At 43.0% G+C, this 144,179-nt stretch overlaps 3 long non-coding RNA genes across 8 annotated transcripts; 2 read left to right on the forward strand and 1 right to left on the reverse strand.

Annotated features, from left to right (window-relative positions):
- Window positions 1-41,963: 41,963 nt before the first annotated feature.
- Window positions 41,964-54,446, forward strand: LOC123364522. Of its 2 annotated transcripts, none has more exons than XR_006577144.1 (3): window positions 41,964-42,206; window positions 42,292-42,387; window positions 54,387-54,446. It is a non-coding gene; the product is annotated as an uncharacterized LOC123364522 (long non-coding RNA). The 2 variants fall into 2 exon arrangements; XR_006577145.1 differs by lacking the exon at window positions 54,387-54,446 and adding an exon at window positions 44,688-45,565.
- Window positions 54,447-58,348: 3,902 nt separating this feature from the next.
- Window positions 58,349-63,594, forward strand: LOC123364521. Of its 3 annotated transcripts, none has more exons than XR_006577141.1 (3): window positions 58,349-58,404; window positions 59,403-59,461; window positions 63,260-63,594. It is a non-coding gene; the product is annotated as an uncharacterized LOC123364521 (long non-coding RNA). The 3 variants fall into 3 exon arrangements; XR_006577143.1 differs by having other exon boundaries at window positions 58,349-58,383; XR_006577142.1 differs by lacking the exon at window positions 58,349-58,404 and adding an exon at window positions 58,662-58,825.
- A 25,823-nt stretch (window positions 63,595-89,417) lies between these two features.
- Window positions 89,418-107,268, reverse strand: LOC123364523. Of its 3 annotated transcripts, none has more exons than XR_006577147.1 (3): window positions 107,237-107,268; window positions 101,366-101,415; window positions 89,418-90,468 (listed from the first exon to the last, which is right to left on the reverse strand). It is a non-coding gene; the product is annotated as an uncharacterized LOC123364523 (long non-coding RNA). The 3 variants fall into 3 exon arrangements; XR_006577146.1 differs by lacking the exon at window positions 107,237-107,268 and adding an exon at window positions 106,874-107,216; XR_006577148.1 differs by lacking the exon at window positions 107,237-107,268 and adding an exon at window positions 104,984-105,177.
- Window positions 107,269-144,179: the final 36,911 nt, after the last annotated feature.

A 144,179-nucleotide genomic window follows, 5' to 3' on the forward strand; every position in this document is an offset into this window, starting at 1 on the left:
AGCCTAACATTTCGATTATGGATGCTCCCATTAATGTCAGTGAGAGCTGTTGAGTGCTTAGCACTTTGAAAAAAATCCGTCTACTTATTTAGGAACCTAAATTTGCATTTTGGAGCCAAACTTTAGGCCAGGTCTACACTAGAAAAAGGGTTGCCAGTATAACTATACTGGCAAACCCACCTGGAGTAGATATATTTTATACTGGCAAAAAAGTGCTTTAGCTGGTAAAGTTTATTCCAAATTCCCAAAGCCAAACAAGCCATACCAGCAAAAGGACTTTTATGGTTGGTAAAACTGCATCTATACTAGGGCTTTTGGTATAGAAAGGTTGCAACAAAACAAAAAAGAAAACAACTCCTCTTCCCCTGCCTTCTTCTAACCAACATTATTATATTAGAAAAAGTTTCTACTGAAACCCTGACCACAGTTACCCATTTAAAAAAAAATCATCCAAAAAGGTATATCTATTAGAAATGGTTGGGAAATTATTTCCCCACCCCCACAACGAAATTTGGGGGTTCACAGTTTTTAGTTTTCCTGTTTTTTAATGGAAAACACAAATATTTAGACCAACACTAACACCTATTCTTAAAACCTGTTCATGATTTTTAAATTCTCAACTCTCTTCTAGAAGCAGCCGTTGTTCATGGAAAATGTCAGTTAAACTGCTTACAAATGGCAGAGAGGAAACAGAAAGGTGGAAACTCTTTCATTCACTCTTTAAAACTAAAGCTATTTTCAGTTCCATTACAAAAGAAAAGGCCCCAGAGACAGAAAGGTGAAGGAGCAGGGAACCTGAGGTTGGGAATAAATGTACTTTTAAGGGGGGGTTGTTGTTTTGTCAAGAAATGACTTGGTTATTTAAGAGAGGAGCTGAAAAATAAAGTCTGTCTGAAATCATCCAAGCAAAGCAAAAGATTTGCTAGACTAAAACAAAGTGAACCAGCACTTCTAATTGTTTACTTGAATTAATATACTTGTGACCACTCAGCAAGAAAACAAAAGAGAGATCTATCATCTTAAATCTGTAATAAAATGCAATGGTGTGTTAAGTCTCAAAAGGTAGCCACACACAGGTATTCCTAAGGGACTGACTCCACGGAAGAGCAAGTGGTTCTGGTTCATCAACCAAACCTGAGCTGCTATGCTATTTCTGGCATGCTACTTACCACCTCTGCTGCTACTTTCATTACTAAAGCATACACCACTTGGCAGTTTTGGTTCACAGGGGATCTTTTGTCTCAATGTTTTGTTCACACATTTCACACTCCTTGAATTTTTTCTTTGAGCGTTGGGTCCAAAAGACTCCTAACCCTCAAGGTTTGGCTAGTTTTATGTCAAAAACACATTGAACCATGGTATATCTTCACATTATTAAATTATTATTTGTATTATGTTAACACTTAACAGTCTCAATTAAGACCGGGTCTCATGCTAAATTCTGTACAAACACACAGTCAGAGATGTCCCTGCCCTGAAGAGCTTTAAGTTTAGATAGATCGGCAAACTAAAAGAGGGAGGGAAGGAGTCATCCTTTGATTTACAGATGGGGAACTGACAGATTGAATACATTTTTTAAAGCACCTAAATGACTTACAATAAACCTAAGTCCTAACTTGCTTTTGAAAATGGGACTTAGGCATTTTTGAAAATGTTACCCGTGGTGACTTGCCCCACTTGTGCCCCGTGCCCATTGCTCACTGGCAGGAGATGCACTGCAGAGGAAACCTCCCATATAACTTCTGTTCCCCATCATTGCACAAAAGGACCATTCCAGTTTTGATGCAAATGGAACCACTGCATCTATGGCGGACACTGCTGAATTTGGCCTTTAATGATCTGGGATCTTAAACATTTTTCCATTTATTAAGAGTTTAAAAATAAAATTTAAAAAGTATTTTGCTTCACATTTACCCTACTGGAAACTATATGTATTAATATCTGAATAAGTACTTTTGAACAAACACCTTCTCTGAAATCTTTAGAATCTTGGAAGATGTGCCAATAGCCTCTCTTTCATAAGCCATTGCTTTGTGAACTCTAAGCATCTGCACTCTAGGGACCAATTAGATCACTGTTCACTGCAGACAGCACACAGTATCTTCTGATGCCAGCACTTACAATATTTTTCCCAATTCATGTACTGGTCAAATGGGCCAACAAAAGTCAAGAACACTCTCCTCACTAGAAACTGTGAGCCGGCTATGAAAGGAAATGTTGACTTTTCCTCTTCAATACCTTTCTCAGGCTCGTGAGTTCAGTTGATTCTAGTTTCATTCATGCACTTTATAACATATGCATACATGTACATGTACCCTGCTGTTCTAGTATGGCAGAAGCACCAGATGCTCAAAGATTCAATCTGCTACATTTTTGCCAATTCAACAAACACCCAAATCTGACTAATTCTGAACAAATCAGATTAATTCTTCTTCTCTCCAGGGCAGCCTTCTTAATGTGAGACTACTTTTGTTTCTTATGGATTGGTGCATCTCATCCTCAGGGCTTTCATTTACATTAGAGATCCTTCAGCAAGCTTCTTTTTTAATATTATGGCAACCAAATGAATTAATCTATGGGAAAAGTACTACAAAATTTAATAGAAAAAGATAATGTTGCTATATCTTTTTTTTTACTACCCTTGGAATGTAGCAGGGAATTATATGCCTACAGAATAGAATTCTATAGGTTGGTTATAAAATCTATAGAAAGAAAAACACTATTAAATTCTATAGTGTCAGAGTAATTTTTAGAAAACTATTAAAATCCTAATGGTTTGATATCTGTTAAATTTTCCAGGATTCTTACAGATTATATGTAATATATTTAATTAGTTTCAAAGGTGCAATTGTTGTGAATAGAAAGCAAATATAGGATTTCCCTTGTAAAACTTACCAAAGCTTACTCTGAATTACTGGAAATGTATTAGAGGTTTGCAGTTATTAAGCTATGCAGAACTTAAAAAAATCTGTTCCCTTCTTTGTTAAAGAACATCCATTGGCACAAAATATTACAAGTGGGATTTTTAAAAGCAATGAGAATTGACCTCTCTCTGCTTCCATTAATGTCAATTGTAAAACTCTCATTTATTAAAATGGATGTGAACAATGTTGTAAAGATGAGAATCTGTTCTTGGCGGAAAAGATCACATTTTTGATAATTTTACTATCCTGAATTGAGACAAAACTTCAAAAATATGAAATTTCTCCAGAAGGGCTTTCCAGAAAAAAATCATTTGGGGATAACCAAAATATTTTTTTTTTAGCTTACTGGATGCCTGCCTGGAAGGCTCTTAGCAGCAGGAATGTGAAATTGACAAGGACCTTACAGGCAGGCAGATGGGGAGTGTTGTTTTTATTTTCTCAGCAGAAAAAAAAATTGTGGCAAAATTGAAATTTTCCCATAGAAAATTATAGTTTTGTGAAAGGGGCCTTCTCCACCAGAACTGAATCCCATTGAATTGCCCAACCATCTGTAGTATTGATTTCAGTGGGAGCAGAGTTAGGCCAATGTAGAGTGTTTCTGAAAATCCTATCGTCCATTTTTAAAATAAGCCTGAGCGTCCATTTCTTTTGCACCCAAAACTCCCACTGACTTCACTGGAAATTTTGAAGTGCATGGGGTTCAAGATACTTCTCTTTCTGTGCCAGACTTAAGAGGTGGGATCAGAGGAGACACTGAAGCTGTTGCTTCCTTAACAGAAGGGTGAGGGAGCTGTAGGCAGAGTGTTCTGTGAGAGCCTCTCTCAAATGAGGCAGGCTTCTACTTCATTCCCCAATCCAAATTGGTAAAAATTTGTTTGCCTTCACAGTACACATAGCCCATCATCTTATAGGGGCATGTGAGGAGAGAGAGTTGCTTCAGGGTTAAAATTTAGGGAGGATGGAATATTTTTCTTCCATTGTAGGTCTAACTAGTTATTGTACACAATGGAGATTGAGACTGGTTTTACCTTGATGTTTAGCTATGTTTTAAAATAATTGGCAAGGACACAGAGAGAGGCACCTTTTTGTCTGTTCTTAAAAAGAAACAAATAAGTCAAAATAAACAACAGAAGATAACTCAGTATCAAAGAGGGGTTGGTTTGTTTTGTTTGTTTTTGTGTTTTTGGTTAGTTGGTTTTAAATGAGTGAACATTATTAATGGAGAAAGGAAATATAGTTGATTAGGGTTATAGGTTTCCAGTGGTCTGGTATTCTACTGCATTTGGTTTATCATAAGTTCTAATACTGTTCCTGATGGGACTGATCCAAAACATACATACATTAAGCTACCCATCACAGAAGAACGAAATAAAATATTCCCATGAAAAAGAAAATGGTGTTAACAATGTGGGGATGCTTCTCTATTCCACCTCAACTAGAGCAGGTCAGGAGCATGTTAAAAACATCTTGTCCACTCTTTCAGGTATCACAATGAAAGGGCTAGATCATGCTTTTAAGGCATAGCCTTGCATGGGGTTAAGTGTAGAGAAAGGAAATCTTATTGATTCAAATGGATATGAACATTGCTAGAGGAAAAAAGGAAGCAATGGTTTCCTGTATGTGTGTATGTTAAATGTGGGCCAGAAGCAGCTGTTCTTTATACCTATGAATACAGGTTAAATCTTCACAGTGTATTTGTGACCTTCAAACAAATGCTTTGAATACCTTAAGGGAGCTTCATTCTGGAATATTCAGTGTGCCTAAGCTATACATCTTTCAAAGCAGCACCTGCCACTAGAGTCAATCAGATCATAAATATATGCATAAGCAATGTAAGTGTAAGAGGGCAACAATGGGAATGAATTTAAAATTATTTTTTTAAATTATGTTAAGGGTCATTTAAACGCTACACAATCCAAGATACAAATACCAAGCTAGCATTTGTGGAATTGAGAACTGAGCACTTGAGAATTTCAAGAGAGGGAAACAACTTTTATTTTTGCTACTAGCATGCTATGTCTTGACTTAGCCAATATTAGAAGACAATATAGCATTAGGAGCTGTTACACTGTATCAGTTTCTTTATTGCTGCACTGTAATGTATCATACTTATGAGTAAAGCAGCAGCTCCCACAACCACAATGAATCAGGCACTATCACAACACAAAAGTCTCAGACAGCATTTGGCTGTGGTGGTATTCTTTATTCTTGCTTATCTAAGTAATTCAGGATCTAAACCCATTATTAGTGCTAAATACTACTGCTACTGTGAATCATTCAATAACTTACTCATTAGACAAACTTCCATCACAAAGCAAATCCCAGATAATCTCTTCACATCATTTTGCTGCAGGGCCAATCCTTATCAAATAATTTAAGCACAGAATGATCTTTGCTTTTTGTGGCACGATCAGAGAGAATACTAATACTAATGCCCATTGGATTTTGAACATTTTCCATTTCAGACTGGTGGCTTTTCTCCTTTATAGTCAGAACATTTAACAACAGAATCCTTGGGCTAGAACCCTCATGAATTGATTGGCCAGTAGAAAGCATTGTTCCATTTTTTAATCTCTTTTACACTAGGAAAAGGAAAGGGTGCCTTTGGATGGCAAGGCGAGGTTAGTGGGAGTACAACGGGCAATTAGAACACTTTGCTACATTTTGGAGTAAATTCTATCTTCTCCTTAGTGTACAACTATAAATATCGGTTGTGACGTTATTGACATGAACTGTGACCGTATAGATCATTGTTGCAACCAAGGTCCTACAGTTGCATCAAATCTTGTACAAAGGAGGTGAAGTAAGGTGCCTATGAAAAGGTTGTACTTTGCTGGTCATGATTATGCTGTCTGTCTGTGTGTATCATTTTTGTATTTGAAGTATCACAGGGGTAGCCGTGTTAGTCTGGTTCTGTAGAAGCAGCAAAGAATCCTGTGGCACCTTATAGACTAACAGACGTTTTGCAGCATGAGCTTTCGTGGGTGAATACCCACTTCTTCGGATGCAAGCAGTGGCATCCGAAGAAGTGGGTATTCACCCACGAAAGCTCATGCTGCAAAATGTCTGTTAGTCTATAAGGTGCCACAGGATTCTTTGCTGCTTTGTATTTGAAGTTATTAATATTGGCTGTGTACTTGTATCTCAATGTGTTTGATTCTAAGTAGCATTAGTGAAGCATTTGGTCAGCTTCTTGAGAAAGGAACTTTCAGATTAAGTGTGCAATCAAGAAACACTTAACTGACAATGGACCTTGGGAGACTCCAGTCCACATCTGAGGAGTCTTCCTGGGAACATTCAAGGTAGCATGTGAGCAATGGCTGCTCTACCTGTAAAGAACTGAGTCATGTATGGACATGTGACTTGCTCATGTGACTCCAAACTCCACCTTACTGCTGTGATTTTCCACAGTAAGAACAAAGGGGTGTACTTCTAGATGGCAGAGGATATAAAAGGCCCTGGAAACCCCTCCATTTTGTCTTCAGTCCTGCTTCTGACCTCTAGAGGAACTGTGCTTGAAACTGAAGCTCTGAACAAAGGACTGAATGACCCATCCAAGCTGTGATGTTTGTACTCCAGAGATTTGATTAGTTTAAATCAGCAGTAATCCCATCAAGCCTGAAACAAGCCTGAACTAAGAATTTTGGAATTGTATGTATTTAATTCCATTTAACCAATTTTAATTCTCATCTATATTTCTGTCTTTTTATGAATAAACCTTTAGATTTTAGATTCTAAAGGATTGGCAACAGCATGATTTGTGGGTAAGATCTAACTGGAATGTTAACCTAGGTCTGGGGCTTGGTCCTTAGGTATTGGGAGAACCTTTTTTCTTTTACTGGGGTATTGGTTTTCATAACTATTCATCCCCATAAGCAGAAGCGGTGCCAGGATTTTTGCCACCCTTGGTGGCAGTGCTCCTCCTCTGAGCATTCGGCAGCGGGGGGGGGGAGTCCTTCCTCTCCACGTCTTTGGGGCACTTCGGCGGTGAGTCCCAGAGCAAGCGAAGGACCCGCTGCCGAATTTCCGACGAAGACCTGGAGCGGAAGGACCCCCCGCCTCCGAATTTTCGCTGAGGGTGGCAAAATGCCGCCCCGCAAATCCTGCCACCATAGGTGATTGCCTAGGGTTGCCTAGTGGAAGTGCCGGCCCTGGCCATAAGGAGTGACGCTGGTGGTGATACTGGAAAACTAGAGTGTCTGAGGGAATTGCTTGTATGACGTCTGGTTAGCCAGTGGGGTGAAACCAAATGCCTCTCTGTTTGGCTGGTTTGGTGTGCCTTAGTAGCAAGGACCCCCAGCCTTGGGCTGTGACTGCCCTGCTCTAAACAATTTGTCCTGAATTCATACTCTCAGTAGTGTCCTGCCAAAGCCTGCTTCATTACACAGGTTCAGTGCCTTGTAACTCCTATTATATTCAGTCTTGAGTGGAATATAACTATAGCCGAGGCCTGGCCTGATATGAGTAATTAATACATGGAGGGAGGCTTAATTTTTTAGGAGATTGGATTAGGGAAGGAATTGAAACATAAGGTTGAAAACAGAACATTTGTGCGAAATAAGATAAGTAAATAGGTAAGTCAGCTAAGCCAACTAAGGTAAGAGGGAGAGCATGCACAGAACTATAGTGAGGGATAGCTCAGTGGTTTGAGCACTGGCCTGCTAAACCCAGGGTTGTGAGTTCAATCCTTGAGGGGGCCACTTAGGGATCTGGGGCAAAAAAATTGGTCCTGCTAGTGAAGGCAGGGGGTTGGACTCAATGATCTCAAGGTCCCTTCCAGTTCTAGGAGATTGGTATATCTCCAATTATTACCGTACTATGAACTAGATAACAAAGGAAGTTAGTAATGTAGAGATGAGGTAAAGCGGAAGTCAAACCAGGGTCAGTGCGTGGACAGCACATGCTGCACAGAGATTGGCTCCTGCAAAGTAACCAAGCCAATCCAAAAATATGTGATGCAATGTATAGTAAATGAAATAAAATGAGTTATATATATATATACATATATATATATATAAAGGGAGAAGGTTTGTGTGTAAATGTGGAGCTGAGATGTGCCCTGCATCCACCCCCACTGTATGATCAACTCAGCATATAGCACTGCTGTATGCCAAATAAAGATACATGAGTGAGGAAGGCTGGAGTCGAACTCAGTTCTTGGGAAGTCGAGTGGAAAGAGGTTTTGGAGGGAATCCCAACAGTGATCTTGTTTACCCTTCCATTTTAGCCACTGGTGTACATACAGTGTGCAAATCCTTTGTGTAGACAGCAGGTTTATAAAGAATTATGAAACTGAGGTTATAGAAGACATTTACATTTTAAGTTTCTTCAGTTAATACATTTTTGTGTGTCCCTCTTTTTGAATCTTTGTCGCACATTGCATCCTGTACTTGGGCCTTGGCAAATTGATAGTTGTGGACAAATCCTTATAATTCCACAGCTCATACTATTTTTCCTATACTGCAGCAGTAGTTCACATGGTTATATTTCCAATTTGGAAAGTAAGATTAAGCCACACATTTTGTGCTTTATACAGTAGCAACAGAGTGATTGCCCCCATCTTATCAAACATCAGGGATTGAACCTGAGAACCTCCTAAGCTAAAACAGAAATTTTTACATCTTGAGCTTAAGAGCCATGCCCTCAGGCTAAGAGCTGTAACAGATTCACATCCTCTCAAACACAGAGGGGAAACAACACGGTAATATTTCTAAAATTGATTAACAAGGGTCCCTAGTTGTTTCACTATTTATATCCTTCTGATTATTATCAGGTGCATAGGCTAGCATGCAAAGCAGGACTGCTCATCCTTTTTGTCATTGCATTTTCCCATCAAATATTCAACACACACAATTCCAAATGAGTACTAGTTACCTTGCAACTGACGTTCAGAAGCAGTTGCTGCTACTGCTTATTGTCACATTTTTGAAGGATGAAAACCAGAAAGCTAACACCACTAAGAGACAATTGATTCTCAATAGTCTATTTTTTCCAGGTAGCCTTTTGCAAGAGAACTATTGATGTACAGGTTTTTTTGGTATATTTATCAAATCTCCTTCTTTGTAGCATCAATAATACCTCACACAGTGAAACTGAAAGGAATTACCACCAAGGATGGACCAAGTCCAATTTGCGACCCACGGTTACCTGTGAACACAGCAGTGAGCATTTGGAAGCTTTAAGATACTTCACCTATTTGATGATTACTCATGTTACTTTTGAATCAGTGACTAAAGCCAAAGTCAGGAATGCCCTACTGGGGACTCAGTTTTCTATGTCCATTAATGAGCCAACACCATATTAATTTTTTTAGTCTCCTGTGATTCTTCATGCAAATGATCTTTCTGTGATTTCTGATGCAAATAACAGCTCCTTGCTCTTGGCTACCCCTGGCTTGATTTGCAATTGAGCCCAAGAGGTGTTTTTCTTTGGAAAAAAAAATATTTTGCCTCATTGTCTGTTTACAGTCTCCAAAACATAATATCAGAGAGTATCCATAATTTCACATACCACATTACATACATTTCAGAGTTATTAATAACCAGCATGTCGTTGGTTTTCAGATGATATATTACAAGACCCCTTTAAAGTAAACAGCATGACAACAGTATGTGTGTTGAGGTGTATTGAGCTGGTAAGGCCACTTGAGTTTTACTATAACATAGAAGAGGTAGTAGTAGGAAGAGAGCCTGAGACATAAGCCCTTGTATCAGAGGCCTGGTATGAGGTCTGAACTAAAGTAGTGGCCAAAACTTTGCTAATATGAAGCAAAGTCAGGTTGTGAGCAAGAGGCAGGTTGTGAGCAAGAATTTGGCAAGCACAGGGCTGATATTGCAAAAAACACATATTCCTAAGAGGTGCTGGGCACAGAGCACTTACGCAAGCATATTCCAGGAGGGTGGTACCAGAACACCTGGATACACAAGCATTCCCCAAAGATAACAAGAACACACTGACCCATCCTAAAGATAATGTCAGGATGACAGCATGATGGATAGAGATGTTTTGATCAAACCAACAAGTACAAGGCAATGGGTGTCACCCTAATATGTCAGAGGGTGGCACCCTGATACGTCAGATGTAATACACAACTTGTTTGTATTGGTGTATAAATACGTATCTCAGAGGGAGTGTCTGTGGCCAGCTGAGAGAGCAGTGGAAAGTCCCGCCACTGACTGAGCTGCGTCCATTGTCACGAGCATACATGTATTAGTATCCTAGTAGAATCTGCCAGGTGCTATTACCATGTTTCATTGACAATAAACCTGGCCCAGTACCTTCGCTGAAAAATGTGTCTGTGGATTTATTGAATGGTTTAATTGATGTCTGCTATCTCTGCAGCACTGGGACAGCACACTGAGTGACCACACACATAGCCAACATCTGACCACAAGGGTCTCCTTGACATCTGGCACTGGGGTGTTCTTAGGGTTACACTCCTATATCCAGATAGTGTGTAACTTCAGCTAGGCTGATTATTTAAGGGCACCCATGGGAAGGGAAATAGGTAAGATATACTTAGGCCTACTATCTCATCTTAATAAGTCAATAGACTAATAAGTCCCTGCCAACAAAAATCAGGCCTTGACATTTACTTGCATTTATTTATAACCTGGATGGTTATTACATGAAAGGGAAAAGGACGGTTCTATTGGGCATTATAATATGAGTGAACCAGTCCTGAAAGGGCTTGGATATGAGCCAAAAACATGTAGGGACTTACTTGCACTGTTCTAAATTTTAAGCCATTCTGAAAACTGCATTTCAGAATGGAAGAGCCAATTCAGCCTGATTATGAGCAGTGCTACCAGCACTATTGTCAGCCCACCATTGTTTATACATATACTGGAAGAAGAGAGGAGTTGCTCAGTAAGCTATTATATCCCCATAATGAAAATCCTAGTGTGTTGCAAGTGCGGTAATGCACATTTTTTAATAAAAAAAATCCCAGTGAATTTATAATCTTTTAACACCTTAAAGGCTTGTCAAAAGTCATGGCAGCTGTTTTCTAGCAGTACATTTAGCAGAATGACTTTGCCATTTTTCCCCCCTTTGTAGTTTTGCTGACTGCTACATCTTTGATTCTTTAAACATCTCAAAGAAGATAGATAACACAACCCATAACAACATCAGTTTAAACTCAACCTTGAAAACCACAAACAAAAAAACAACAACCAACCCAGTTACCTATGTAGATAAGGCCTAATAAAAGGATTACTATAAAAGGGAACCATAGCTGGTATAGCAATAATTAGTGTCTTCTCCTATGAAAGGTGGAGACTGGCTTGTCCTGAGAATTTAGAAATATTTCCAAGAAAATTATGTGACTACTATGCGAGTTTTCAAGTGACAGCTGTTTTTTACTCATGTGTTTGTGTTTTAGCCAAAAAATGTCCTTCACTTAAATGTATGACTATCAATCATTTGTTAATTTCCCTCTAACCTGTAAAATCTGTATTGACGCTTACTTTTGTGGAATTTTTCCTAAAATGGCTCTTTCAGAACAACTGATATTCACCTTGTGATTTTGAGAAAAATGCATTCCCCTTAATCCAACCATTAGGCCTCACAGCATCACCATCTCATTTGTAAGTAAAGAGAAAACAGCTGCAGTCTGATTACAGTAAAGAACAGAGAAAGATGGTTAATATATAATTGATCATTTATGTGTGCAGAGAATGGAATGGAAGATCAGCGATGAAGAAATATACATGGGGAGAAAGAAAAAAAGATAGCTTTTGTCGTGCTTTCAACTTTTTAGCACCATTACTTAGATCTGTCGAATCAGGCTGAAGCTTGACACAGAAAGAACTACTTCCAGGATTATAGAGTTAGTACCAGTGGGCAGGAAATCACTGCAGATGCTAAAGTATCTGCTTATGGAACCTTTCAGTTTCCTACATGAGGACCAAGAGATCATAAAACAGATTACATATGGGTAATTTGGCTAGTCCTGGCCTTGAGGTCACTATGTTGCCTATGTTGCAGATAAAAGAGAAAGGATTTATCTAGATTCTTTAGGATTTGCTACTGGACACTAGCCACCTGGACAGTGGATAGCTAAACATAGGCATCTGAGCTATCCTGCTTGAAAGGAATTGATAGTTCATTTGATCTTTAGAATACATTTTCTTAAATAGCAGAAAATCTCTGGCAGATGCAGTGATGGGGAGTAGATGATGCCATTCTTGACTGCCCACTTGTCCACTATTGCCACAGGCAACTTTACATTGGCTTCTCAGCCACCCCACATGGCTGGGATGATCTCCTTAAAGAAATCAAAGCAGCAACTTTGTCCTCCTTCACATTGCTCCTCAAGACTCACTTCTACTAATATCAGAGGTACGCTATCAATGGTAAAATTGTCAAGTGATGACAACTGGGCAGGTGGCCATCAGGAATGACTAACTATTAGGGCTGTCCAGAAAATAAGAATTCCATTTTGTGACAAATTGTCTCTCTTGATCTCTCCTGTTGGAGCTATTCTACGTCATATAAGTAATTAAATATTAATTGGCCCAGCTGTTAGGGCACTCATATGGGACGGTGGAGAACTACATTCAAATCCTTGCTCTGAATCAAGCAGAGCAAGGACTTGAGCAAAGGTCTCCCACATCACTAACCTAACCACTGGGCTATTGGCTCTTCTTGTGTGGGTCTGTCTCTATCGCTCACCCGAGAAACCTACCCGAGGCAAGTTTTGCTGAAACAGACACGTTTGGGTGAAAAATGTCAGTTTCATCAAATTGGCATTTTCCAGTGAAAAAATGTTTCATCAAAAAATTCCCAACAGCTCTAGTATCTTCTTTTTTTTTTTATTTGGATATTGTGGAAGTGGGGTTTGGGGGAGGGGAAGGGAGAACTCAAGGCAGTAAACACTGTCTGTGTGGGACTCATTAGCTCCGCTCCCATTTGTTATACCAGCTTGTTGCATTTTCTGTCAACCTACTTTGTAATTTATTTGGGGCCAGGATGGCCGGCCCTTTACTATCTGTTTTTACAGTACCTACCTTTCTTATCGTAACCTCTGGGCACTGACATATTGCAAATAGCAATCAAACATACACAAGAACAACCATAGAGGTGATGGCCAGGGCATCCTCTGCTACAGCAATCCTGATAGCTAGGACAGGAATCCCCAGGGTGAGTTCAGAGACATCCTCTGGAGTTCACATTAATGTTTCTCTGAACAGGAATGGCATGCATCCCAAGCTAGTGCTTGCTACTGATAGCAGCCATTTCTTGTAGCCACTTATCCAGCCAATATGAATCCAACTGAAGTCAATGGGCAAATGACATGAGCTAATTGCTACAGTGTCAGTTCCCGTATGTAAGCTAGGAACTGGACATATCCACGTAAGGACATGGTACAGCATTGAGGCTTGTGAGTTAATCACCCTTTTTCCCTCATATTGTTTTGAATTTTTTTTGTCAGATCCTGTCCTGAAACAGAGATCAGAATTCTCAGCTTTTGTCAGTTGACATCATGCAATTGCAATCAGTTGAGCTATGATAATGTATACCAGCTAAGGATGTGGGAAGTTGTTTTTAGAACTCTTTAGTGCAGAGATTAAATAACTCAGTGTAAGCTATATTTCAGTTTACTATACAAGTTTTCAGACTAGAAAAGCTTCTAGAAAATGAGGCTACCGTATTCCTGCCAATTTCTATCCAAGACCCTGGCTTGGGAAATTAAAGTCTGAGATATGTAAACACAGGACAGTTATTTACAGCTGAAATCTGCTCTTATCTGAATTGCACCAGGCACAGATGCTGAGCTAGATTTAGTCTTATTCTAAATTAATCTATCTTGAATGGAATTGCACCGGGACTGATTTTGTCCCATTGTCTTATCCAGAGTGCAAGCAGTATCTCAGTTACTGTCCTAATAAATAAGTTCCTAGTGTAGACAAGGGCTTAGGTCAGTATCCACACCCCTGAGCAATGTAGTTGTAACCACTTAACCCCCAGTGCAGAGAACAGTAAGTTGATGGGAGGGCTTCTCCCATCCACATAACTACCATCTCTCAGGGAGGTGGAGTATCTACACGGAGAGGAGGTGGTCTTCTGTGGGCATAGGTAGTGTCTTCACTAACCATTACAGTGGCACAGCTGCACTGCTGCAGTGCTGTAAGTGTAGACAAGCCCTTACAGAAAATAAGATTCATGATGTGGGAGGAAGAATTTTTTACATCTTAAGAAAGTAGATGCCTGATTACCAAGTCTAGAAATGTAGATCCCAAAACATCTGTAAGGCAAGAGGTAGAGGAAGCCTCAAGGGTTTCATAGTTTAGGGCCTATAGGTATGAATATCCAATACTGTGAACATACTTCATTCTAATTCCCTATCACTCTACCTCAGAGGTCCCCAAACTTGATTCACGGCTTGTTCAGGGTAAGCCTGGAGCATCTGCAGATATGGCCACTTGCAGCTCCCAGTGGCCATGGTTCACCGTTCCCAGCCAATAGGAGCTGCAGGAAGGGGTGGCCCAACCAGCGCTACTTCCCGCAGCTCCCAATGGCTGGGAACGGCGAACCGGGGCCACTGGGAGCTGCGAGTGGCCGTACCTATGGACGGTCAGGTAAACAAAGCGTCTCGTGACCTGCCAGGGGCTTACCCTGAATGAGCCACGAACTAAGTTTTGGAACCACTGCTCTACCTGGATATTTCACATGCCTTTAGGGTGCATGGGGTTGAAAGAATGTAGGACTACATTATACAAGGCTAGATGGGAAGGAGATATAACTGTTTTGCTGGTTTCGGAATAGGTGTCCTGGTTGTCAGAAATAACAAAAATACTTTTGTCATCTAATTGCACTTTTGAAAGGCTACTTTGCAATGAAAAAGGGGAAAATATCTGCCCTGTGCAGTAAAAGTCTTGCTGTGTCAGATATTTCTCTGGTTATTTAAAAGTGGTTTGTAGATATGTTGTAGTATTCTTCAGAAAATGGTAGAATATTTGACAGTAACGTTTGTCAGCTAAGTTCTTAATTACATTTAGTATTTTTCAAGGTTGACTAAATGTGCTTCACAATTTCTTCTTCTTGCCAATAGATTATTCTTAACTTGACAGAGAATCTAAAATTTCATTATTTCTTATGGAGGAGGGGAGATTCGCAAGATGGGCTTTCCTGGACAGAGGGGCTGTCCTTAAGTACTATAGCTACAAATTGATGAAGAAGCCAGCACAAGTTCTACTATCCTATCTCTCTAAGACAACATATAAATGATCTGTTTCATCCATTTTATAGACCACTCTGCTACACCTATCCTATTTTAGTGTCTAGGTTAGAGCAGCCCTTCAGTAATTCTAGCTCTCACTGAGGCTGGGACAGACCATTTCTCTCAATCAGGGAGTCATAAACAGTACCCCTATACAGCCCCCACCACTACTACTGTGCTGACTGGAGTAGAGGAATGTAGATGAGAATCTGGCCCAATATCTTCAAAACACTGTATAAACATTCTCTAATTAATTCTCACAACATTTCTGTAAGGCAGTTCTGACTAATGGATTTCACACCTATAGTAAGATACACTGTAAAAGACTAGATGACACTGTAGTTTAGTGAACAAATATTATAATTTTCTGCAGATAGACTCCACATGCAATGAATAATAGTACAAGTTCAAACTATTTCTATTTTTATAGATTACATTTTCAATTGCGTGCTGTTATTAAAGGGTGAATTAAAGCAGTATGCAGGTCATCGGCAAGATGGTGCACATGTAATCACAAAGACTGGGTACAAGGATTTACTGGGGACAAAAGGATTCAAATTGCCAGAGGGTCTGTGGAGCTGAATAGAGCATTATTATTATGGAGGAGCATGTTGAAACACAGTCTGAATTAGTTAGGTCACCAAGATAAATCTCAGTTTTGCAAGTCATAGTTTGATTTGTTCTGGTTGGGCAGGTGAGGTGCTCCTAATAAGAAAGTATCTATTTAAGACAGAAGTTGAAACATTGCACTTGTGTGCGTAACGGTGCCCAACTCTAGCTCCATATCTAAATTCCATCTCTCTATTATGGACAGAGCCAAGAAGCTCAATGAAACCAAACACTACTGAAAATGAGAGTTCAAAGTATGGGTTTCAGTCTGACCTTTGCACAATGCCTGGGTTCATACCTGATCCATTTTAGACATAGCTCAAACCTATGACCTGGGACCTGGACCAGGATCTGTTTCAAAGATTTGGTTTGGCCTCTTTGTGCTTCTCATAAGTAACAACGGAGATACCTGCTGTGATACTGGCAGACCAGGTTGTGCTAGAATATATTCAGGTCAATTAACTTGTGTATTAGAATAGATCAAAGTAATTGTTAAATGTATAAGAGTATATTTAGTGCTTAAACTCCATGAAAACTAATAGGATGTTACATGCATTGTTTTTACTTCTCTGTGTCCTGTTGTAATGTAGCAGCAAACATTTACATTGTAAATACCACTGTAACTAAATAATTCATCAGATATCAACGAAACCTTGTGGAATGCTAAAGAACGACTTTTCCAGAAAAAGTGCTAATTCCAAAGCAAATGGCACATTGCGTGTGATAACTGGAGGTCAGAGACTCAAAGTGCATTCCTCACTCACCATCATCAAAGGAAAAGCCCACATAATAGAGAGACTGTCAGCTGGTTTCCTGTGAGAAGAAGGGATTCAAAGAAAGATCCTTCATCTCTAAACTGTTTGGACTATTACAGGGAAGTGTACCAGATGCAAAGCGGAGATCCCCAGAGACAATCTGGGGACCCTGAAAAGACTTTTGGGAAACTGGCAGTTTTTTACATCATTGCCAGCATTTGGAGTTATAAACTGTGATACACCTGTACATATATTTTACCTGCTTTAACCCCTTAATAACATACATTCTTTCCCCCTACCTAATAAATATTTAGTTAGTTTATTATAGAATTGGCTGTCAGCATTGTTTTTGGTATATGATCCAGAATACCAACTGATCTTGGGTAAGTGAGTGGTCTTTTGGGACTGAGAGAACCTGATATGGTGTGATTTTTAGTTCAAGTAACCTTTTATCACAAAGTTTAGTTTGTCTGGGTGGCAAGATAGGCAGGAGAGTCTATGGGGACTGTCTGTGACTCCATGGTAAGACTGCTATAGCGATTCAATATGTCATATTTATTACTAGCTTGGTGAAATCTAACTGTAGACCACACCACCAGCTTGGGGTATCTGCCCTGTTTCTGACAGTCTGCCCAGGCATTCACAGTGGCGAGCCACTCCAGACAGCGTGACACCTGCATTATGTATTATACATCTTTTTTTTACCCATTTATGAAATTTCTAGCATTAAATAGATATTGAATCTGCTTGTAAATCTGTTTTTGTTTTGTTTTGTTTTTAAAGCAGAGATTTAAATTAGGGAGAGAGTATTTAAAGTTTTCTTTTCTTTTTTTGATGCTAACATGCAACATAAGAGCACACACAGGGAGGTCACTGCTATCGAAATATTTAGGCAGAATCACAACAGATCACTGAAGTGCACTGGAAATCCTTTTGTTATACATTTTCTTGGGAAACCAAGGAAGAAAATAGGAACCCCCTCTCCTCCTATTCTCCTGCCCATAGGTATCCATGTAAGAGTTAACAACATATAGGCATTTTAAAGCTCATTTCATCATCTTGGCAAAGATGTGTTCAGATTTCAGGGGACATGGCAAAACCAGGAATTGTAAACTAAAGGGGATGAAGTAAATGTTACCTATGTGTCCTTGCAGTTTTGCAGACTGTATCAGAAACAAATAAATAATGTATGCTGTAGATCATAACTTCATACAGATTGGAAGGCATTATGGACAAAGCCTGGTCCTTGCCCAAGTCAGTCATACCGGTGGAAGAGCAGTGGGAGGAGCTAAGCATCTGGTGGAGAACCCTTCTTGCTTTTGTAGAGCAGGATGGTCCAGGCAGACTGCCACCTGCATTGCCAGGCACCATTTATTGCTTTTCTGATAAGCAACAACATGCTGTTTCTACTGTTCCTGGCTAGGACAAGCTACTGACTGAGGCCATACACCCACCTCCATTAACCTGTTCAGCCTGGTTGTGTTAGCCAGCTGGTGCCCCAGCTAATTCTCCTAAGCTGCAGAACATGGCCTTTTGGAGGTGGTGCATGGGTTGGCGTGGCAGAGATGCTCGACTAATAATGCTTTCTGACTGCTCAAAAAACCTCACTGTAGTCAACGAAAAGACTTTCATTGACTTCAATGAACTTTGGATCAGGCCTCTTAGTACCAGGGGAAAATCCTGCCCAGTTGCTGGAACTGGGAGAAGGGTTTTTTTTTATTTTTTCCCCCCATCTTGTTCAGTTACACTGCATAAGGAAGAATGTTTCCATAGGTTAAAGGAAATTGGGACAAAGTTCTTCCTCCTTATAATATACTTGTGTTTACTTTTCTTTAAAATAAAGTATTTTATATAACATTAGAACAGACAGAGGAGTGTTTAAAGTGGTTGATAATATCACAGGGGAAAAAAGTGCCACAGTATAATTATCAACTATTATTTCCGACAACAGCAGAATACTTCAGAGAAGAAACAAGACAGCTCTGTTTGTTAGGGTAATTTACTATACATAATAGGATGACATCACAGAAGAAACAAATCATATTATTCAATATATCAAAGAGGCATGACTAGTGAGCTCAGGAAAGGTATGCACTGAATTTTCCAATGTGATATCTGAACAATGGAAAACAAAAGACAAGTTTTACAAGAATTAAAGCAACTTAGGAAATACTTGATATTTAAGGTATTTGAAAACCAGAGATAATTTTTGTTGTAGAGGGGCAAAATATCTCGTTGTTACTTAATTTGAGGTTAATGTAATTACAGTGATTTTTAACTTCTCAGAGTTCTAAATAAAATCTGACTCTTCCTGCATTGGATAAAATGGGACATTTCAGGCACTTGATGCAGATAGTATTAAAGCAAGCCAAAGCTATGAAAATGCCATGATGCAATTTAGTGAAAATGTATCTTTCACTGGGAATTGAACAATTACAACTGAAATGAGATTGGAAATAATCCTTTCTTCTATAAACCTTACACCTGGAAGACAATACATCTGTTTAATACCTTGCCATTTCAATCATTCAGAACTACACCTGCGACTCTCAGCTCTAGCTGCATAGTCACATAAGGCATTACTGCTATTGTGCTAAAAAGCTGGCTTAATTAATATGAATAGCTTTCACCCATTTATTCCAATTACCTTTTTTCCCCCAAACTCAAAAGCCATAGGCATCCTGGTTAGTTTACCTCATGCCTGAATATATTTGAGAGCAAGAGAAATGCAATCCCAGTTAACTCAAGACTAACAGGAAAATGTCATTTTCCATGAGTTACCCCATCAACTCTATCTGTTGTTCTTCAGATTGGTCTTGGCTATCACTGTCTTAGTAATAAAACATAAGCTAAGTCAAGTGTATTTAAAAATATTGAAAAATTATGATAAAATAAGTTTGTTTTTCAAATGTTTCAATGAAGGTGGAATACTGCTGGTTGTACATATCACAACCCAATTCTACAATAATTCAGTATTACATGACAATATCTGTAAGTTCTCTTTGTTAGCAGACATTTAATTATAAAGAAAGTACAGAATCTTTTCTAGAAAGCTAATTCCTTCGTCATCTCTGATCTAATTGCAATCAAACTCCTTTGCGCTTTAAACAATTACATTGTGCACTTACCAACAATGAATGAAAAGGAACAGCTCTCCTAAAATGGAATTCTCCAATATTTCAGCTTGTGTCATTGTCTGCTTCTGATTTTCATTGTCTTCTTGATTTGAGCAATTAGAATAACTCCCCAGAGCATTCTCAGAAGGGTTAATGGTGTAAGTTACTAATGGCTTGATCCAGTGCCTAAAGTCAATGGAAAGACTTCCATGATCTTCGCTGACACTGATACAAACCTTAACGTTTAAGCATTGCAATGATCCGTGTTGCAACATCTAAGGACCTTTGTGAATCTGGGCCTCAACATCTTATAAAAGGCACTTTGGCCCAAATCATCAAAGGTGTTTAAGCAACTAACTCCCATTAATTTCAATGTGAATTAGGCATCTAAATACCTTTTAGGATCTGAGCCAAAATGCCTCTTTTAAGGTATCGAGGCCCAGATTCACAGAGGCACCTAGGCATTGCAAAACTGAGCATCGCAATGCCTTCTTCCTATACAATACATGCAAAATGACAGCTCCACAAAAGTCAGCATACTAGGTGGGGAGTCACCTAAGGGAGCCAATAGCAAGTGACAGTGAGATGGGTGTGTCCTAAGCTCCAGAAGTTAGCCAAGCCTAGACTTGAAGGAGCAGCCAATATTCTGTTTAGGATCCACAGCCACAAACCCTCTCCCATAGTTAGGTGCTTATGCTATTTCTTGCAAGAATAGCACCAGTATACACCTAACTCTAAATGGATGGTGGGGAAGAAAGAAGAGGAGGCTTATCTTATTGACTTTAGCCCAGTGGTGAGGGCATTCAGCCAGGATGTGGGATACCCTGCCTCAATTGTCTCAGAAATGATTTAAACATGAGTTTCCCAACTCTCAGGTAATTGCTCTAACGACTGGAATATGTGGTATTTTTTTGTGCGCCTCTCTCAATTTCTCCTGCTGAAGTTGTCCACATTGTTTGTGTGTGTGTGTGTATATATATTGTGATAGACCCAGGCCAGTTGGGTACAGCAGAATGCAGATATACTGGCCACTGGATTAACAGTTTTCTGTTCCCTGACTGACCAGAGCAGGAGCTGCTCCAGGCTAATGAGAACACCTGACTCTAATTAACCTGTAAAGAGTCAGGTGAGGCCATTAAGCTAATGTGACCACCTGACTCTAATTAAGGCCCCACTGATACTATAAAAAGGGCTCACTCCAGTAAGGCAGAGGAGAGCCAGGGGAGAGGAAGTGTGACTGAAGGGCTGGTTAATGAAGATACCCTCAAACCATTGTTAAGGGAGCCCTAAGGTAAGGGAGAAGCAGGAGAGCTGTGGGGAAGTGGCCCAGGGAAATGTAGCAACTCTGGCAGTGAAAGGTTGGCTGCCAACAGCTGCTACCATTAGGGTCCCTGGGTCGGAACCCGGAGTAGAGGACGGGCCCTGGTTTCCTCCAACCCACCACTACAGGAACATCTCCTGGGAGGGGAAGTCAGGCCCCTGTCAGGACAGGAGGCTAAACGGTTCTGAAATAAGCCCCCAGGGACAACAGAGACTGTGGGAGTTCTCTCACCAACCTCCTTGCAGCCTATGATGAAAAGGGCTCAGTAGACTGTAACCCTGGCCTTAGAGAGAGAAGGGCTACGTGGAGGGTCACAGTGAGCTACTGAGGCTAGCATAAACCGCCTAGAAGCACAGGACCCATGGGGGCAAGGTCAGAGCTCTGCCACTATATATATATATACACACACACACACGACCAGAGAGAGAGAATGACTCCCCTCCAGTCATTTTGTTGGAGCTAGGTGTGCACAGAGCATGCCTACCCAATAAGGTCCCACATGAGAGATAAACCTATCTTTACATGATCTGAGGCTCGTGGTGGGGCTTGGGCAAGTGCCCGAGTAGTGCTTATACCCAGATGCAGGAACTTAGGGGACATTTACAGTGAAAATGTAAGTGCTAAGGGTTAGGTTGCAAAAGTGTGTGGGTTTTGATGATTCATAGATTGCAAGGCAAGAAGGGACCATTGTGATCATCTAGTCTGATCTCCTGTATAGAACAGGCTATAGAACTTCCTCAAAATATTTACAGTGGTGCCTCAATTTTGAAGCCCTGAAGTCATTTGGGCCTGAGTGTCGTCAACATCCACTGAAGTCACCTAAACAGGACTGAGCCCAGGGCAAAAGAACTGCATAGCAAACTTGAACATTTCTGCTTCTCTGGATGGGATGGGAAACGCTCCTATTATCTTCACTACGCACCTAATCAATTAACACATTTAATGAACATATTATAACCATAGTGACTGCAAAACTGCACTTTCCTCCAATAAGTAAAAATTAATTGTTTTAAACATGCTTTGTGCTAAATATATATTAAGAACAAAATAATTGCTACTCCTACATCAGAATATTGATAATGCTTTCCACATTCAAAGATCTGATCCAATGCCTTGCATCCCCTTTCAGTTTGTTTGGAATCATCCCGTACATCCTAGCACTTTAAGATGTTACAAACTGTGGGAAAACAGGCAAGGGTGGCTCTATGTTTTTTGCCACCCCAAGCACGGCAGTCAGGCAGTCTTTGGCGACATGTCTGTGGGAGGTTCGCTGGTCTCACGGATTTGGCAGCGGTTCAGCAGGCGATCTGCAGGTCGTGCGCCTTCGGCATACCTGCTGCCGAATTACTGCTGAAACCACGAGATGGGCGAACCTTCCGCAGAAATGCCGCCAAAGGCTGCCTGATTGCCACCCTCACAGCAACCGGCAGGCCGCCCCCCCGCAGCTTGCCGCCCCAGGCACGCGCTTGCTGCGCTGGTGCCTGGAGCTTCCCCTGAAAACAGGCCACTTTTTAACTACTTGTTAAAGAGTGCTTTGGTTTGTGAACTGCCATATCAATGTAATTAAATAATTTCTTGCAATAAAGAGTATCTTTAAAAACACAAAGATGTTTCTGTTTCATCCTCTATCTATTCTTGGTTTTACTCTCTCCTCAAGTTCTTTTTCTGTTTGTCTCTAATAATCCTTAGATTTTAAAAATGCTGTTCATTTATATTTATCATACTTATCTGTTTTCAATTATAGGTGTGTGTCAGGGTTCCCTCCCTACTCTGAACTCTGGGGTACAGATGTGGGGACCCGCATGAAAGACCCTCTAAGCTTATTTCTACCAGCTTAGGTTAAAAACTTCCCCAAGGCACAAATCCTTCCTTGTTCTTGGATGAGTACTGCTGCCACCACCAAGTGAGTTAGACAAAGATTCAGTAAAAGGACCACTTGGAGTTTGTTTCCCCAAAATATCCCCCCAAGTCCCTTCAATCCCTTTCCTGGGGAGAATAATCTACCAACCAGATAGGTGAGCACAGACCAAACCGTTGGGTTTTTAGGACACTAAAAACCATTCAGATTCTTAAAAAAACCCAGAACTTTAATAAGAAAAAAAAATCAGGATGGAAGGTAATTTTACAGGGTAATATGATTTAAAACACAGAGGGTTCCCCTCTTGGCAAAATTTCAAAGTTACAAAAACAGGGATAAACCTCCCTCTTAGCACAGGGAAAATTCACAAGCTAAAACAAAAGATAATCTAATGCATTTCCTTACTATTAATTACTATTTCTGTAATACTAGATCTATCATTTCAGTAGGAGCTGGATTACTTGCTTGGTCTCTCTTTGTGTCGGAGAGAGCACCCACACAGAGCACAAAGCAAAAACCTTCCCCCTTAGACTTGAAAGTATCTTCTCCCCTTATTGGTCCTTTTGGTCAGGTGCCAACCAGGTTATTTGAGCTTCTTAACCCTTTACAGGTAAAGGAGGGATCTTATGCTACCCTTAGCTGTATGTTCATGACAATACGATTCTACTGTGATTCCCTCCTTTCTACTGCATTTGGATTTTGTACCTTTCTCACTCACTGTGCTTTACTAAGCAGTTTTCTTTAGCTCATCTAATTTCTCATTTGTATACTTACTTTACCTTTTATGCTTCTTCCAGTGTGCATGTGTGCACTCCTCCACATCACAGTTGCCAACTTTCACGCGGTAAATAAGCATGCCAACTTTCACAAAAGCCAAAAATCAAGCTAATCCCATTTCAAAACAAGGCCAAAACAAGCCAATCGCTAAGAACCCCAACACTCTATGGGACTAGATCTCCTTGGCGTGCAGTCTGGGACTGTGGTGGACCTGCTATGTACCCCTGGCTCTCTCCCCTGCTTGCCCCCCTTACCCCTGCTTGCCAGGAGCCGATCAAAAAAAAAAAAGAAGCAACAAGCTACAAGCCAAACACTAGCCAACAGGCAACTCACAAGCTAATTAAGCCAAAAACAAGCCCAATTTCTGTGGTGTTTTTTTGTTTGTTTGTTTTTGTGGGTTTGGCATGTCTGCTTCACATCTTCACACCACATTAAGACCATTTCATGGCCACTTTTCATTGGTTACAAAGGGGCAATAGACACAACTAGCAGAGGTATAGATTTTTCACAGCTAACGGCATCATGAGCCAGGAGACAGGTGGCTGGATGTTGAGTGGCTGGGGTGTTCCTATGCCCCAGCTGTTTTCTGGCTGCCGTGAGACCCCAAAGGACCAGGCAACCAGATGCAAATGAGAAAATCATCAGGCTTGCCCTAGAAGCTAAAACATCTCCCAGCAGACCTAGGAGATGCAAGCTGCCTTGCCTCCAACCCTGTGCCATGATCTGGAGCAACACAGGGATGAATTTGGCCCTTTCTCCACCCCTACCGCCCGATAATGTGAGAAGATGTGGTTATCCTATAACTTATAGTTATAGAAGTCAATGGGAGTTTTCCCAGGCCCCTTGTTAGGAGAGGAGGTCTCTCTTATATTCCTTCCCTTTTCCCCTTACTCCATGCTCATTTTTCTCCCACCTCATCTCCTAATAACTTCATCACCAGCTCTTTCTTCTTTTTAGCTTTCTACATATACATTATCAGAAAGGAAAGATAGGAGCTGAGGTAAGGGAATACTCCCATGCAGACACATTCCGATTGACACCTTCTTCAAGGATGAAGATTGTAACATCAGAAAAACTAACCTAAAATCTCCAGGAGAGAAAACTACACATCTTCCCTGACTGTCTGCACTGACCTGCACACAAAAAAGGCCACCCGCTTCTACAGACAGCAGAGTCTTTTGAGATATAGCGTTATGGTGCACAAATAACAAAGGCATTGCAGTTGCAGAGCTAAACACATGGCACTGCTCAGTCTCTCTTCAGTTAACCTCTTCAGTTCCCCAGGTTTTCCTCCATCTTCACCAGCCCTAGTGTATCTGGTGGAATATCCAGTACTTCTTGCCTTTCACCATGAACTGCATTTTGGCCCAAACTAGAAAATGCAGAGGCATGTAAAGAATGTGAGGAGAGATTGTATCTGAAATGAAGAATACTGATAAACTTGGTTCATGCACAATTGGAAAAGGGGAAAATTTCTGGATTGAATCTTCTCTTCTCTCCCATCCCTAGAGGAACATAACCTTGCTGATATTTTTCTCTCCTGTAAATTGCATCAGTAGCAGTATTAAGAAGTCATAAGAATCATTCTCTGAAATATCAGTTTCATTATCAAGAGTAATTATCAAGGAACATTTTAACACACTTTGGTTCATCATAATTATAACAAGCCTGATAGTGCTTATTATGTTGGTTTTAATTCAGTCTAAGTGATGGATGCTGCTCATTATCTTAATAAGGAAATATAAAATCTATAACAATTCTGTTCTGCACTGTACCTTAAGATGCTAAGTCACAGACTCATACATAATAATTTTCTCAGGAAGAAATATGAGCTCCTATAGTAGCATAAAGCTTTAAGTTATTGTGAAGGAATTCTTGGAATTAAAGGTGGTGCTTCAAAAATAATTACAGTTTAACATTTTTATTTGAAAAATATTCCAATTCTCTTTTTAATTAAAACTAAAAACCCCAGAGTTGCATTTTTAATGGTAAATCACTGGGTTTAGCAACCTTCCCTCACTCCCCCCCCACACACTTCCTCTTTCCTCCACCCATTTGGATGCCAACCACTTGCAGAAAAATAAAATAATTATTAATAAATATATCAAGATGAAACAGCTAAAAATAGAAATTTCAAGAAAAAATAAAAGTTCCTTTTATATTAACTTATCCACATAAATATATGTGATGGTGTTTCCTTTTTAAAAACTATAGTCTTGTGAAATTCTATTCTATGAAACCCCAACTCAGCAATGTATCTCTAATTAGGCCATGTGCATTTTAACCTAATACTAAAATCTCATCCACCTCAGTTGCTGTGAAGTCACTGGGACAAAAGGAAATGCCTAAAGATAAGCATGTGTTTAAGTGCTTCCTGAATTGGGCCCTTAGAGACGAGGCTGATCCATGCAGACAAAGCCCTGCACCCATATAGAGCTCCTCTGATTTCACTGGAACTCTGTGGCAGATCAGCTTGCAGGATTGGGGCCTTGGTTTGTTTGGATCTCCAGGATTGCTTTAGGTAGAGCTGTCTGGGCAAAATAATTTTAGCTCTGCAATTATTTTTGAGTTTTGGGAATTTTATTCATTCTGAATTTGGACAGAGAACTGTAATCCTACACTATTTCATTTTGGAAATACTGAAATAGTGTTTCATGCTGTTGCAAAAAAGGCAAATGTCGTTCTGGGATATTTGAACAGCAATGTTAGACACAGGAGCCAATTTTCCACTTGACTCAGCACTGGAGCCTTATGTCCAGTTTTGGGCACTGCATGTTAGGAAAGTGAACAAATTGGAGAGTATGCAAAGGAGCATGACAAAAATAAGAGGTTTAGAAATCCTGACCCATGAGGAAAGGTTAAAATAACTGGGCATGCTCGGTCTTGAGAAAAGAAGGCCAAGGGGACACACAAACAATAACTATCTTCAAATATATGAAAGATGATGGTAGTCAATTGTTCTCTATGTCTACTGAGGATAGGGCAAGAAGTAATCAACTTAGGCTTTGTTTACACTACAGAGTTAGGTCGACCCAAGTATGTCAGTGTGCTCACTACAGTCTGGCTCCCTCCAATGCAAGTGCCCTACTACACTGACATAAGTCCACCTCCATGAGAGGCATAGAGTTTATGTTGGTGTAGTTAGAGTGACACGGAGTCTGTGTAGACACCATCAGCTTGTCTGCCATTCTTGTCAATTTCATGGCTCCATGCTGGTGGGGAGCTGGGAGCCGGGTGGGGACAGTGTTTTGTCGGAATTTTTCTGGCCAGTTCTCATTTTGCATCCTTAGTTAAGCTATGTGCTATGAGCTGAATTAATGTTAATAAAGGAAACTTGTGCTTGATTATCTTGTCACAGAAGACTACATAAGGGATAGTTCCACTGAAGTGATTCCTATTACACCAGTGTGTAGCTGGTGCACACAAATAACCAGGCCCTCTAACTTTTGAATTTCCTGATTCCCCCCCCAATTTTATAAAGAACATGGTTAACTTGAAACTTGTTTAATTTGACTAATTTGTTAAATAATCAAGTTTCTTCTAAAATACCCTTTAATTAATATGCCTTTTAAAAAAGTTAAAGTTCCCTTAAAATAATTTATGGAAGTTCTGGTGATGTTCATTGTCACAGTTCTGCAAACTCTTATGCACATTAGTAACTTTATATATGCATGAAAGTTACATGCATGTTTACAGGATTGAGACCTAGAAGTGTCTTTTCAACAAGTAAGAAACTGATTAAGCATCTGCAATTGCAACGTCTGGCCCGTGTGTCCATGTAGAGCCACTGTGTGCCTGTTGAAGTATGAGGACAAAACTGTCTACAAAGGGGAAAGAGTGAAACTAGCTACACATGAGGTGCTGAAAAATATACAAAAGAAACAAACGTAAAAATTTATTTCTGCTAACTTAGTTCAGGGATATTGTTCTGAGGTGTAACTTGGAATTTTTCTATCTATATCAGTTGCCAGACAGAAGTTTGAATTTCAAGTCGACTGTGTCCTGTTTTCCGATGTATTGGTAATGGTGGACTGACATTGTTCTTAACATACATGAGCCAAAAGGAACTGCCTGGGCTTAAGAATATTAGCATCTAAATAATCCTATTTGGCCTTTGAAGTTGAAAGGCTTTCCGGTTTGGATGAGATTACGAAGGAGGCAGTGTTCATATTTCACTGAGGTGAGCATGATGGGCACATTCCCACCACTTACCACTCCAAGAAGATAGTAGAAGTTTTCTGGATCAGGCTTATTGTTTTTCTCAGGATAGTTTTCAGCAATATCAAATTAACATTCGTACATCTGCTTACATTGTGATGGCTCATCTTGGCAACTGCTATACTCTCAAACACTGCGGTGACTAGAGCCATAGAAAGCTCTCTAAATAAATAAATAAATAAATATGAATTTTAAAAAGCATAATGGGAGCTGAGAATCTGCAGAATGTGACAAGAATTGTGGATAAACAATCAGAGTATCTGTAGTTCATTCATGCACGCAAATCTCAGATGTTTCTGTTGTTAGGACAATGGGCTTATTGTTGGTCTTTTTGTTTCATAAAGTATTATGCTCCATGTGCTTCAATGCAACATTTACAGTCGTCCTTATGCAAATTGTTCTAGCAGCAGCACCTGCACCCATCAGGCTACGCTGGGAGAATGTGCATTGTGTGTTACAAAGTAAGATACCACCACAGTTGCAATCATCTAAAGTGCTCAAGGCTCCAGTTTTAATCACAAGGAGCTAGGGGTAGAGCAGTGAGGGGTCCTTCACTGCAGGATTTGCTCCCTGCCTTGGTTCATCACAGTCTCAGTCTACAGACTTTGCAGACATGCTACAAGGCCTGTTTGTTCTCCCAGGCTTTCCCTGAGGAGAGGGATAAAAGAGTAGGAGTTTCTGGGTGATTTGAGGCGTTATTGTTAGTTTTATTTTAGATGTGGCGTAACATTTGTAAATGTTCCAACACCTTGGGGTGGGCACCTATTTTCAAATAATAAAAGGAAACCACTTCAATTTTAATTAATTAAATGAAAGGAGCAGTGCTTCATTAGGCTATAATACCTTACCAAGCATCTAATGAGAATGTCTAGAAGCAATTCTCCAGTTATTTATCATTTATGGCTATTTAACCAACTCTCTTCTAACTTGAGCAATATTAACATGCCAAGTTTCAACATATACACTCTGACCCTGCAAGCTGTTCTGTATGGTCAGACCTATGCACCCATACAAAGCTCAACTGACTTGACGTGGACTTCATGCAAGCTCAGGGGTCCACCTACATGGGATAGCCTGCAGAACTGAGTCCTCTGGTGTTTGAGTTAACTCTGCGGAGGGGGGAATAGGGCAATATTTTTGTAAGTTTATTGTTTCAGCCTTTCATTACTAAATAAAATAAAGTAAAATAAAAACAATAAAAATGTATTATGGACTTTGCCTACATTCAAAAGGAAAAATCTTTTGGACTATTTTTGCTCATTGCTGGTAGCAAGCACAATATGTTGCTAGCAAACAAAGAGGAAGAAAGTCTCATCCCTGAGAAACTCACTGTCTTTAATAAGAAATGACCTTGATGTGGAAACATTCTTTTTCTAGACTGAGAGTTTATAATTGAAACTTTTTATTAAATTTTGCTACTGATTTCAATGTGGCCAGGACTTGACTCTGAATAAAATTTAACTCACCTATCTGGTTTTACTGTACACTGTCCTGAATACATCTAAAAAAATAGCACCTAGCTGAGATGTCTAGGAAATAGATGTTGCAAATGGATGTCTCTGGATGCACCCCTTTGCCTGTATAGAGCCCTGCTTACATCTTTTGGGCCCCATATGGGCAGAGGGATGGGCTTGGGCAAATCTGTTTCCAAGATTTAGCCATAGTAATTTTTTTCCCTTCCCTCAAGGTAATTTGTTAAATACTCCAGCAAACTATACAGGAAAGCAGAAATTGCAATACTTGCAAAGTTCATGGCGTATGCTGGAATTTTTTCATTTTATACTTCATACACAACTTGCTGCAGTGCTTCTGCAAAGTCAGCATGCTATAAAAATATTAATGAAGATTTTTTTTGTTGAAAGTTTAGTTTTAGGGCTAGGTGCATTAGGAAACAGGGCACATGGTACTATATTGTCTGCCACTGATTTCATTTTTCTCATTGCATTGCTCTCACAGCAAGGTCATTTATCTTTTGGATAAGAAATATGTAGTAAAAAGAACATGAAGCTATTTTATTTTAAAGTTGTGTTTCAGAATCTAGACCTAGGCACATTTAGCCCTGCCTGCTGCTGACTTATTTTCAAACCATCACAAGCAGGCACACTCCTTCAGCTAATTGGCATCAATTGACAGCCTTGGTGGTAGGCTCAGCAGAGGTGCTGAAACAATTTGTGTAGCGGAGGTGCTGATTTCCATTATATAGAAGGTTTACAGGTTCAATGGCTACCTTGAACTGTAAACCTTGTATATAATGGAAACCACTTCAAGTCAGGGGGTTCAGCTGCACCTCCAGCACTCCTAGTTCCAGCACCTATGGTCCTGAGGAATTGATGGAGCATGCTGGGAAAATTTGTATGGCTGCTGTTTATTTGGGGGGAAGATGGAGTGAAAGGATACAATTTCCACATTATAAATTACACAGTGATAGAGATTTTAAAGTTTCAGTTTGGCAGGGAAACAGATTCCATTGAGGAAACACTTTATAGCCTTTTGCAGGAAAAAAAAAATCATTTTGATTTGACCACACTGCGAGTTGAAATTGAAAGCAATGTAGTATGTGCACCAGATTCCAATGTGCTCCTAAAAAAAGATGGGTTGTAAATGAGTGCAGAGGTAACTTAGGTATGCAGTGAAGCGGTTCATTGCAAGAATGGTTCCAACACAGTTTAGGCAGTTTTCCAGATAGGATCAGTTTCCTATCATTTCTCCTGCTGCTTTCCCTACTGAACGGCCCCTTTGCCTATGAGAATATGCACAGACCTATGAGACAGAAACCATTTAGTTTTATTTCTACGAGTCTTCTAAGTGGTTTTTATAAGTCTCAGTCTACCCCTTTCTTTTAATGGGTCTTGAGCCGGGCGACAGACAAAATAGCTTTAATGTGAAAGTTGCAATTTGATGTGGAAATGGTCGTTAGTGTTCAGCCTTGTTACAGAAGAAATTGGTTATCATTTGATTAATGTATAGATGTTTAAGAACTATGCACCTAAAAAGCACATGCCTTGTATGCATAAAAGTCAAGTATGTGCTAAGCTCCTTAGATTACCCCTCACAAATGTGATTTCAATAGGGTAGGTAACTTGATTCTTTTTGCCTCAGTCAAGGATAGTTCTTTAGTGTGTAGAAAGACTAAAGGGAGGTGGTCTACATTTTGCTTGAATTTTGAAAACTAAGAACACCCCCAAAATATTTCAGGTTTTATTTTTAAAAAAAGTTTTCCCGTTAATTTTGGTTTTCAAAAAAAAAACAAAAAAAAACGTTGAGGTACTTTTCTTTTTTAAAATAAAAGCTGGAAAAATTACCCCAAACAATTAATAAAAAACAAAGATAATTCTTTGTTGCCTTCAACATTTTTGATGGAAAATCTTTACTCTTTTCCCAAAGTGCTCTATTATTGAGGTTGTTTGGTGTAGCTATTTATTTATTTTACAAGCCACAGTAACTTCAAAACCTGGGAAATAGATGTTTTTGCTTTTGAGTTTTGTCTTTTCTTTTTTCTTTGTAAAAAAATTAGGACATTGAATGCCACAGTAATTTAATGTTCTTTTAAAATACAAACTTAAAGGGTACCACTATTAAGCATTAATGGTGTAGTTATAAGCTATATTAAAGAACATAAACACTGAGAGTGAGATAGTATTTTCAAAAAAGTGTAACTTAAATTTACCCCATAACTACGCCACACATTATTACTGTTACTCTGTCGTCTGAATACTTTGTACTTTTTATTGTGTACTTTTCATCAAAATTCCTTTCAAGAACTCTGGTTATCTGGATCTAAAAACCCCCCAAATACTGCACAGTTCTGTACGATGATACACCTTCATAAGAATGTAGAAAAATATTTTTTATGTTGCGTTACACCATTTGAATGTGTGGTCATGTAATTAAAGACTGTATTATACTGCATACCCATCATTAATTTATTGCATATGAAAAGGAAAAATATTTTTATATAGTTCACGCATGCACTCCCGTGCACATGCACACACACACACACAGTGGAGCCATAACCAACAATTTTAGATAGAATCTTTACCATAAAATTGTATTCCTGGACTTGCCAGTCTCTCTTCCATTGCTTCCTTCTTTCTCTCTGACCCTAGCATTGATCTCTCATCAGCACTCTCCCATCACACATTCCATTCTCTGAAATTCATACTCCATGTTCATTGGTTACTGAGCCATATACTGGCAGACTCCCTATATACGGGAATGGATACCTATTGATTTATGTGTGCAAGTGTGGCAAAGCGGGAGGTTTTTTCTTAATGTTTTGCATGAATACGGTGTGCCTCAGTTTTCCCTGTGTGTTACACAAATACCTACTAGTGGGACAAGGGTGTGTGTGATTTTTTTCTGAGATTCTAGTAGGCAGGTGTGGCTGCCTCTAGCTGCCTGCACATAGAGAATGGCCAAAGAACCCTGTAACCTGGCAACAGATGGTTGGGGGCCTCTGACCTGGAGCCAGCTGGCTGAGGCAAGTTGGAGCAAAGTGAGAGGTGCAGACCTGAACACATGTTTGCTGGGAAAGAGGCAAAGGACAGAGGAGGGACAACAGTCATGACCGAGACCAGGTAGCTGGAAGCTGCTGGGCAGTTTCCTGGCTTGGGACTCAGGGGGGAGGACCCAGGAGCTCTGGGTCCCCCCCCACCCAGATGGACTTTACTAAATGTTCCTGATTTCTGTGTTAACAAGACCTGTTCTACACTGTGTTCCTGAGGAGTAATAAACCCTTCTGTTGTACAATGCTGGCTGAGAGTCATTGCTGACTGTGAAGTTGGGGTGCATGGCCCTTGGGAAGAAGAGACATGTAAGGCTGTGGACTCGCCGAGGGGAGCTCACAGTGTGAACAGGGATGCTGAACGTTCCGAGCTCGGATCCAAGAAGCGCAGAAGCCAAGCAGGCTTCTTGCCCTGGTGAGTGTGCCATGAGGAGAGACTCGCTGCACCAGAGTCCTGGCTGAGCTTCATTCAGAGCAGTTCCAGAGCACCAAGACTGTGATTCCGTGGCAGCATGTATTTGTTTATGCACATGTATATCTTTCTATATAGCACATATTTTACAAGCCATCAAAGAAAATGCATAATAAATGATAAACCCTAACAGGAGGAATCCTTTCTATAGAAAGAGTACACATCCTTCTATATATGTACTTTAATACATATGATCTCTTTCAAGAATCTAAAGTATTTGAGCAATCAAAATTGAAATTGGGGGACTGCCTGTAATCTTCAAATGTGCATCCTGAGAACTGAAGTTTTCCACTCTATCTAATAATATAAAACTAATGTAGGGCTAGACAATGACTGACGTGGTCATTTGCTCATCCTCCTTTCAACCTTGTGCTTATTTTATTCTGCAAGTGTCACACGGCTGTTTGAAATCATTCATCTTGCCAGTAGCTTTTAAGCTGAAAACTCTAAAAAGAAATTCCTTCTAGGAGAACTTTGGAAATTATCGTTCACCTTGTGAATCACCAGGCTCTAATGTATACATTTAGAAGAGATGGACTGATTCAAGCACTTGTTCAATCAGCAGCTCCATTGATGAATATTCATCTACTGCTCATCTTCAAATCGGATCATACAGCCATCTGTTGCCCACTGCTTAGAATCAGTCAAACACCTGCCACAATCTTGTCTTACATTTTAACTCTTCTTTAGGGTAAATCTTGCATTCTGCTCCACAGGCACAGGGAGCCTTGCCCCCAGCTGAAACAATGGGGTTCTGCTGCATGCTGAGGCAGACAAGTTAGGATGGCAGGATCACACACAAGGGATGTAGATTTTCCGGCATGAGAGTGCACAGCTCCATGAGTGCTCCCTTCTTTCTGTACTGGTACAGGGGCTAGATTTGGGGCTGGAGCAGATAAAACTGTGGCTCTACAAATCATTCTCTCCACATAGAGGGATAGGGAGCACAACAGCTATGGGGGCTAGCACAGCCCTACCTCAAAAATGGTGGCTACTTCTGAGTGACCTGACACGTGTCCTGTGGTATAGTGAGTACATGTAGGTTTTACATCACACACAATCCTGGTGCTTTGGTTGTTCGTGGATGGAGGTTCAGATTTTTTTCCTAGAAATTTGATGGCAGGAGAGGGGAGAGAAAGAGAGGGTGACACAATAGTGCATAGTAATGGTAAATGCCATCGCTGTGGAACACAAGTATTAAGTCAACCATAAACCTTGCTGCAGCAAGCCACATAATTCTGCCTAGTATTGTAGGAGAAGATGCTATAAGTCTAGGTGGCATTGGAAAGAAATTGCTAGCCTATTACAACAATTAGATCTAATTTTATACTTCTGTACTATGCTTATAAATGCATGATGTGACCATATGAAAATGGCACTGTAGACGAGCGGACTCACCCCTGTGGCGCTTGCTGCTGGTGACTTCTGGGAATTAGCTCATTCCAGCTCTGGAGCACCCTCTGCAGGCTGGTGATCCACCTGTCCTCTGGCTCCCGTGTCCCTCCCTGGACTCCGGTGCCCCTTTATCTGGGGTGCTGCCCCCTGGCAGTAACCCCTCAGTCTTAGGGTCTCCATGGAGAACCCCCACCCACTATTCCCATCTCTCCTCAGTATATGGCTACTGTCAGTCATTATCTAGCCCCACACCCTGGGGCAGACTGCAGTATCAGCCACTCATCACTGGCAAGGAGGGTTTGGACCTGCTGCCTTGGCCTACCCCTGGGCTGCCCTCTGCAACCCCCAGTACCTATTTGCCTTATGCTAGGCCACAGCCTGGGGCTTTCCAGGCTGGAGCTCCCCAGCTCCTCTGCCTTTCCCCAGCCCTGCTTCACTCAAGTACCTTAAGTCCAGTTCCCTGCAGCCAGGTCCTTCTCCCTCTATAGGCAGAAGGAGACTCCTCCTGAGTCTCTGGCTCACAGCCTTTTATAGGGACCAGCGGGGCCTGATTGGGGTGTGGCCCAGCTGCAGCCACTTCCCAATCAGCCCAGTTTAGCAGCTCCCAGCCAAAACCTTCCCCAGGGCTGTTTTAAGCCCTTCAGGGCAGGAGCAGGGTAACCACCCTGCTACAGGCAGAGGCGGTTGGCCAATGGGGACTCCTGCGACTGTGGGGCTTGTTTCCGATCCTTAGTCCGTTCACGTCTCCGGGCGGAGTTCCTCTGGGCGGCGTCCACTGGCTCCCTTGATGCCTTCGAGGAGCTGTGGGTGCTGTCCAGGGTTCTCTGCTCGGTGTCCCCGTCAGGCTCCCTTCTTATGACCCTTTGACCGCACTCCTGTCCCTGTTCTTTTATTAGTTGTCCCCCGCAATTAGTGGGTTTCTGAGGCCCTGTGGAACCTCCCCTTAGGCTGGGGGGGGATCCGTTAGCATGGGGCGGGCTTTGCCCGCCCCGTTTCCCGGAAACCCAATAGACACAGCATACTTCCACCTTTTCATGTTCTCTGTATGTATAAATATCTCCTGTCTGTGTGTTCCATTCTATGCATCCGAAGAAGTGAGCTGTACAGGCACCTTCTTACTGTCTATTGAGAATGATGGGCCAGATCCTCAGCTGGTGTAAATTGGTTTGGCTCCACCAAAGTCAATTAATTTACAACAACTGAATATTTGCCCTTGCTCACTCCCCTCTCCATGTTTCCTCTATTGACAAGTGTACTTCTATTAGCTCTGCAGCACCACCACAGTTGAGAGAGGGAGAGCATTTGAGATGGATTCTTTTTGTGGTTCATGAATTAAGAAGAATTAATAACTAAGATCCAGTTGCAGAATTTTTAATTCTATGGTGGTAAGACTGAAATTAATTCAGATTGACATTCAAATCCCAAGTTGATTTTGTAGGTCTGACAGTTGGATTTTAATACTATGCCAAGCTCATTTTAAATGTAAAAAAAATACATTGTATAACATCAAACATTGCTCACAGTGTTATTTCTATTCAGTAATTTTTAGAGAATAACCACACTTTACCTAACGGTAGCATCTGTTATGTTATTTTGATTATTCTTGTAATTAGCAGAGTGTTTGGGAACTGTTCTCTCCTTGGAAGAAAACTGTAGTCTGCCCCTGGTCAGTTCCCTAATTTCCATAGAAACAATGAGAGTGGTTAGGGAGATAGGGTAACATTTAGCCACTGTAAAATCTAGGCAGCTTTGTTTGTGGAGTTTTGGGATTTTTGATATTGTATACTAATTTACAGTCAGGATTTTTGAAGACTGATAACAGCTTCTCACATTTCTGCACTGCACTAAACTATTTCCATTTGCTTTGGTATTATTCTTGACATATGCTGTTGTTTAATTCCTCCTAAAATGTGAACACTGAAAAAAGCCTTTACCTTGGCTTCTGTGAGACTTATCCAACATACAATTCTGCATTTATTCTGTCACTGAGAGTTGGCAATGAGTGCATCCATCAGATAGAATCCCAAACAATGGGCATGGTTAGTTAAAGCACTGGAAAAGTCTGTGAAACTAATTTCCAATCCAGGGCACAATTACCGTCTTCCAATAAAGTTTCAGGTTTGTTGGCAAGTTTCAAGTCTCATATCCTCAATCAACTGCTGTAGACTAAATCTATAATACAATTAAAGCCTATTTAAGCATACTTTTTAGAGCTGGTTGGAAATCAATTGCCAGCCCCCCCTCCCAACACCCTTATTTCAACATTTGTTTTCATTGTGAATTGGGATGAAAAAAATCTAACGATTTTTGTGTGTGTGATTTAACAGACAGCTAAGGGATAATGCCTCTTTTACCTGTAAAGGGTTAAGTTCACCTAGCCTAGCTGACACCTGACCAGAGGAACCAATGGGGGAACAAGATGTTTCAAAAGGAAGGAAGGAAATTTCCTTTGTTTAGTTGGTTTCAGTTTCAGCTGGAGTGGAAAAGATCAAGGAACCAGCCTCTTATCAGAGTAGTAAGTTTTAGAAAGGAATAAATAGGTTTATGTTTATTTTCTTTTGTGACTTGTCTTGCTGCAATTAGGGGGGAATTATCAAACTGGGTATTCTTGTGTGTATTAAGATTTCTGCCCAGGGGAATGTCCTGTGTTTTCAATCTATTGTCTGTGAGATACGCTGGTATGCTGTCTCCCAGAGGGTTTATTTTTTTTCTTTCTTTTACCTTTCTTTTCTTTAATTAAAAGCCTTCTTTTTAAGAACCTGATGGATTTTTTCTGTTTTTTAGATCCAAGAGAATTGGATCTGGACTCACCAGGGACTGGTGGGGGGGGGGGGAAAGGGAGGGAGAAGGAGTAATTCTTCCTTGTTTTTGAGATCCAAGAAAATTGGATCTGTACCCACCAGGGAATTGGTGGAGGAGTCTCTCAAGGCTACCCAGGGAGGGGAAGGTTTTTGGGGGAAAGGGAGTGATCCAGGTACTCAGAAATTCTGGATGGTGGCAGCGAGACCAGATCTAAGCTGGTAATTAAGCTTAGAAGTGTCCATGCAGGTCCCCACATCTGTACCCTAAAGTTCAGAGTGGGGGTGAGACCTATGATAGTGTGTGAAATGGAAAGTTTCAAAAGATTTTGATTTGGAAATATCAAAATGATTTTGATTGTGCAGAAATTGCATTTCAATTAAAACAAAATTCAGACTAGTTCATGTATAAGAAATCATCAAGAACACCCATAGCCTAGGATGGTCACTCTTTTGTAGTAGAAACAACATGTGCACCATTGAAAAAGTTCGTTCTGGTTCCTTTAGTATAAGAAATATTATAAATTCCTGGGACATTCCTAAAATGAAATATCTCAGAATGAGCTTTACATGTGCCCACTTTAGTACAAATCAAAATAAATAATCAAGCTTATTCTCAAATTGATCAAACTTACTGCATTTGTGAATGTCACCACACTTTGCTTTGGTCCATTTTCCATCTTTCTGACCTGGAAACACTTTAAATTATCAAAATTACTCAATGGTTCACCAGAACACTCACACTCCAATACTCTCACACAAGCCCTCAATGCATTAAAATGAAAGTTAATTTTCAAATTTTAACAGAAGACAAGTGAACAAATCTTCAGCTCTACTATCAGATCAAAATCAATTGCAAGTCTTTACAGGCAGCCACATACCACAATTTTATAATATCTTAGTATCCATAGTGTTAGTGTATCTTTGGATACTCTCCATCTCTATGCAAAGTGGTATTCTTGCCATATTTGTCTATTCACTAAGCAACTTAAAACTTACACTCTGCTTAGAATAAAACAACATGGATAATATATTTTAAGCTATTATCAGCATCAAGCCAGCCTTTGGTGCACTGCATTGATTATGTGGAAGTTTTAACAAAGGAAAGCACAATTTCTTGCCTTTTAGATAATTACAATTTCACACCACAGTCATAATTGGGGACATGTAGAAAGGCCTATATCCAGCTGTGACAGGCACTGGATATCAATCATTATTCCATCTAAGATTGAACATGCAATATTAATCAGTAGTAGAAATCATGTACATTTTTAGAGCATGAATCAAAATGAGTTTAACAAATGTCATTGCAAGGCCTTTATGTAATATATATGAGTGTCTAGTTCTACTCTGTCATGGTTTCTTTCCAGATAATAAGGCCATGCAGGCATGTGAAATATAGTCAAAATATTGACATTTCAAAAATGCAAGTAAGAGATTGTGAGATGGCAAATTGAAGATGATGATGATGAAGTAAATTGCTTAATATGTATTAGCCAGACTATAAGAGGGGACCAGACTGGAAAAAAAATCTAACAACAAATTATATACTCTCAAGCTGTTTTCAAAATGCAAGGGCCACACACTGCAGACATGAAAATAAAATGCCACTCATAGAAGATTGTACAGATCTTTAAAATATGATAATTTTTTCTTATATGCTTTTATCAACAGAAAAAAAAGGAATTAACAGTGTTGACATTTAAGCTGTCATCATTTCACTTCTGAGTGAACAGCCCACTGAGATGAATAGGACAGTTCAGTCCTCTGAAAGTGTTCTCCACCCTGCCCCCCCAATCATGGCATTGATTTGCATTCCGTCCATATATGAGCGGTTTTCTTTGCAAACATAAGGCATAGAGACCTCTTATTTTAAAATGGAGCAAACTGGCTAATCTACTCATTGCTAGAAGTGACATATGGGAAATATTAATCAAATTATGATGATGTGATGAGAAAGCCATGCATTGGTCTTGATTTTGAAAAATCAGGTTAATGTTTTGTGAAACTAAAAAGCAAGATTTGGATTCCTTTTTGTTTGTGTCGCAGCAGGACAATGTAAGAGTAAATGTTTGCAACATGTGAAAAATTATTCCTTTCTGAATAACTTTATTTTATCCTGACCTACAAGGGAGAAAAACTGCACAAAACATCACTGGTTATTCCAAACATTCTGCAGAGGTATTCATACCAAAGTCATTGCAACAAAAGTGATAAGAAGATAAAATATAAGGAAATTGGGGACTCCTCCTGTTAGAAATTGCCCAAACATCCTGACTCCTCCCAGATCTCCTGCAGGTCTGCGAGAAGGGTGCTGTTTATACATATCTCTTATTTTTCCCCCATCAGGCCTTGACAGAACCTAGGAATAAGTACAATTTCCATGCTGGACTACAATTCTCTGCATTCATTGATCTTGGAGAATGGCTTTGGTAATTCTCTCTTCCACCAGTGAAGAGAGTTCCATCCTAGCCTACTCCTACAATTCTGGCCTTAGACCCTGTAGTCAGAGGCTAGCTGAACAGGCTATAAACTACAAACTGCTTCCCAAAACAGTTCCTCCCCCTGCCCTGACGTACAGGGTTTTTTATAGGCAAGTCTAGGGCTTATCACTGACTTCAATAGGCTTTGCAAAGATCAGGGACTTAGCTTGGGAATATATTGGTCTAGAAATAAGCTTCCACATAAACTGCAAAGGACTTATACAGCCTGTTAAAATCTGAGCCACCAAAGATTTGAAGGTTGGTGGGTGGGGTGAGGAAAGGGTGAGGGGAAGAGATCTGAGGAACAGTTCTGCTTTAGGCCTATCCCTGATTATCTGAGCTGAAGGTAACAGTGTATACACTAGAAAGAGAGAAAGCAGGAACAGCACCAACAGCTTCAGACAAAATTATGTTGACTAAATGAGAGGCCCTTTGGCCTCAAGAAGGCATTAATGGCTTTGTTACAGTACACCAGCAAGACAGCAACTGGCTCCAACAGTAAAGAAAATTAGCTCTTCCATACCTATTGTGTCAAGATTTCAGGGGAAAATGTTTATATTGGCCTTAATGAAGCCTCGACATTTGTATCTAAAGTTTTGCTTGTGCTATCACTTGTGCCTGTAAAAGACAGACTTTTTTTTGGACACAAACAGCACTGATACGCACAAATCAATGTTTTTTTAATAAATATTCTTTGCATGCTAGAGGTCTGTTGGTCACACTTTGCATTAAAGATAACTTTACAAATAGCTTTAAAATTATTGATTGATGTTATAATAAATAGCTAACCAGATGTTATGGAATCCAAGAGGTCAATAGTTTTCTTATGAGCATGATTTATATCTTTGTATAACAACTTTCACTGATATGCACGTAACCGAAAATAACCCATACAGCTCATAATATCTGTAACATGCTTCTAGCCTCTTCACAAATTAAAATTTTATAAACTTTTAATTGTATGTTTAATACAATGTGTAACCAATCTGGTTTTAAGTAGTGTAAATGGTTGTGGGAGAAAATCTAGATGTCATATTTGAAAATATGTCTTTTGGCTGGGCTACAAGTCTTAACTGAGCCTCATGTGCCTCATCAGCCACTGGACAAAATTACTTTTATAAAGATGTTTTCCCCTTACTGATCTGATATTTATATAGGATAGTGGGCATGATCAAAAGTGCAGTGAAGTCAATGGAAGTGTTTCCATCAAATTCAAAGGGTTTTGGGTTTGGGTCAACATGATTTACACCACATAAATGAACAAAGGGCCAGAACTTCAGCAGGAGTAAGTGGGCACAGCTCCATTGCAGTCAATGGTGTAATGCTGATGAACACGAGCTGAACCTCTGGCCCAGAATATTTATCTGATAAACATCTAGATTTAACGCATTAGCCACTGTAGATTCACTTTATTCTAATTTTACGCCTTACCTTTGAATTTCTCTCAGGGATGACTAAAGGCCAAATTGTGCCTTTGCCATAAGCTTTAAACAAGGGGCAGCTGGTTATTGTGCTACAGAAGGAGCAGATGAGGCTCTAGATAGTCACAAATTGCTACCTGGTTCTCCACCAGAAAGGGAGGATAATCTTCACCATCCCTAAACCTGGCACAGATTACCTCTCCTGGCATGCAGATTCAGCTGCTCTGGCTACTGTGTTGGTAGGTGAAGCCAGGGATCCACCCACTTACCACCTCTCTGTCCCCCTTGTATATGTACAGGGAGTAGCAGCCCCTGGGAGGCTGCTGTACTCCCTGGGCCATTATCCACGATGTGGGTAGCAGCAGAGAACAAAAGTGGAGCAGCTTGTGCTGCTTTGCTACTATCCTCCAGAGGACCATTAGATGGGCCATAGTCTGATCCTACTTAAATAATGTTACACACATATACACCACCTGTGTTACAAAGGCAGTACATTAAAATTAGAGGTGGGCCTAAGCCATAATGATTAGATCTAGTTTTTCCTACAGTTAAATTCAGTGTTAGGAGTTGCCTCATAAAGATAATGGCCAACCATTGAAATTCACATCCAAATCCATATATAAATTCTCCCAGAGTATGAGAATGTTCAGATCTGGGATTGTGGTTCAGATCCATCTCTGATCCCATTTTAAGTAATTTTTCAAATTTAGAAAAAAAAAATCTAGATCCACAAAAGAAAAGTGTGGAAATCTTCAGTTCCACAGTCCAGAGAAAAATATCAAATAGCAAATCTTCACAAATGGATAAAGAAATCCACAGCCAATCTTCAACTTCTCAGTTAGAGTCTAATTCAGAGGGAAACCTCATCACTCCAAATTGTACATAAGTACATAACGAATATTCAGCTCCACAATCAGAGTGAAATAAAAATAAAACATGCTTAAGCAACTTAACTTTCTTACTGCAGAAGATGTAAAATCATCCCCAAATATCTCCCCACTAGCCATGACACCATTGTTTCCATAGTAACTAATGAACTTCAAAACGGAACCTCACACATGGCCTCAACATCACAGTAACCATGACAACCTGACGTTACCAGTAGAAGACCATGAATAAAGAAGTATAAAAATCTAACAAAACACCACAAATAAATTGTAAGACTCCAGGTTTTTCCTAAATATCTTTAGTTTCAAATATGCACTATACATTTTTGTTGCCACAGTTATTTGGCTAGACCTGCATCTACCATCTGAGAATAATATGATCATACTAAATTCATGTAACTAAAAAGTGAACCCATCACACATCAGCATGTTTTCTCAATATACAGTAAGTATTCAAAATTGGGTCGCACAAGTTAGGTACTCAAATCCATATCTAGCTACCTAAACCAGAGACCTGATTTTTTTTTGAGGTGTCATGGATCTGCAATTCTCCATGAAGTCAATGGAAGAAAACAGGACCAATGGTGTCATAAATTTGGAGTGATATGCTACCAGCCTCCTAAGCTGTAAGTAGAATTGTTAATTGAGGGTGCTTCTGAAAATGCCACTTAATTTTGGGCTGTGTCTGCTGGGTTGCTCAATGACGCGAAGGCATGCTCCTTGAATCCTGCTGCTATGGAATCCCCTTAGTGAAATATTACATAGTTTCAAGCACTGGAGGAAATGGCCAGGCATTTAGACCTTATCTGAAGGTTGTTTTAAATTAAAACCTGTGAACATCAGAGAATAAAGCTAAAAATACTTTAGTCTGATTTTATTTTTCTCAGCAGAGAAGGCCCTCACAATGCCAGCACCAATACTAGAAAGAGAAGAGTTCCTGATAGTTGTAAAACATGGGCTCAGTTCCTCAAATTTAATGACATGAATGGGTGATAGGTGCCTAAATAACTTTTGAGTATGTGGACCATAGTCAGTAGATACATTTACCTAAACTTTTAATACAGAGCGCTATTACACTATGCAGATTACATAGTGTGCATGCATAAGTCTGACCATATGTGCATACATGTTATTTTGCAGGCAAACATAGACATAAATGCTTTCCATCAAATTTTGGATAGCTTGGCATATGTGATATTTATAATAATGATTACACAAGTTATTTTTACATTTTAAATATAGTTAAAAATTCATGATATCTGACCAAAGAATAAATATTGAGGGCAGTTTGGTGGTGTGTTTGTAATGAGTTGGTTGTCTTGGTTCATTCCAAACTTTTTTTAAAGTTAAAAAAAATATATTCCAAAGCTGTCTTAGAGAAATAACTCACTTGTATTTAAGAACTATACTTAAGAATTAAACTGTTTCCTGAAGGTCTAATTAAAATCAGTTAGGTGTTATCTTTGTGATACCCTTACAATGAGTACTCCACAAGGCGCTGCACTAACTTAAGTGAGACTACCTTTGGGATTAAAGATGCCATTCAACATGAATAAGGGCATCACAACCTGGTTTGAAAAGATTAGGATAAAGATTGGGGAGAACTCTCTGTTCCTGCTTCACAGTTAAGAAGATCACCTTTACCTTCCCTGTAGAGGAGAGGGTAAACTTGTGCCTCAGACAGAGCCTGCAGGAAACAGACTCTTTGGTAATTTGGAGGGATATGGAAATCCTTTTTTAATTACTGAGAGAGTTCTGAATGTATTGCTCAGAATTAGTCGTAGATTCTAAGGCCAGAAGGGATCATTGTGATCATCTAGTCCAGTGGTTGTCAACCAGGTGTACGTGTACCCATGGGGCTACGCAGAGGTCTTCCATGGGGTACATCAACTCATCTAGATATTTGCCTAATTTTACAAAAGGCTACATAAAAAAATCAGCAAAGTCAGTACAAACAAAGATTTCATAAAATGACTTGATTATACCACTCTATATACTAAACACTGAAATGTAAGTACAATAGTCATATAAAATAAATCAATGGAATAATTATACGGTAAAAAGTGAGGGAGTAAGCCATTTTTCAGTAATAGTGACACTTTTGTGGTTTTAAGTCTGAGTTTGTAAGCAAGTAGTTTTTAAGGGGTGAGGTGTAACTTGGGGTTTCGCAAGACAAATCAGACTCATCAAAGGAGTACAGTAGTCTGGAAAGATTGAGTCACTGAATTAGACTGATCTCCTGTATAGCAAAACCCATAGACATTCCCCCAAATAAATAATTCCTAGAGCGTATCTTTAAAAAGACATCCAATCTTTATTTAAAAATTGTCAGTGACAGCCCTTGGTAAATTATTCCAATGATTAATTACTCTCACTGATAAACATTTACACTTTATTTCCAGTCTGTCTAGCTTCAACTTCCAGCCATAGGATCATGTTATACCTTTCTCTATTAGAGAACTATAATTGGCTTTTCAGTCTGTCTGGGTTATTTTAGACTTGTAATCAAATCACGCCTTACCCTTCTTTTTGTTACGCTAAATAGTTTGAGGTCCTTGAGTCCTTCACTGTAAGGCACATTCTTAATCATTCTTTTGGCTCTTCACTGAACCCTCTCCAATTTAATCAAAAACCTTCTTGAATTGTGGACACAAGAACTGGATATAGTTTTCCAGCAGCAGTTATGCAGAGGTAAAATAACCTGTACTCCACCTCAAGATTCCCCTGTTTATGCACCCCAGGCTCAATCTTTTCATTTTGACATTTTTTCCAGTTATCCAAGGATTTGATCCAAATCTCACTGAAATTTTCATTCACTTCCATGGGCTGTGGATCAGGCACTCAGTACATTATATGGAATTGTCATGGTTTGACTGTCTGCATAGAGATCTTCATGTTGTGCCTTTATTTTTCCCTTTTCCCTTAGTTGGTGAGATGGCGTTTCACTTACAGGAGGGCTTCTCAACTGGTGCGTTGCTATGCCCACGGAATCATTGGCATGATGTCTGGAGTGGCTCACAACCATGAGTGCCTACCTCAGAGTAGAGTGTCAAACACAGAGCAGACACCCCAAAATGGTGATATTTTCCCATATGTGAACTCCCCAGTACTGTACGTGAACTCCCAAAATACTACAATAGTCTTGTAAGTCACAGATAGACTGGAGTGTCTAAGAGGACCAGCTTGCCACCCAGACAAGCTGGACTATGTGACAAATGGTCATTTACATAAAAAATAATCACAAATAGTCCCAAAAGACCAGTCACTCACCCAGGGCAAGTGGCATCCTAAATTTCACACCGAAGACAGACCTGGTAACCAATTCTTTTGTAAACTAACTTAAAAGTTTATTAGCTAAGAAAAGAAATATGAGTTATTGAGAGGTTAAAGCAGATAAAATCATGCACAGGTGAGTCACAGTCTATAATTCCAAATGGTAGCAGAGATGTAGTAATCTGGCCAGTTTCCCAAAAGTCTCTCAGAGCTACCCAAAGTAACTCTGGGGATCTCCATCTTCTCATTCAGTTATTCTGCCCTATTAGAATCCAAACAGTCCACAGATGAAGATTTTTTTCCCCTTGTGTCCATATTTATAGCTTCTCACAGAAAAGCAGCTGACAAAACAAGCTACCCACATGAGCTCTTTGTTTGATTGGTGGAGAGAGAGGAGCACATTTGGAGTCTGATCTCTGACCATCACACAGAATGACAGCTTGCCTTCAAATGTGCAAGAATTAGCACTTTCCTGTTAAAGTTCTTCATTTGCATTACACAAGGCTTCTTTCTCATTTGATGAGTTATTTAGTTATAGGGGTATATACAATGTAAATGTTTGTTATTACATCACACAAGTATGTTAACATTTTATTGCAACTTTGCCTTAATAAAATTTTCATTAAAAAAAAAAACCCTTCAAATAAGTGATAGCCCACCTGAAAAGATTGAGAACACTGACTTATAATATAAGCCTGATCCTTCTACCACTGAAAATACTGGCAAAAAAATCCCCTTGACATCAGTGAGAAGTAAAACTGCAAAGGCTGTTGCTAGAAGTAGCTCTGAAGGACTGGACATGACCATGACTGAGAACATTTTAAAAGTGTTTAGTTCTCTTGAGTTTTTAAATAGATGCTATTGAATACTCATGGCCAGATCCGCAGCTCATGTAAATTGTAATGGATAGGGGAGAATGTCAATGTGATGGTTAGCACCTGCTGGATCTGGCCCTGAAACATCATCATTTCAGGAATCATATCACTACGCTGTCAGTTTAAAGAAACATTATTTCCTAAACTATTAAAACTTCCTCTTAGTCAAGAAATTGTGTCATTTTCTTCCTTTTTCTTCTCTGAAAATAGAAAAAAATTATATTGAAAGCTCTTTTATTTAGAGACACAATCATCAAAACTGACATTAATTGGTACCCTTTATTGGTTGTCTCAGAACAGACGCCAAAGACTAAATGAGCCTTTTGCCCCTACAGGTGGTCCTTACAGGTCAGGGGTGAGGCAAATATTAGGAAGGTTGCCTGGCAGCTGCTTGTTCTGTACTACTTCAATGCATTTGATCTCTAAGGATATCAGATTTCTTAAATCAACACTAATATTAATTTTTTTAAAAGTTGAAGAAAAAATGATATTTTAGTTAAGGACAGAAAAAGACAGTCAAAATACACAACTGACAGAAGTTCTTCAGCATGGCAGGGCAACCCATCTTTTAATACTTTTCTATGCATTTTCTTGATTATTTTTTTTAAAACAGCCCCCTTCCCCTATTGCATTAATGGATTTATTTAGGATTGAACTTCTACACAGATGTTCAAAACTAATTACTGATTTAGGGAACTTCGATTTTTGGGTGCCTAACTTGGTACATTTTAAAGTGGCTCAATTTTCAAAAAGGGCAGTGCACTCATACTCTGAAAATCTGGCCCTGACAAGCTGTCTCAAGCTGGGCAACCAAAAATTGATGCACCCCAAAATCATTAGTCACTTTTGGTTCCATAGGAGCTTTACTAAAGGAGATTGCCTGAGAAAAGTGCTGAATCGGTGCTTCTCTTGGGTGTTGTGGCAATGCCAGTGGACTGACAGAATGGGCAACTGTGAAAGCTTGAGTAATTAGTCTTCTGCTCCGGGCATACTTCCTGTTATGGCTGGATAGTGAAACTTTCCCTTTATGCCTTGACAGAGTGACACTTCTCAGGATATTATTCTAATTAGGCCTCTTGACTTGTGACCTTCCTCCTTGTGTGAGATGTGTGTTCTTCTACAGACTCTAGGAATAGAAATCTCCTATCCTTGCTGTCCATCCCACCTCAGAGGCAGTACACCCAAGAATGATTTTCCCCCTCCCTCCCTCTTCTCCATGTTTTCTGTGGGATACATCCTGGCTATAAGCAATCAATACCTGTGTATTTAACTTGGCTCTGTATTGCTTTTACTAGGGTAATTTTTGTTTGGGTAGTTTTGGTGGTGAAGGATATGGAAAGGGGCAGGGAACTTCCTTAGTTCAATATTGTGATTGGTATGCTCAGGATTCAGGTAACACTTGTCTTGACTTGCACCCTATGTAGCCCCATTGAAGAAAGCACAGCATCTAGGCTAGTGTCATTACTGTTCTTTAAATTGCATTTTTGACTTTGCGTGGAAATATGAAACAGCAGTATCTAGTGTGTGTATCTAATAAGTGTATTAGAGATAAAAAACACACACTAGGCCCAACTCCATCATGGGATTTTTGAGACCTCCTTGCTCTGAGTGAAAGTTGATCATTGTAAAAGAATACACAAGGAAGCAAAGGCATCTGTGGCTCTAGACTGTGTACCTAAAGGATCATTTCACTGCAGTCAGGCTTCTTTGCCAATAAGTAAACAAAGAAACTTCATTTTCAGTGATCACTCACTTGTCTCCCATGATTGGTGAGAAAGCTTAAGCAGCAAACATCATTTAGATTGCTTCCTAGTCTATCAGAGCACCATGTTCTTGGTACTTCATTGTTTTATTGTCCACATCTTGTACTTTTTCACGTGTTCCTTATATGCCAGAGTCTGTTTCTTACTGATAGTCCTACCTTTCCTGACCATCAATTGAGTTCACACTATTCCTGTTGTTAGAAATGCTTTCAATCACATGCAATGTGCATTTTCTGTAAGATGTTCTCTTTTTCATTTTCATCTAATTTAAACCAAGAGTTGAGCTCCAATTTGCAAGCTGAATTTACCTCAGCCTCTACAATCCCTCTCTACAATGCCATGGCAAACAACTAATAAAAAAATGTTTTCCTTAATTCTCAAGTGGTTTGATATTTTTTCAAGTGAATGATGCTTAGGAAAACAGCCATATGTATTGACTGAAAAACTTAATAAAGGTTAAAATAATTTTTTTGTCCAGGAAAAAACAAAGAACAATGTAAAGTACTGGGCTTATAAATTTAAATTGCACACAGTACACACACCTGAGCTAAAGATTACAAGAGACTAGGCTAATGCTTTGGAACTTTGGCTGTGACTGCAGTTTTGTATCATATCCTTTACGTAATGTAGGATGTTAACATTCATGAAACACTGATAAACCAAACAACCACAAAAAAGGGACGTACTTTCTAAAGAAATCAAAATGTCAACAATAAAAAGCATCTGATTTTTTTTAAGAGTATAACCGTTCCCCTTCTAATTTGAGGTGCAGGGGAGGGGATAGGCTATTATACAGATCCAGTTGTAGCTGGATCTCAAACTGTGTGTATAAAGTAAGGTATATGGGTCAATATTTTCAAACTTGAGTTCCTAAAATTAGGTTCCTAAATCCACATGTAGGCACCTAATAAAAGTGACCTGAGGTTCTGAGTAGAGCAGGGAGACATTTTTGGGCTGAAACATGTTTTTTCTGGGAAAAAAATGCAGATTCAGGTTGACCCAGAACCAGGGCTGGTGCAAGGATGTTTTGCGCCCTAGGCGAAACTTCCACCTTGCGCCCTCCCCCCTCCCCGAGCTCCCCCCCCTCTGCCCTGAGGCATCCCCCCTGCGGCAGCTCCCCACCCCCCACGCTCCACCCTGAGGCATCCCCCCCCTTAATAAAACATCTTAAACAAAATATCTTAATAAAAATAACTTCATAACTCAGCATGACTCTCTTTTAGGTGTAGGTGTCCAAGTGCATCTTATTTTCTCTGGCCTCAATCCTGCAAACACTTAAGTATATAGGTAACCTCACTCATGTGAGCATCCACATATTATTCAGTGGAGCTACTCACATGAAATCAGTTATGCTTTGAAGTTAAGCATTTTTGGAATCATTGGCTCAGATTATAAACTCTTCAAAAGCCTGAGCCAAAGCCCATTGAAACGAATGGAAAGAATCCCAGCAGCTTTTAGTCCTCTTTCTGGGTTTCTCCTCAGATCCATATCACAACATTTTAGAATCTAGGGTTGCTCATTAGGATAATCTGGCCCTGTCTCCACTTGCACCAAAACTACATGAGAGAATCTTACTGATTTATCTCTAGGTCAAATGAGTACACACTATTTAGTCAGATGTTCATATAAAATAAAATCTGACTCCTTTTCATCTATGAGAAGTGAAGTGACATACTTCTCCATTTTAAAAATTCTAGAATGAAGAACTGTGAATTAAATTGTAATTTGAGCTTTCCTCCATTCTAAGGCTTCCATCCTGAAATTATTTCTTTTTATAGTTGGATCACTGCCCTCACCCAGAGCCCTACTGACTTCAGTTGACTTGCTGGGCAAGAACAGATGTTTCTATATTAAGGCGCAGGAGAAACCATTTTACAATCTAGTGCAAATCAGAGATATAAATGTAAGAGAAATCTGACATTTCTCAGCCCCAAATCATTTTACTTTGCTATCTCAGAAGCAATATTCTCCAAGCAGCAGAGCCACAGTAGTGCTATGCTGATTTACAGCACCTGAGTGCCAGACCCAAGTTTAGACAGTTATTTACAGTTAATTTCATCATGCCTTAATTTCCCCCTCTCTGGTACAGAGACAATAATGATCATCCACTTTTTATAAATAGCTGTTAGGTAGTTGGTTGAAAGTTGTGAAGGGCCTGATCCAACACTTAAAGTCAGTTGAAACTTTTCCATTAACAATGACAGCTGGTTTAGGTTTAACGAGAACAAAGGTATCATACTTACTATTTTCTGTCCTCTATTTTGTCTTATTTCTGCTATTTAAAACAGCATAGCTTTCCTCTTTATTCTTTTGCTAGTTGAACTCATACACACAAGAATATTTTATTTTACTATGTGATTGTGTAAATAAAGTACAAGTGTAAAGCTTAATGTGAAGCCTGAAGGCTTGATAGCGGAACAATTATTTGTAGCTAAATTATTATCAGGAATGACACACTGCAGTTTCTTTGAAACAGAAAAGTTAAAAAGTTAGCAATTTAAAAAAAAAATCTGTTTAGACATTTTCCAAAACTTTGAGGATAAGAAAAAAAAAACCCTAAACCTTATACCTTTTACCACATTTTTTTAATCCTTGTAATGATTGCTTAAGGGAGAAGCTGTCTATGGGCAGCTTCTATTTTGGGAAATCATTGTAAAAAATGCTGTCATGTATGTATTGTGCATGTGTGTATTATGTATATTCCCTTTTATATTGAACTCTGCTGCAGAGAAGTTCAGAAAATAATAAAAGGTGTAAACATACAGTCATATGTATGTCAGAGATGGAGGCATTGTTCTCTAGAAGAAGGAAGCAGCACATATACAGTTCTTTATTCCTCCTTATATTATAACAATCAATAAACTATGCTCATTTTATTTTCTTCTAAGTGATGAAACTATTCTACAATTTTAAAACTGTACCAGAAATGTTGTTTTCTGCCGGATGTATCTCTTGAATAATTTAATTAAGGAAACGAAGACTAAGGCCTGAATTCAGCAAGATATTTAAGCATGTGAGTAGTCCCATTGAGGTTAATGAAGCAATTTGCATGCTTAAAGTTACACAGGGCCCTGGTCTACACTATGAGTTTAGGTTGAATTTAGCAGCATTAGATAGATTTAACTCTGCACCCTTCCACACGATGAAGCCATTTTTGTCGACTTAAAGGGCTCTTAAAATCGATTTCTGTACTCTTCCCCAATGAGGGGATTAGCACTGAAATCGACCCTACTAGGTCGAATTTGGGGTAGTGTGGATGCAATTTGACAGTATTGGCCTCTGGGAGCTATCCCAGAGTGCTCCATTGTGACCGCTCCAGACAGCACTCTCAACTCAGATGCACTAGCTAGGTAGACAGGAAAAGCCCCGCAAATTTTGAATTTCATTTCCTGTTTGGCCAGCGTAGTGAGCTGATCAGCACAGGTGAACATGGAGTCCCAGAATTGTGAAAGCGCTTCAGCATGGACCGAACGGGAGGTACTGCATCTGATCGCTGTATGGGGAGACTAATCCGTGCTATCCGAACTCCGTTCCAAAAGATGAAATGCCAGAATATTTGACAAAATCTCCAAGGGCATGAAGGACAGAGGTTATAACAGGGACCCGTAGCAGTGCCACATGAAGCCTACCAAAGAACCAGAAAGGCAAACAGCCGCTCTGGGTCAGAGCCCCAGACATGCCGCTTCTATGATGAGCTGCATGCCATTCTAAGGGGTGCCCCTACAACTACCCCACACCTGTGCTTCCCTCCTCCCCCAGCCTTCTCGGGGTACCTTGGCAGTTATCCCCCCATTTGTGTGACAAATTAATAAAGAAGGCATGAATTTGAAACACTGACTTTATTGCCTCTGCAAGTGGAAATCAAAGGGGGAAGGGGAGGGTGGTTGGCTTACAGGGAAGTAGAGTGAACCAAGGGGGCGGGTTTTCATCAAGGAGAAACAAACAGAACTTTCACACTGTAGCCTGGCCAGTCATGAAACTGGTTTTCAAAGCTTCTCTGATGCACAGCACTTCCTGCTGTGCTCTTCTAACCGCTCTGGTGTCTGGCTACGCATAATCAGCAGCCAGGTGATTTGCCTCAACCTCCCACCCCACCATAAATGTCTCCCCCTTACTCTCACAGATATTGTGGAGCACACAGCAAGCAGTAATAACGATGGGAATATTGGTTTCGCTGAGGTCTAACCGAGTCAGTAAACTGCGCTAGCGAGCTTTTAAATGTCCAAAGGCACATTCTACCACCATTATGCAGTTGCTCAGTCTATAGTTGAACTGCTTCTTACTACTGTCCAGGCTTCATGAACCATGAGATCAAGGGGTAGGTGTGACCGCACGGTGCTGCTGACTGGGAGAGCAGCCTGAGGCAGAAGCCTCCAGCTGGCATGATATTCCAGGCAGGACTGAATCTCCATTAGATGAAACTTAAAGAAGAGAATGACCTGGAGTCATTCCCATTTTTGTCCAGGCACCCCCGAGCAACCTCACCGAGGCCGGCCAGGAGCACCTATGTCTGCCCAGGCACCACTGACCAACCTAAACGAGGTCAGCCAGGAGCACCCACAGGACGATGATGATGGCTAGCAGTCATATTGCACCATCTGCCGTCCGCAAGGCAAGGCAAGGGGATGCTGCTGTGTAGCACTGCAGTACTGCGTCTGCCAGCAGCACCCAGGAGACAAACGGTGACAGTGAGCTGAGCGGGCTCCATGCTTGCTGTGGTATGTCGTCTGCACGGGTAACCCAGGAAAAAAGGCGAGAAACGATTTTTTGCTGTTGCTTTCACGGAGGGAGAGGGGCCTGATGACATGTACCCAGAACCACCTGCGACAATGTTTTTGCCCCATCAGGCATTGGGAGCTCAATCCAGAATTCCAATGGGCGGCGGAGACTGCGGGAACTGTGGGATAGCTACCACAGTGTAACGTTCCAAAAGTTGATGCTAACCTTGGTACTATGGACGCACACCGCCAACTTAATGCACTTAGTGGGGACACACACAATCAACTGTATCTAATCGATTTCTAAAAAATCTACTTCTATTAAATCGACCTAATTTCATAGTGTCGACATACCCAGGGTTTAGAATATTGTTCCTCTTTTCTCTTTAAGAGCCTCAATGCTGCTTTCAAATATTGAACACTACGTACAGTTGTTGAACTCAGAGCACACTAACTACAGGTGCTGATAAGTCCTCTGCTGCTTTCTGACTGAAATGGCTATAAATAAGAAATTGGATCTTGACCATCGTTGACTCTAATACCTTTATGGAAGAAAGTGAAGCATGGAACAGCTTTCAGTGGGAACAATAAACAATGAAAGATTTTAAACCAGTTGTTGTCTAAGTGTTCAAACAGCAAGAAATGCTCCATAATATCATCTTAGTTAACAAAAAAAAAAAGGAGGGGGGGAAAGGGGAAGTTACATGACAGCTCTGAGGACTCCCACCTATAAACCCTGGGCGTCATCTGCACCAAGTCTGAACACTAACCTGAAGTTTATTTTTGCCACTATTAATGCTACAGGTTCATAACCTCAATCATTCTGTGTTTCTTCAATCTGCTTCATTCATCATCACTAGCAACAACTATCTCCAGAGGGTAGGCAACATGTTGAGATTCTGAGATTAGTTCTCTTGGTGAAGATATATGATGCAGCAAAGTGACAGCTTGAGTGTCATAATAATGAGATTGCCAAGTTTTTTTTATTATAATTATTTCCCTTTTTAAAAACCATTGCAATTTAAATTCTGGTGTTGTTCCTCTTTTGCATTAAGTCTACTCAACCACTACCCATGCCAGGAAAATATTTGTGCTTTGTGCTAAATACATCCCCAATGTACCATTTAACTCCCCTACAAATTCTTCTGCATCATGTGTGCATCTCTTGAAACCAGATAGGAGTTATTCTTTGAGTTTTTATTTTCACTTTTAAATAATCTTCCAGTTTTACATTGTTTGGCTTCACCCACCACAAATAATATAAAATAAAAATGTGATGCTTTCATGTAGTCTGACAGGTATTTAAAGATCTTCAGAGGGAAAATATAAATGAATGTACTGTAAGAATTCCTCTCTGAGTACCATATTCATATTTGTTATCCCTGCATGTAATAATGATGAATGACTTACATTTACAGATAATACCTTTCATCCAAAGGGATTCCAAAGTGTTTTTTGTAAAAAAAAAAAAAAAAAAAAAAAAATCATTTTGCTTGCATAAGGGAGGAAGGGAAGAATAACTTGTATAAATACAATTGTAGATAAGTAGAAGGTAATTTCAGAGCTGGAATTTTATTAGGACAACAAGGTTAACACTCTCGTTTGCAGAGTGTCACAGGATCTTAATTGCTCACAGAGCTGGTCAACCCTTCAGGCCTAGAGCTTTGCCAAACAGAGGCAAGTATAGCAGCACAGTGCCCCATATCACCAGCATGAGGCATTCATTCACTGCTCATTATCAGTCAGGCACCCAAAAATTTCTTAAATGCCTCACAAACAATTTACAGACATGGTCCTTTCCCCGATAAAGATTATAGGCTAATGCTGATATGACCCACATAGAGAGGGTCATAAATGGATATAAAATAGCAGAGGAAAGTGGATAATAGTGGATAGGGGATAATAGTAAAATTCAGGTCATAAGGCATATACTCATTTTGGTAGTTATGCTATTTTTAAATTATTATTTTTATATATCCGGCTTTGTTTCTTATAGATAAGAGGTGCCAACCCTCCAGGATTGGCCTGGCGTCTCCAGGAATTAATCTTTAATTAAATATTATGTGATATGATGAAATCCTCAGGAATACATCCAACCAAAACTGGCAACCCTACTACTGATTCAGGTAACATGGCACCACTGACTAGATCACGAACACCACATTCTGCAGTACACTTGGTTTTCCCTCCAAGTGTCTTATTTCTATGGTGTGAAAACCTCACTCTGTTTAGTTGGTATGGGGATATTGCCCTATTCTATTAGGCTATTTCCACTACAACAACACTGAATACCATAGTCGATGAGTAATCATGAGCAAGAGTGCCAGAATTTGGCCCTTACTCCAAAATACATTCTTTTTTTTTATTAAACAAATCATACAGAATGTAGCTATTCAAAAGTTTTTAGCAGGAGAGGTGGAAGATGCTCTTCTGGTGTTTTCACAGAATGGAACATACCAATGTCTTATAGAATGCTAAAACTGTGATAGCTTCATGTCATAAATGACACAGTACCATAGAAGGCCATTGCATAAACAACAACTGATGGCATGGCGTGGACCATGGTAAGTAATGCAGTTTCCAATCCCCATTTGTGTGAAAACAAGACTGACTTTTGTGTTTATTTAAATAACAATAAAACAAACGTGTTTAACTTACTATGGCTATCCAACAACATAACCTGATTGAGCCCCTCAATATCTATTGACAGGATTATCAACAAGATGTCAATGAGGGACAGTGATAGAGTGAATATATTAAGGAGGCTCAGACTGCCAGCCAAGAAATCAGAGAGGAGAGTGGCAAAGATAGATGGTACCAGTAATGAAAATCAGAAAAGGGATGGGGGGCGAGGAGGGGGAATCTCCAAACCTATGCTGGCTACAAAGATTTGTTTGGCTGCAGCAAGAAATTGACAGATACATTATATTATATTGAGCTAACTTGTGTTCCCACTCCTCCTTCCACTGAAGCCAAAATGGAAGTTTTGCCATTGACTTCAAAAGCAGCCAGATTGGAATCTAACCTTACAACAGCCCCTTGAGGAGGGAAATGCTATTGTCCCCTTTTTACAGACGGGGAATGGAGACACAAAGAGCCTAAGAGCCAAATGTTTAAAGGTAGTTAGGTGGCTAGTGGGATTTTCAGAAGTGCCTGTCTCCATCATCAGGCACCTAAGTGCCTTTGAAAATGTGGTCCTAGGTGACTTGCCAAAGGTCACAGAGGTAGTTTGTGATGGAGCAGGCAATTGAATTAATTTTTCCCTAGTCCCAGACTGGTGTTCTAATGACTGGACCACCCTTCCTTTCTGTACCTCCAAAATGCCTTAAAAGTTTACAAATATGGCTGTGAACAGTGTAAGGAACATGGTACAGAAAGTGGCAATGCAAAGGGATTAGGCTGAAATCCTCCCTAGCATGAAGGAGTGAGTGGAAAGCTCTGAGAAGGAACTATAGTATTGCTCCACTTGCTTCAATAGACAGAGATTTACAGATTTATATCAGTTATGGATTTGGTTCAAAAATCATTAATCCACCCCCTTACCCCACAAAAATAATCAGGCTGAGTTGGAAATCAGATTTATAAATAATATTGCAATGGTTTTGGTCTGATTGTTTGGTTTCCCCTAACACTTAAATAATGTTGGTGTGGGATCACGTGAGTTTGAAGATTCAAACTTAAATGAACACACAGATCTGTGGGCCCTTCTCTTAGCTGCTTCGGAGGGAGGGACTCCACTTGCCTAATGCCGGCCTTGGGAAAGCAGTCATTCTTTCCCTCCACAGTCCATTTCCCCTTTCACTCCCAAACCTCTCCTCTCAGTCTTCTGCTCCTTCCACTCTGACTCAGCTCCCTCACCCTCATATTCTTCTTCCCTTTTGCCTCAGCGGTCTGTCACTTCCCATTCCCTGCCCCCACCCAGTTTCCTATCCTACTCCCTCAGCCATGGTCTTTACATTTTTTAGATTCTCCTGTCCCCCACGTTCATTTTATTCTGACAGTACCTCCTTTCCCTGTCCCCATATGACCTGTATTCATACAGTGCCCTTCCCCAATCTCACCCACTTCTCTCAGTAGTCTTCCCAGCCCCTCCATCAGGGGTGGCTCCAGGCCCCAGCACCCCAAGCGCGTGCTTGGGGTGGCATGCCACGGGGGGCGGGGGGGCTCTGCCGGTCGCGCGGCAGGCGGATCCAGTGGACCTCCCACAGGCGTGCCTGCGGAGGGTCCGCTGGTCCCGTGGCTCCGGTGGACCAGCGGACCGCGGGACCAGCAGACCCTCTGCAGGCACGCCTGCGGGAGGTCCACTGGAGCCGCCTGCCGCCCTCCCGGCGACCGGCAGAGCGCCCCCCGCAGCACGCCACCCTGCTTGGGGCGAAATGTCTATAAAAGCAGCAAAGAGTCTTGTGGCACCTTATAGACTAACAGACGTTTTGGGAGCATGATCTTTTGTGGGTGAATACCCACTTCATCGGATGCATGTAGTGGAAATTTCCAGGGGCAGGTATATATAAGCAAGCAAGAAGCAGGCTAGAGATAACGAGGTTAGTTCAATCAGGGAGGATGAGGCCATCTTCTAGCAGCTGAGGTGTGAAAACCAAGAGAGGAGAAACTGGTTTTGTAGTTGGCAAGCCATTCACAGTCTTTGTTTAATCCTGAGCTGATGGTGTCAAATTTGCAGATGAACTGAAGCTCAGCAGTTTCTCGCTGAAGTCTGGTCCTGAAGTTTTTTTGCTGCAGGATGGCCACCTTAAGATCTGCTATTGTGTGGCCAGGGAGGTTGAAGTGTTCTCCTACAGGTTTTTGTATATTGCCATTCCTAATATCTGATTTGTGTCCATTTATCCTTATCCTTTACCTCGTTATCTCTAGCCTGCTTCTTGCTTGCTTATATATACCTGCCCCTGGAAATTTCCACTACATGCATCCGACGAAGTGGGTATTCACCCATAAAAGCTCATGCTCCAAAATGTCTGTTAGTCTATAAGGTGCCACAAGACTCTTTGCTGCTTTTACAGATCCAGACTAACACGGCTACCACTCTGAGAAATGTCTAGAGCTGCCCCTGCCTCCCATATTGATCCAATTCAAATAGCGCTCTTCCCTGTCCCCACAGTCACCTGCATCTCAAGATCCCAGTCCCCCATCTTCACAAGCTCCCCACAGTTTCCTTCCATATCCCCCCATATTCACCTGCCCTCAGCAATTTCAGAAGAGGACACTAAAGGGCACAGGTGAGATAGAGGATATATTGAAAACGGAAATTTTTCAAGTGGTAAGATAGTCATCAAGTTGCTAAAAGTTTACTCTTTTTATCAGCTATTGGCCTCCAGTACAGTACAAGTAGCACAGAATAAATATACACATGCAGGGCCTGCTGCTCCTCTCATTTATACCAGTTTTACACTCGTGAAAGTTAATGACTTCAGTGGAGTTACTTCAGTTTTTCAGCAGGGTATGCAAGATAAGACTTAGTCCCACAATCAGCTGAATTGATCATGAATATTAATTTCATTAGCCCTGGCACTGTTTCCACATGATAAGATGTTTCAAAACAAAACAAACAAAATCTTTTATTGTGAAGAAGAGAAACGTAACAAATGACAACCAAACCCGAACAAAATAATCCAATCAAACAGGCCTCTTTCAAACTGAAAGCAGACTCCATGAAACTACAACAAAAAAAGTGACCTTATGGATTTCAAAAGCAGAGCAAATGCAATGCCCTAGTACTCTGTTATGGCTTATTCTGCTTTGAGTAAAGGACTTTGTCGAGACTGGCAGGAACTGCAACACCTCCGAGATTACTGTTTGTTCCAGTTGAATTGTCATTGTCACTTTGCAATCTGTGACCTGCCTATGCTTCCTTGCTAAAGCTCTCCTATAATTACCAAAGCTATTGTGTTCGGAACCTTGTGAATACTGTCATAAAGGGCATTGCTCTACTTGTCCAGCTGGCAAGTGAAGTTTGGCCCTTACAGGGGCATGTACTGCAGGTGACGATTATCAGATGTGCTGTAAGGGCGAGATGACATTTTAAAGGCTTAAATATGCAAATGACATTTTTTCCCCACAGAAGGGATAATCTCATGAACTGTCACAGAGTGTTTTATCTCCATCTCTCTATCCAAAAGAGCCCTCCACTATATTGCATTCTGTTTCAACTAGTGTAAAAGGAGCAAGTAGGAGTTACAACTGGAATGACCTGTGGTGAATCTGGGAGTTGAATCTTATCTTTACAGACTGCATTTTCTTTTCCTTTAAATAGGTAGAGAATGATTGGCTCTCATATGTCGAAGCACAACTGCTTACTCACTTGGGACATTTATATGGGCTGTCTCTCTCACACAGTTCTGCCCAGCTTCACACATCTAGCATCCCTGTGCAGTTCTTCTGGCATTTTTAGCCACCCAGCAAGCACCATAACCACCACCACAGGTGACTGAGGCCTCTTGTTCAGATGGACTTATCTCCATGCTCCCTTCGCCTCTGTTTGATAGACATGGTCAAAAAATTCATCCCCCTGTCCCCCCTCTCCTCCCCAAACAACAACAAATGTTCAGATTATTTTCAAAAGTCAATTGTGAAAAACTCACCTCATTTCCAACCAGCCCAACCACTGGATCCCATCCAGCTGAGTAGTTGGGAGAGAGAAGAGGCAGCAAGAGGAGCTAGAAAATGAGGTGGAGATGAAAGAGAACTCACTACTAGTCACCCTCTCCAACCCAAATCTTGCCACTAAGATGCTGCAAGCATCTCTCAACCATCCCCATTCAGATACCCCAGGCAATCCCCAGAAAACAGAGCACAAAGCATTCTCCAAACCTGAACGCCTCACTATCTAAATTCCCCAGTATAACCAGCCCCCCAAAATCAGTTAAGAACCTCTCACACTCATATGCCACCTTACATTATGTCACATGCCAGGACACCTGATGCATGAAGGCCAAAGGTATGACTTCTTTACAACACTTGGCTAGATAAAGTCATTCACTACCTTCTGTTGCTATGGCAGCAAGAAAACATCCTAGCAAAGGAACAGTGCTCGTCATGTCAGTGTCCACAATATCAGAGGTAATTGCAGATCTACTATTTACAGGCATTTTACTGGGGAATGTTTTAATTTTTAAAATATTCAAATATAGTCATGGTATTTATTAAACCTTGTTAAGTAGATTATTAAAACCTTAAGTTAGGGTTTTATAATGTTGCCCATGATGGGAACTGAGGGCCTTCTGCATAAAATCAATAGCAAAAACAAAGTCTGTAGTGGACCCCGTGGTCATCTTTTGAATCTATAATTTGTTGTAGAGGTATTACACCATTATTGCACGTCAGTTAAAGTGCTGGTTTGAAAGACTTGAATGTGTAGATTTGTGTGTAGAACAACAAACAAATGAATGGCAATTTGACAAGACGCACATTTGCTAACATGTCTACTAATTTTGGGTACCTCTGTTTGTGGGTGTCCAGCTTGAGATGTGCAAGACCTGATTTTAAGAAATGGTGAACCCCTACAGCTATAACTGAGGTCATTGTGTGCACTCAGCACTTCTTAAAATCAGGCCCTAGGTGTCAGTATTAGCAGTGAAACTTAATGGGCACTTTTGTCTCTATTATAATGAAGCATTCTTCTTGTACCAATGTCAGCACACAGGGCATAAACTAGTCTTGTCCATCCCTCTCTATCATTACCTGCTGCTTCCATCTCTCTCTGTGGTGTTGAGATTGACTGTTCTGCCCTCCCTGCTATGGGTTCTTCTAAAGGTTTCCTCACACCAGTTGGTTTCCACTTGACAGCTTCAGGTGGGAGTCTGTATACTGACATACAGAGTACATGCCCCAAATATGCTCAACACTTCCATGTAATTTTAGTACTGCTGATCGGTAATATCTCAGATCTCTTCTAATTCTCATCGATTCTAATTCTAATGAAGATCTCTTCTCATATCTCTTGTTCTTCTAATGATGGTCCTTAGTGTGAATTAGGATGACCAGATGTCCCAATTTTATAGGGACAATCCCGATATTTGGTGCTTTTGCTTATATAGGCACCTATTACCCCCCCACATCCTGTCCCGATTTTTCACATTTGCTATCTGGTCATCCTAGTGTGAATATCTGTTCTACACAGGATCTCTTGGGCTTGAATCCAGCCTGGCCTTCCCTAAGCATCCATTGCCTCTTTCATCCTGTGTGTTATCGCACTGCAGAAGATTTTTCCCTACAACAAAGAGCACTGACTCCTCTCCAGTTGTTACAGTCAGTAAGATCACCCTTTGGGGGTATTTTAATCAATTATTCCATGGTTCTATTGGTCAGGAGGGGTCTCACTTTCCCAGACTTTATTGAATAGCTATGCCATTTTCATTAGGGTGGTAGCATCAAGTACTTAGCATTTCTGCTCTAATTTCATCATCTCCCAGTCCTTTGTTATTTTTCAACTTCTTGAAGGGGACCTGTACTTCTGACATCTCTATTGGACTGATGATATCAAGTGGATCAGGTTAGCATAGTTCATTGAATTCTGGTGCTGAAGAACAGCCATACTAAAGGTCCATCAAGCCCAGTATCCTGTCCTCTGACAGTGGCCAATGGAAGGTGCCCCAAAGGGAATGAACAGGCAGGTTATCATCAAGTGATCCATGCCCTGTCACCCAGGTCTGTTGAGTACTTATTTGAAATGCTCTGCCTATCTATTATTCTGTTTTACATCACTTGTAAGCATTTTTCCATCTTTACATTTTACTGTCCCATTTCCTTTTTTGAAATTTTCACACAGGGTTTACGTCACTTGGTAAATTACTCTGGTTTCCCCTCATAGCAGCAGTGTCAGCTTCTAGGTATTCAATATGTCTTCACTTATCTTTCCTTGTGTTGCTTTTCATGGCTGGCTGCTTTCTTGTACTCCTTCCCCCTCCCCCCTCCATTTCATTGATCTTAACATTCACAAGTTTTCCTTTCAGTACTTTCATTTCCTCTTGGCTTATCCAATTCGTGCTCTGTCCACACTGATAACCAATTGCAACTGCTACAGCTCAAATCACATGGAACATAGAACAGCCCATTTTTCTTCAGGTCCAATGTCTCACCTCCCGCTACCTTGGGCAGTGCCTCCAAAGTGTTCCTTAGTTCAAGCTGGTATTTCTACAATACTGTTTTGTTTTCAGTTTGGTGCGTTGATTTGCTTCCACTCTGTTTAAAGGTGATCTTTCTCAGTTTTAATTACAATTTAGCAATCCAAAGATTGTGGTCACTGATGACATCTGGTGCTCGATATGCCCTTATGTCTCGGACAGATGATCTGTATTTTGAGCTCATGCAGATATGATTGATCCATATTGGTTTATCTTTCTTCTTCTTTTTAGTTTTTGCCCTCTAGTGAATTCCATGCTTATGTATGTCTTTACGAGGGAACAGGGCACTTGCAAGAGCTAGGTCAGACACTAAACACAATTCAATGAGAGTCTCTCACCATCGTGGTTAATGATTCCTAACCTATGCTTCCCTGTTATCACATTTTACTTTAGCATTCACAAGGAGTAAATCATGTTTTTGGATATATAGGCATAAATAATTAAAATTGGTCCACAGTGGCAGTGAAAGCTTCCCCACACTATCCTTGCACCCTGGGAAACTGTAACTATGAGGTATAGAGATGAGAGAGAGACTTTGGCCTCTGTGATGGGATTGTGAACAGGGGTGTCAAGGAATGTCAATTGTGTTGTGTGGTGTTGGCTGGAAAACAGGAATTCTGTTTTGTGCAGGTTTAAGTCCAGTAGATTTCAGAGATTTTGTATTTTGAGATTTCAGAATTTGTTTTAGTTTTTCATTTGAAGAAAATAGAGATCTTTACAACTTGTTCATGAAAAAAGCATTGAGAAAGATACCCCAACATAACTAGTAACCCAATGAGTAGGGCACTTTTTACCTGCAATGTGGAAGGCCCACATTCAAATCCCTAGCTCTGCTTCATTTAGGCTCTTTCTTGGTAGAAGTTCTTTCCTGGAACCCTAGAACTTTCACAAATATGCTTCTGTGAAAAGATTCAATTTTGACAAATAGGCCTTATCTGATCCAAAAAACAGTTTGTTGAAAAATTCTCAGCCAACTGTAGTGCTATGTATGTATTCTTGTTAGCCTTATTTTTCTAGGACATCCAGTTCCTAATGCAATGGAGGCCATGTCTACACTTAAAATACTATAGCAGCATAGCTGCAGCTTTGCCTCTGTAGCGCTTCAGCACAGACAGACACTTACTATAGTGACAGGAGGGGTTCCCCCACCGGTGTTGGTACTCCATCTCCCTGAGAGATGGTACCTACGTTGACAAAAATTCTTCCATTAACTTAGTGCTGTCTACATTGGGAGTTAAACTTACCTAACTACATCTCTCATGAGTGTGGATTTTTCACACCCCTGAAAGACATAGCTAAACCTATGTAACTTTTCAGTGTATCCCAGCCTAAGCAGTAAAGCTAATAGATGGTCCAGATTTTTTATCACTACTGAGTTGGAATAGATTTGAACTATTAGAACAGTTGATCTGAAGGTGAAAATCCATGTGTCACATTTATAATTCCCTCGGATATCCATTCCCCCTCCCTCTCCCGCACTACAACCCTTTCAAACCAATATGCTTTAGAATGTAATGTCTACTTCAGTGTAGATAGAAAGTGAAATGTCCCCAGTGTATAGGTATTGAAGTGTGGAATGTCAAATGAACAAGCAGAAAGAGGAAGTGTGAGTGAGCACACATATCCTAGAAGGAACGACACAGTATAGTTATATTTGCATTGACTTTGAGTGTGTATTATTAAACTAAAGCTCACTGTATGGTAATGAGGTGTTGATTTTTGTCTTCTGAAAAAGCTCATATCCAGCAGGGAGGATTCAGACATCTGGCATATGTATGTGTGGTGAAGGTTCATCACCTAAAGGAATAAAGAGGAGAAACAACCTATGATGTACAAACAAACCAGCGGGGAGCAGATGCTGCACATCATCTTTTAAAAAGTGATTGACCTTCCCTCATTAGAAGCGGCAGTAAGAGTCAGTATGCTAACTCCGAGCCCATGCTACAACTTAGAAACATCTAACAGTTATAGAACCACAGTAAAGACTCCACAGTAAAAAATGCAAGATGTGTATTCCATTCAAACTCTGAATTCTCCACTCTATTTACACCTATTTAAGTCTACTGGACTTAAACCAGCACAAAACTGGTGAATCAGGCTCTTATTAAAGGGACATCACTATCAGGGAAGTGACTATGTATAACTAGCACTAATGTGTTTTTAATGCCCCCTCCACCTCATAGTTAGAAAGAACTTCAGCATGAACAGCATGCTAAGGTATCTTTTTAATATATACACAAATATCTTTCTATTAATGACACTTAATTCTTCCAGAACTTTTACTCAACTCTTTTTTATCATGCGTGTTTTGAAAGCGGCTTGGTATCCCACTCAATTCAGCGAAGTGCTTACACACGTGTTTGACCTTCCCAAGATGAAAACAGGCCTAGATGGGATAGGTTGTGCTGCTGAGGGTCTTCTGAAACCTACAGGCAAGCATAGCCCTCTAACTTAGTTTTGTTTGGAAAGGGCAGCATCATACTCTCATCTGTCATGATGTCTGAGTGGGGACGCAAGTGTAAAACATCATATATAAAATATGTAGACACCTGAAACACATAGCATTTAGCATAGAGTATAATCTCTGCCTGCATGTAGTGCGTGCATTGGGTAGAGCCGAACAGGAAACTGTTCTCCAATCCCATGAAATTTTCAGATTTCAAAAGTATTCGTGTTCCACATTGGGATAAACCTGATACCTTCCAAAGATTTTATGTAAAAACCAAAAAACTAAAAAAAAAAAAAAAAATAAAAAAAAAATACACAGAACTGAACCCCAGAATGGCCAGTCACCAGACGGGGAACATGGAAGACATAAGTTCTAGTCTCTGCTCTACCTGATTCAGATCAGGGTTTGGAAGCCAGATCTCCTGCATCCCAGGTGAGAGCCTGGGCTCTGTTTATGACCAGAAATTCTATTTTACACCCGAGAAACCTTTCCCAGTGAAATTTTCATTAAAAACTGGTATGTTCCCAATGAAAAGTTTTGGTTTAAGTGAACTAGCATTTTCTAAGAAAAGCATTTTCACTGAAAAATTCCCAACCAGCTTTACTATGGGGAATGAAAGGAAGAGCTACAATTAACATTGGTAGAATTGGAAACAATAAATCCCAGGAACTTTGGCATTTACAATTCCAACTCCACTGTTATAAAACATTTAGCTTTTTACAGAGATTAAGTTTTCAACCGTAACTATGCACTGACTTTTTTGTTGGTGGTGATATTGTGGTCCCCCCCGCGAGAGATATAGGAAATCCTTTGAACAGAGTGAAACCTCTTGCAATTCATGCATTTTGAACCAACCTCTTTTCCACCTCAAAAAGAGCATATTATCAGCTTGTAATGTATTTAAAGTTGTGCCGAGTAAAAAACACATTTTAAGCAGAAGATTTTAATGACAATATTTAGTTAAAGAAAGATCTAGTCATTGAAATTAAGTGGGAGACTGTGATTCAGCTTTACTTACTAGACTCATGTCTTATATATGTATTATATAAAACAGAAGAGAATGAGTGTATTAAAAAGCCATTAAGGCTGTCAGGGCAATGATTACGGAAATACATTTCAGAAATGGATTCTGTTGGCTTTTGATATCTGTCTCTCTTTAAAAAAAGTGGAGACTACATTACACACATGTACTTTAGAGTTCAGCTGGTGAGAGATGGCTCGTGTTATTTCTGAAAATATGTAGTTTAGAGATTCCATAGCCTAAACTGAGGTCTGCAAGAAAATTGCTTGTGCAATTCACCTCTTAATGGTCCTTCCCACAATACACTAGTGCAACTATTGATAGAAAAATATATGGGAATGGTGGAAGCCCATTTTTGAGATTGTTTCGGTCAATACCTAACTGACATGAGTCCTTTGCATGTAGTCAGGACAAAAGATGTTGGATGTTCTGATGACTAAAATCGACTAACATTACTTATAGCACAAGCTTTTTTTTTTTTTTTTTTTTTTTTAAAGTGCTAGTGAAATATGACTACCATGAAAAGTCCTCTGCTACAGAACAACATGGACAGCAGCAATGCAAACTTCACTATATGGTGAAAGGCCTCCACACCCCCATTGCTGTACCTTACTCCTGACCTCAAGGAAGCACCTCTCGGACTGGAAAAGTAGATCATTCAATACAGCCTCTGATCTGAAATGAGTTTTCCAATTAGTGCCCTTTGCAATATACTTTCCCACTAGGAACTACACTTAGAGCATCAGTCCATTTTAAACAGACAACAAAATCAAACGGCAATGCTTGAACACTGAAGCAATGAACACAATCCAAACCTTGTAGCTTATTACCAGTTTCCTAAATCACCTAGTCCCCCTCACATGTCATAAGACTTGTTTTTCCACAGGAACCCTGCCTTATTCAGTGCATGGTCTGGACATTGCTCACTTTAGCAGCTATTTAATAGCCTGTTTTATCCACATTGTTCCATGTACCTCCCATGTCTTAATTACTGCACATTATTCAAACCCTGCTTTGAAGACAAAATTATTAATTTCCCAATAGGCTTTTTGTAGTGCTTATCACTATAGACTCTGAATACTTTACAAACAATTTATTTTCACACCACCCTGGGGAGGGGAGTGGGGTAGTATTATCCTGAATTTGGGGAACTGAAGCACAAAGAGATTAAGGTCAATAGTATCCACTCTTTATGGGTTCCCAATTTGAGACATCTAAAACATGATTGTTCAGAGTACTTAGCATTATATGGTACTTTATATATTCAACTACAGTGCCAATTAACTTCAGTTGCAGTTGTGGGTGCTCAGCACTTCTGCAAATGAGACCCCAGCGTCCCTGTTGGTTCATTGGCAGGATTGGAATCTTAATATAAATCCCACAATCATCTACTACTTCATCTAAGGTAGTAACTGATAGCAATAGTAGGTTGTCATCCACTGCATGGACCACCACAGAGAGGGGGATGAAATAGTTTGCCTTTGGGTTTCATAGATATTATGTGGCAGCAAAGTAATTGCAAGACTCAGAAGTCATGGATTCCATTCAAGGTAATGTGTTCTTCATGCACTGAGACTCTTCTGTACATTTCCGTCCCAAGCTTGAACCCTGCCTCCCCATTCCTCCAACCTGTCTCCCCACACTCACATTTCTCCCTGCCACTACACTCCCAGTCCTCATCTTGCAACCTGGCTCCCCATTAGATCTGTGTCACCTGCCTCATCTTCCTCCTTCACTTGTTCTCATTCCCTGTCTCCTCCCAGCTTCCTGTGTAGTTTCAGCCTCCTTACTGGCACCCACCCCTCCCCCCATTTAACATCCCCAGCTCCAAGTCTGGTCTTCTTACCCAGACAGTCCTAGTCTCCCCTCCTCTGCTCTTAGTAACAATCTTCCGGTTGCAAAACTCTAGCAAGTGTCTACACATTTCATGCATGCTGAGATTTTTTAAACTTGGCCTAATTTGGATGGATTTTCTTGGACACTGCAAGAGGCACACCCCAGACACAAAGTCCCTGCTCCGAAGTATAGGGGTGCTGGACTTTTCAGCTAAGAGGTAACTTGAATTTTTTTAAACATGGAAAAAATAGAGTATTTCCCCCAGCCTCTTTGAGAAACAGCTTAAACCTTTTGTCTTAAAATTAACTAACTAAATAAATAAAAACGACAAAGAAAAACTCAGCCTGAGGCAAACACCCAGCATGGAAAATCTCAGCCCAAACAGCTAAAGTTTGGCAAAAAAGTTATAAGCAACTGAAAACAGGGTCTTGTAATGGAAAGTGCATTGGGCAACCTTAATAGGGGGCAATGTCAGTTCAGTTAATAATTCATCTTTTCTCAAAAAACATTGAGACATATCCTTTCAGTGGACTAGATTATCCCCATAGCTTCCTTCCACATGTGGACGTCAACCTTTCTCCATGAAACTAATATCAGCTGCTTCTCTGGCACTGTTTTCCCAACCCAAGACCTCTGGAGAACCTGGAGTTGCTTAAGGGTAGGGTTCACAGGTAGTTGCAGGTGGAAGAGGCAATGATAGTGCAGTCACATTGGAACTATCAAGAAGCCAGAAGAGGAAGGCTTGTAAACTCAGAATCAATACAGAAGCACAGGTCCTTTGCATGTTTGGCCTCTGGAGAATTGCATCAATCTAGAGGGAAAGAAAAGACCGGGAGAGGTGCTGGAGGAGGGTATCTGTGGGATTTGATTATGAACATAAGAACGGCCATACTGGGTCAGACCAAAGGTCCATCCAGCCCAATATCCTGTCTGCTGGCAGTGGACAATGCCATGTGCCCCAGAGGTAGTGAACCTAACAGGTAATGATCAAATGATCTCTCTCCTGCCATCCATCTCCACCCTCTGACAAACAGAGGCTAGGGACACCATTCCTTACCATCCTGGCTAATAAACATTACTGGACTTATGAAATCCCTCAATTCTTATGTGGAAAGGTGTCATCATGCTTCAGTAGGTCACAACTGAGAATCTAAGATTCAGGACAAACAAATCCCACACAGGTGGTTATTCTATCATTAGATTATACCACAACAGTAACAAAAGTAAACTTGTGTCTCACCACACTGGTTAACAAGAAATCAAAAATGCAGTCTGCTTAGGAATTCCAGCCCTTGTCTCACCACCAAGACACTAGAATTTATGTTGAGTGGTAACTGAAAACCAATTTAGTCAAACAAAGGGTTCTTGTGATCTCAAGAGATCAGCCACATAGCCGGGTCAAGATATAACTCAGATTTTACCCAATAATCACACTGCTCCAATACTTTAGTAACTGAAATATAAAGGTTTATTAATAAAGAAAAGAAGATAAATTAAAATTGTTAATAGATCATATACATATAAAAATGGCAACGTTCTTATATCAGGTTTATAGAAGTGATGTAGCTTGTAAAGTCTCTGGTAACTTCCAAAAGATTGAAAGGTCCTCAGCACATAGTCAATATGCTCCTTTTAGTTGTAAAGCCAGAGTCCAGAGAATCAGAGGAGGAAAGAGGTTATTCCAGGATTTTTTGCCATGTGCCTAGCAATTTTCTGTTTTAAACAAAGCTCAGTCTGTTGAAAGTTACTGGCACAAGATGGAGTCCAGGTTACAATGAGCACATCACAGATCCCTACATGACTTGATGGCTCACAGAGGATAGCCATTGGCACCTTGGAGGCTGAGGCATCTGCAGGAAGAGGTGTCTTGGAGGAATGAGTTTCTTCTATGGCCCATTGTGAGAGCTAAGTGTCTTTGATGAGCCATCAATACAAAGCTGTCTAGCCTAGATGTAACACTGGTGGATGTTGCCCAAGAATACTGCACATACATTAGATACCAGTGTGTAGCCAATATTGATAACTTCAGATACAAAAAATGATAAATGCATATAAACATGATAATCATATTTAGCAAATCATAACTTTTCCATTGATACCTTACATGATATACTTTGTACAACATTTGTTGCAATTGTTTATATCAATGATATTGCCACTGTTAAATAAATAGTTATACTTCAATCATACAGCTTCACAAAAGGCAAATCTGGTTTTCCCTCTCCCCAGCCATTGAATAATCTGATGAACACTGCAAGTTCCCCCCGCCCCCATAGCAGGAGGTAATCTGGCCCAGTGTGGTTTCAAATTGTATAAATTTGTCTACTTACAGTATGTATTTATATAGTTTTTGGTCTGTTGATGAGACTAGAAAATTGCTGGTAGGAACACTGACTAAAAGAATTAAATATATAGTTTAAACCTCACATTACATGAGAAACAAAAATAAATCAGGTTTCAATTCAAAGTCCAAATTAACTTATTTTCTCACTCAAACCCTGAAATGCATACACACTCAGGTCTTCGAGCAAATTGCAATTAACTAATCACTTACTTACTCCTTCATTGTTGCAAATTTATGTTATAAAATATAGGTCCAAAATTTATGTTATAAAATATAGGTCCAAAATAGCTCTTTAAATTGTTCCCCCCTAATTCTAAAGCTTTGCAAATTTATGGGAGGGTATTTTGACAGAAGACAGATATTATATAATCATATTAAAAAACAGAGACATGAGTACATTTATTACATTGAAATATTTGAGCTTCATCCAGAACTCACAGAAGTCTATTGGAGTCTTTCCATTGACTTCCTTTTTTTAAGAAGGTTTTTCACGTCTTTTTCTTCCCATTCTCTGTAGGAAGGAAATGTCTTTTCACTGGGTCATAATTTTGCATACTGTATTCAAATAACAGCCCCATCATAATGGGCCGTTAACAGCATACAGTAATAAGAGTACAATCCAACATTCTATTTTTCTGCAAGTGTTATAATAGTTACCACAATCTGTATATAGCATTTGGTCTCAAGGGACATAGGTTATATTTGCCATGGTGGCTAATCAACATTGTATCTGTTTCACCATTGATGGTCAGTAAAAAACTTTGTAGTATAGTTGTGGGAAATTTCTGAGCATTTTAATACAAGTTCTGTTTTTAAACCAAACAGAGAAATGAAGAGTTGTCATGCTTCTTACAAAAAGCTGTTTAATAAAAACAGTATCCTTAACTTGTACCAAAATATAGTTTCTTACTAGCTGGCGGTGGATATAGCTGTCAACATCAATGCCTGTGGTCCTCTAATAATTTTCCAGCTAAAGTAGTATAAATAGAACTAGTGATCTCAGGCACAGACATTAGTTTCTCAGAAATACAGGGTTCATCTCCTCTGATATCCCTATAAAGATACTTAAGTACAATTCCTGTTGTCATAGAGAGCAGATTTCAGATTATTGCTAGATGCTTTCCAGGCAGCTCTAAATTATGCCAGGGACTCTTTAACTCTGAGGTTAATTGTATACAATCTGTAAAATGACGACTCAGGGCAAACTCATTTCCTTCTGACAGAGGATGGTCAGAAAAAGATGTGAAGGGCCTTACACTGTTTGGTTAGACCTGGAGATCTAGATCAAGTGGAACCTTCAGCTGCTGCAGAATGTAGCTTCTTACTTATTTAGAACACACGCCTTGCTCCCCTTGGATATGCTGGGTAGCAGGGGCGGCTCTAGGATTTGCGCCGCCCCAAGCAGGGCGGCACACCGCGGGAGGCGCTCTGGCGGTCGGCGGTCCCGCGGCTCCAGTGGACCTCCTGCAGACGTGCCTGCGGAGGGTCCGCTGGTCCCGCGGCTCCGGTGGACCTCCCGCAGGCATGCCTGCGGATGCTTCACCGGAGCCGCGGGACCAGCGGACGCTCCGCAGGCATGCCTGTGGGAGGTCCACCGGAGCTGCCTGCCACCCTCCCGCGGGACGCCGCCCCAAGCACGCATTTGGCACGCTGGGGTCTGGAGCCGGCCCTGCTGGGTAGTGCATTACTCCACAAATAGGCACTACAGAGAAAGACATACTGAATTTGAGAAAAGATGGCACAAACAGGGCTTTAGTGCTGTTCCTCAAACAGCATATTACATCATCATTCCAGAGGATGAAGTAGATTCTTGTTTGGTTCTGGGTGCAACCCATCTATAAAATAATTCTGGGAAGTGGTGAATTTCCCCCCTTCTCATTGGGGGATGAATTTCAGAAGCCTAATAATTACCCTTTACATTTCAACACTGTTAGATATTTCACTGCTGGTCAGCAATCTGATCTGTGTCCCCCTACAGTCACGGGGAGACTAGGTATTAATTGATTTTGGTAGATGTTGGATCAGGCCTCAATATAGCACAACAGTCACATAAAGAGTAACAGTGGATAACAGTGGGAGAGGAAGTGAGGCTGGCTGCAAATCTACCCATCAGTTATAAATAACGGATTTCTGAATCATCACTCTTTCTTTACCCGTTTTGAAAATGTGTGGCCCTATCCAAGACAGGAGGGGGGGGGGGGAGACAAAAACAAGCAAACCCTTTTTCCTCGACAATTTAACTCTATCTGCCTGGGGCTACTCTTGCAGCTGCTGAGTAACAGCCAGCAGCTACCTTGTCTTAGGTCTTCCTTCTTATTACTGTCCCTACATGCTGCTTCCCCTTGGAGTGGAACAAAGCAGGAACTAGAAACTAGAATTGGAATACAGCTAGCAAGAAAGTGAAGAAAGCATCTGGGGAGAGAAGGGATGGCACCGATTAGACCCCGTGGAATGGGGAACTGATCCATTGCTAAAATCCCTCAACCACAAGACCTGTGGAGAAGGGAGAACAGTATCTGTTACTGGAAACCTTCAGCTGCTCCTCTAGAATATTTTCTGTCAGTCCTGACCATGGATTAAAAATAAACAAACATAAATTAAGTTGTTGCAGTGTTTAGATGTTGCTTGTGATTATTAGAACTGGGAGCACTGGCTGTTCAGAGTCTGAAAGGACATGAAACAGGAAGGAGGGGGGGAGGAGTTGAGGGGGCAGAGTGAGAGTTACAGAGGGTGCAGCAGCAGCTTGGTAAAGAGGTTTCCACTTTAAAAATAAAGTTCTGTTGAAGTTTGTTAGTACCTTGCCTGGTTGATACAACAGTTGGTAAGACAGAAAGTTCGCATGTCCTAATATTTATGATGTTTACAAACATTTGGGGGCTGGATAGGGCTTCCCAGAATACTGCAAGGAACAGACCTCAAAACTCTTCTATATAACCCTAGAACAATAAGCGACAGGGTAATTTTTCACTTTTCTCTCTGACATGTCTTGATGGATGCCACTCAAAAGCCTATCACTGTTTGGATTGGATTCAGTCTGCATTTCATTTTTGCATTTGAATCTAGGTCTGTCACAACTGATAAAGAGTGATAAATGTGACATTACTGCATCTAAAGATCATTAAATGTCAGCTCATGCACTGGCAGCAAAATGGCTGGCAGAAAGTCAATGATGCAAGAACTGTAAGGAGTGTGAAGAGCGGAGATGGATCTAGGGCAGCAGGGAGTCATGCAAGCTGTGAGCAATCAATCAATCATTTTACACTGAGGAAGAATAAAGGGACTTAAAGGCAGTACAGTGTGTATAGGTACAGAGAAAAACATCTTATTTGTGAAGTGCTTTGATTCACATCTGTACGCATCCTGTAACCATGATCAGAAATAGGTCAGTAAAAGCCTGTATTGTGCTCTAGCCAATTTCTTTTGATAATTCTTCTAATGTTTGATGTTCTTACATGTAGTTCAAAAATGAATCACCTTTCTGTCACAAAAGTATAGATACTTAAACAGTTTCTAGTGAAAAGTGCACCTCTTAGGTTTTAGATTTATGGAGTATGATAAAGACAGAAATAAATCTGACTAGAATGCTATTTGAATTCTTCTGTGGCCTTTAAAAGCATTTTCATATATTCATCTCTCCACTTGGCTTCCTATTTTCCAATTTATATAGCATGACTCCTAAGAGTTGCTAAATATAAACTGGGTTTCAAAGTGTATAGAAGTGAAAATAGAACTTTAAAAATTCTTATAATCAGCACCCAAAATTCTGAACAGAATAGCCTGAAAAGTATCATGTACCTGATATAAATTTACTACTTTTTAAAAATAATCAGAAAAAATGAAAAGGCCTGCTTTGTGACTCCCTGCAGGTATCCTTTAGCTAAACTTTATGTACTTGTTTAACTCAATTGCATATCCACTATGTAAAAATGTAGAGTGATTCTGCTCTTACTCATTTGAGAATGAATCAAGAGTAATGCCATTGGAGCCAATGGAATGCACCAGTTCAAAACCAGTATGAATTCTGAACAGGCCTAAAGTCATTATTAAAAGCACTGGTGATGGCCCCACAGTTGGTGAATTTTTCACAAAGATTGCAGGACATCATCCTAAAATTTTTACTTGAACACTTGCTCTTTGAGCAAAAGAATACGTTTTCTGAGAATTTACAAGTGAACCCATTAGGTAGTTTACTGGAATTAAAAAATTATCTTCCAAGAAATTTGGCACTCTGTATCAGCTCTTTTTCGGTTGAAAATGTCTTAATGGGAAGAGAGAGGGACACCACTTCAAAGTTTCTATATAGTTTAAGCTCATTAAAAACTTGTGCACAGGCTACATTTGAAGTCTATTTATTTTGGGATTAATGGTAATTTTTCTGCCATCATTCATCCTAAGTGAATGTTTACCGTTCAACAAAATCTATGGTATACAATCTTTACCTTCAGAGAAATCAGGAAGATTTGCACTCTTTCAAAACAGCTGCCATCTCCCACTGCTTTTTGTTTGTTTGTTTTTAAAATGAGACTGAGACCAAAGATTGACCTTAGAAAAGATAGCTACTGCCTTCACTGACTTGCTTTTTAGGTTTCTCATCTCTTTCCCCTGACAGCATAGGTGGCTTACCATCTTCCTTAAGAGCAGGTTTGATTCACTGCCATTGGGAACATATCAAGATATCAAATATCAAGGAAGCATAGAGGCAAGGTTGCTGGGGTGTCTCCTTGGTGACTATGGTGGAGTAGGGTTTGTTTGCTAAGATAATGAATAATGCATATTTGAGAGTGTTTGAGGGTGATGTAAATAAGTATATGGATTTTGATTACATAAGTTTTGCATTATTGTTCTTTAGCAACATGAACTGGCTTTCATGGAGTGTTTCGCCTCCCCTTTTTATGTTTGAATATAAAAAAGGGGGAGCAGGAGGATAAAAGTGATGAACTCCACAGAGGCTTTGCACATGTGCTGTTTTGAGCTGTCTTCACACTTGACGCACTAATTCAGAACAGAATGTCAATTCTTTCACTGAAAGCAAAGAAGTGCCCTGTTGTTATGGAACCCCTTTTACCTTATCACCTTGCTAAGTGCCCAAGACTGTACATTTTCTCTGTTATGTTTAGACTTTGTGTCACAACCTGTATCACCATACAAACACTTTGAAACTGCCAGATGTAAAGCAAAGGTTTCATAGCCTCTGTTTCCCCATTAGAAAAATGAGGGTAAAGTGATTTTCCATGTTGAGAATAATACAATGACAGAGCAGGGACCAAAAATCCAGGTTTTCTGACTTCCAGTTGCACATCCTAGCCATTCATTTATGCTGCTCTTCAATTCCCCCAACAAACTAGCCTGCCAGAACATTAGAAATATGGATTGGACATGCAAAGTTCTCTCCCCCTTTGACTTCTCATAGTTGATTCAACAAACCACAACTTAGTGATGTTATTTCTGTTAAGGCCTTTCCTGTACAATGTTCATAGTCAAACCAAATCACTAGATATCTTCTAGATTTTAGTGTATAATTTTATTTTAACATTGTTAGAGAAAATATTAAAAGCAATGTGAATTAAACAGAAATAAACAAAGTCAATGAAGAAATCAAACTTAGGGGAAGGATAAGTATAAATTTCAAATAAAAGTGTTAGGAAGATGTAGGCATTCAGAGTTCATCAGTACCATGATTGCACCATCATAATGAAAATACTATCTGAGCCCCTCAGTCACTGTGGCTGTTATCTGGGTTTGAATTGCATCTGAGTTAATCTTATTGAAGAAATTGCTTGAATAGAGCACAGATGGCTGTTTTATTCCCTTTTTTCATCTCATCTAGACAATATGTTATCTTTGGTTCATTTCCTTGATTAGCAGAATTCACACTTGAAAGAATTCTTAGAAGACGTTCATCCAATAAGCGGAATTATTTGATCTTTACTAGCATCCTATATTATAAGCAAAATCAGTTCAATGTCGTTTATTTTAAATCCATATATTTTCATAAGAATGTTCTAATATCACCCTGATTTACCTCAAGTGACTAAACACAGACCTCTGGAAGTGTCAGTCCTATTATTAAGAGTGCCGTGGAAACTGAGTTGCTAGGCCTTCATATCTCCTCTGAAGTTGAATTCAACAGTTGTCTGATTTTTTGTTTACAGATATTTCCATTCGCTCTTCATCTATTGTTACATCACACCATTCTAATGATCTGATGATTGGTGGTTGTCTCAGACGGAGACCAGGCCTTTCACTACAGTGAGCCTATAAATACAAGGCTCAATAGAGGGATTAACAGTTCAAGGAGGTCTGGCCCTCTGTGCAGGACAGAGCACTAAGCAGTATAAAGGTTCTGACCCTCAGAGCAGGGCAGAGTAACAACAAACACAGGCCATCCAGCCTAACATGGGGAGGCTGCCACCCCTGGGATGGGTCTGGTGGCAGAGGGACCTGGGGCAACCCTATCCACTGAGTCCCAGTCTAGGGAAGTGGTGGAGGGCTCTGCCACTGGGTCACCGGGGATCCACCGAAACATGCTGACCTACCCTCAGGCAACACAACTGGAGTAATGTCTGGTGTCCCTGGGTTACTTCCTAGTAGCCCTCCTGGGTGTACCTTGATGTCCTGGGGTTCCTCCATTTCCCCGGGGTACACAGCCAATGGCACTCTCTGTAGCTTCTCCAGTACTGGTCCGTCAGCAGTCCCAGTATCTTGTCTGGGTCCTCAGTGCTGTAGGGCTCTGGCTCGGGTGCAGGGCTCAGAAATGGGAGAGAGATGTCTGCTTCCTTCTCTGGCTATCACACAGCCGAGCTGCAGGTCTTGCCTTTTAAACTTCCTGCCCTACCCCTCTGCTTCTGGTGGGAGAACGTGGCTTGCCTGGCTCAACCCACTAGAGGTGGGAGAGTGGTTTCTCCCCATCTTTCTTGTAGGGAGACCATGCCCCCTCACTACAGTGGCACTCTTCTCCTGAAGTTTCTTTTAAACCAAAAGTGCCATAATACTCGAGGGCATTGATTTTGTTTCATCCAAAAGGTGGAATCTTCAATGGTACAATGTCATTTTCCCCTAAATCTCCATGGAAATTTTGACTGAATAGAGAATTTTCACTTGCAAATTTTGTAATATTCTATGTACTCTTAAATATGTCACCCTACAGATGACTGCACTTTTGTATGAAGCAATCCCTACAGTAAAGTTGTGAATACCGTGGGATGAAAAGTGATGTGACTTTTTTTTAAATTAGTATTATATAGCAATGTTGGTCCTGACTCCCAAATTAGACAATTTATATTGCTTGAAAGGGATTAGCTAAAATTAACTCCCATATTTCCCTCTCCAACCTTCAGGCAGGGCAATTGATAGTATAAATAAAAAATAAACTAAATATCAAATGGCAAAATGGATTTATTTACTTCCAGTCTGAAAGACAATAAACCCAGTGGATTCTTTGCAATATGTGAAGAGCAATTAAATAACTACACACAAAAATCTGTTAAAACAATGTTATTTAGATTACATAAACAAGCATTTAAAAGGTAAGTCTAGCTTTAGGATTGTCTTAGCAACTTTAAATCTGCCCCCTCTAATTACCATTCTGTGCACTGACTGAGGAAGGGATTTCATTGAAAAAACATGGTTTCTGATCATGTAATTAAAGATTGTATCATAATACATGCACACAAGGTTCAGAAAAGGGCAACTAAAATGATTAGGGGTTTAGAGAGGGTCCCATACGAGGAAAGATTAAAGAGGCTAGGACTCTTCAGCTTGGAAAAGAGAAGACTAAGGGGGGATATGATAGAGGTATATAAAATCATGAGTGATGTGGAGAAAGTGGATAAGGAAAAGTTATTTACTTATTCCCATAATACAAGAACTAGGGGTCACCAAATGAAATTAATAGGCAGCAGGTTTAAAACAAATAAAAGGAAGTTCTTCTTCACGCAGCACACAGTCAACTTGTGGAACTCCTTACCTGAGGAGGCTGTGAAGGCTAGGACTATAACAATGTTTAAAAGGGGACTGGATAAATTCATGGTGGCTATGTCCATAAATGGCTATTAGCTAGAATGGGTAAGAATGGAGTCCCTAGCCTCTGTTCGTCAGAGGATGGAGATGGATGGCAGGAGAGAGATCACTTGATCATTGCCTGTTAGGTTCACTCCCTCTGGGGCACCTGGCATTGTCCACTGTCGGTAGACAGATACTGGGCTAGATGGACCTTTGGTCTGACCCGGTACGGCCGTTCTTATGTTCTTATGTACAAGGAGGATAAATTAAGGTTGTGGGGGCAAACCATGAATCTGGCATTTCCTTAACTTTTGAATGCTTGACTTAGCAACCTAAATATATTATATATATTAAAAAATATTTTTTGTATAATACTAATAAACAAGTCACAGCATATTTCATCCCTCAGTATTTCCAAGAATTTCAAACTTTACTGCAGGGATTGCTTCATTCTTTGGTTATTATTACTAAATGACAATTTAAAGGTTAAACCAAGTTTTATTATGTACAACTGTAACAATGCCCTTATCACGAATCACCAAGAGGCTTTGAACGCTGAACCTCAGCACTCACTGCTACTACTGAAGCTACAGGACTAAATAGATTAGTAAGCAGCAGGAGAAAACTGCCATAGGGAAGATTGACCACAGACCTAGAGAAGAGAAGGATTGCTGGATCTGGGGAGGTAGGGGGAGCAAGGCCTTCCTCTTTCTGCCCTCCTGTGAGTTGGATGGGATCTTATTGCAGGTGGTGTCACAAAAGAGGGGGAGATGGGCCACTGGTACCACATGATGGCTCTGTGAGGTAGATGGGATGGGGTGGCCTTGCTTGGCTCTCTCCCCAACTTGGGAGTAGGAAGAGTTCCCATGACCTCACACAGTGATGATGGAGTGTCAGAGCCATGCCCATGCTGTGTTAGAATGGGGAAAGAAGCCCAGCCTGCTCTTAGCCCTACCACAATTACAACTGTCCCGGCTGTTCCCAGCTGCTGAAGTGGTGATAGAGGAGACCTGCCTCTTTAAAATGTTCACTTTCAGTTATTATTTTGGCATGCTGCCAACATTTTCCTGAGCATCGCAAGTGAACTAAGGAAAATATTGATCTTCAACACAGTTTATAACTCAGACCTGAATGGAATTTCATGGGACATATGAAAAGCACTTCTCTACTTCCAGGGTTGTCCTCCCAGCTGAATTTCAAAGGCCTGCTGTAGACAATGGAGGAGTTAGAGCTTCTCAGAAAAGTAGTCATCACAAGAGTCTTATATAATGGGAAAGCATTAGGCAACATAACCCTTTCAGCTTCCCCTATAACAGTATCTCGTATTTAAAAAATTTCATAGAATCTCAGGAATGTAGGGTGGGAAGGGGCCTCAACAGGGCTTCTAGTCTTTACTCCCCACACTGAGGCAGGACCAAATACATCTAGACCATTCAAAGCAGGTGTTTGTCAACCTATTCTTAAAAACCTTCAGTGATGGAGATTCCACAATCTCTCATGATAATCTATTTTAGAACTTAACTATCCTTATAGTTTGAAAGATTTTCCTAATATCTAATCTAGATCTCCCATGGTGCAGATTGTTCTCTATCTCCACTGAAAATAACTGATTACCATGCTAATCAACATATTTGAAGACTTACAAGGTCCCCTGTCATTCTTCTTTTCTCAAGACTAAACATGCCTAGTTTTTGTTGTTGTTTTTTAAAGCCTTTCCTCATAGGTTTGGTTTTCTTAACCTTTTATCATTTTTATTGCTCTCCTCTGGACTCTCTCCAATTTGTCCACTTCTTTCCTCAAGTGTGGTGCTCAGAATTGCACATAATACTCTAGCTGAGTCCTCACCAGTGCTGAGCAAAGCAGAATAGCTACTTCCTGTGTCTGACATACAAACAATCCTGTTGATACGCCCCAGAATTACATTATCCCTTTTCACTATTGCATCACACTATTGACTCACATTTAACTTGGAATCCACTGTAAACCCCAGGTCCTTTCCAGCACTATTACCATCTAGCCAATTATCCCACATTTTGTAATTCTGCATTTGATATTTTCCTTCCTAATTGTAGTACTCCACACTTGTCTTTATTGAATTTAATCTTGTTGATTTCAGGCCAATTCTTTTATTTGTCAAGACAGCTTTTAATTCTAATCCTGTCCTACAAAATGTTTGTAACCCCTCCCAGCTTGGTGTCATCTGCAAATTTGATAAGTGCAATCTCTACTCCATTATCCAAGTCATTAATGACAATGATTTATCAGGATTTTTCATCCCAAAGGGTATCAGATCATTGAAACTGCGGAGGGAATTTGAAGCAGATACAATGGACTATATTGAGCCAGAATCACAAGTTCCTCCCGTGCTCCCTCTTTTTCTAGTAGAGGAAGAAGGAATAGCATTGCAGGCCTTGACAGGGCATACTTGGATTGCACCTGATCAGCTAATCTTCTTTGCCCACTTACGTTCCACCTCACCTTGCTCACAATGAGCAGAGAGTAGGGGTTGCCTGTTGCACCAGACCTACACCTTAGATCCAGGTATGCTAAGCCTTACATAACTGCACACAAATTGACCACGATAAAAGGGCTAAAGCGGTGAAATGCAATCTTTAGTAACCACAAGTGGTGGGGGCCTCACACTTTCATGTCTTTTTTGAAAGCACAGTGCATCTTAACATCCTGATGATATGGAGGTTCATTACTGACTTAAAAAGGGAAGAATTCTACACAGTGAATTGCTCACCCCCTCTAATGGAACAACATGAGATTTCAATGGGGGGGTTCTATTTATATAGAATGGCCAGGCCTATTCTACTTCATCACCCATTTTTACATTTAATCACAGCACAAATATTTATTAGAGTTGGTCAGGAATTTTGTAGGGTGACCAGATGTCCCAATTTTATAGAGAGACAGTCCCGATTTTTGGGTCTTTTTCTTATATAGGATCCTATTACCCCTCACCCCCTGTCCTGATTTTTCACATTTGCTGTCTGGTCACCCTAGGAATTTTTTGACCAATAATTTATTTGCTGAAAAGTGATGATCCATTGAAATCAAAACTGTTCACAATACAGGGTCAGTTTCAGTGAGTCTATCTGCTCAAAACATTTGGAAAAAAAGTTTAGATGTCTGCCAAAAATGTTCTGCTTTGACATTTTCAAACCAAACCAAACCAATCAAACAGATTTTTGTTTTGAAATTTTTGTAACTTTAACCTTAAGAAAAAGGGACAAAAAACAAACATTTAAAACTTATTGAAATGAAACACTGATTGAGCTAAATTGGTTTTTTGTTTTCCAGATTTTCAGTTTGTAAAAGTTTGAGATTGACATTTTATTCTGATTTAGTTTGGAGAAAAAAATTGTCTCAATTTTTGTTCAGATGTGAAAGCTCTTACCCACCCATGTATAATATTTATAGCAGTTGCCATTAAAAAAAAAAAGAGAGACTGGTTCTGCTAAGAGAGATACTACATAAACTAAGCATCATAGGTTGCTCCCTGTTTTCTTCATGGCTTTTACTATATTGCCAATAGTCTTTCGTATTATTTCATGCCCATAGATTTAAATTCCATGCATGGTCAAAGTATTATTCCAGACTCTGCTTCTGAAACCCCTTCAATATATTTTGGTTGCCAGGCACCCCATTCACCGTAATCCCTTCTTTATGATCTCTCCTCTCACCTCTGCTGAGTGAAAACTGACCCCAAAATTAAATTGTTTTCATTTTGGGCATTTACAGGTGTTCCCCCCTTTGTTTTTGTTTGTTTTAAAATAATATGTAAAACAAACATTTCAAAATGAAAAGTTGAAACATTTCCTTCCATAATGGCCAAAGAGAATCTTTTAGTTTTGGCTGGGGAAAAAAAGTATTTGCTGAATGTGTACCCCAAAAATAACCTTTTCAGGAAAATCCACTATTCATGGGGTGGAGGGAGAAGAGATCATCCATCTCTAAGTTGTATAGAGCATTAAGTTTTCTTCCACGACTACAGATCTAATCAGGAGTTTTCAATATCACTTCTCCGCTGCACAAGCAAAATTTTCTGGTCCAAGAGTTCCCTCCAACCAAAGATTGAATAAACTTGTCTCATAGCCATCGAAAGGGGAAGTGTATTTAGCAGCCCCACTCTAAAAACACAAAGTTAGATAGTGTTGTCCAAAGAATGGAAGAGCAGGTTTATTGCCTCATTATCAGTTGTTGCATTGATTGTGTTATTTACTGAATGCCCCCACTTCACTGAAACATGCAAAGTCCAGAGTCGCACACAGGACAATTGTATAGAACAGAAGACCAAAAACTATTTTCTATTGAGAGTAGGAAATTAGAACAAAGGAAAGTGCTTTTTCATTCCTTTCTTCATATTTTGGATCAGAGATGTTCAGCCTGTAGCCCAGCGGATACTTGAGCATTTACACCATTGGCCTCCGGATCACTATAATAAAGAACATTTGTTTTTTATTTTTAAATGAAAATATTTTCCCTGATCTATACCATGGGACTTTTAATTCAAACAATCAAATCAGCCCCTGTCTGCTGGAAGAACGGCCTCCCTCCTCAACTGCCTCACACTGTTTTCTTTGGAGCCTCAAACATCTCAGATGAGAGCCCAGGAGTGTTCTGAGCAACTGCTGTCCTTCCTCTGCTGCAACTGTCCAATAGCTTCCCTGCTGCTACAGGACAGGGGAGAAAGTAGGTCTGGATAGTCCATTGCCTGCTTCCCTGCTGGGCTATGCAAGTACCAGGGAGAACAGGACAACAGCAAGAGCCTAAGGGATTGCCTCACACAAGAAAACTTTCCCCAGACAGTCACCCAAGAGAGAGTCAGAGAGGAGAAACTGAGAACTGGCAACCACTTATAGCTTCCCAATACCCTGGTCCCATCCTGGAGCAGGTTAGAGTAACTAGGAGACTCCTCTAACTCACCAGCTGGCAAATGGTTCCCTGCGGACTGTACCAGCTAGTGATCGCCAGAGACCAGCACTTGCCAGCCTCTTCTCCTCCCCACTCCCGATATGCCCCTCCACTTCAGGAGCTGCTCACAACTGGCTCTACACTCACTGGGGACTCCATAGGGACTTGAAAGTGGTTTCAAGCCCTGCACACTGCCCAAACAATGCAACAGGTGTTGACCAGGAGAAAAAGTCTGCCCCGAAATATTAATTGTGGCCCCTTGACCTTTTTCAAAGAATAGGTATCATATTCAATATATTTGGCTCACAGACTGAAAAGATTGGACATCACTCTTTTAGAGTTTTCTTTCTTTCTTTAAATCCAGATCAAAGGCACTTCTATTCAGTACACTCTTACAAGCAGATGACTTTGTTTCGAACTGATGGGGCTTCAACTTGACTTCCTCCTCTGATCACAAAAGCAGCAATATTTAGGATAATCTCCTGACAACGTAACTACATCTAAAGAGTAAAGTAGAACAAATGCACTTAAAAATTCCTATTGTAAGACAAAGTATTGTATCCTTTGCCATATTCTTGAAACAACCAACCAGAGGAAAAAACATTGCAATTGTTCTTATATTCTTTATTTTATTGCCATGACTACCTACACTTTTATTGTTCTTTTATAAAGCCAGATTTGTTCTTTCACTTTTGCATTTAGAACATGAAAATACCTGCTTGAATATACAATAAAAGCACAGGAATTTAACATGAAAAGTGTATTAAGAAAATGTCCCATGGATACATTAATTGGCATACTAACCCCAAGCATTCAAAAATAATTAATTAGATCCCCAAATTCTTGAGTGGCTTAAAATCATTTTTATTAGCTAATTTAGGCTAATAAATAGATTAGATTGGGTGATGCGGAAGGCCACTGAAGATAGGCCAAGAGGGATCGCATGGGGACCCTCTGGTCATATTGAAGACTGTGACTTTGCGGATGACATCGCCCTGATTTCAAGCTCTCAGACGGACCTCCAAGAGAAGACTGATAGAGTAGGTAGAGTAGCAAGGTGCGTAGGACTTAATATCCATGCCGGTAAGAGCAAAATAATGAAAGTAAAAACAGCCAGCTCGACGAAGACAGTGTTATGTGACGTTGAATTGGAGGAGGTGAACGACTTCAAATATCTTGGAAGTTACATATCGGCTGATGGCAATATTCAGAAGGAGATATCTACCAGAGTCAGTCTTGCAGCAAATGCATTCTATAGACTTCAGAATATTTGGAGGTCAACCATCTTGCAAATGAAAACCAAGGTAGAGATCTACAGGTCGAACGTCCGCTCTGTGTTGCTCTATGCAGCGGAAACATGGAGGACCAACAAGAAGATAGGAAGTCGGCTTCGGGGCTTTGAAGGAAGGTGTCTTAGGCGAATTCTTAACATACATTGGCCACAGCGTATTACCAGTCTTGAAGTGAGCCGATTAACAGGCATCAACAATATAGTGGATGAAGCCAAACAACGAAGATGGAGGTAGCTGGGGCATGTGTTGAGAATGGATGCTGACAGACACCCTCGTATTGCCCTACGATGGACACCACAAGGAAGAAGGAGGACAGGTAGACCATTGGGGACATGGCGAAGGACCATTGAAGAGGAAATGAAAGGTATGGGAATGAAGTGGGATGAAATCTGCTGTCTCGTTCAAGAACAAAATGAATGGAGGAGAGTGGTTGGCGCCTTATGCGCCACAGGGAGTGAATAATAATAATAATAATAATTTAGGCTTTATGTTTCACATTTCCAAATTTCTATCTCCAAGTATAAGAACTCGAAACTTACTTAAGCAAAAAAGAAAACTGAGGAGCTGGGGCTTTAAGAAACATACCAAATATCATGAGATTCACAGTAAAATTATAAAAGTTGGCAACACCACACACACATCCTTTCTGCTCTCCCTCATTAAAGCCAAAATTCTCTTCTCAGACTATAGACTTTGTGGGTGAAATCTTGGCTACACTGAAGTCAATGGCAAAACTCCCATTGTTTTTTAAGTATGAAGTAAGTTATGCTTATAACGAGATGACAACATCTTATACACATCATATCTCCATAGTGATAGACCTTCATGCCTACCACATTTTCTTTTATTTAAATATTTTTGATTAAGAAAAGATACAAGGTAATAAAATCCCAGCCACAATTTCAATAAGAGATTTAAACATTTCTGATAAAAAACATGCAACATATCACAAGAGAACACTTTGAAAACTATTATAGTTGCTACAGACTGTAGCATTTCGAGAGACCTTCAGAAACAGGTCCCCTAGTAAGAACTGTGCAAAAAAGACCAAACCCTGCACCCAGTAAAGTCAGTGGCAAAAAACCTTCAATGAACTCGGTGGAAATAGGATTTGGCCCTCAAAAAGCAGCCCTTTTACATTTAATGCGTGTATATGAAAATATGTCCCAGGGTATCTGTTATAGGAGATCGGATAAACATGTTCTTACTTTTAATCCCTCCATTTATATGTCAGGAATTGGAATAGCAGAAAGAGGCAACAGGAAAATTAAATGACACACACACTGGTTCTGGGTAATTTAGCATATTTTTAATGAAATTTTTACTACTATGGAGCATTAAAAATATTGAATTCCATAACTGTGAAAAGCTAGTTTCAAAAGTTGCTATAACTCTCAGTAGCATAACAATCTTATTTCTCACTGATTAGATAATCTGTGTGTGTGCGCAAGTGTTTATTTTAGATTAAAAAAATAAATCTTTTTCAGGTCTTTTCTCCCAGAAAAGGATTGTCTTTTCATGGAAACAATTCTTTATGATTAGCTTGAAGTAGGTGTGACATACCAGGGTACAATACAGACCAATGAGTAGCTCTGTCACCCCTGCCGTGTAATCTAGGGTCCCCTTTACAATGCGTTGCTGCTGTAATCTCCAACCTGGTTTGCCCAGAAATAGCTTCCAGCATATGTGTCACTCCCAACTATGTCTGTTTGTGCTCCATCAGCCAGCCAGACCTTAACTCTTACCAGGCTTAAACCACAGGCCCAACACACTCCCAGTACCAGATTTCCACCCCAGAAATGTATGTCCTGTACTGCCCAGCTTTCCTGGACAGTGAAAATATATCAAGTCTGTTATTCCTTTAAGGGAATAATATGCACACAACTTGTTACCCCAAGTAAAGTTACCCAGACACTTCAACTTGAACACATTGGATTAGATAAAACAAAACAGTATTATTAACTACAAAGAGATATATTTAAGTGGTCCTGCCCCCCCCCCCCTTTGAGTAGCATTTCCAGCTGGGAGCAAGACGACAAGTAGGAACTGGTTTGGCCACTCCACAGATTTATTTATTTATATTTTTAGTCATGATTTCAGCTTATGTTTATAAACTTAACATATAATGCCGCTACATGCATTTTGCTATGATAATATTGATCAGCAAATTATGAGTTTTTAAATGATACCTCACCAGACATGTACAAAAATTACGACTATGGGGTGTAGGATGTGAATACAGAGATATTCTGTCACTACAGGAACAGCTGCTTCTATCTTCTGGCTTCTAAAGCAGTGGTTCTCAAAGCCGTTCTGCCGTTTGTTCAGGGAACCCCCCTGACTGGCCGGGCTGGTTTGTTTAGCTACTGCGTCCGCAGGTTTGGCCGATCGTGGCTCCCACTGGTCGTGGTTCACTGCTCCAGGCCAATGGGGGTGGCAAGAAGTGATGGCCAGCACATCCCTCACCCCGCACTGCTTCCCGCAGACCCCATTGGCCTGGAGTGGCAAACCGCGGCCAGTGGGAGCCACAATTGGCCGAACCTGTGGACGCAGCAGGTAAACAAACCAGCTTGGCCCGCCAGGGGCTTTCCCTGAACAAGCGGCAGACTGGCTTTGAGAACCACTGTTCTAAAGGATTTTCCTATTTCATTACATTCTTTTCATGTGTTTTGATCAGGCTTAAATCATAGAAGCAAATAATTCTGTCTCTTCCTATAAGATCTCTCATGTTATAGAGATATTAACATTTCAGATTGTTAGGACCTACCAGGTTATCTAATTTTCCTTATGAGGGTGTAGGATTCTTCTAAAAAAAGACACAATTTATTATGGTCTCCCCAGTCAGCTAAAAGAGATTCCAAAGTGCGCCTCCCGACTTTTGCACTGTGGTATTTCCTTTGACCTGTGCTTCAAGCCCAGTTAGATATAGAAAAGGCTGTCCACTATTCTAGTGTTAAAAGTCAATGCTTCCAATTTCTTCCACAGAACCAGAAAAGCTAAGATCTAGAGCTGGTGGAGTGCCTTTTCTTGGTTCTCTGCTATTTCCAAATGGAGCTCTCCAATCCATATATTCTTAACTGCATAGTTATGAAACTATTTTTCTTCTGAGTTAACTCCTCCTGGCAGTCTCCCAGTTCCAGTTTTCTCTGATTCTTTCATTTCACTTCAGTCACTTATAGAGGAGTCTGTATTTTTGCTAAGATTACTTCAAATTAATCCTCCAGAGGAGGACAAGGATGCCTGAAGTTTGCTTGGCTTGACATATATAGGTTCCAGTAAATTTCAAAGTAGCACATCTTGATAGGAGGGGCACATGAGGAATCATAAGAGCTGGCATTGGTGATGTTGTGATGAGGACTGCTGTAGACAGTGTGATAAGTTTCCCATCTTATTGTTCTTTGCATCCTTGGAAAGGCCATTGAGGCACATATATGGAGACCACAAGCCAGTGAATGATTAAACGGTGAGACAAAGTTTTCAAAATCCTCCCCATTGAGCCCACACATTTCTGAACACCTCTAGTTACACATAGACATTTACTAGGTACCCATTGTGGACCTGACCCTGTGACCACTGAAGTCAATGGGAGTTTTGCCAACTACTGAAATGAGACCAGAATTAGGGCCATCATCCAGACAAATGCCTAGCTGCATACACTTAACTAGAGTTGACCAGAGCCATGAAAAATTCAATCTGGAGGTGTGGGGGAAGAAAAGAGACACACAGACACCAAGGGCTTCTCTACACAGTCAGCCCGTGTGCAACAGGTTGAGGTGTAAATCCAAACCCATTCATGGTTGTGTGGACCATGCTGCTGTACACCAGAAGTTCTCCAGTGCTCTTTCATCTACTCCAGTTTTAAAGCTGAGTAGATCAAAGCACACTAGGGAACTTCTAGTATGTGCCTGCTGGGTCCGCACAGACAGTTAGTGCGTAGCAGATTGGTGCACTGCAATTTACTCCTTGCTGTGCATTGACTGTGTGGCCAAACTCGGACAGACAGACACACACCCCTACCTGTGTAGGACATTGGCTGGAGTATAGGTGACCTAGGTTAAATTATTTACTCTGCCTGAGTCAGGAAGAGCAGGAACTCTAATCTAGGTCTCTCATATCTTCGGCCAATACCTTAAGCACTGGGCTACAGGGTGAGTGTGTCAGTGTGGCCTTTTCCCTTGCCCCTCACCCCTCTGGATGAAGTTTTCATGTAAAAATTTCATGTACACTGTTTGTCACAATATGAGCAAAAGAGGCAGGGATGGGGAAGGGGAGAAGACACATGGTCCCTGCTCCACAGGGCTTACAATCTGAACAGATGGATAATGCAAACTGCAAGAGGAGATCCAGGAAAGTTTCCTCGAAGTTCTGCTGTTGATATTTGTTTTCTTTTCTTCCCTACAGTTTATTTTATTTATTTGTTTTAAGAATCTTGCTTCACTAATTTCCGTTTTATTTAAAGGAAAGCTTATCAATTTTGCTCAGTCTAGCAGTCTGAAAGTTTCAAAGAAAACATGCACTTCCCAGCAAGCATAAACTGTGAAATGTATTAGAAAATAGAGGTTTTAATGCCAATTATCATTAAAAACCTTATTTTCAAAAGCCTTTCACAGTTTATTCATGCTGCGAAGTGCTTCTCATCTTTGAAACTTTCAGACTGCTAGACTGAGCAAAATGGGTGCAATTTTCTTTTAATTGTTTGGAACACCATGTGTGAGAGAACATGACAGAATGCAAATTGCTTATAGAAAATGTAAGCGAGAGAAGGTTGCAACATTTTGTGCAGCTCTCGCAGAGAAGTGAAAGGCATAGGACATGTCAGCTTTTCATCTTCAGGTCATAAGCTAAAGCATAGCATGACTTTAAATATTAAATGAGAAACATGCCGCAACCCTTACTATAACATGTGGCAATGCACCAGTTCTAATTCTTGTTGACAGTCTGAGAAAAAGGTTGAAATTTGTGCATGGTGAGTGAACTCTTACCATTAGCAATGATTCCCCTGGGTCAGTGTTCAAGCACACTGCTGGGACATTTTGAGGAAGCTCATATTGCTACCTATCCTGTACCTGCTCAGTGAATACAAGACACCATGCTATAAAAAGCACTGAGCAAACAGACTGGAGGTGCGGTGAATTCCTCCATGTCTTTCTACGCAGCTAGTCAGCTGAGGAGGGGGTGACACTCAGAAGTCGGGATAGACAAGGGGAGAGAGAAGAAATATTGTTCTGAATGGAACTGTAGAGAGCTATGAAATAATCATGGTACAATGTCACAGTAGCAAATGTGTGTGTCATAGCATCACATGACATTGTGTCATAAGGAAACAGTTGATCTAATCAAACTTTTTAGTAACTGGACACCAGGTTATTATTCTGTGGTTCTCTGACTATATTCACTGACAAATTCTATCTTAGTATCTCTGCAAGGCAAAACACTTAGACTATATAGAGATAATGGAAAAAGAATGTGCTATGAATAGGACATAGGACTATCAACAAATCTGATTTTTCAAAGGCTGATAACTTGGCCACGTTCAGGGAAATTTTTACAGTTGTGGTAAAATGTACACCTCTGACAAAGGCCATCCCAGGCCAAATTTATAGTCCCTTCAAACATGAGATCATCTCAAAGAAACATCACCAATTTAAAAAAAAAATGTTCAGCCTAATACAGATTCCTGTCCCATGGAAAATGTCAAGCAAAATGGTTACAGCTGGGTAAGACTCCAAACAATTGAAAATAGGGTCTTATAATAGGAAGTATTAGACAATCTTAATAGGTGGTGCTATCAGCACTAGCTATAACTGACATATAGTAAGAGATGGTTCTTACCTGAAAATTATTACAGTGTAAATACAGGAGACAGATAAGGGGGGGCGGGGGACAGGAATCCAAGACACAGAGAATTAAGTTATTTGTCCAAGTCACACAGCAGTTCAATAGCAGGGCCAAGAATAGAACCCATCAGGTCAGTACCTTATCCCACTGGACCATGCTTTTATCATTCCAACCAAAAATTTTATCCTTGCTTGCTACTAATGATTGCCTAGAGAGGATCAAGTGCCTCAGAAGTGCCAGAGACTTTTGTTTTATAAGCGAAACAAATTAAAGTAACTATACTGACATCAGCTTTAATAAAAAATATGGAAACACTTGATTGTACTAAAGCAGAGTTGAAGATTTACTTTTACAAGACTTTTGTTAAAAAAAAAAAATCACCTCAACATAAACCTACGCTCTTGGGGATGGAAAGCTGACTGACTACTACATAGTGTTTCAGTTGCCTTCTGTGCCTAAGAGTCTCCCTCGGTTCAAATGCCTTTTAATATTACTAGAGGCCTATGCTGTAAGTGACAGCACTGGGCTTCTGATAAATAAATGAATTATTCACTAGCTAAATAGATACATTAAAATGAGCTATTTAGAATTTAATGAATATTAAACAAGCCTATTCACAACTGAACCACATTCATCTAGGCTGAGGAAGTCTATAGGTAAGGGTAGTTTATTACAAACATACTCAAATAAATTTCCTGGGAGGTTTCAGTGTCATCAGAAAATTCCTTCACTTTCAAGAACTAAAAGTTGTTTCATTTGCAACCTTCTCAAACAGGTAGAAACTTTATCAAAGGGAAAGCAGAATGTTATAGGTAAGATACCAATAAAACAGACAGGTTCCAAATTAATAAGACCTAGTCTACATGACAAAGTTGTGCATGCCTATGCTGAAATTGGTCTCCCACTGCTGTAAGTGCCCCATTATACTGAGACAGTAACACCACTTTCCCGAGCAGCATAGAGCCATGGTTGATGGACTTAGGTAGCTGCAAAGGCGTCCCCTATATCCTGCACATTGCCAAGAGCCACAGTCCTTCTTCACTGTCAGTGTAGCTCTCATTTTGGTGTCCCTGTGCTGGAGGGCTGGGTTGAGTTCAGCACACAGATCCAGGAATGTGGCCCTGTGCATCCAAAAATTCTGCAGCCACTGCTCATCGTCCCAAACCTGCATGACAATGTGATCCCACCAGTTAATGCTTGTTCCTTGAACCCAGAAGTGATGCTCCACCATCTGCAGCTGCTCCTGGAATGACACCAACAACCTTGAATTAGTTCTTGCTGTGTCCCACAGTAATCTGTCCTCCAAGGACTTGTCTCATTTGTTGTGGCTCTGCAAATACTGCAGGATCACACATCCTGTGCGTGCAGTGCTCATGACAATAGTGTATCACTCTATGCTTCTGTCAGAGATGGCAGACAGCAAAGAGGGCTGGGCGGGCTTATGGGATTTTGAAAAGAAAAGGCAAAAAAATGATGGGCTACAGATACTATTATGGGATGGAGACAGTTGCAAACTGGGAAGTTGAGCCTAGGCTCCCAGTCACCCTTGCGGGACTTGTTTCAGCCCCATCATGCATTGCCAAAACTTCCCAAAAGACAGAGCACTGGACGGTGGCATTTGCAGACTGAAATGTCTACCCATGTTGTAAGCACTCTTGGCGAGTACACGCACTGCTGACACAAGGATCCCAATATGCACGAGCATAAGCTATGCACTAACTGCTGTGGCTGTATGCCGACAGAACTTGAGTTGACATAAGTTTGTAGCATAGACGTGGCCTAAGGCTCCAACTTAAATGGGAAATTTTCAAGTGAGCTCTATTCCTAAAAGAGAGGAGCCTGAACTTCTGAGTTCAGATACAAACTTCTCCCAATCTGAAGTTTTAGTTGGGTTTTGCTTCTACTCCTCCACTCCTTTTATTTGCAAAATTTCTGCCAATCAGACCATAAAATCCTCAAATGATTTAGGGCTGGATTGGCATCATGCTTTCCACAGTTAAGTTTCATTGAAAAAGGGAAATCAAGAGCATTTCCATATGAAAACCGCCATTTTTCACTCAGCTCTAGTTGCAAATTTGATCAAATCCCATTTTGCTTTCCAGTTCATAAGCATATTCCCAGACCACTTTGCTCCCTATTCTTTCAGCTGTAATGGAGCTGCCAAAAAGCCTTTTAGTATACACCTATGATGTTCCATTCCCATTGAGAAGCTATTATGGCTAGCAAGCCCTTATCACTTTTTCCTCCCTCACCCCCACTATCGCTGCCATTTCACACCCCACCCCCATCCACCCCATTTTAAAACCCTAAAGCCAATGACAACATTTCGTCTTTGTAATGGATCCATTATACATTTCTGCTACTAAATCAGTTTTGCGTCTCCGGGCAATCTTTATAGTAAGCAAGACCTACACGGCTCATTATAGGCAATCCTTCCAGGTGGCTGGCTTTCTTCATCAACATTTGCATGAGTCAGCTCTCCCCTTTTTGCTAGTCAGCCTCCAAAGCAGCAGCCTGTTGCTCTGTCCCACATGCATAACTAGTCTAGTCACGTGATACTCAAGATGACACAGACAAATCCCCTTTCTCCTGGACATACTTAGAATTTGTCTAAAGTAGTAATTTTATTGATCCTCCCCAAAGTCACTGAAAGCTTGATTCTCCACCCCTCCTCCCTACATCACCCTCAACTTGTATATAAACTGAATAAGGTTGATTCAACTCACACAAGCTAGACATGGAATGTTACTTTGACTATAAGAAAAATATGAAAGCACTCAAAGTAATGATTCATCCTGTCCTAAGGGCTCAGCTGTCACCGGTGCCATACGAGTGAATTCATGGGCAAAACCTTTGCCTGTGCTTTGGAAGTCTGCCATGAAGGGCAGGACAATGATGGAATGGAAAAGAGTGTAGGAGTGCATCAAAGTCACAGACAGAAGTCCTGCTTGCCAAAGAATGAAGAGTGAGCCCCTACTGGCAGTCGCACAAGATAAAAGCTGCAGAGTCATCCTACAGGATCAAAAAATGATCTAGAGATCAGGAAGAATATTGGACCCAATGGATTACTGGGGTTACTGGGTCCATTGCATTAATAATCCTACAAAGAGTGTCTATTAGTTAGAGTCTGTGCTTGGGAACCAGGATCCCTATATTTCCAAATCTACAATTTCCTATATGGCATTAGGCAAATCTCTTAGGGCTAGGTTTTAATTCTACAATGAGGCCAGAGGAAAGGACAATGTGTAGCTGTGCTTCTCTGAGAGTAGGGCCGGCTCTGGCTTTTTTGCCGCCCCAAGAAAAAAAAAAGGGGGGGGGCGGCGAAGTGGCAAAGCAGGAGGGGAAAAAAACAAAACAAAACAAAAAAACCTGTGGCGCGGCCGGTGCAGCAAAGTCAGGGGGGACACCTGCAGCGTGGCCGGAGCGGCAAAGAAAACAAAACAAAAACACGTGTCTCACGGCCGGAGCGGCAAAGCAGGAGGGGAAAAAAACAACCAAACAAAAAAACCTGCGGCGCAGCCGGAGCAGCGGGTGGGGAGGGACCTGCAGCGCGGCCGGAGCGCCAAAGCCGGGAAAGAAAAAAAAACAAAACAAAAAAACCTGGGGCATGGCCGGAGCGGCAAATCGGGGGAACCCGGCGCGGCCGGAGCAGCAAAGCAGGAGGAAAAAAAACAACAACAAAAAACGCTGCTGGGCAGCCGGAGCCAGGGTGCAGGGGGACGCCCTGTGCTGCAGACGTGCAGCGGAGTGCTCACCCAGTCTAGGGAGGGAGCGGGGGAGAGAGAGAGCTGGGGGGCGGCCAGGGCTTCAGCGGGGCGCTTGTCCCGCGGTATCGACCACTGCGCCTCCTGCCGGGAGGGCTCCGTTCCGCTCCGCTCCCGTCGGCGGAGAGGGAAGAACAGGGGCTGCCCTGCCCAGTTTGCTGCAGGGCGCTGCCCTCCTCCGCACTGCCGTCCCCTACAGGGCGGCGGAGCGGCAAACCAAAAAACAAAAACAAAAAACCGGCTATGCTGCCCTGGGTTTGGGCGGAATGCCGCCCCATAGAATATGCCACCCAAAGCACCAGCTTGCTCAGCTGGTGCCTGGAGCCGGCCCTGTCTGAGAGCCACAGTTTGGCCTCTACTTCCCTTTGCTTCTGGAGGGGGGGGAGGGAGTAAGATGTGCCAGCCCTTTTCCTAGTTCCCTCCACTCCTCCCTCTGTCATTTCAGCTACAGGGGCTGGGGGAGGGGAAGAGAAGAGAAAATAGAGCCAAGGATTCCTCTGCTTCCCACCCACCGGCATAGGAGGAGAAGCAGCAGCATGTTGCTCTGTCTGACACGCACGAGGCTAGTGATACACATAGTCTGTGCAGGGAAGTAAAGGGGGGGGCTTTATGTACCCTCACTCCCTTTCCCAGCTATGCAGCTGGGCTCCTGATTTCTTCACCTTTCCTCATGCTCTTTTACACACAGGTAAATTAAGGATAATGATGGGGGTTTGGCCAATTCGTGTTCTCAAAGCACTTTAAGATCAGCTATAAAAAGCATTAAATGCAAAGTGTTAATTACATTCATTGCTTTAATAATAAAACACGCTCAAGTTTGGATTAAAAAAAAAATCTTCCATGGAAAACACTGCTTTTTCCATTTAATCCAGAGTCCCAGAGGAGATTCCATCTTGCATTCAGTAACATTAAACACTTATCCCAGGAGTCCACTGAGAATTCATATTACAGAGAACATTTAAGTGTGTTAATTTTGACTGGGTACACAGTATTAAATGAAACATGAAAATACATGACTCACAATTCAAACTAAAAATATGGATTGTAAACTTAAAAAGCAGACAAAAATGCAGTTGCCACTAAAAGGTTTGAGGCATGAAGGCTATTAATTTAGAATGCGTCTAATGGAGAAACTGAAAATTTAATAATGTTGAAATCATTTTCTTTTCTGTTCAAGTACACTTTTTCCTTATTGAAGCCATGTGTATTCAGTCTTGGGATACACGGACTACTTAACATATTGACTATAGTCAGTATTTTGGAAAAGCTGTTGACCTGTGCATTTACTTTGACCCACAAGAGTGCCCAAATACTACCCATCTTAGTCTTACCTGCACAGCGAAACATCGCTAGCTCCTCTTGGAGTCACCAAAAGTCCTGACTGCAGATTATGCCATCAGGATTTACCTCAAAGGCCTGCTCCTGCAAGCTGCTTCATTGAAAATGGGGTCCCAGCTGGACCCTGGAAGTTTCTCATATAGCTGCCAGATTGAAGGACTGGGCCATTTGTGAAAATGTGGCAACTACTGGATTAGAATCTAAGGCAAAAATTGTCATTTACCTCAGAGAGGTTTTTGCTTGAGTAAGGACTGCTGAAAAATTCAGTGGGGATATTTTTCAGGAAAAGCTCAAATCAACATTTTATTAATACTGGGAGTCCATGAAAAGGCACTATTATGGATAGTTTTACAAGTTTTACCTACTTGAATATATAGGTGGTTACAGATTGGAGAAATGTGTATTACTAGTTGTAATAGTCCCTCTTGAACTAAACAGTCTCTCTTGGATTAAATGATTCCTTAGGTCAGGGATTGGCAACCTTTGGCATCCGGCTCATCAGGGTAAGCCCCCTGGTGGGCCGGTCCCATTTGTTTACCTGCCACATTCGCAAGTTTGGCTGATCGTGGTTCCCACTGTCCATGGTTTGCCATCCCAGGCCAATGGGGGTGGTGGAAAGCAGCGCGGGCCGAGGACTGTGCTGGCCACTGCTTCCTGCCACTCCCATTGGCCTGGAGTGGCAAACTGAGGCCAGTGGGAGCTGCAATTGGCTGAACCTGCGGACGCAGCAGGTAAACAAACCAGCCCAGCCCACCAGGGGGCTTACCCTGGCGAGCCGCATGCTGAAGGTTGCCAATCCCTTCCTTATGTTATACCCACATAAGCAAACAAGCACATTACACTGTGCCAGAATGTTTAAACTCTTACCATTCAATGTGGAACTAGAACTTTGTATGCTTTTTGGATCAGTCTAGAGAGTGTTCAGTGGCAGTTGTTTGAATACCACTTGGTCGGGTATGCAGATCATCTTATTTTCTCTACTTCTTACTATCCACAAGGCTTTAAAAAAAAAAGTCACGTATGTGTCACTTGTAGGGACATATTGGTGAGGCAGCAAGACACTAAAAGTATAGTCAATATGTTTATATATTTGATTATTTAGCAGCTAGTAAATATCACATTCCCCCCTGAAAAAGTTATCCATCTGCATATCTACTTTTCTCTTCATACACAATATATATATTTATTAAATATTAATTCAAAAGATGCATACTATGCTGCTTTTAAATAGAGAAAAAAGATTTTAAAAAAATCTTGTAGATTTCAATTTGAGTTTGGTGCATCACTGCTCTTCAGACATGTAAGTACAGACACACGTATGTCTGTCACTATCATCAGCAGTGAGACATCAGCCTAGCTAACTCAAAAAGCTTTCTGGAGAATTGAGCTTCACAAATCTTCAGCTTTGATAAGTTTGTCAGGTCATATAAGTGTTTAAAATAAAATATAAATAATTTTAAAAATAGGGAAACGTTTTATAAAGACAGACAAAAAAAATGACCAAACACCACCAAAAACATTTGGGCAAATTTTCTGGGACATTACACACTTGCAAGTCTTTAGTGGATTTGAAATATCCAAAAGTGCAACTAAATAAATCAGTGTCATAAGGGTCATCAGCACCTTGCATGATTGTGTATTTTACCTTATTTAGTTAGTGCTTAATCTATAATTTGATAGTGTCCAAAGCTACCTATATAAGAACATAAGAACGGCCGTACTGGGTCAGACCAAAGGTCCATTTAGCCCAGTATCCTGTCTACCGACAGTGGACAATGCCAGGTGCCCCAGAGGGAGTGAACCTAACAAGTAATGATCAAGTGATATCTCTCCTGCCATCCATCTCCACCCTCTGACAAACAGTGGCTAGGGACACCATTCCTTACCCATCCTGGCTAATAGCCATTAGTGGACTTAACCTCCATGAATTTATCCAGTTCTCTTTTAAATCCTGTTATAGTCCTAGCCTTCACAACCTTCTCAGGCAAGGAGTTCCACAAGTTGACTGGGCGCTGTGTGAAGAAGAACTTCCTTTTATTTGTTTTAAACCTACTGCCCATTAATTTCATTTGGTGGCCCCTAGTTCTTGTATTATGGGAACAAGTAAATAACTTTTCCTTATTTACTTTCTCCACATCACTCATGATTTTATATACCTCTATTATATCCCCCCTTAGTCTTCTCTTTTCCAAGCTGAAAAGTCCTAGCCTCTTTAATCTCTCCTCATATGGGACCCATTCCAAACCCCTAATCATTTTAGTTGCCCTTCTCTGAACCTTTTCTAATGCCAATATATTTTTTTTGAGATGAGGATACCACATCTGTATGCAGTATTCAAAATGTGGGCGTACCATCAATTTATATAAGGGCAATAAGATATTCTCAGTCTTATTCTCTATCCCCTTTTTAATGATTCCTAACATCCTATTTGCTTTTTTGATTGCCGCTGCACACTGTGTGGACATCTTCAGAGAACTATCCACGATGACTCCAAGATCTTTTTCCTGATTTGTTGTAGCTCAATTAGTCGCCATCATATTGTATGTATAGTTGGAGTTATTTTTTTCCAATGTGCATTACTTTACATTTATCCACATTAAATTTCATTTGCCATTGTGTTGCCCAATCACTTAGTTTTGTGAGATCTTTTTGAAGTTCTTCGCAGTCTGCTTTGGTCTTAACTATCTTGAGCAGTTTAGTATCATCTTCAAACTTTGCCACCTCACTTTTTACCCCTTTCTCCAGATCATTTATGAATAAGTTGAATAGGATTGGTCCTAGGAGTGGCCCTTGGGGAACACCATTAGTTACCTCTCTCCATTCTTAGAATTTACTATTTATTCCTACCCTTTGTTCCTTGTCTTTTAACCAGTTCTCAAATCCATGAAAGGACCTTTCCTTTTATCCCATGACAACTTAATTTACATAAGAGCCTTTGGTGAGGGACCTTGTCAAAGGCTTTCTGGAAATCTAAGTATAGTATGTCCCCTGGATCCCCCTTGTCCACATGTTTGTTGACCCCTTCAAAGAACTCTAATAGATTGTGTCTTACTAATTTCCTTTTACAGAATACATGTTGACTTTTGCCCAACAATTTATGTTCTTCTATGTGTCTGACAATTTTATTCTTTATTATTGTTTCAACTAATTTGCCTGGTACAGACATTAGATTGACTGGTCTGTAATTGCCAGGATCACTTCTAGAGCCCTTTTTAAATATTGGTATTACATTAGCTATCTTCCAGTCATTGGGTACAGAAGCCAGTGTAAAGGACAGGTTACAAACCATAGTTAATAGTTCCACAATTTCACATTTGAGTTCTTTCAGAACTCTTGGGTGAATGCCATCTGGTCCCGGTGACTTGTTACTGTTAAGCTTATCAATTAATTACAAAATCTCCTCTAGTGACACTTCAATCTGTGACAGTTCCTCAGATTTGTCACCTACAAAAGCCAGCTCAGGTTTGGGAATCTCCCTAACATCCCCAGCCGTGCAGACTGAAGCAAAGAATCCATTTAGTTTCTCTGCAATGACTTTATCATCTTTAAGCACTCCTTCTGTATCTCGATCATCCAGGGGGCCCCACTGGTTGTTTAGCAGGCTTCCTGCTTCTGATGTACTAAAAAACATTTTACAAACTAGAGGGGAATTATTTTCATAGTCTTCAAAGTTATGGGAAACATCTTTCTAAATCCTAGATCAAATTTTTGCAAAGGACTAAAAATCATGACAACTGGTACCAAAGTAGAGACTAGATTTTCCCCACCATTATGGGCTACAGAGGGGAGCAAAAGAGCACAGAGCGAAATGCCCCTTTGGTGACAGGCCTGCTCAAGGTTCTGCATAGCATGGAACCCCTGCAATGCCTCCATAGAAAACTGCACTATGTGCAGGCTTTAAATATGCTGGTGCAGAAGAGAGCATTGGAGCAGGAGAGGTGAACAGTCTACTAGATTGTATCCACATGAACATCAATGACCCAGAGCCTTTGTGTAGTAATCACGAGCAACTGCAAAAGGGTACTATGTCTATGCTCCAACTGCAAAGACTGTCCATGGATTGATGGGATGGTTTTCATTCTCCACACCATCTTCAGGACAGTCACATGAAAGCAAATCATTTTAGGATTGAGTGATTTGATCATTTTACCCTTGTTGCATAAATATCACCAAAGTTAGCAGGAGAAGACAAGCTATGCTGCCTACTCTCAGTTCTCTTGAGCTGTCAACACCACATGGCTGGGAGCTTCAGAGAATTGAGGAGACATGTCTGGTTAGAGGGGAGCTGGAGAGTAAAAGCTCAAAAGCCATACAAAGGCAGGGGGAAAGGATGCATGGAACTATTATTTGCATTGTTGTTTTATTGTGACGTCATTGTGCAAACACCCCTCGGAGCAGCTAGCTCCTTGAAGAGCTTGCAATGTGAACAGATAAGCTTGCAATCCTTTCACCTATGCTTTATCTTCCTTTTCCAGATGGGAAACCAAGGCACAAAGATTAAGGGATTTGCAGAAAAGTTTATGGAAGAGCCAGAAATGAAACCCAGACTTTCTGAATCCCAAATCCAGTGCTGTAAGCACAAAATCATCCTTCCTCTCTAGAATCAAACCATCTGCAATTTTTTTCAAATAATTATAAACTACTAGATCTGGTCATTTATTTATTTGCCTTTTGAAATATCAGTGGAAATGTTTGCCAAAAAAGTCTATTTTTGACTATCACCATATGCTCCCATTAAGCCCTTATTAGTTGGTTTATTATAAACATCATGGAAGAAGTAGGTCTTGGGGGAAGAGATTTAGTGAAGACCACCTCAGTGGCTTTATGGATCCTAATATCACTGCTCAGAGGATTTTATACCGAGGGGATAGAATGGAAGATGTCGTTGGGATGTTTGCGTGAGATACTGACAAGGGAACGTTGGCAAAGTGGAGTTGATGGGTGCTGACGTGGTAAGTGATGAGAGCAGATAAGAATGGCAGATTTGTCAAGGCCTTCATCTTAATTCTATAATACTTAAAGGTATTGGTGACACACCTCTTCAATTAACAAGTCAGGATAAGCTCCACCCCCCTCCCGACTTAAGGAGAAAGGGCTTGTGAACCCACCCAGGAGTTATTTGGACTGTGTGGGTGGAGGAGCTTTGAGTATTGTGCATCTACAGGCAGAAGAGACGGGACCAGGAAAAGACAGAAAGCTGGAAGGAGCAGCTGAAAGCCTGGTGTCTGACCCAAGAAGAAACCTGGGGAGAACTTTTTGGGTTGGGTCAGTGGTTTTGGTTCTGTGAGCAAAATAAGTTGTTTCCTGGTATTTGATTTTTTCTGTGCTCAAGGACACAGCACTTTGTAAATAAAACAAAACTGTATCAAAGATTTACCCATCACCAGTTGTCACTCCCAACTGGAATGTCCCCAGAGTCTCAAACTCTGACTAGCTACTAGGGTCAAAAGGGGGCAATGCAATAGAACAGAGAGAGTTAATGGAAAGATTAATGCAATCAGAATAATGGGCAAGAAAGATTATTTTAACAGCTGCATTTTGTATAGACTGAAGGAGGAGGCGCCATTATTAATAGAAGGGAAAGAATAGTCATTTGGAAGTCAAACACTTCAATTTCTGATCAATGGCTGATATACCAGAATTAGCTAGAAGTAATTCTTCCCAATTTGGTTATCATACTACAAGACCAGTAGATTCCACCAGTAGTAGTTGTGGCAAACTATGGTCACATCTCCTGGTGGATGTATAAGTACAATCCAATATATTAAGAAATTAGTGGAGATGCTGTCACTGGGATCTTCTCTTTCTTGGATCCTAGGATCTTACCTTCTCCTTTACAGAGGAGAAAAACAAAAAACAAAAACTCACAATCAATCAATCTGCAGAAGACCCTGAGGGAGTCTCTCAGTCCTCCCCACATTGCAACTGAGAGACAGCTGAGTAGTTTTTTAAGGAAGTTTGTCTTGAAAATTATATTTACTAGTAGAGAGAGATTTCTTTTTTAAAGTATAATTTACTGCTACTCACAGTTCGAAAGAAGCAATGACAAGTAATGTCCCAGTACATGGCTACTGTCATAAACAGATAGTTAAGGGTTAAAGTCTGTTTTACCTGTAAAGGGTTAACATGTACTACCTGGTGACTACCTGACCAGAGGACCAATCAGAGATAAGATTTTTTCAAATCTCTGTGGAGGGAAGCCTTTGTCTGTGAGAGAACTCTTTTTGGATCTAAGAGGACAGTCATGTCTCCAAGTTCTCCTGGAGTAGTTTCTACTAATTAATAGTGAGTATTAATTAGAAAGGCGCATTAGTCTTATGATTTAATTTCTATATTTGCAATTGTGTGTTTGCTAAAGGAAATGCTTTATTCCTGTTTGCTGATATTGCTTTTACTGAGAAAAGGAGGAGAGGGGATTCTCTCCAGAGATTGATAAGGTTATACCCTATGAGTGTCCAGCTTGGGCTCATAGAGATTCTGTATTTTCTTTTTGTTCTCTTAATAAATTCTTTTCTTTTCTTTGGACTTGGTTAATTCCTTCTTCTGTGGAAATTCAGGGGAAGGTGAGGGGGGAAGAGACAGTTCCTCCTGGGTTTGATTCAAGCAGTTTGAATCAGGTATCTCTCTCCTAGGAAAAGGGAGGGGGGAGGAAGCAGGGGGAATGGTTTGTTTCTCCTGGGTGTAAGAACTCCATGGATTTGGGGCTCTTGGAATCCCCTAGGATTTTGGGGAAGGACTGTGTCTCAATTCACATTTCCTAATTGAGTGGTGGCAGCTTACTAGATCTAAACTAGGATTTTAGTTTAGAGGGAAACCAAGTCAGGTCCCCACATTGGAGCCCAACAGTTCCAAGTGGGGGTGAGACCTTTGACATGGTGGCATGCGGGTCCTCACCTTGAAACCCCCCAGTTTCAAGTGAGGGTAGACCCATGACAGCTACAACTACATATTACAGAGAGTACCTTAGGGAGAAAATGCCCGATTCTTTAAATGTTCCTCAATTATATAAAGTACTGGAGTTAATTCCAGACCACTTACCACATCTGTAATAGTTACTGTTGATTTTTAATATCATCACCAGCTGGTATCTGTGAGAGAAGACAAGAAATATACTGCTTGTGACCTTCTTGCTGTTTCATTTTCAAAAAGCTACAGATAGTCATACTAACTGTTTCATGGCATACAGTTAATGTAGGCAGAAAGCCTCATATCTAACATGGGAAAATTATATTGACATATTTGAATATGCTTTGTTTGTACATGGTATCTGAGTGCTATTTTAATCTTCATAAAGTTATTTGGTAAGAGTAAAGCTACAAGTAGCTAATTGTTAAATTCTGATTAAGAGCCAGAACCCTTGCTTAGGCAAAACTCATGGACTTCTGTGAAGATTTTGGTTGAATTGGAATGGGACTATCAGATGCCAGAAAATGGTAGTGAAAAGGAAACATAAGTTCTATGGTTTGCTTTGCAAGTTATGTTACTAATATTTACTTAAAAATACAAGTGGTTGCCATATAGATCATATTATTAAAACTGACATGGCCAATGCTATATAACATATACACATTAAATTAATTTTTACCAGCTGTTTCATTGTTGCAAACACATTCTCATTGGTTAGGCGGGCACAATTGTGTGCAGACATTTGCTTGTGCCTTCTTTAGATATATTTAGATGCATCTAAATATATGTATGCAAATATTTCATGTAGATGTGCAAATCAGGTATTTGTATATGTACCCAACTGCACATACTTAGCTTTGTCATTTAGGCCAGTAACTTGAACTTGTTCTGTGTAATCCATCCACTGATATTGAATATCATGCAGGATGGAGACCTAAGGGTCTACTTTATATGCAACATACAAGGCTGATTTAGTTCTGACTGAACCCAATCCTCAGTCTTCATTTTTTCCTGGGGAAAATTCTGATTTTTAAATCTCTTAAGGTAATAAAGAACCTACATCCAGAGCTTGTTAAAAGATACATTTCATTTTATGAAATGTAACTTCCTTGTTAACATGATTTTAAATTTCCACAGCATATTGAAAGCATTAATATTTGATTTGTTTAAAAGGTTTAATAAGAGATAAGAAAATACAGAAAGTTAAAGTTTAATTTAAAAAAACACACATGAAATGTTAAACCTATTAAATATTCATGGTTAAATTATTAAAAGCATTACAAGCCAAATGTCTGAATCACTGATTCGCAGTACTTGTGTAGCCGAGCATACTTACACAGCCTCACTTTTTACTTGGGAGCCTGATGATCACGCAACTTCTATTGAGTTGACTCACCAGCATACTGCAGGATCAGAGCTTAATCTCACCCCAAATATCCAGTCCCCAGAGCCACACAAGCACCTGAAGTCTTCAGCTTCCAGCTCCATGGTGAGCTGTGTTAGTCATATAGCCTGCCTGCTATCTAATGCAGCCCTAGTCTCCAACAACATAGTTAGACCTCAATCTCTCAATATTTTCTTTCAGTCCCTCCACAAGCAAGGAATGAATGCTGTTTATATTTGTCCATCCTTCCAGATAGCTGCAATTTTCTGGTAGTCTACATCACTTTTACAGTAACTGTAATTAATTGCTGTTTTACAGCTTGATGATAGTTCCTTGTTTTCTGAATTTGTTATAAAGGTGACAGCTAAGTTTTGTCTATTTTTTTTAATTCATGGGAAGGACTAGATCAAGGGTTGGCAACCTTTCAGAAGTGGTGTAATGAGTCTTTATTTATTCACTCTAATTTAAGATGTCACGTGCCAGTAATACATGTTAACGTTTTTAGAAGTTCTCTTTCTATAAGTCTAAAATATATAACTAAACTATTGTATCTAAAGTAAATAAAGTTTTTCAAATGTTTAAGAAGCTTCATTTAAAATTAAATTAAAATGCAGAGCCCTCTGGACCAGTGGCCAGGACCCTGGCAGTGTGAGTGCCACTGAAAATCAGCTCACCTTTGGCAGGCGTGCCATAGGTTGCCTGCCCCTGGACTAGATTCAAAAGCAAAATTACCTAACTATAGAACTCCCAGCTCTGAATTAATTGTACATGTTGTCCAGTTCCATTTAAAACACTGGAATCATGCAGAAATCATTTTTAAGCTACACGTTTACATGGACAAAGATTCCCAACAACTCTTTGTGGTTCGCAGTAACAATTCTGTAAAACACATTATATAGAAATCCCTTATTTGAAAACACTGACACAAATAGGAATTGTGGTCATAAGACATAGAAAATTCAATAAGTATACTGGCAGGAAAGATATTTCAGTCATAACAAATAAACCAGGGGGGTTGCCAGAGAGGGCAAGTGAGACAGTAGATCTGCCCGATAAACCTTTAGTTAAGAGGAATAGGGGAAAAAAGGAGCAAGTCTGGCACATGACAATTTGTGTAGTTGCACATTAGCACAAAATAGCATTTGAAATTTCTGTGCTCATTATGTTTTAATGAAGACCAATTTCCAAAATTCTGTACCAAATGCACTTGAAAAACTGTTGAAAGTGACATTTGTAATTAAACTCTGTGCTCAGAAAAAATTCTAAGACTTGAGATGACTTTACATCTTCTGTGATGTATAAGGAGGGTTTGGATGCAGTATAGCTCTGGTATATGTAGGAGTATTCCAAGTCCTAGAGTTTTGATCCTGCCCTCCCTGCTCAAGAAAGTCTCCCAACGTCTCCCTAATTTCAGGCCTGATATTGAGACACAATGATCATGGCCCCTAGTGAAAGGTGATCAGTTCCTTTGAGGATCAAGCCCTCTGTATCTAAAAAAACCTCTATGGTTACCAGTACAGGAAGTCTCTGGTAATAATATGAAGTGGTTCAGATGCTGCTGAATATGAGAGTGGATGCCAACAGCAAATTGAAGAATGAGAGCCTTAGTAGGGAATCTTACAACTGGTGCATTTAGGATGGGCAAGCTTGCTTATGGAAACAATCAAACCTGGAAATAGAGGAATATTTTGAAACCAGTGGGGATTACTATTAAAATGTTGGCCAAGACTATCCATTTTGGAGCCTTGATCCTGCGCAAGGCCCCACACAACTGAACTCCTTCCTATGCCTGTGCAGACCGGTTCACAGGTTATATTGTTAACCTGCTAGGCAGCCATCCTACAATTCATTGCACATCAGCAGGCTACTGTGTCTCTGTGAGTGAGCTCCCATTGACTTCATGGGGATGTGTGTGAGTGGAACAGTCCCTTCATAATAAATGAAGTGCAGGGTCAGGGCCTTAATAGAAACCACATTTTGTTATTTGAAGACTAATACAGAGATTTAAAAAAAAAAGAAGACTTTTTATTCAAACCGATGAAAGAGATAATTAAACTAGTTTGCTCTGACCTGAAGATGAGCTCTGCATAGCTCAAAATTTTGTCTCCTTCACCATCAGAAGCTGGCCCAATAAAACCTATTTCCTCACTCACCTTGTCTCTCTAGATTGCTCTAGTCAGAATTATGCTAGTGTATGAGTATAAAGTGAAACTGTTTCATTTTGGTTCATAATATACGGTTATAGTACAGTTTGGTTTAAAAACAAACAAACACCTGTTTTTCTCTTTAAATGATACCATTTCTGATAAAGTGTAAAGTGAATAAACAATTGTAAAGTTATTTATAATGTTACAAGGGCAGCATACCTCATACAATATTCTACAGCCACATTAGCAGTTGGAAGAATCTTCTCCGGCCTCAACTAGCTCTCTCTGCTTATGCATTACAGAACTTTTCTGTTTGTTTTTCCCTCCCCACTGCAATAAATGCTATATGAGGAGTTGAAGTAACAGTTGGTCCACCAAACTCTCAATCCTTCTTCCACACAGAGTGTTTGGTCTAAGGCAGTATATTTAAAATTATATTCCCTTCCTTGGTTTTGCCTTCATTACCTTAGAACACCAAGCACTGACTTGCATATGCAATTAAGATGCCAATTCTCCTAATCTTTTCAAGGTTTTTTTAATCTTAATGCCATCTGCATTTGAATTGACTTCTGCCTCTTCACCAGCTTTGTATCATCACAACATTTCATCACCTTACTCAGCTTAATAAGGAACAGAAGTAGCACCATATTGATTAGGTCACCCAAGAGACAAAAAAGCTCAAACACAGTTATCCCAGCACAATTCATTTTCCTGGGTTCTGTTAGACCACTAAAGAGCATATTATTTTATACTTAGTACACCACAATTATTTTATATCAATTGGCATTCCACTGCAGGGCAGGATTTCAAGTTAAGAACAGTGGAAATCAACATGTTGGTGCTAAGTCAATTTAATCAAATTGACAAACAAGATACTAATTAAAAAAAAAAACCCAAAAAACCAAACCCAGCACTGTGTTTATCAGGCACACAAAATGCATATTGCTAATTACTGCTTAGCATTGCAACATGTTCGAAAGAGCATGCCAATGAAACCATCAGCAAAGGAAACTATATTCTTGCCCACAGTCAAAATACGGCATTTTACACACTGGCACAGAAGACAAAAACAATAACACCAAAGCATACAGGTTGAAATAGGTTGCTGCTACCTGACAAAAACAAAGACATAAGCACCATGAAAATTCTTCAGGAAATATCACCAGCAGTATTACTGTACTTTTTATATGGCAGTAAAGTCTCAAGCTTTCTATCACACACACAAATAAACCACTTCTATAATCCCCAAGTGGCTCTATCAGCTCATTCAACACTTTTTTTTTAAGTGTGCAATACATTCTGAACATTTTGGTTGATCTATTTTGGTTTAATTTACATCATTGTATGTCCATACCATTGCATATTGTAGGGTTCATGAGATTAAATTCACTTGCACTTAATTTTACACTCCCTTAGATTCACTGGGCCAAATTTAAAAGGCCATCTTTAAGGAAATCAGAGGCACCTATCCTGCAAAAGGAACAATGTAGGCAGATGTCTGTGTCCCTGGGGATTCCCTGTGAGGTTAATATAAAGGTCTAGCTAATATGGACTCAATTGCAGTATCAGGGTTTAACTGGTATAACTCAAGTAACAATTTCCCAAAAAAGAAGAATATAGTAGGAAAAGCAACAAACAACAGGATGTTCAGTACTAATAGGCCCTTTCTTCTTCTTTTTATGATTTACACCTTCTTACATAGTCTTTTTATTAAATTACACTACTTAATAGTTCTTCAGTCTGCCTTACAGCTACTTACTGCTATGTTAGAGCATTTTACACATCACCTCTGAATTTGGCTCTATGGACCCCAATCAATTATGTGATCATCCAGCCCAAGCTATATCCTTAAATCTTCATTGTTAGCTCATATCTTACCTACCATATGGTATAATTCTCAAGATTACATTAACCTACATAAAGAGCTGTAATGAAAATCCACAATCAGATATTTGGATGATCTTCCCATTTGAAAAATAAAACTGTCTTTCTTAATCTCTCTCCTTTAGTAACAAAGCAGATTACTGTATCTGTTAATCGTAGTTGTAAAAGTTCTCTCTCAGGTACCATGAATTGATATATTCAGTAGTAACAGGAACAAAAACTCACCCAGTCTTCAGATCAGTCCTGCTTTGAACAGTATTTTGTGAATTCTCCTAGAACATTTTACATCCCTAGAGTGTTGCTTATTTTGAACATTTAAAAATATAAATAATTCTGGTACTCTCTTCTATAGCTTTGACACTCACATTTCCTGAAAATACTTGAACACACAGAAGCATAACTGTTTCATTCCCATTCTCCCAATGTTAATGTCACTTTAAAGCCTGTCATTTTAAATGCTACATTACGGATTGATTTATTTTGTCAGAACTCTATAACAATATCATCACTAATATAGTTTCTTTTAATTTCCTTTTCTCATAATGGACAATCCTTGAATATACTACAAGGGAGGAAAAAAAGACTAACCTTCAATGCAAAAGAGCTAAGCCTCCTATAACTCAAGGCTGCAGGTGAAGGGTGAAATTAACTTCACCTGTATTGTTAATTAATCTAGGCCAGATTCTCACATGGTATAAATTGACATGAGGCATTGAAATAAATGGAGCTTTGTTGATTCACATCAGTTGATAATCTAGTTCTCTGGCTTTTGGCTAGTCAAATGCAGAAGCATAGAGAGGTGAAATCTAGTCCTCATGCCTGAAGTTGAAGCAGAGCTATGCCACTGCTATCTGAGAATTACAAATGTTATTAAAGCTAATGTTTAAAATTAAATATACACAAGTTAAGAGGGAAGGTACTGTACATCTGGGTTCAGGCTTGAGTTATGAGGGATTACAGGTATTGGTTACAAGGATGAAGAGATACATACATATCACATAACCAGTATAGACCCAGATTGGGGTACGGGAGTTTTTATAGCGTCAGTGGATAAGTGGGGTCGGGTATGCCACCCATGGAACGTATTTAGAGTCCAAGTCAGTATCGGTGTAGCGAATAAGTACATGGGTGGGGTGCGTCCCTTGATTCGTCAGAGAAGGAAGTGGGTTATTTCCCTGGTCGGCGGTCTAGATTACTCAATGTGGTATTAACAGTAACCTGTGATGTGTTCTGTATAAATGTCTCTGGACCACCTGATGCTGTTGGACACCATGAGCTGTTTCATGAGCTGGGCATAGCATCGACTGACTCCGCACACTCTCAGTACCAGCTCATTGTGGGGGTCCCACGAGCCCAGGGCTCCCACGATCAGGGCATGTATCTGGACCTCCTAGCCCTGGGCTCTCAGGGTCTCAGCCAGTGGGGTGTACTTCAACCCCTTCTGTGCTCGGGCCTCATGGAAGGCCAGTGACCTGTTTTCAAATGGCACTGTGGCGTCTACCATGAGGCAGGGCCACCCAGAGGATTCAGGGGACCTGGGGCAAAGCAATTTCGGGGGCCCCTTCCATAAAAAAAGTTGCAATACTATAGAATACTATATTCTCGTGGGGGCCCCTGCAGGATCTGGGGCAAATTGCCCCACTTGCCCCCCACACACCCCTCTGGGCAGCCCTGCCATGAGAACCTTCTTCTTTTCTGTGTCTGTCATGACAATGCCAGGTTGCAGTCTACTGTCCATCCTGGGGATGGCGGAGTCGACGGTGATCTTTCCCAGGGACAGCGGGATGGCTTTCACCAGCCAGTTCTGGATGGTGTTGTGGTGGTGCTGACAGGCTCCGGAGTGCTGTTTGCATCCACACAGAACATGGGGCAGAGTCTCGCTGGCGTAGCCGCACTTCCTGCAGCGCTTGTCCCGGTTGCTGTGGCGGATGGCTCCATTGAGGGGAACGCAGTTGAGTCAGGCCCTGTGGACGAACCGCCAGTTGGCAAACCTGGTAAAGCTGCCCCCAGGGAGGAAGTGGTTGCTGGCATCCCACTTGATGGACACCTCAAACACCTTGCCCTGGTCCAGCTTCCGCTTGAGGTTCTCAGCATAGTGGCAGCAGATGGCATCTTTCAGGGTCCTTTCCAGCATCGTTCTGGCAGTTGGGGTGATGATGATGTGGTCCAGGGTCTTTATGCCTGGCACCAGTATTCCCAGCTCCTGGTGCTCCTTGCACCACTTTCAGCGGCAGTCAATCCTCTTTTCTAGGCATCTCAAGGCATTGTGGGTGCAGGACCAGAGAGAGGACAGGTCTCCCCCCTCTCTCCTGAACTCAGCCTCCAGGGAGCCAGTGGATGGGGATAGCGTCCGTCTCTCCGTCAGTGGTGTGGATGGTGGCGGTGCAGTTCTTGTAGAGGTCCTGGAGGATCTGGATGAAGGTTTCTGGCATCTCAAACTCTCCCAGGGTGGCAAAGATGTGATGCTGGGGTATGGAACCAAAGGCGTTGGTCAGGTCAAGCCATGCTATGGTGCACTGCCTTCTGGACCTCCTGGCCTCCTGGATGGCCATCTGAAGAAGGAAGTTGTGCTCATAGCATCCCTCACAGGACATGAAGCCCTTCTGCACTGAGATGACAGCACCCCTGCACACTGACCAGTCCATGATCCTTGCTGCCAGGCATCTGGCATACAGCTTGTAGATGGTGGAGCACAGGGAGATGGGCCTCCAGTTGCCGGAGTCATCTCATTCGCCTTTTTTGTGGATGAGTACAGTCATGGACTTTTTCCAGGTGCAGGGAGCATGGCGGAACTGATTGCATTTGTTGAAGATGGCAGCCAGCACCAAGCATCCTGGGGATCGCTTCTTCAGCAGGTGGTAGCAGATGCCATCTTTTCCAGGGGTGGTGGTTTTGGTCCTTGTCAGCCTTGCCAGCACCTCCTGCAGGGAAAAATCTTGCTCCAGGTCCTCTGTGGGGTTGATCTAGGGTAGTGGGAGGAGGCACTCTGTGCGTTGCACATCGGTCTGGGCCTCGTGATCAAACACATCCTTGAAGTATGGGTAGAGCCTCTCGGGCTGGATGACGCAGTAGGAGGGGGTCCCATTGAGGATCTCCCTCATGGCTTTCGGGCGGTTCATCCTGTATAGTTTCTGGATACGGGATGCAGCCGCCAGATCATAGTGGCGGCCGGCATCCCCTCTCCTGCCTTCTCTGGTGGTGTTGTTACAGCTTGGCACTGGGAATCTGTGAGTGGTCCATGCGCCTTCCTGGGGTTCCTTCCTTCTGGCTGTGATTTCCGCAGATAGTTCTACAGTCAGTCTGTCCATCAGGGTGTTGAAGTTCTTGAAGTTGTCAGCCTTTGCCAACTCCTCTGTCCAGGAGGATTGCCACGGCATGGCGACCCTCACTCGTGGCCATTGCTCTTCCTGCTGCGTTGTCTCCACAGGTTCAGGTGCTCCAGGGACAGCCTGCGGCCTTGTTGTCCCTCGGACTGGGGAGTGGTGTTCAGGTGGATCTTGAGGAAGGGGTCCTGGTGCGGTGAGGGGGGCAGCTGTCGGTGTCTCCGAGGCAGTGCTGGATCTTTCAGGAGGGAGTGGGGTTCTGGAAGCACCAGTGCTGGGCTTTCGGGGGGCGCAGTCATGTTTGGAAGCGCTGGTTCTTCTGTGGGCGGTATCCGTCTGGTGGTTTCTCAGTGGGGCATGGGATTTTGGGTGGTCAGAGTCTCTCTGCGCACCCTTGGAGGAGGTGTTGGGTCTCCCTGGGGCGAGATCTGGCCGTGGGATCTGGGAGCTGCAGGAGGCTCCTCCGTTGTCTAGATCTTGCCGGGCGGCCTGCGGGGCGGTGCTAGTTGCTCCTATGGAAAGGAAGCATGAGGTTACCTGTGGGGGACTGCTGCCCCATCTTATATCCTTGTTGTGCTGGATGGTTTCTATGAGGTCACTGTGGCGTCTGGTGAGGTTGCTGACATGCGAGATGGCGGTGATACTCCTCACAGCAGTGTTCAGCGTGGGGATTCTGGAGATGGGGCTGGTTCTTTTGGTGGTGTCGTCTTGTCGGTCAGTCCTCTAGCCAGGTGTCACGCTTCCCTCAGTTGGCGGTTGGTCCCCCCTTACGTGCTGTGGCTCTGGGAATGCTGGCTGGGGTGCTGTAGCCAGACCATCAGTGGGAGACAGGGTTGGAACCCACAGGGTGTCAGTGGGAATGACCTTCATGGTTGTGAGGGGTCCCTTGTATGTTGTTTGTTGGTACTTACATTTCTTTTGAGTCTCGAAGGGTAGATCACAGCAGCTACACCAGAAGGCAATCCATTTGTTGTGGGTCTTACGAACGTGTTTGCTGAGAGCCCCGAGGGTCTGGACTCCATGCATGGGGAAGCAGAAGGGGCAGAGGAGGAGGCCTGTAGGGATCAGGTACTGGAGGTAGATGCAGTCGTCTTCCCCTGCCTCACCCTCTGTGGGTGGGACCTCTGTTGTACCTTGTACTATTGGGTTATCCGGGAGAAGGGGCGGGCGGAAGCCCGCCCCATGCTAACGGATCCCCCCCCCAGCCCAAGGGGAGGATCTACAGGGCCACGGAAACCCACTAAGTGCGGGGGACAACTAATAAAAGAACAGGGACAGGAGTGAGGTCAAAGGGTCATAAGGAGGGAGCCTGATGGGGACACCGAGCAGAGAACCCCGGACAGCGCCCACTGCTCCTTGAAGGCGTCAAGGGAGCCAGCGGACGCCGCCCAGAGGAACTCTGCCCGGAGACGTGAGCGGACGAGGGACCGGAAACAAGCCCCACAGTCGCAGGAGTCTCCGTCGGCCAACCTCCTCTCCCTGGTCGCGTGGATGGCTTTTTTTGCCAGGGCGAGGAGGAGGTTGACCAGGAGGTCCCGCGACTTTGTGGGGCCACGGATAGGGAGTGCATGGATAAGGAGGTGAGGGGAAAAGTGCAGCCAGAAACGTAACAGAATGTCGGTGAGGAGCCGGTATAGGGGCTGCAACCTGGCGCACTCTAGATAAGCATGCGCCAGGGTCTCCCTCACGCCGCAGAAGGGGCAGGTGTCCGGGACAGGGGTGAACCGCGCCAAGTACACGCCCGTGCTCACGGCCCCGTGAAGGAGCCGCCAGCTGATATCCCCGGCGGGCCTCGGGACCAGGGTGGAGTACAGGCTGGCCCACCGGGGCTCCTCACCCTCCACAGGTGGCAAGAGGTCCCGCCACTTGGTGTCGGGGCGGGACACGAGGGCGAGGAAGTGGACGGTATGGAGCACGAGCGCGTAGAGTTGTTTCCTTGGCGCGGTTTGGAAATGGACCGGCTGCAGATCGTGCAGCCGGCTGGCGGAGAAGGGGCGGGGGGGCCGGTCGGGTCCACGGGGCAGGGGCCCGATGAAGAGGTCCGGAGGGCTCGGGGTGGAGGGTGGGCGGGGCGTGCCCTCGCGCAGGACCCGGTCGAGGTAAGCCCGAGCAGCGGGCGGCAAAGCGGCCTTCACCTCCTGTAGTACGAGCCGGGGAGTACAAGGTCTGGAGAGCCCCATCCGCCGAGCGAGCGTCAGGGGATCCAGCCAGTCTCCCCGGTCGTAGTCCAGGAGGTCTCCGACCCTGGTGGCTTCTGCCAGGACCAACCTCTGGCGCACCGCGGGGGACTCCGCCACCCGCACACGGAGCTGAGGGTTGTGTAGCAGGGGCTCCGCGAGGAGGTCTGCCCCCTCGGTGGCCGCCACGGACCTGGTCGCAGAGAACAGCTTCCAGGTCCGGAGGAGGTCCTGGTAGAAGACCGGCAGCCCGGAGAGGTCTCGCGGAAGGCCCCTCGGGTCGAGATAAAGGAGCTGCCGGTCGTATCGGAGCCCTCGGAAGCGGCGCAGGAAGGCGTGCGCCAGGGCTCTCCATGCCGGACTACCCGCACCATAAAGGAGCCTCTGCAGTGCCTGGAGGCGGAAGACGTGGACCTGAGTGCGGAGGCACTTCAGGCCCTGCCCTCCCTCCTCCAGGGGCAGGTGGAGTACCCCTGCAGGGACCCAGTGCAGTCCTGGCCAAAAGAACTCCAGCACCACCCGCCGGAGGTCGGTCAGGAACACCGGGGCCGGGACCAGGGTGTTGAGCCGGTACCAGAGCATGGACAGGACCAGTTGATTGAGCACCAGTGCCCTCCCTCGGAGGGAAAGGCACCGGAGGAGTCCTGTCCATTTCCGGAGCCGCTCCGCCACCCTGCCCTGCAAACCGTGCCAGTTCTCCGGCGGAGAGGGATGCGTGGCAGAAAGGTAAACGCCGAGATAGAGCAGCGGACCCGCGCTCCACCGGATGGCCTGAAGCGCGGGTGGGAGGGAGCTCGCCTGCCACCCGTCCCCTACCACCAAGCCAGAGCTCTTGACCCAGTTGACCCGGGCGGAGGAGGCCGCCGAGTACACGGCCTGGCAGGCCTCCACCCGCGCCAAGTCGCCCGGGTCCTGGACCACGAGGAGCACATCGTCGGCGTACGCCGACAGGACCAGCCGCAGCTCCGGCTCCCGAAGCACCAACCCCGTCAACCTCCTGCGGAGGAGACAGAGGAAGGGCTCGATCGCCAGGGCGTACAGCTGGCCCGAGAGGGGGCACCCCTGCCGCACTCCCCGCCCGAAGCTGACCGGCTCGGTCAGGGTCCAGTTGAGCCTGACCAGACACTCTGCGGAGGCGTACAGCACCTGGAGAAAACCCACAAACTGGGACCCGAAGCCTAACGCCTGCAGAGTGCCCAGGAGATACCCGTGGTCCACCCTGTCGAACGCCTTCTCCTGATCCAGGGACAGGAGGGCGAACGACAGACCATCCCTGCACCCAAGCTCCAAGAGATCCCGGACCAGATACAGGTTATCGAAGATGGTACGGCCCGGGACGGTGTAGGTCTGGTCTGGGTGGATCACGTCCTCCAGCACGGACCCTAGCCGAATCGAAATGGCCTTCGCGACAATTTTATAGTCCGTACTGAGGAGCGAGATGGGACGCCAATTCCGTAAATCGCGGAGGTCCCCCCTCTTCGGCAATAAAGCGAGCACGGCTCGCCTGCACGAGAGAGGGAGGACCCCGCTCCGCAAGGACTCGGCCCAGACGGTGACTAGGTCTGGGCCGAGGACGTCCCAGAACACGCGGTAGAACTCCACGGTCAGCCCGTCCATGCCCGGGGATTTATTGGTGGGCATGCGACGGAGGGCTTCCGAGAACTCGGCCAGAGTGAGAGGCAGCTCTAGCCGGTCCCGGTCGCCCGCGCTGACCGTCGGGAGTCCGTCCCAGAGCACTTTGCAAGCGGCAGGATCGGTCGGATCCGGGGAGAAAAGGCGCGCGTAGAAGGTCCGGGCCCTCTCGCACATCTCCGCCGGATCCGTGAGGGGGGAGCCGTCCTCCGCCAGGAGGCAGGTGACGTGCTTCTTGGCCCCCCTCCGTTTCTCCAGGGCGTAGAAGAAGCGGGAGCCGCGATCCATCTCCCGAAGGAGGCGGATGCGGGATCGAACAAAGGCGCCCCGGGCCCGATGGTCTTCGAGGACCCGGAGCTCCTCCCGCTTCTCCCGGCACGCTCCGCAAAGGGATGGATCCTCGGGGATGGCGGCCAGACGCCTCTCCAGCTCTAAGACCTCCCGCTCCAACTGCCCTATCGCCGCATCCCTCCGTCGGCTGGCGCCCCGGGTGTAGTCACGGCAGAAGAGCCGGGCGCGCACCTTCCCCACGTCCCACCACCGCCGCGCCGAGGGAAAGGCGCGCCGCTGCCCTCGCCAGGCCAGCCAGAACTCCCGGAAGGACGCCACGAAGCCCCCATCCTCCAGCAAGCTGTTGTTGAAGTGCCAATAGGCCGGCCCCGGCCTCTCCGCGCAGAGAGAGGCCGTCACGGTGACGAGGTGGTGGTCCGAAAAAGGGGCCGGCCGGATGCTGGAGGACTGGGCCCGTGAGAGATGGAACCGGGACAGATAGATGCGGTCCAACCGGGAACGGCACGACCGATGGGCTTCCACCCGGACATAGGTGTACGTGGAGGCGTCGTCCGGGTGGTGGTCGCGCCAGACGTCCACCAGGGAGTGATGGGCGACGATCTCCCTGAGGACGTCCGCGGCGGCCGGGCTCTGCTCGGTTCCCGACCGGTCCCGCTCCTCGAGGACGGTGTTAAAGTCCCCGCCCAGGACCAGGCACTCGCGAGGATCCAGGGAGCCGAGGAAGGCGGACGCCTGCCGATAGAACTGCAGCCGCTCCGGGGCAAATGCCGGGGCATAGATGTTGATGAGGTTGACCACAAGCCCCGCCATGCGGACCCGGAGGTGCAGCAGGCGGCCCGGCACAGCCTCGGCGACCCCCAGCACCTCTGGCCGTAGGTCGGGGGAGAACAGGGTAGCCACTCCAGCCTGATGGGTGGTGAGATGGCTGAAGTAGACCCCGTCCCCCCACTCCAGCCGCCAGTTAGCTTCGGCGGCCGGATCCGTGTGGGTCTCCTGCAGGAAAACCACGGAGTACCCCCCCTCCCGAAGGAAGGAGAGCACCTGGCTCCTGCGGAAACCCACCCTACAGCTCCGGGTGTTTAGTGTGGCAAAGGTGATGACTGCCATGAGGAGGGCTGGGGGGGATCTACGTCAGCAGGGGCGCTCACGGCTCCCGTTGGGCCGCGCAGCAAACTGTGCCCACCCCGAAGGCGAGCAGGGAGTCACGGAAGCCGCGCGCCCGGTGGTAAAGCCGCGACATTCCGCTTCCCGGTCCCCTTGCCCTCCCCTATGAGGGCCCGCGTGGCCAGAAGGAGCTGGTGGAAATCCCCCCAGCGCTGGAGAGCAAGCACGACCTTGTTGCGGGAGCCCCGGACGTCCTCCAGGAACTCCTGCAACTCCTCTCTCAGCACATGGGGGGGTGGGGCCTCTGGCGCAGCCCCGTGGCCGACTGGGACGGGCAAGCAAGAGGCGGACCCCGGCTCAGTGGGGGGCGGCGGAGGGAAGATTGCAGCCCCTAGTGGGTCGGGACTGTGAAATTCAAAGGCCGCTCCCTGGGAGTCATCCTCTGGGAAAGGGAAGGAGACAGCCCCAGGGGCGGCAATAATAACCAGGGCGGTGGAGGGGGCAGGGCTGGGGGTCAGGAGCAGGGGTGGGGGGAGGGAGAGAGACGGGACCCTGGGCCTCAGGAGCTGAGCCATCAGTAAGAGGCTCCTCGCGGCCAGGTAGGGGAGTTGGATGGGAAGGGGAGGGGGTCCCCAACGACACCGGGCTCAGGCTCAACGGCAGGCAGAGCAGCCTCGGCACGGGAGATGTGGAACCCTCAGGGGGGCCCCCACCCGGGAAGGAACTCGATTGCTCCGCACCACCGAGGGACACCCCCGGTAGCCCATCTCCCTGCCACGAGGCACCAGCCGTCCCTCAACAGGCTCGGCGGCCAGCAGCGGGGTGCCATCCGCAGCCGGGCAGGTCGAGGAGTCCAGGGGACCCACCGGAGGCGGGAGCGGACGTAGCAGGAGGGATGGTGGAGCAGGGGGAAGGGGGAGCTGGGGTGAGGTCGGCCAGGTCGAGGCCGTTGGCGTTGGCAGAGGGTCGTCGTCACCCCCGGGGTGACCGGGGTCAGACCCAGGGCCTCGATCTCCGCGAAGATGGAGGGGAGCTCACCTCCACCACCCCCCGGGGTCCTCCCCGCTCTCTCGCGCCCAAGGCGACGCTCACCTCGGGTGTTGCAGGGGGTACAGGCGGCAAGGGACCAGGAGGGGCCGCAGCGGAGGCCTCCCGCTGGGGGGGACTGCGGAGGAGGGATGGTGGTACCCTCCGGTGCTGCCACGTCCTTCCCTAGCCGTCATCGGCAGATGGGTCAACCCCCTGGGGCACGGCAGAAGGCTCGGTGTCGGCGGCCCCCTTTCTGGTCTTACGGGGGGCTTCCGCCTCTGGTGGCACGGGAGGAGCCCGAGCCTTCCGCTTGCCCCGCTTACCCTGTACCCGGGTCCAGCCCTCCATGGCATCGCCTGCGGGCTGGTCAACAGGGATTGGGTCAGGGGGCAGAGAAGACAGTTTTGGGGGCTTGGAGAGGCACAGGTGGGACAACAGGAGGGAGGGAGGAGTCCCCCTTGGGGAGAGCCCCCTCCCCATGCCCGGCAGTACCCCTGCCGCACCCTCCTCCACAGGCCCCGCCAGAGTGCAGGCAGCGGAGGCGGGGCTCTCCCCGCTCATCTGGGCGCTCCGGAGAAATGCACCCTGAGGCCCGAGCGGGAGCAGTGACGGACCGAGGGGGAGGAGGGGCGGCTCTGGGGTACCGGGCGGTCAGGGGCACCGGCGATGGCGGGGCCGGCACCCTGCCGGGGCTCGGGGGTCCCGAGAACTCCTCCGAGCCGGGCCAAGGGGCAGTCCCTCCGGACGTGCCCCGTCGCCCGGCAGAGGAAGCACCGGGCCTCCCCCGTCGAATAGTGCACCCGGTAATGGGCCCCCTGGTAGGGGACCAGGAAAGACCCCTCAAGCGCCTCTCCGCCACGCGCCGCCGGCGGCAGTTGAATCTGCACCTGCCGGCGGAACGAGAGAACGTGACGGAGGGCGGGGTCTTTGCAGCCCAAGGGGAGAGGGCTCACAATGGAAATGGGCTTCCCCAGGATCGAGAGGGCGGGTAACAGGGCGGCATTGGGCAGGAAGGGAGGGACGGAGGTCAGGACGACACGGACCCCCAGGTCCTCCAGCGGCTCCAGGGGGACGAACACGCCCCCCACCGCCAGGCCCTTCTCCACCACCGCCTCCTGTGCGGCGGCCTCCGAGGCAAGGAAGAAGACCACCTTGCCGTACATTTTGGAGGCCGCCACGATGGCCGTGGGCCCCACCACCCTCGCCATACGCCCGCACGTAGGTCTCCACGTGGGGCGAGGCGGGCACCAGGAGGCAACGGACGCCGTGCTTCCGGGTCAAGGTGGGAAGGGGCCCCGGCCGCTGTAGATGGTAGCGGAGGCGGCGGTCGGGGGAGATGACGTAGCGGCGGGCGGGGGGGCTGCCGCCGCCTGGGCGTACGCTCTGGTGGCCGAGGAAGGGACACCCGGAGAGCTGGTGGAGGGAACAGCGGGGAGGGACGCCGCGGCCGGAGGCGGGGCCGCGGCAGCGGGGGCAGGCTCCGCCATGGAGGGCTTCGTCTTCCTAGCGGGGCCCTTTCCCTTCTTTTTGCCCTGGCCCTTTCCGCCGGCTGGGGGGGCTCCCCCAGAGGCGGAAGGGGCGAGGGACGTGGCAGCAGCAGAGGGCACCCCGTCGGTCGCCGCTGCCGGCGCCTCAGCGGGAGCGGTGGCAGGTGGTCCGGCAGCGGCGGGTGAGGTCGAGACCGGGAGGCGTTTGGGGGGAGCAGGCGAGGGAGGGGGGACAGACGTCGTCCCGGGAATCCCACCCGCCGCGCCCCCTGCCATGCTGAACGGGGATGGAGGGCAAACACAGGAGAAAGGGGGGTGGGGGTAAGGGACAGGTCACCTACTCCTCCCTGCTAGGCTGTGGGCAGGGAGGACGGTGCCAACAATAGAGAGGGGGGGCAGATACGGGGACTATCAAGGACTTCGGGGGGGGGGGTAGTCACCGACAGAAGATCGAAAACCGGCTCCTCTAGCTGCACTAGGGGAGGGGAGGGGAAACAAGAGCAATGGGGGTGCAGTGCAAGAGGGGCAACTTAAACAAGGGAGAGGCACAAGCGCACTGATGGGGCTATGGGCGCACGAGGGAAGGGGCTAATCAGGGCGAGGGGCCGCGGAGGGAGGGGAGCAACCAGGCCGGGAGTGGGGCAGAGGGACTAAGGGGCTGGCTTCAGGGCCGGGGCAGGACAAACAAAGCTGCAAAGGGAAACGGGCAGGGCAGGCAAACAAACTGAAGCTGGGCGGGGCGGGGGAGGGGGGGGGCCACAAGGGGCAAACGGGGCAGGCAACAAGGGGCAAAGCTAGGGGGCCTGTTGCAGAGGGGCAGGGGGGAGTCCGGGGAAGGGGGGGGGTGCGTGCACCCACAAGCGCTTGTGCAAAGTCAATGGCTGGCTGGCCGCTGCTGGAGGCCCAAACGGTGGCAATAGGGCGCGGCAGGCCAGGCAAGCAGCTGAGTCCCAGAGGCAGGAACTGAGGCAGATGGTAAGGGGTCAGCAGGGGTGGTGGAGGGGGCAGCAGTGGTGGTGGGGGTTGGGGGGGGACACAGATGGACCAGGGGGCAGGCTCAACGCCTCACCCCCTGTGTCCCCACAAACACAGTCTAAACCCCCACCACTAGAGCACAGTCAAAGAGTTACTCAGTTTTTAAGGCCCCCTCCACAGTGGTCTTCAGATGTCTGTGCACTTCCCAGCAGCCGGTGGTCTTCTTAGTCCTCCTCCAGGCTCCAGCAGCTCCCCAGGACAAACAGAGCTCCAGCAGCAGTAGCAGCAGCAGCTCCTTCTCTAGCAGCCCCAGTGGCTAGGCAGGAAGGACCCCCCACAGGTGGCAGCTGTAGTGGTGGTGGTGGTGGGGTCCTGGCTTCTCCCTCCAGAGGTGGGGGAGTGGGGGCTGGCCAGCAAGGCCCCCCCCACCCCTCACTCACCCACTCAGCAGCAGTTGCAGCAGCAGCAGTCCTGGGAAGAAGCACTCCAGCCAGCAGCAGCAGCCCAGGAAGGGAGAAGGAGCTCCAGCTAGCAAGGTAGCCAGAGAAGGGGGGGCACCCCAGCCAGCAGGGCAGCCCAGGGACACAGAGAGGTCACTGTAGCAGGGTGGACCCTGCTCCGGGGTTTTAAGGGGTTTAAAATGTGGCCTGACAGAGCTGAGCTGATTGGGGAAGTGGTTGCAGCTGGGGGCCACGCCCCAAACTCAAGCCCTGGGGCTTATAAGAGGGCAGGGAAGCCAGAGCCCAGTCAGTCTCTCTCTGTTGCTAGAGAGAGATGGGCCTGGCTGTTTAGGGCTTGAGGCTAGATACCCAAGTGAAGCAGGGCTGGGGGACAGGCTGAGGAGCTAGGGAAGCTCCAGCCTGGAAAGCCCCAGGCTGCGGCCTAGCAAAGGGCCAAAGGTACTGGGAGTTGCAGAGGGCAGCCCAGGGGTAGGACAAAGCAGCAGGTCCAAACCCCTTGTGCCTGTGATGAGTGGGCTGATACTGCAGTCTGCCCCAGGGTTTGGGGCTAGACCATGACTGTCAGTGGCCACTACTGAGGCAAAGTGGGGATAGTAGGGTGGGGGTTCCCCAGGGAGGGGGGAGACCCAATTATAGAAAGGGGCACCGGGTTCAGGGAGGGACACGGGGGCCTGCGAATAGGGGGATCACCGGCCTGCTGAGGGCGCTCCAGGGCTGGACTGAGGGAAATTCCGAGTGGAACCAGCAGGAGGCGCGGCAGGGGTGAGTCAGCCCGTTTACATGCCTGCAGACTCGCCAGGTGATTCCTCTCGGTCTGGCAGAGAAGTTTGAGGAGTTGAAGTCACTCCTGGGGAGGTGCTAGACTCACTGGCCAGGATATCTCTTTGCCCGGAAGGACAGCATGTGGTATCAAGATCCTGGGCTGTGGACTGCGTTCCCCTTCTAGCGGCCTTCCTCTGTGCAGCAGGGTGGTAAGCAGTTTCGGGGTCCAGGGTTGAGGAGGTGATTCCTTCGGAAACATCCCTCTCTGGAGCAGCAGGGCAGCGATCAGTATCCTGGTCCTGGATCGTCGGCAGGGGCTCCTCTGGAAAAAGCCTTTTCAGGAGCAGCAGGGCAGCACTCAACATCCTGGTCCTGGGCAGTGGGAGAGGTTCTCCGGGGGTCCTCCTCCTGAGCAACTGGCGAGATTTTGTTGCTCCTGGATGTGAGGTCCCGAAGACCCATTCTTGTAGTGGTAGGTTTCTCTGCAGAGGTTTTCTTCAGCCAGGTGCTGATTTTTTCATTCTTATGGGTGGTCTGTATCTTCCATGATGCATGAAGGGTGATCTTTGAGATAGGTTTCTGTTGAGCTTTCTGAGAGGTTGAGGATGCAGGGGCAGCAGCAGCCACCGAGAGTGCACCTCGGGGTGTCTCAGAAGCAGAGAGAGAATTTTCTTCCAAAGTAGCAGCAGCAGAATACATCTTCAAAGCAGCATCAATTTTTTCAAAAATGGCAGCAGGAGAATCCATCTTCAGAGCTAGTGTTACAGATGTCCATCAAACAGAATTAAACTGATAAGAACAGATTTAAAATTTTATTAGAAAATGTTTAAAAATAAATGACACAGAGCATTGAAAATTCAGTTAATAGTCATCGGGGGTACCATACAGAGTATAGAGGGATGTTAGGATTTTGACATTGGATAGTGCATAACACATACAGTCTGCAGTATCCCCAATGGGAGGGTTTAAGGTGAATGAATCAAGGTACAGTCAGCAGTGAGGGTACATCGCTCATACAGGAATTACAGGTAATCTTAGATATAAATAAGTGGGCCGAGTAATGAGGATAGGATGACGCTCATACGGTGGAGTTCAGTTCGGTTAGGTGTGTTCAGGGTTCAGGGGATAAGGTCCGACAGAGGAAGTCTTCAGGTCTCTTCCTCATTGTGGGTGCGCGAAGTCATGCCGGCTCACTCTCGGTATTGGCTGTGGCCGGTGACGTGCTTTGTATAAATGTCCCAGGACCAACGGATAGTGTCTGAGACCATTAGACGTCGCATGAGCCACGCTTAGCGACGGCCTACCCCGCAGGTCCTCAGTACGTGCTCGTTACAGGGGTCCCAGGCGCCCAGGGCCCCGACGATCAGAGCGTCGGTGTATACCTCATAACCCTTTGTCCGCAGGGTGTCGGCCAGGGGAGCGTACTTTTCAAGTGTGCAGGCTCGGGCTTCGCGGAAGGCCGGGGTCCTATTCTCGAACGGGATTGTCACGTCGACGAGGATGATCTTTTTCCGATCCTCGTCCGTGATGACGATGTCCGGGCGCAGTGGGCTGTCGGCGCCGGGGAACACTTGACCTTAGCTCATAGAGTACAGCTGTCATTGGTCTAGTACAGAGGCTGCATAAGCACCCAAGACTACTTGGAATATGGCCACTGGATTTTTGGAGTTGCATGGCACAGGGGGAGAATATGTGCAGAGGCTCCCTAGGCTGCCACTTCAGTGATGCTCCATGCACACAGCTCCAGCATGGGGCTGAAGTGCTGTAGAGAGATTTGTGTGGGCTCTTTGCCTCATGAATAGTTTCATACAAATTGAACAAGTTTGACAAGCCTGGGGCTGTATTCAATATTCACTTATGTAAGTGTATGTAAGGAGTAATTCCAATGTAATCAGTGGAGTTACCTTAGCTGTAAATAAGGGGAGAATCAGGCGATACAGTATGTGTAATTATAGGTAAGCAGTTAAGGTCACATTCTGTTTGTGGCAATATTATCAATCGACTGAGCCATTATGGCAACTTGCTTTTAACAGTTAGGAACATAAAATATGTCCCTCAGTATTAATGGGACTGATTGTCACACTTGGGCTACAAAGGATTTAAGCACTAGTCCTGTAATTGGATCTGCTAACAAGGCCCATCTGAATATACAGAGCTGACTGGTGGACTGGGACCTTAGTAGGCAGGGAGGCTAACCTACCCTTTTAATCATAGATTATTAGGGTTGGAAGGGACCTGAGGAGATCATCTAGTCCAACCCCCTGCTCAAAGCAGGACCAATCCCCAAATAGTCTCCTTAAGGATTGAACTCACAACCCTGGGTTTAAGTAGGCCAATGCTCAAACCACTGAGCTATCCCTCCCCCCAGCATAACCCAGAGCTCCTCTTGTAACCTTTATTCTTCCTTTCCAATCTCTACCCATCATTTTTTGTCATCCCACGGTAGGCTGTGTCTGAAACAGGCTACCAGCCTAGAGGGGCATACCCCTGGGCTTATATGGAGCAACAAATATGCTAGTGGGGTTCCACACAAGGTGCAGGGATCCAGTAGCACAGGGCTTATTGCAGGTTCAGGACCTTAGATTGTAAACTCCCGGGAATCACTTCATTCTGTGAGGTGCCATGAACATCTGAGGTTCACAAGATGGATTTAGGTGCCTAATTGTCATTTTAGGCACTTGGGAATAACTTTAGGCATCACTGGCATCCAAAAAAATCACCATTCAGCTGCTGCCTAACCTTGTATGTTTCTAAAGTTTAGAGGGGTACGATCCATGAAGTAACTTAGATGCCTATACTCCAGATTTAGGCACCTAAGTCCCCATGTGTGGCACTACCGTGATTCACGAAACTCTTGTCTGGTTGCTGACTAACCCTATATGTGCCTAAACTCACTTAACTTCTAAGTTTCCCTTGCAAAAGTTCCCTAGGTGACTAAGTTTTAGACCCTGGGGCATGAACACTGCTGCCCCATTCTATGTGTCCAGATGCCTGTCTCCCATTTAAGCCCAAGAGCAATTAATGAACCATGGGATGATAGGCATTCGGCCACCTATGTCACATGCAATGCCTGATCTCTCCCTGTCTGGCTCAGTGACTGTTCCACTTTGGATAAATACTTAAATATTGGGTGAGAGAGAGAATGACAGTTGGTAGGGCACCGAGGTGGGAGACCCTGGATCTTGTTCCCCATGCCCCAATTTTTATTATTTATCCACAACAGAACATCTTCAACAGAAGAGGCTGAGGGAGCCCCCACCTCAGACTATCCCATAGCTCAGTGCTTAGAGCACCCTCCTGAGAGTTGGCAGATTCCTGTCCAAAACCTGGGTCTCACACATCCCAGGCAAGTGCTCTATCCACTGGACTATAAGTTATAAGGTGGACGCTACCACCTCTGGCTGTTTTGTTTGGAGTTCAGCAGGTGCCTAACTGATTTCTGCAAGAAGCTGTTCAGTGCCCTAAGCTCCCTGACTCCAGGACATGGGTTCCTATTCATGGGTGACTAGAAGAGCTAAGGGACTCCCTGCAGCCTGGACTTAGGTACCTATATCTGAGAAAGGGGAAGGGCTGAGGATACACCCCTGTCCTCAGCATCTCCCATTGTTTAGCTTAGGCTGCTCCCCACCGTGCATGCTGGCTTTTGTAGACCACATTCTTAGGTGCCTCCGCATTCTTTATAGAGAGAGCCTAGATATCCAGCTCAATTTTGTGGATCACAATGTTGTTCCTGCAATTTTCTAAGTGCCTAAAAGTTAGATGCCATGACACTCAGCATTGCAATGCCTACATCCCTGCATGGACTCAGGTGTCTACATTTTTGCCATTTAAAGTCCCCAAGGCACCTACATTTCAGCAGCTGGGCATGCACACAGTCACCTCAGTCCTGTCACTGCCCGGCAGCTCAGCACATAACTCACATCCATCACTCAGTGGAATTCACAAACTAGGCGTTCCCTCACCTATCTTACCTTTGGGGCCTGATCTGGTAGGTGTGTCCTGGGTACATCTAACTCCACACAAAATGGCCCAGTGATTCAGCTTTTATAACCATCAACCCACTGGATAGAGCACTCATCCAGTCTGTTGAAGAACCAGATTTAATTCTACACACACACACACACACACACTCTCTCTCTCTAATGTGGAGCAGAGATGTGAATTCAGACATCAACAATGCATTCTGTGTTGTCAAAATGTACAGGGTATATGTAAATCACAATCTGACACAGTTTGGGTTTGGAATTATGAAAGAAGGAATAGATAGAGGGAATCAACAGGCTATCTATTGTCCTGTATCAAACAACATTAGAGAAACATTTTTTGAAATTATTTCAAACTCCTAGATTTTGTAAAGACCTTGAGATCAGACCCAATTATTACCTATTGGTACATATGTATACATTTTATGAAGTATATATGTAATGTGGACATATAATTATCTACATAGATTATAAAATCTTTGGGGCAGGGACCATCTTTTTGTTCTATGTTTGTACAGCACCTAACACAATTGCATCCTAGCATGACTGGCAAACCTAGATACTACCACAAATTTTAAACAATAGTTATTATTATTGAAAATACATGATAGTGTGGCTTAAAGATTTCATGAGAATGAGTGTAAAGTGGCAAGCCATGCATTAATTATGAAGGCTGACCCAAACAACTTTCATTGAAGTCTTTATACTACACTTCACATTCATCTCCCTCACAATATAGCACAGAACCTCAATTACAATTTCAGCATCAGCTAATATTCAGGGTTGACATAGATCCATAGGTCAACTGTGAGTGTGTTTGTGAGGGGAGCGCAAAGTCATACCTGAGGCTTTGTGTTACACAGAGATTAATGTGTTGGGTGTATTGTGTATCCAAGTTCCTCATGACAGTGCAGAGTCTGTCACTGTAAGTGAAAACATGCTGTGTGGTCATTAGGGCATGGCTAAAAGGTGTCCCAAAACTTTGCATTTCCTTGATTTTTAGGGTTTGTGTTCTAGAGGATGTCACATTTAGTCAACCTTTATCCTCTTTCAACAAAGCTTTTGTTTATGGAATTTCATTTTTTTTTTCAATTCAGCAAATGAAGGAAAGGGCTTGTGTATATGCACCAATATTTTATCCCACCACTGGTGTTTTAAGGTAACAGCCATCCTGGCACACCCTGGTGTGACAGGGCCAGCTTTCCTCATCCTTCCATCATGAGACCGTCATGCCTCAGTTTCACTCACACTCTCACACTCTGCTAGTGGATGATTTGCAGCTCTGGCTCTCTGGCCAAAACCAAAGTCCTCTCTTTTTCAAGGTAAATAAAAATCCAAACAGACAGCAAAGAAAAATACAGTCCTTCTGTCCTCACCAGCCTGAAGTTCTTCCCCTTTAGTCACAGACTTTGTTTCAGTCCCTTTACCTGTAAATGTCAGGGGTTTTCACCACTACATCTGGGTGGTATAGGGGAACCCAACCAGGCCTTGCCTCTCCTCTAGGCTTGAGCTAAGAGATCCTTACCACACAGTGGCTGCCCATCCCACTCAAACTCCTGATTCATTTGTCCCTAGCCCTTTCACATTCAAATAGTGCATTTTAGGCTCCTCCAGGAATGAAATTCTGGGTCCATTGAATGCAATGGAAATTGAAGCATTGACTTCAGTAAGGACAGGATTTCAAGTTAGATCTTTTCCTAGCTTCTGGCCACCATGTCTTTCAATGCTGCCCTGAGACCCCATATCTTCCCTGTGCCTTCTATTGTGCTAAGTAATAAGAAGCTCTTTTGTAGACTGGCACATTTCCCCAGCAGGCCTTATTCTGAGGTGTAGTCATATGCTCCTACAAGGAAATAAGTCCAAGAATCTCTATTGCAAAAGGACAGGGATGAGCTAGAACCAAGCATTCCTGTAAAGGGACAAACCACCTTGTGATACTTGGAATATCTGACAGACTAATAACCTGCAAATATTTTGGTTGCAGTTGCAGTTCGGTTTTGAAATATTCTGGCTACCTGTTGAAATACCCTTCATTCTTCCATTCAGCAAATGTCTGCAGATGTCTGCTACCTAACAGAATTGTCCATTGGAAATTTGTTTGTCTGAAATCCAGCGCAATGTACTGTAATTTGAAAGTGAATGCAAACATAAACATGGATGGGCTTTTTCCTATCCAGTTTTCTTCATCTGTGACCCACTCCAGTTTCAGAGCTAACACCCACCTCTACCCATAGAGTACATTTGGCAGCTGCAGGATTTCTATGCATACAGGAAATGTTTAGGAGATCGTAGCCATAGAATTTGTATTCTGCAGAGAATAGGGGAAAACCATTACAACATGACATTTTAACATAAAAGCATAATAAGAACATAAGAATAGCCATACTGGCTCAGACCAATGGTTTATCTAGCCCAATACCCTGTCTTTATTTCTCATAAAGCCTTTCTCCATTTTGATGGTAGGGACATGGGACATAATCATTCAGAGCAAGGGAACTCTGGGGTCAAAATTCAAAATGATCTGGACAAATTGGAGAAATGGTCTGAGGTAAACAGGATGAAGTTTAACAAAGACAAATGCAAAGTGCTCCACTTAGGAAGGAACAATCAGTTTCACACATTCAGAATGGGAAGAGACTGTCTAGGAAGGAGTACGGCAGAAAGAGATCTAGGGGTTATAGTGGACCACAAGCTAAATATGAGTCAACAGTGAGATGCTGTTGCAAAAAAAGCAAACGTGATTCTGGGATGCATTAACAGGTGTTTTGTGAGCAAGACACGAGAAGTCATTCTTCTGCTCTACTCTGCGCTGGTCAGGCCTCAGCTGGAGTATTGTGTCCAGTTCTGGGCACCACATTTCAAGAAAGATGTGGAGAAATTGGAGAGGGTCCAGAGAAGAGCAACAAGAATGATTAAAGGTCTAGAGAACATGACCTATGAAGGAAGGCTGAAAGAATTGGGTTTGTTTAGTTTGGAAAAGAGACGACTGAGAGGGGACATGATAGCAGTTTTCAGGTATTTAAAAGGGTGTCATAAGGAGATGGGAAAAAAACTTATTCATCTTAGCCTCTAAGGATAGAACAAGAAGCAATGGGCTTAAACTGCAGCAAGAGAGGTTTAGGTTGGACATTAGGAAAAAGATCCTAACTGTCAGGGTGGTTAAACATTGGAATAAACTGCCTAAGGAAGTTGTGGCATCTCCATCTCTGGAGATATTTAAGAGTAGGTTAGATAAATGTCTATCAGGGATGGTCTAGACAGTATTTGGTCCCGCCATGAGGGCAGGGGACTGGACTCGATGACCTCTCGAGGTCCCTTCCAGTCTTAGAGTCTATGAATCTATGAACTAAAGCAAAACCATTTATAGCCATTTCTTGTGACATTTAATACAATGTCTGATGGTGGTGTTGGTATATCTTTGGGCAACTACATTTGAAAGAAGGTCTCTCCTGAGCACCGCAGAGAAATGGTGATGGACACTTCCATATGCAGGGCTCGAAACACTGTCCGTAACCTGCAAGGCAGACTTGGAGGTTGCTATTGGCAGAAAGACTAACTGGAAAGTATAAACCGGAAAGGGGAGATGCCGCAGCAAAAGGTGTAGCTGCAATTCCTGCTCTACCCAGCACAGCCCTGAAAATGGGTGGGTCAAGGCAAAAAAGAAATGGGAACAGAGCACCCCAAAAATGCACTGCATCAGTACATTTCTCAAGACGCTTCTGACATCGGGGTTCCTATTGAGCCCTGGCCATACATTAAATCACCCAATAAACAATTAACACCTACCTCTTATATAGTGTTTTTCATCAGTACATCTCAAAGTGCTTCACAGTCTTTAATGGATTTTCTACACAAGAACACCTCTGTGAATGAGAGTATTATCCCATTTTACAGATGGGAAACTGACACACAGTTTAAGATAGAACCTAGGAGTCCAGTCTCCCTACTCTCCTTCTCTAATGACTAGGCTGCAATTCTTCCTTTGAATAGCCCTATATCAAGACTCTGTTTGCTGCAAAACAAATATAAATGCTATTTTCCCACAAATTAAACAGTTACATTTACTTTACAGGTTTTTAAAACCAAAGCTACATGTTACATAATTATATACAGAGTAAAAAGTGCAGTAATTATCTGCTATTTAGAAAACCTAGAACATATTTAAACTGTGCATAATTGGGAATTAGCAAAGAATGCCTTTAACAGTCAATAACTAAACCTAGCCCTTTAAATGTGTTCTAAAACTTGTCAACTTTGTCACATCAGCATTGATCAACAGAATCTATATAACCTGGCGATGGGAAAGCTGATTCATTAAACACCTTCTACCTCAAATGTGCTCACTCTATTCAACTTTTTGAGGTTCTGAATTACGGTAAGTCTCCTCCATCTCTCATACCGTTTCACTGCCCTATATGTCTCCCAATACACACATTTCCTAGCCAGTGCGTGGTCTACGGAAAGCCAGCGGTTAGGCTTGCTATCTTTGTCTAACACTAAGTCTCTTTTTCACAAGTTGGCCAGAGGGTCTTTTCAACATTAGAAATCTGCTAGCTCCTCTTTTATGTTACTATATAGCCCTGTCCCTCCTCCAAAGTTTTCAGGGGACCTTCATCCTGGTGTACAGGGTCAGCTGGTAGGCCAGATGCCACTTCCCTTTGCGCCTTCAGTGGACAGCTGGAAGGTCATCTTCAGGCATCCTTCCAGTCATCAGGGCTCAATACTCCTTGGGGTCACTGATGTTGTCCATCTGTCCTGTTGTGTCCTGCTGTGTCTGATTTTTCAGGGGGAAGCTTGCCTGCTCCCCTCTTTCAGAATCTTTGTAGGCTAAGTGTTCAATCTATTCTCCTTAAAGAATGTGTGTATAATTTGCCTGGGGTTGGAGAAGCAACCTGCCTATCTCCCATACTGTAGTATTGGGCCTTTAAATACTTAAGAGCTCTTGATTTAGGACACTCGAAAATATAATGGACCATTTAAAAAAAATAAAAAACAAAACAAACAAACAAAAACCCTGTGATCTCACATTAAGAGCTGAAGAAGAGGAGGCAGTGGGCCAACTGGCCTTAATGAATTAGGAAGAGTGCAGTTTATGGCCACATGGTCTCCACAGTGATAGGAGACTGGATCTGGATGCTCATGTCCCTTCCTTCCCATCCCCTCCACTCTTTGAGGGAGCAGTGAAGAAAATGCAGAGGTTGCTCCAGCTGTTGGGATGGAGTAATCTCTCCAGAGCAGCTTTAGAGCTTCATCCTATGACTCCCACCTGCCTATTCATGTTTCTGACACCTAGAATGACTACCAGGATGACACTGAGCTCTGCATTTCCTCCTGTGTGAAGATTTCAAGAATGCACTTTTATTCCTTATCCAATATAAGCTAATTAATACTGTATCACTGACTATTGGACAAATAACTCTAGTAAGCATATCATAGGAAGGATTGTCCAGTCAGGAGATCAGATAGCAAACAACTTTAGTGGCATTAGCATTTACATGGGAATAATAATATTTACAGGAAAAAATAGTTTGCTTGGGGTACATTAAACAGACTAGGTTTTGAGTTCTAAAATAAAACTGTATTAGAAAACTCCTTCATTACAAGAGGCTGAACTGCCCACAGCAGCAAAATACTTTATACCGTGTAGATTGCACCACTATTGTTAAGACTTTGTTGGAATTTCTAGGTAGGGCTTCATTTTTAAGAGTTTATAATTTGAACATAAACATTCCTTCTGAGCTGCAACTTGAGTCAATAAGTCAAAGAAGTGTGAGAAACCCACTAGTTTTTCCTCATATGAATTTCTAATACTCAAAACAAGGGTGCTGAGTTATACCATTTCAGCACTGTGACATGTTGCTTTGGGTTGGTGTATAAGTGAAAATGGAAAACAAATTATTAAGCAAAAGAAGACAACTATGATGACACTTGTCATTTTCAGAATGAAAATGAGATACCTGCACAGGTGCTGGCTCCTGACATAGAATATTAGGGTTGGAGGGGACCTCAGGTGGTCATTTAGTCCAACCCTCTGCTCAAAGCAGGACCAATCCCCAAACAGATTTTTGCCCCAGATCCCTAAACGGCCCCTTCTGGGATTGATCTCACAACACTGAGTTTAACAGGCCAATGCTCAAACCACTGAGTGATCCCTCCCCCACATCTTCAAGGTGGCTTTCAAGGATGCCTTTAGGTCTGGATGGCTCACTTCTGCCTTCTCACATCCCACCTTAAAATATCTATGGGGTGTGGAAAGCACAGACAATATTCTGTGGCCTGGTCTACACACAGTTTTTGTAACATAACAACATACCGGTAATTCTGGTTATAAGTGTGTTTTTACTGAAATAGTTATTCTGTTATAGCCCCTAAGGCTCATAGTCACACTGGTACCACTTATTCAAGTATGAGCAATACCAGTATATGGCAACCTTATATTCCTATAAATCTGCCCATGCTGGAGGGGAGGGGCTTGTACCATTTTAACTATACCAAATAGTTAAGATGTCAGTCCATGCTGGGGACCTCTTTCTATTCTGGGATTGCCTGGACTCCTCTGCTGGAGAGCTCTGCATCGTTGCCGGTGCTGCTGAGCTCGCCCCGATGTCCAACCAGGACATGAGATTCAAAGTGCTCAGACAGGAAAAGGAATTCAAATTTTCCCGGGTCGTTTCCTGTGTGGCTGGTCAGAGCATCCAAGCTCGGACTGCTGTCCAGAGCGTCAACAGAGTGGTGGAGTGTGGGATAGCTCCCGGAGCTACTAAGTTCGATTTGCATCCACACCTAGCCTAATTCAACATGGCCATGTCGAATTTAGCGCTACTCCCCTCGTCGGGGAGGAGTACAGAATTCGAACTAAAGAGCCCTCTATGTCGAATTAAATGGCTTCCTGGTGTGGACGGGTGCGTGGTTAATTCGAATTAACGCTGCTAAATTCGAATTAAAGTCCTAGTGTAGACCAGGCCTTAGGCAAGTAGAGTATATGCCTGAAGGCTGTGTACGTATCCTACACGCTCTCTACTCACCCACATAGTGCCTCCCTATTTACACTGCTACTTTTAGCCGTGTGGTGTCCATTTGCCTCCCTGCCGCTGGAGCTTTTCCTCTTCGCAAGAAAAGACACCCCCAGTGGGGAAAAGCTCTGAGAGTGGAGAAAGGTTTAGGCAGCTCTCTGCTGATGGAGTTTTTTCCCACAGCAGGACTAGACTCTGGCAACAGGGAAAGGCTCTGGTGTGGGAGGGGGACTGCTAAAACCTTTCCCTGTTGCCTGCCCTCAGCCAGAATCTTTCCCTGATGCATGTAGCTACACACCTCAGTGTGGATGAAGCCTGCTTGTCACGGTGGTATGTAGCTACACTACATGTACACTACACACTGCTGCCATTGGGGTGTAGTGCAAATGTAGCCTAAATTGGTCTCTTGGCTATGCTGTTTATTGGGTGAACGATCTGCCTTCCCTGCCTGAACTGCATTTGCTTTCACATCCCTTCTCATCTGTGATTTCCAAGGGACGGATTCTGATGCTTTTCTCATGCTTAATAGCATGAGCAGTCCCATTGACTTCAGTGGGATTATTCATAGAGCCTGTCTACACTGAAAGGGTTAACCCATATAGCTATAATGGTACAGCTATGTTGACAACCCCTCATAATTGTGACTCAGCTTATGTAGGCAAGAGTTCTTTTATCATATAGCCTATACTAGTACCCAGAACATGAAAAGAAAACTGTAACAGCCAATGGGCTCTTTGAATCTACACTAGGTTTTTTGCCAACAGAGCTATGTTGATTAGGAGTGTGATTTTTTTTTTCAAACTCCTAACCCACATAGGCAGACTGATAAAACTTTTAAGTGTAGACCAGGTACTATTCAATGAGCGAATGAGAAACTGTCTTTAAGGGAGTGACTAATTTATATCAGAATGGGGAGAAGATATTGTATACAACCTCCACTGAATGTGTGTGCGCATAGCCTCAGTATATATATTTGCATAAATCTGAATGCCAATATGCTTTAGTATCAGAGGGGTAGCCATGTTAGTCTGGATCTGTAAAAGCAGCAAAGAGTCTTGTGGCACCTTATAGACTAACAGACGTTTTGGAGCATGAGCTTTCGTGGGTGAATACCCACTTCGTCAGATGCATGTCATATGCTTTAGCACTCCCTGCATACACAGCTTCAGATGTAAAAATAAATAAATAAATAAATGTCTCATATTCATTCCAACATAAGACAAATATAACAGCATAGTTTTCTGTTTATTACATTTTAGTTGTGCTTTATAAAATATTAGTAAAACCTATTTTGTAAATATATATATAGCATTGAATATATATATATATGTATATATATATATATATATATGGATTTTTCAATGCTACAGTGCTCACCTTTGTTTAACAAATCTATAGAGTAATGCAAGCTAAATTGTTTTGGTCAGTATGATATTAAATTGTTTGCAAAAATAATTTCCTGAAAAGACTTTTTCATAGCATTGTACCTTATAAATGTGTGCTGTCATATTTAGCTCTTGGCATTACGTGAGAAAGAATAAAGATAGAGGCAAACACAACAATTGGGATTTGCAATATAAATATTTATTTTCTACCTTATAATCTTAACCAACCATACCAAAGTCTTCAATACCTATTCACAATGTCTTTTTTCCAACAAATTATTCTGCACGACTAGAAATTACTGATCCTGGCACTGTGATTAGCTGAGAGCTAAAAGGTGGTTTATTGTCATTTCAAATACTGGCAAGCACACAAACTCTGCTATATTATCATAAAGAGGACTTAAGGTGATCTGAAATCCTTTTCTTTGAAATTGGTGCAAAAGTCCTCACAATCTTCCGTAGCAAATAGAGGTTCAGTTTTGTTTTGTTTTGTTTTTTTCACAGTCAACTCTTCTTTGGTACATTTTACATAGAGATTCTGCCTCTTTTGTTAGAACTAATATGAATAGAATGTGTAGAAAGAGAAGAAGCCTCTACTCATATCAAATAATAATAGTGTCTACCACTCTACATTTTGTTGTGCCTCAGGGCTCTTTCTTCAAGCAAGTAATTTATGCAACTGCAGATTGAAAATGTTCAATTCCTTTTTCTAGTGACTGACAAGCTGTGGATTTTAACATATTATGTAACAGCATAACATTCTAAATTGTGTAAAATAATAGGGATACACTGGTAATAGTATAACTTTTAATATTTAAAGACATCAATATTACATTTAAAGGGGCATGCACAAGATAAATATGGCTCTGGTTCTTTTCTCACTTACTTTGGTTTGACCCTGGTGTAATTCCATTGATTTCAGTCCTTACTTAGGCAAATATCACATGAAATGTGATGGGAAATTTGCCTAGGTAAGGACAAAAGGATGTGGTTTTAAGTTAGGGCCAAAGTTGAGATCTATCTCACAGTATATCTTTAACTGGCATTTAGGGGTAGATTAAAAAAAATACAATCATAAGCAATCATTTTGAACTTGTGGTATACAAAATACCGTACATAAGCGTGTTTGTGCATCAGAAAAAAAAATCTAATTTTCAAAGGGCAAAGTTGGTCTTCAGATTGACAGCTTCTACCGCACAGGATGCAGCAGGGCCTAATTGAGGGTATGGGTCTCACTACCACACCATTAAGATTTCACTGGGGATTGGAGTAGTGGGCCATAACTTTTCTGTCTTCACCCCTGTGGAAAAGGTGAGAGGATTAGCATGACACTCTCTGAAGCTTTCAGGAAAGGAAAGGAGTTAAAGGCCAATGAGCCATTCCTACTTCTCACCCAAGACAATGGAAAGTTAAGTTACTTGGGGAAGAGGGAGGACTAGATGTTGGACTCAGACATAGTGGTGGAGGGAACAAGAGTCAGAGAAACTGGGGGATTGGGTTTGGTAATTGAAGACTCCAAAGGTGTAATGAGAAAGAAGTTATTTCCCCCTCCACATCCTGGCTCCTACTAAGCCAGGAGATGACTTGGGGTCTGTTTCTTACCCCATCTGAAGAATGGAGTTGCTATGTAGCAATTCCCTCTTCCGTACTGCAAACATCCCTTTGCCCTCATCACTTTCCCATCCCAACATAGTTCTGAACCACATTCAGTGTGGAAACTGTGGCACTGTTCTGCTTAACACTCTCATAATGTGTGTATGCAACAAAGAGTGCTAAGTGCAAATATGTTTAATGACTCTTTGTAAAAATAATTATCAATAGCATGATGTGGTGCTGTAGTGCAGACTAAACCTTCAAAGTGCCCTTTCAGTTGGGCAGTTCACAGATCAGTTGGGCCATTACAGCTTTCATAGATAAAACTTACTGTATATGTATAATAACCCATTTGAAATCAAAATCACTCTAATTAACAATATAACAAAAATCTCTATAAATCCACTGTAGAGATTAATAATCTTATAAAGTTTAATTTAAAAGTAAATGTAGGTCCCTATTTTAAATAAAAGGACAGAAAAACCATCATAATTTTAATTGATTTTTTCTAGTAGAAAAAATATCGGTGTGTGGGGTGATGAGTCTGTGCTTTCGGAGCTGCACTCCAACAAACGGAATGCGAAGACCTACGAGAAGGTCTCCAAAGCCATGACAGACAGAGGGTACAGCCGGGATGCAATGCAGTGCCACGTGAAAGTCAAGGAGCTGAGACAAGGCTACCATAAAATCAAAGCGGCAAACGGATGCTCCGGAGCCCAGCCCCAGACATGCCGCTTCTTCAAGGCACTGCATGCCATTCTCGGTGGGTCTGCCACCACTGCCCCACCAGTGTGCGTGGACTCTGACGAAGGAATAGTGTCGACGGCCAGTTCCTCGTCGACGTTCGCAGATGGGGAAGATGAGGAAGGAGATGAGGAGGGGGAGGCAGTCGACAGCGCTTACAACGCTGATTTCCCCGACAGCCAGGATCTCTTCATCACCCTCACTGAGATCCCCTACCAACCCTCCGCAGCCGTTACCACAGACCCTAAATCAGGAGAAGGATCAGTGGGTAAGTGCTTTAAACATGTTAACATTTATTTCTTAAAAGAACAGGAAAATAGACTAGGCGAACAGAAGGTCTATATGCAGGGGAATGGAACAGGAATCTTCTGTGGAGATCTCCACGAAGCTCTCCTGGAGGTAGTCGAAAAGCCTATGGAGGAGGTTCCTGGGGAGAGCTGGCTTATTGGGTGCTCCGAGGTAGCACACTTTTCCGCGCCACGCTCTCAGCTGGTACTCCGGGACCAGTGCCTTGACGAGCATCGCAGCATAGGGCCCTGGCTTGTGCTGGCTTTCATTCAGCATGCGCTCTCTATCTCTCCGTTACACCTTCCTCAGGGTGATCTCGCGCGCAGACTCCTGCATGTAAGTAGAGTGATTTGTGTACTATTAGTATTGATAGTGCTTCACTGTTCCTTAGAACAACAAGAAGCGTCATTTTAGAGCCACGTGCTGGAGGCTACAGAGTGGCAGCATACAGGGATCTTTTCCAAGGGAAAACCGCGAGGGGGTGGAACAGGGGCAGAGTTTATGCTTTCAGGATTGCCTGCAGCAAGAGGACAGAGCTGGACATTGACTTTTAAGCAGCCAAAAGCCTTTGGCTTACCATGCCTGGCTGCTCCACGGATTCAGCTTTCCTGCCCTGCTTGTCTGGTCTGCAGTGCAATACCCCAGGCAATGAAAGTGAATGCAGAGAAATCTAACTTTCCCTGAGTGAGTGCTCAGGAGATAGGTGCCGTCCATGGTCTGGTTCACAGGCAATGAGTAGACTATGTTTCATTTTTAAGAAAATGCATCTTTGTAAGCAATTCACTCCCTTTTCCCCCTCACACAGCTGCAACAGTATCCCGACCTGCTCCACCATGCCCCTCACAGAGGTTGGCGCAGATTAGGCGTCGTAAGAAAAGGACACGGGACGAGATGTTTGCTGAACTTATGGGCTGCTCCAGAGCAGAAGCGGACCAGCAGAGCCAGTGGAGGGAGAACCTCACACAGCAGCAGCGCTCACACAGCGAACGGGAGGACAGATGGCGTCAGGAGGACCAGCAGGCGACTCAAATGCTGCTTGGACTACTGAGGGAGCAAACAGACACGCTCAGGCGCCTTGTTGATGTTCTGCAGGACCGCAGGCAGGAGGACAGAGCCCCCCTGCACTGTGTCTGCAACCGCCCTCCCCCGCGACACACTCCAATACCCACCTCACCCAGAATAACAAGAAGGAGGGGTACCAAGGGCCGTGAAAACTGTCACTGCACCACAGCGGACTGCTAAATTACCCAAAAGTTCTCTGTCCCTAGATTTTGAAAAGTTCTCACCTTTACTGTGTTGTCGAGTATTAAAAGTAGTTTGCTGTTAATTACTGTTTCTGTCATGTTTGTTTGCTGAAGTCTTTCTGTGAAGGGGGGAGAGGGGTTTGGTAATTGCATAGGACAGTCACCATGAACAGGGTACAGACATGGGGGCAGGATCAACAGCAGGTTACTCACTGAGTGCAGTCACTAGGCACCCTGGTCAGTCTGTGAGGTGTTTTTAATGTTCTGTTCATAGGCGGCAGGTGCCCTGCTCCAGGTATACTTGGAGGTGGGTCTCTCCCCCGGCCCAGCCTGGATCGGGCCCTGGCCCACGCGGGTCTCCCCCCACCCCGTCAATTCCCTGCCTGGAGCAGGTCCCAGCGCCCACCTGCCACCCCTCCCCTGGCGTGTCGTCTCCCCCCCCCCCCCCGCGCTGCGTCCCTACCTGACAGTAGAGCGGCTACCGGCACAAATGCTGTCTGCTGCCCCAGGGTACTAGCGCCTGCCATCCACAAATGGCAAGGCAGGTTGACATGACCCTGCCCTTCTACCATTGCCCTGAGCCTCCACAATGCCCCAAACCCTCAGCCCCAGCCACAGCCCGCAACCCGCTACGCCTCCTCCCCCTTCCCACACACCCCTCACCCCTTCCTACGCCCCCACCCCTAGCCCAGAGGCTGCACCCAAACTCCGTCCCAAAGCCTACATCACTGCACACCCTACCCACCACAGTCCGCATCTCTGTTTCAAACCTTTGACGCGAAATCATTATTAAAGAAAAGGTTTTTAAATAACAATGCTGCATTACCTTTATTTTTACACGTGTGTTGGAAGGGGGCAAACGGGGTGAACGGGGTATGAGACTGCAGAGGAGAGTCAACAGTAAATGTGTAAAGAAACATGGCCAGGTTCAGCTTCTCTGTAAAGCAACTGGACAGTCATAGGTTACCCTGCTCTCTGAGGAACCTAGCTTTCAAAGCCTCCCGGATGCACAGCGCTTCCCGCTGGGATCTTCTAATGGCACGGGTGTCTGGCTGAGCGTAATCTGCAGCCAGGCAATTTGCCTCAACCTCCCATCCCGCCATAAAGGTCTCCCCCTTGCTCTCACAGAGATTGTGGAGCACACAGCAAGCTGCAATAACAATGGGGATATTGGTTTCGCTGAGATCCGAGCGAGTCAGTAAGCTCCGCCATCTCCCCTTGAGACGTCCGAAAGCACACTCCACCACCATTCTGCACTTGCTCAGCCGGTAGTTGAAGAGTTCCTTCTCACTGTCCAAGGCGCCTGTATAGGGCTTCATGAGCCAGGGCATTAGCAGGTAGGCTGGGTCCCCGAGGATCACTGTAGGCATCTGCACATCCCCAACAGTTATTTGTGGTCCGGGAAGAAACTACCTGCCTGGAGGCGTTTAAACAGACCAGAGTTCCTGAAAACACGCGCGTCATAAACCTTGCCCGGCCACCCGATGTTGATGTTGGTAAAGCGTCCCCTATGGTCCACCAGTGCTTGCAGCACCATTGAAAAGTAGCCCTTTTGGTTAATGTACTGGCTGGCCTGGTGGTCTGGTCCCAGGATAGGGATGTGAGTTCCATCTATAGCCCCACCGCAGTTTGGGAATCCCATCGCGGTGAAGCCAGCTATGACGACCTGGATGTTTCCCAGGGTCACTACCTTCGAGAGCAGGAGTTCAACGATTGTGTTGGCTACTTGCATCACAGCAACTCCCACGGTAGATTTGCCCACGCCAAAATGGTTCGCTACTGACCGGTAGCTGTCTGGCGTGGCAAGTTTCCAGAGGGCTATGGCCACTCGCTTCTGCACTGTCAGGGTTGCTCGCATCCTGGTGTCCTTGCGCTTCAGGGCAGGGGACAGCAAGTCACACAGTTCAAGGAAAGTGCCCTTACGCATCCTGAAGTTTCGCAGCCACTGTGATTCATCCCAGACCTGCAGCACTATGCGGTCCCACCAGTCCGTGCTTGTTTCTTGGGCCCAGAATCGCCGTCCCATAGCATGAACATGACCCAGTGCCACCATGATCTCCACAGTGCGGCGTCCCGTGCTTTCTGACAGGTCTGTGCCAGTCTGAGACTTCATGTCCTCACCGCGCTGCCGTTGCCTCCTCGCCCGATTTCTCAGCATCTGACTGTTGAAGAGGTGTACGATAAGGTGCGAGGAGTTGACAACGGCCATAAGTGCAGCGATGATCGCAGCGGGCTCCATGATCGCAGTGGAGTGCTGTGGCGTCCGCGCTGTCACTTATAACAGGAAAAGTGCGGGAACTGATTTCCCGCCAGCGGGAGTGACGGTTGAATGCTGACAGTTACCAAGGACCACCCTCGACACAGTTTCCCCCCCAGCATGCATTGGGGGGAAATCCCAGAATTCCAATGGGCAGCGGGGAGTGCGGGAACTGTGGGATAGCTTCCCACAGTGCACCGCTTCCAAAGTCGACGCTTGCCCCGTTACTGTGGACTCACACAGTCGAATTAGTGTATTTAGTGTGGATACACAAATTCGACTTCATAAGGTCGATTCCACAAATTCGACTTAAGTTGATTCGAAATAGTCTTGTAGTGTAGACATACCCTAAGCCATGTCTCACTGGCTACACTGCTATTTATACCCATGCTAGTGGGGTATGCGGGTATATACTCTACTCACTGCTGAAAGAAGCGTGACACGTAGACGTACCCTTAGAGGCAATGGACAAGTTCCAACAAAATAGACAGAGGAGTCTGCCAATGAACCAGATGCTGCTACTGAAAAACTAACTCCCACAAATTGGCATTGGAATCTTATAGAGCTGGCACTCAGCAGTACCTGCTTCACTAACCCTTATCCTGTCTTGAACACATTATTTTAATTACCTCTCCTCCCCCCCCAATAATCAATGAATATTGTTGTTTTTCCTTCATGTATTTCATTCTCCCTAGCATCTGCTGTTCTGTGACTAAAGCAGGAAACAGGAGACTCAATGTACACTCTGTATTTGCAGAGTTAGTGAGGTCTCATTTAAACATTGCATGGGGGAAATGATTCCCAAACTTTGCTGTTTGTGTACAAGTGTAATTCTTTCCTCAATATTTTGACACGACCCACAGGTGGCTGTTGGGACTGTATTTGTCACTGCCTGGAGGGAGTGAGCAATTTAATGCATTTCTTCCCTTCAAGCCATTGACAATCAAGGCTGAGTGTGGTGAAAAGTGGGAAGGAGACACATCAGTGCACCTTGGATGCCTGTGCATCTCTGCATTTGTATGGGGTGTGTGGTGGTGCACTGTATGTAGAAAACCTAGAATTATACTGCTATAGAAAGAAGTTGAAAGCAAATAACCATCCGTAGGTTTGAAAGAACTTATATACTTGCATTATAACTGAATAGAGCTCTTTCAACCTTAGCAGCATTTCTTCTACTCCTAAGTCTTGTCTATATGATTGATGTTCATAGTGAGGTTATATTCAACATACCCACCTGGAATTTTTTAGCATGAGGGAATACTACTAGTCTGTACTAAGCTACCTTTCATGTACACACCAAAATCCAGAATTCTTTTAAGGCATCCATAAAATATCTTTGTGGAAAACCGCTCCAGTGGAATGTATCATCTCATATTGTTATTGTGAAACACCATATATTTGACCTGTTATTGTCTTTTCCTTTATCACTAATAAATTGTTTTACTAAACTCATGTACTTAATATCAAGTCAGTCAGAATTAACAAGACTCATACCTGTCCTTAGTTGTATTTGAGAGAACTAGGATACATTAGGTATCATGTTGTTATAATTTTGGAGAGGAAGGATGACCTTGTGGGGAAATCACTGGGTAGGGACTGAGAAAAACTAGGTTTAATTTCCGACTTCTTGTGGAACCATAGACAAGTCATTTAATCTTGTTGTGCTTCAGATCCACATCCAGTGGGAATTATAGCAATTCCTTATCTCGCTTCAGTTAATAGTGAAGCAGTGCTCAGATATGAAGGCAATGTGGGTCATATTAATATTTATTGAGGCATTGTCTGCATGCAAAATCGCACCTGGTTAAAAGAATTATTTCAAATCAATGTAGTTAAACCAAAGTGAGCTGTCTGCTTCTGCAGCGAATTAGATGCTGTGCCTTCTCACCATGCACCCTGGTGCCTGAGTACCTTACTTAATAGTATGTTAATGGGAATATTATTCATATCAATACAAGAGTGGGAGGCAGATCACTGGGGCTTACATATATGATGAAGTGGGGGCCTCATAAAAATTCCTACAAAATCTATTAGAGAGAGACTAGAATATGGGCTTAGCTATACACAAGCATTGGACCAGGGACATTGGCCTCCCACTTTCAGGCAAGTGGGATAACAGTGCTTTTTATACCCCGGAACTTTCAGCCCAGTAGAAAGGGAAGAGAGAAAAAACATCTGTTGGAGAGCTACAGCGCCCAGTGCAGAGTCCTGCAGTGTTCTGCCTCCTCCTGCCCTCTCTTCCCTGCAAAGAGGAGGCTCAACAGCAATACAGCAGCACTGAGCACAGACAGAGCTGACTTTGCAGGCCAGCAAGGGACAGCAGCAGAAAAAAAGGCTGCTTCCTTCTAACAGGCTCAGGAGGAGAGATGGTTTGCATCATGCCTCCCAGCACAAGGAAGAGGAAAATAGAGAGAACCAAGGCCCTCCAAATGTTGAAGGGGAGAAACATTGTCGGGGGTGGGGGTGGGGTGGAGAGCCGGGCAGAAGAGTAAAAGGAAGAACTCCAAGGGACATGATAGAACTACAGGGAAAATGGGGGGGCGCAGACAGAGCAGAGATGAGAAGCCAGATAGGGTGGTGGGAAGGTCTGTGAGAACTCATGGGGGAGTCAGAGGAAGGCAACATATCTGGAGTCAGCTTTTTGGCTGTTTGAATTGGGAAAAAACACTCAGCTGATGTACAGCCAAATTCTTTAAAATACAGAAATACAAAAGTGAGTCAATAAGTAAACTAATTGACATGGTATTGTGAGCACATATGCAACATCATTATTTAACAGATTATGCCACATTAAGTAGTTTTGAACAGCTAAAATCCATGCAGACATATGTGTAAAGAATAAAACAGATGGTCCACTCCTTGTTACATACACATTGGACTGAATTCATGACTGCAAAGTCAACTCATAATGAAGTTGAAATACTGTATTTTTTTTAAGTGTGACTCAATATATTATTTTTCAGTCAAAATTAGCAAAAATTACTAAATGGATTCTTGCTATAACCCCCCCCCCAAAATCCTTGACAGTCCGTTATTATTAAATAGGGATGTTTCAAGTGGTCACAGCATCCCATTTACTGTCTATTTGACCTGCAATTATTCTCCCACTAAACATGTTGAAATCCTTTCTTTGTTCTTCCAGTTCTGGAAACTAGATAGCCATTTTGCTGCAGGAAAATGTATGAGTGACATCTTAAAAATATGAAAAATGTTGTTTATAAAACAAGAGGATATTTCAGGTTAGCATTGTCTTCTGGATGGGATTATTTCTGTACCCTCTACTCCAATATCCCCAGGACCTGCTACATGCTTGGGTGGAAACATATCACCAGCAGGCATGATGAGTTCATCTCTCTGCAAATAGGTCTTGTATTGTTGTAGGGGATTGAATTCAGTTGGCTGTTTTGAGATATTACTCTGTAGTACATTGTATACTTGTCACTTGTCTTAAGGATGTCTAGGGCTTGGATAAGATCCCCATTTATTTTTGTAAACATCAAAATAAAAAAAAATCATACTAATTTGTAGTAACCTATTACCTATAATTTATCTATGTTTGTTCTCTCTTTGTTCTCGCTCTCACTTACGCACGCATGCACACACACACACACACACACACACACATATGTATGGGGTGACGTGATATAAAGTTTTAGTATTAGATTGTGGCTTCATTACAAGTCCTTCGTAAGGAGTAGCATGTAGTTGCACTGCCTCTGAAGCATATCAGAGACCAGATTGTGATGGAGAGTATCACAACCTGCTCCCTGGGTCCCCCACCTTGCTCCAATAGGGAAGTAAACTTTGTCAGCCTTATAACTGGTGCCTTCTTCTGCACTGGGTCTTCTACAGTGGCTGGCATATTACAGGGAGGGGGTGGAGTCAAAGCTGTGCTCATGACCCACCTCACCCTGTGCACTTAACACTTATCTGTGCAGGAGGGTAAATAGCCTCCCCTCAGAGACTGTGATCTGAGATGCCCATAGCCCACACAGGAGAGCAAGATGGAACCTTACACCATCTTATGTTCCTGTATGTGTCCATACAGTGTTCAAAATCCTGAGTTTGAGACGGCTGTGTGAGGGGTTTGGGCCCTTTGAGATGTCACCTGATGTGACACTGAGTCAGCCTATTCTGCCAGCCTGGGTCCCCTTTACCTGGCCTTGCTGGGCTAGGCTCACAAGTTTCTTCCAGTCAAGCACATAGGCAGGGTCACACCCAGCTGCACCGGGAGACAGAGAGCCGCTCTGGAAAGATTCAGCATTAAGGGCTCGCCCCAACACTCCCGTAAAGGAGTACCCACTCCCTTTGAGGGGTACAACCCAAAGGCTTCTTGAAATTTGCCCCCTCCCTCTATGTAGAGGGAGATATGCAGAACTTCTTGCCCCCCACTTCCCCTCAGTTAGAAATTACATAAACTGGGTTATATTATATACAAGAAATAAATGTATTAACTACAAAAGGTGAATTTTAAGTGAATATAAGAGACAACAGACAGAAAAAACGCAGATTACTGAGTAAATAAACCAAAGTACGCAAGCTAAACTCAATATATTTAAGAAAAAGGTTACAAAATGTAATTTCTTACCCTAAATGTTATTTTAGGCAGGTTTCAAAGTTTCTGTGGTTCAGAGTTCCAGTATTATTTCTTTTCAGACTGGACCCCTGTCAGTCTGAACTCCCTGCCTGCCTTCCCGTCAGGTGGCTTTAGCAGTCTTTCCTTTTGGGCAGACAGGCCATGGAGAGGAGGAATCCTGTTTGTCTTCCTCCCCACCCTTAAATAGGATTTACATAAGGCGGGAATCCTTTGTTTCCCAAACTTGACCCCCTTCCCTTCCAGTGGAAAGTTATAAGAAGTCCCAGGTAATGTTTAGTATCAGGTAACAAGACCACCTGTAGTATTTACAGCGTCCATGAGTCAGTGGCAGTATGGAGTGTCTGCAGGAAGGCCAAGCCTTTCCACAGTCCATTGTCCTCGGTGATGGGCCATCAGCCCTGTCTCGCTTTTCCATTGTTGTACCTGAAGTGTTAGCAGTGGTCATAACCCAAAGTAGCATAGTTGAAATACAGATACATAGTCAATATTCCTAACTTCAGATACAGAAATGATAGAGCAATACAAATTGGATAATCATATTCAGTAAATCATAACCTTTCCAATGAGCCATCTTGCATAAAGTACATCTCAGTTATATCATATTCATATCATAAGCATATTTTCATAAATAATTTGGAGTGAAACATCACTAGGCTGCTTTACTCACAAGTTTTATGCTATGCTTCTTTTTACTGTTATCCCTACACTTCCTTCTGTAACTTATACAAAGAGCAAATAGTGTAATGACAAGTATTTCAGATTCAAACATAAGAACGGCCAAACAGGGTCAGATCAATGGTCTATCTAGCCCAGTATCCTGTTTTCTGACAGTGGCCAATACCAGGTGCTTAAGAGGGAATGAACAGAAAAGGCTATGGTCAAGTGATTCATCCCCTGTTGCCCATTCCCAGCTTCTGGCAAACAGAAGCTAGGGACACTCAGATCATGCAGTTGCATCCTTGCCCACCCTGGCCAATAGCCATTGATCCATGAAATTATCTGGTTCTTTTTTGAGTTCTGTTATAGTTTTGGCCTTCACAACATCCTCTGGTACAGAGTTCCACAGGTTGACTGTGTGTTGTGTGAAGAAGTACTTCCTTTTGTTTGCTGCCTGATAATTTCATTGGGTGACCCCTAGCTCTTTTATTATGTGAAGGGATAAATAACTCTTTCTTATTCACTTTCT

Source organism: Mauremys mutica, chromosome 2 (genome assembly GCF_020497125.1).
Source record: "Mauremys mutica isolate MM-2020 ecotype Southern chromosome 2, ASM2049712v1, whole genome shotgun sequence".
NCBI lineage: Eukaryota > Metazoa > Chordata > Testudines > Geoemydidae > Mauremys > Mauremys mutica.